Source organism: Lepisosteus oculatus, chromosome 14 (genome assembly GCF_040954835.1).
Source record: "Lepisosteus oculatus isolate fLepOcu1 chromosome 14, fLepOcu1.hap2, whole genome shotgun sequence".
Taxonomy (NCBI): domain Eukaryota; kingdom Metazoa; phylum Chordata; class Actinopteri; order Semionotiformes; family Lepisosteidae; genus Lepisosteus; species Lepisosteus oculatus.
Genome location: NC_090709.1, coordinates 41853234 through 41973773, shown reverse-complemented (window position 1 = coordinate 41973773; position 120540 = coordinate 41853234). Strand labels below are relative to the sequence as shown.

The following is a 120540-nucleotide window of genomic DNA, read 5'->3' as shown; positions in this document are numbered from 1 at the left end:
ACGACACATTGTTCAAACCTTTTTTAATTTTGTTTTCTGCAAAACAACCACAGCAGAGGGAGAGCGATCACAACAAAGGGGCGTGTTGTTTTCCTCCGCTGTAGCCATACTGTATTTGTGTTTTATGTTTGACATATCCATTAAAAAACAAAACGACTGCCGATCGACCTCGATTTTGTCTTTTTTTTCTCCGCTAAGCGTTTGAACCTGCGGCCCACTTCCTGTTATTTCACTCGTCCGTGTTCGAGAGAAGACGCTCAATGAGGTAAGACAGGCATTTCACCTTCCTATTACCGAGAAGTTACCGGCGTACAATGCCTACAAGTTTTTAAAAAGTGTGCATTTTGTACTATACTTTTCTTAAAGTCGCCTTTTGGACGCAGTTGGCGACCTTAATCCACCCCAGCTAAAGACACCGCTCTCTCCGCGCGGGTTAAAGGCGTCATCGCTGGGCGACCCAGCAACATCTGGAAAATAACAGTTTTATTATTATTATTATTATTATTATTATTATTATTATTATTATTATTATTATTATTATTATTATTATTATTATTGTTGTTGTTGTTGTTGTTGTTGTTGTTGTTGTTGACCCCTTCCTTCCGAAAATTGTGAAACTTCTGTCCCTTGAGGTGCTGATTCGGGATGTTCTGAGAAGGAAGCGGTCTCTGCTTCAAGTGAAACAGAGGAGGAGGAAACCGCTGTCGAACTGTTGAACTCGCATTACGCGGCTGATGAAAGAGACACAGACTCTATCGACCTTTGCAGCAACTTTGAAAAGGTGTGAGAGAGCGAGCTGCCTCCTCATCCAAAGATCATTTATAACGCAGAGACCCTGATCCCGGAGAGCCGTGGTCCAGTCAGTCCAGGGGTCTGTGACCCCGGTCCAGTTAGTCTAGGGGTCTGTGACTCTGGTCCAGTCAGTCCGGGGGTCTGTGACCCCGGTCCAGTTAGTCCAGGGGTCTGTGTACCCAGTCCAGTCAGTCCAGTGGTCTGTGTCCCTGGTCCAGTCAATCCGGGGGTCTGTGACTCTGGTCCAGTCAGTCCAGGGGTCTGTGACTCTGGTCCAGTTAGTCCGGGGGTCTGGGACTCTGGTCCAGTCAGTCCAGGGGTCTGTGACTCTGGTCCAGTTAGTCCAGGGGTCTGTGACCCCGGTCCAGTCAGTCCGGGGGTCTGTGACTCTGGTCCAGTCAGTCCAGAGGTCTGTGACCCCGGTCCAGTTAGTCCAGGGGTCTGTGTACCCAGTCCAGTCAGTCCAGTGGTCTGTGTCCCTGGTCCAGTCAGTCCAGTGGTCTGTGTCCCTGGTCCAGTCAGTCCGGGGGTCTGTGACTCTGGTCCAGTCAGTCCAGGGGTCTGTGACTCTGGTCCAGTTAGTCTGGGGGTCTGGGACTCTGGTCCAGTTAGTCTAGGGGTCTGTGACTCCGGATTAGTCAGTCCGGGGGTCTGTGACTCTGGTCCAGTCAGTCCAGAGATCTGTGACCCCGGTCCAGTTAGTTCAGGGGTCTGTGTCCCTGGTCCAGTTAGTACAGCGGTCAGTCACCTTGGTCCAGTTAGTCCAGGGGTCTGTGTCCCCGATCCAGTCAGTCCAGGGGTCTGTGTCCCCGGTCCAGTCAGTCCAGGGGTCTGTGACCCTGGTCCAGTTAGTCCAGGGGCCTGTGTCCCCGATCCAGTTAGTCCAGGGGTCTGTGTCCCCGGTCCAGTCAGTCCAGGGGTCTGTGTCCCCGGTCCAGTCAGTCCAGGGGGTCTGTGTCCCTGGTCCAGTCAGTCCAGGGGTCTGTGACTCTGGTCCAGTCAGTCCAGGGGTCTGTGTCCCCAGTCCAGTTAGTAATGTTGAACCCCAATTTGCTCGTATTTCTAAATGTAGCTGGGGCCGTGGGTAACGTAAGCCCTACAGACAGCGGTATGATCCACTCCTGTGTGCCTCCCGGCTTATATCGAGGGCAATGTTTTACAAAACCTTTTCTAGATGTCATTTTAGGGCATCGATTGCATTGGCCGCTGTTCTTCTGTCGCTCTTTTGGCCGCTAGGGGGCGCCCAAGCGATCGTTTCATTCCAGGTGTAAACCTACACTGATGCACTGTGGCGACTGTGTCGTTTCCGAACCTGAATTGTTATACAGAAATGGCTCGATACGAGCTGTCCAGCCAGGTTGCTGAAGCTGATACCCCGGCTTCTTTCAGGACACAGCTGGATGACAGCCTCCAGTCGTGGACAGGAGGTGGCTCTTTACGCAAAGAGTGGTGGGAGTGGGGAGCAGGCTGTCTAGCCATGTTCTGCCGTCTAGCGAGTCGTGTAGGAATTTATATATATATATTTTAATATCGATTCGGAAAGGGTAATCTACGTTTTGATACCTCGACGCCTGCAAGAAGCGCAGGATCAGACCGTCCGAGCTGAGACGTAAAAACCGAGGTCCTGACTCTCTGTGCTCATTAACAATCCCGGGGTGTTTCTGGAGAAGAGTAGGGGTGTTACCCCAGTGTCCTGGCCTGATTCCACCCCTGGTCTTGACCCATCATGGCCTCCTAATCACCCCCCTCTCTGAACTGGCTCCATCCCTCTGCTCTCCTCCCCACTGAGAGCTGCTGTTTGCTGAGCGGACTGGAGCATCATCCAGGTGGGGGCTGCACACTGGGGGGGCTGGAGGGGATCCCCCTGACCCGGGAAGAGCTCCGAGGGGAGGGTCCAGCAAGGACCCTATATAGAGGGCAAGGCGCTATATAGAGAGTGTAAAGATGGTGATAAAGATGATTATTATTGAGGGTATCGGGCAGGGTATTGGCTTCAACCACAGGGCTGGGCGTCTTGTTCCCCGCCCCCACCCCCCTCTGTGTACAGAAGAGCCTGCTGTCCCACTGAGAGCTGCTATGTGCTGAGCGGACCGGAGCATCACCCAGGTGGGGGCTGCACACTGGGGGGGGGGGGTGGAGGGGATCCCCCTGACCTGGGGAGAGCTCTGAGGGGAGCATTCGGGAAAGCGCTCTATATAAGTGTAAGCAATTAGTATGATCAGTTCTTAGAAAAGGAAGAAGCCTTTCCACATACAGGATCATCACGTTTTTGTCAGGCACTCTGTCGATTATTAATCACCACAAGGGGGCAGCAATAAAACACTGAAGAGAAGGATTCGAGAAGACTTCTCCAGCATCACACGGTGCATAAGATTGTAACTTTTGTTGTAATAATAATAATTGCTTACACTCCTATAGCGCTTTTCTGGAGACTCCACTCAAAGCGCTTGACAGGTCATGGGGAATCCCACTACCGCCACCAGTGTGCAGCCCCCACCTAGATGATGCGACGGCAGCCATAGTGCGCCAGAACGCTCCCCACACAGCAGCTCTCAGTGGGGAGGAGAGCAGAGGGATGAAGCCAGTTCAGAGAGGGGGGGTTATTAGGAGGCCATGATGGGTAAGGGCCAATGGGAAATTTGGCCAGGACACCAGGGTTACACCCCTACTCTTTTCGAGAAGCGCCCTGGGATTTTTAATGACCACAGAGAGTCAGGACCTCGGTTTGACGTCTCATCCGAAGGACGGCGCCTGTTTACAGTCCAGTGTCCCCCGTCACTATACTGGGGCATTAGGACCCACACAGACCGCAGGGTGAGAGTGCCCCCTGCTGGCCCCACTCACACCTCTCCCAGCAGCAACCTCAGTTTTTCCCAGGAGTCTCCCCTCCAGGTACTGACCAGGCTCACACCTGCTGAGCTCCAGTTGGGGGGGCTGCCAGTTGTGAGGTGCAGGGTGATTTGGCTACAGGCTATGTACAGTATGTAGCTCAGAAAGCTGTCACCCCGAAAACCTGGGACTGACCAGCGTTATCCAGTACTGCTGCCCACCTGATGGGAGTTCAGTTCTGTTTCTGAAGACATCCTGATTTTATTCTGTGGTTGTTGTTTTTAAAAAAAAAACAACCTCATAGTCCTTATCGGGCATGATTGCTTTAGAAAAAAAACCTGTATATTTTTACCATGACCTGTAAGCCAGTCTAAATGACATACAGAAAAAGAAAAACCAACCGAGGCTGGCAGATATAGAAACAGGTTTCTCGGAGCATATTTTACAGTATGACATGTCTCTACACAAAGTACCGTTTGAAAGGGAGAGAACCAGACACCTCCCACATTTTTCGCGTTGTGCCTTTTTTCTCGACTCTACAATTCCGTTATTGCGGGTTGACTAACAAACGCAGGTTAAAGCACTATTTTGTGTTTTACAACACATAACAATTCTCAGCTTTGTTCCACACCCCCACCACCCTCTGTGTACAGAAGAGCCTCCTGTCCTGACTGGAGGAGCTCACCCAGCTGTGTCTGGAGAAAAGCCGGGGTGTCAGCTTCAACCCCGTGGACTGGACAGCTTGTTCCCCGCCCCCACCACCCTTTGTGTAAAGAAGCACCCCCCCCTTTTCTGACTAGGAGGAGCTCACCCAGCTGTGTCTGGAGAGAAGCCAGGGTATCGGCTTCAACCGCACGGACTGGGCAGATTGGTCCAGATTCGAACTGTGACCTCTTGTTGCTTTGCGGAAACAAAAAAAAAATAACAAAGAAAAGACTTTCCACGAGAGAAGCCCCCTAAAACGCAGCTGAACCTGTTTTACATGACTGCTTGGTGTCGAATGAAACTGAAACGCACCTTATTTTTGAATTCACACAGGCTGGGCTGCTCGCTGGGCTCGTCAGGATGTGGTTTTGAAGTCTTTTTTTTTCCGCTGCCTGACATCTAAATAAAGCAGCTGCTGCTCAGAGTGAAAGAGACTCTCATGCGAACGTGGGCAGTGAGAGTCTCAAGGCATCGGCGTTCAGACAGGTGTGACCTGCGCGAATCGGTTTCTGGCGCTGTGCGCCTGTGTAGAACCGCTGGGGGATCGCGATACCGCCTGCAGATGCTGGCCTGTTCGTCAACAGTGTCTACGAGTTCGGGTCTCTTCCTTGCTTTCCTGGGCTCGAGGAGCCCTGTTCAGTTCACGATCCGTTTTCTGTGTCTGATGACCCGGTAGTTCTGTTGTTTTGTTTTTTTCTCCAGAATCCCATACAGAAGCCCGATTTGTGAATCTTCCAGGTAAGGAAGCTTCCGATCGTAGTATCGTCCCGGTGAGATGACTTAATTCCCACCCCCCCAAAACAAGCTGGACTGTTACAGTTAACACTGTGAAAAAGATAATGAGGAAAGGAGAGCCCTTCCTATCTCTCAACTGGAGTTCTGTCTAACCAATCAATCACCCTGAAAGCATTCCGGCTTTCCAAGTGTTGTCGTTCTGTAAAGCGCTTTAAAGGCGCTATATAGAATCAAGTTCATTATTATAACTTGGGAGGCGGGAGCACCCGGAGAGAGAGAAAAAAAAAACCCGCAGGGAGAACATGCAAACTCCACACAGAAGGTTATCCACCCGCTGGTCGGTCCTAGGGGCAGGGGGCGGCGCTAACCTGCCACGGACCCCCGCCGCCCCCCCCCCCCCCCGACGCACAGCTCCGTCAGGGTAGGCGGGCAGAACCCTGACGGCCTTAAAGCGTTAACGAGCAGGTCATGTCCTCCTGTCTCTCAGCTCTCCTCCCCCCCCCTCCCGTTCTCACTCGGTCTGTGGCTTTCTGCTGTGGTCGCGAACTGGCAAACCGCAGGTAACACCGCCTCCGAGAGAGCAGGAACTCCACCGCTGACGCCAACGAACAACGTCTCTCTGCGACCAGACGCGCAGACGCGTGAAGGGGCCCCTTCACTCAGACAGACGAACTGGAGCCCCTGTCTTTTCTCGCTGGGGTTTCAGCCCCAACAGAGAGGCGTGGACGAGGCGTCACCCCTGTGACGGCTCCCCTGCACTGGCTGCCCTGCGGCTTTCAGCACAAGACTGGAAACCCCGCGGCCCTCCTCTCCCGGTGCGACCCCAGGGCGGCGGTTTGAGTGACGGCTCTGCTTTTGCTTTCAGGGAGACTGCCACAGACACTGGGAGACGCCGAGAGACACCGGGAGACGCAGAGAGACCCTGAGAGACACTGAGCTACCCTGGGAGACGCTGAGAGACACCGGGAGATGCAGAGAGACCCTGAGAGACGCTGAGCTACCCTGGGAGACGCTGAGAGACACTGAAAGACCCTGAGAGACACTGAGATACCCTGGGAGACGCAGAGAGACACTGAGATACCCTGGGAGACCCTGAGAGTCACTGAGATACCCTGAGAGACACTGAGATACTCTGGGAGACACTGGGAGACCCCGAGAGACTCTGGGAGACTCTGGGAGACGCTGAGGGACACTGGGAGACTCTGGGAGAATCGGAGAGACAGTGGGAGACACGGAGAGGTGTGGGGAGACTCCGAGAGACAGTGGGAGACACGGAGAGACAGTGGGAGTTCACTGGGAGAATCTGAGAGACAGCGGGAGGCACGGAGAGGCACTGGGAGACATTCTGCCCTCTTGCCCCAAGCCTGTGGAATGATCCCCCCAGGTCTCGCCACTCAGTCAGCTCTCAAGCAGCTCCTCCCAGACTCCCTGTCCGGCTCTCCTGAGGTGCGGGAATCCGTGCCCTGGGGAGGGGAGGCGTCTGATAAAGCGCTTTGTAAGAGGACCCGGGGAAGGGTCATCTCTAACCGGTATTTCGGGAACGAAACACTGAAAATACTCAATATGGACCTTAGCAAGATGGCAGCCAAAAGGAATCAGCTGACCAGGAAATGGAAAGGGTCTACCCTGAGAAACAACGAGACACAGCTGAGCCGCATCAGGAGCCGAAATATAAGTGCCCCGGAGGCAGTGAACAGGGGGAGGGAATGTAAGAGGACCCGGGGAAGGGTAATCTCTAACCGGTATTTCAGGAACGAAACACTGAAAATACTAAATATGGACCTTAGCAAGATGGCGGCCAAAAGGAATCAGCTGACCAGGAAATGGAAAGGGTCTACCCCGAGAAACAACGAGACACAGCTGAGCCGCATCAGGAGCCGAAGTATAAGTGCCCCGGAGGCAGTGAACAGGGGGAGGGAATGTAAGAGGACCCGGGGAAGGGTCACCTCTAAACCAGTATTTTCAGTGTTTCGTTCCTGAAATACCGGTCAGAGATGACCCTTCCCCGGGTCCTCTTACAGGTTGTTAGTATCCGGAGAGCCGCAGGGCCAGACCGCAGGGGAGCAGGCGAGACGAGGAAGTGAATTCAGCTGTGCTGGTCCCCCATCGCTGCACATCCATGTGGGAAAAGAGTTGCTTCCGGGTCAGGGGTCAGGGGTCAGGCCCAGTGGCCACAGCCTGGGCGTAGAAACTGGACACAGACAGACCTGGCTGCCCAGAGAGGACAGGCTCAGTGCCCACAGCCTGGACACAGACACTGGACACAGGCAGACCTGGCTGCCCAGAGAGGACAGGCTCAGTGCCCACAGCCTGGACAGAGAAACTGGACACAGCTGGAGTTAGGTGTACGGTAAGTGACTGGAGACTTTGTTTCTTGACCAGTGGAATTGAAAGTAAACTGGAACGTCTATAATTCTTCTTTTATTCTCTTGTGAATCATTAGGCGTGATCAGAGGAGATGGTCTGGTGGGGCGCTGCGGGATCAGGGAGCAGGGAAAGACCCATCAAGGACACAGGCAGAAAGATGCAGGTGTGCTGCGTTTACACAAAGAGAGGTGGGAGGGGGGAACAAGCTGCCCAGCCGTGTGGCCGAAGCCGATGCCCCCCAGCCGCCCTACTTTACACCAAGGGTGGTGGGGGTGGGGAGCAGGCTGGCCAGCTGCGTGGCTGACAAGAGTTTGCGGGCTGGAGTTAGGTGTACGGTAAGGGACTGGAGACTTTGTTTCCTGACCAGTGGAATTGAAAGTAAACAGGTGCAGAGCGACAAAAGAACTAATGTAAACATAAATTAAATATAAAAAGTAGCAAAATACGAAATAACCACCTCATTCACTAGAACTGCCGCCCAGTTAATAATACAGGTGACACAGGCACCTACTGGAACGTCTATAATTCTTATTTTATTCTTTCTTGTGAATCATTAGGCCGCTGTTGGATCAGGGAGCAGGGAAAGACCCATCAAGGACACAGGCAGAAAGGATGCAGGTCGGCTGCCTTTACACAAAGAGAGGTGGGAGGGCGGAACAAGCTGCCCAGCCCTGTGGCCGAAGCCGATGCCCCCCGGCTGCCGGCGAAGACACAGCTGGAGGAGGGCATCCCACAGCCGGGTCGGGCGGCCCTACTTTACACCAAGGGTGGTGGGGGTGGGGAGCAGGCTGGCCAGCTGCGTGGCTGACAAGAGTTTGCGGGCTGGAGTTAGGTGTACGGTAAGGGACTGGAGACTTTGTTTCCTGACCAGTGGAATTGAAAGTAAACAGGTGCAGAGCGACAAAAGAACTAATGTAAACATAAATTAAATATAAAAAGTAGCAAAATACGAAATAACCACCTCATTCACTAGAACTGCTGCCCAGTTAATAATACAGGTGAAAACAGGTTAACAACCGGATACAGGTGAATTTCCTGTGCAGTGGTTGAAGAAGGCATCCTCCAGCCAGGTCGGGGGCGGCCCCACTTTACACCAAGGGTGGTGGGGGCGGGGAACAAGCTGGGATGGCGTGAGGGCTCTGCTGCCACATCAGGACGAACGCTCGCTTGTCCTCACCGCTATAAATAACACAGTGTGCAGCAGCCACAACAACAACAACAACAATAATAATAAAGGTGAAACTAACGGTTTCTGTTTTGCTAGGTGCCGCTCGTTAAAACCGGCGATGGCCTGGAATCTTGTCCCGGGATTAGCCGGAATTGTGCCTGGATGTGCAGAGAAACGTCACAGGTGCCCATTGCTTGCTGGGACAGACTCCACCTCCCCTGTAGCCCTGTACTGGGCAAACTGGGAATACAATGTACGGCATAATATTTTTAATTTTTTTTTAATTAAATGTATAAAGAATTTACCAATACAACTACAACCAGAGGATCAGAAACAGGTAAAAGAGGAAAAAACACACAAACAGGAAAAAAAAAAAACATTTAACCGCCAGAGGTAATGAAGTCAATGACGTGATCAAATTGTATTTTTTACATATATCATGTTTTTCTTGCTTTATTATTTCTCCAATTTTTTAAATAGAATTCATATAGTTTCAGCTCCACCTCAAAAGGATCTCTGCGCCTGGGGCTGGGAGGGGTTTGCCGGTTCGAATCCTGCGGCCGGCAGAGGAATCCTACTCCGTTGGGGCCCCCCCCTGAGCGAGGCCCTGAACCCCAGCTGCTCCAGGTGGCGCTGTACAATGTCTGCCCCTGTGCTCTGACCCCCAGCTTCTCTCTCTCCCTGTCTGTGTGTCTCCTGGAGAGCCAGCTGGGGTCTGCGACAAGACCGATTCCTCATGCAAGACATCGTATAGGGTTAGTAAAGTGATGTTGTTGTTATTATTATTATTATTATTATTATTATAAATGTACCAAAGATCAACGGATCATCCTGCGCATGCTTCAATGCAGAGAGCACTAATCTAACTGGATAAAACCTATGAACAATTGTAAACGATCTCTCTCATGTCATATTGATAATAATACTAACTTTATATTATTAGAAGCCTGGATGTCCGGGAAAGACGTCATGGGGAGTTTGAGGGCGGCGCTATCCATTTTCATCCGATCTGCAGTAAGGGGGTAGGATACTTTCATATTACCCGTGGGGTCTCCTTTTCACATTCCACCTGGTTTTGCGGGGGGCTGTACAAATTGTTTTAGCGCTATAAGTGTGTCCAGGATGGGTTTTTTTCCTCCGGGGCAGGTTTTGGTAGGTATTTTGACGGCGCCGCTTAATGCCGCCACTCAGGACAACAAGAGCTCCGGCCCCGCCGCGCTGCAGTCGGAATTGAAAGTTGAGCACACGCGTAGATAACAAAATAACCGCTTAAATGTGTAAAAAAAAAGAAAAAGGACACGAAATAGGAGTAGCTCAGATATCCGCCGCCCGGGGCGACGCATTTTTGCGGAGTGATGACTGTTTATCACGGAAGTAGACGGAGGTGCCCGATCTTATTTCATTGTACTTTATTTACTTTATGTGTCTGCTTAATTATATATATATACACACGCATAAATACTTCAGTTTCATAACTCATATCTCCCCACCTGTCGCTTTACACCTAGAACATGCCTTAGCCCTTCAGTCGTTTGATATAATTAAACGTACGATGTCGGATATTGTAGTTTTGGGCTTCGTTGTGTTATCAGATAGGAGGAGATGCCCGGGTTTGCAGTTGTGTTTTTGTATCGTCCCGATCTTCCACGCCTCCAGGTTGGCCGGACGGCAAAAGCCGCATAAAAGCGAATATTTATTCGCCGTTTCATAAGCGGAACCGAGGACGGAGACGTTAAAGGTTTCGTGTTCGCCTCGACGGTGTTGAAAAGTGTTGTTTTTTTTTTTTTAAAACAAGTAGGATCACATTAATGAACCCGGGAAATAAAGTGGGGGAAAAAATGCGTTTATTATTTTGTTCCACGCAACGGCCTCGCTTGAGTCCGGATCGTCACGATCCGAGAAAATATTCGTTCAATTGTCGATATAAACAACAAGAAAAAAAAGGGAAGTATTCTGTCTACGTAGCAGGAATCAACATCCAGGCAGAGCCCTGTCAGATGACCTCGAAATTTGCTTACTTCTCCATTTTTAAAAAACGGTTTCGAATCCGCCATCTCGCTCGTCGTGTCGGCTGAGGGCCAATGACAAAAGTCAGGGGGGCTCACAATCCAAACACAACGGTCCCGGTGCCGTTACAATCCCGTAAATAAACAAAAGCCGACAACACACAAGAAGACGTTCACAAACCAAAACGCGGGCCGTCATTGCCTTTCTCCACACCAAACAAAACAAAACAAAACAACACTTTTCTCTCCGGACACGCTCCAGACACTCTCAGTGACGAGAGAAAACACAAAGTCTAACGCAAGCTACCGTGCTGCTTTGCACTTTTCTACATAAAACAAACATAGATTCCATACAGACTGTGTCCAGGCTGTGAGCACTGAGCCTGTCCTCTCTGGACAGCCAGGTCTGCCTGTGTCCAGTGTCTGTGTCCAGGCTGTGGGCACTGAGCCTGTCCTCTCTGGACAGCCAGGTCTGCCTGTGTCCAGTGTCTGTGTCCAGGCTGTGGGCACTGAGCCTGTCCTCTCTGGGCAGCCAGGTCTGCCTGTGTCCAGTTTCTCTGTCCAGGCTGTGGGCACTGAGCCTCTCCTCTCTGGACAGCCAGGTCTGCCTGTGCCCAGTTTCTCTGTCCAGGCTGTGGTCACTGAGTCTGTCCTCTCTGGACAGCCAGGTCTGCCTGTGCCCAGTGTCTGTGTCCAGGCTGTGGGCACTGAGCCTGTCCTCTCTGGACAGCCAGGTCTGCCTGTGTCCAGTTTCTCTGCCCAGGCTGTGGGCACTGAGCCTGTCCTCTCTGGACAGCCAGGTCTGCCTGTGTCCAGTGTCTGTGTCCAGGCTGTGGGCACTGAGCCTGTCCTCTCTGGACAGCCAGGTCTGCCTGTGTCCAGTGTCTGTGTCCAGACTGTGGGCACTGAGCCTGTCCTCTCTGGACAGCCAGGTCTGCCTGTGTCCAGTGTCTGTGTCCAGGCTGTGGGCACTGAGCCTGTCCTCTCCGGGCAGCCAGGTCTGCCTGTGTCCAGTGTCTGTGTCCAGGCTGTGGGCACTGAGCCTGTCCTCTCCGGACAGCCAGGTCTGCCTGTGTCCAGTTTCTCTGCCCAGGCTGTGGGCGCTGAGCCTGTCCTCTCTGGACAGCCAGGTCTGCCTGTGTCCAGTGTCTGTGTCCAGGCTGTGGGCAATGAGCCTGTACTTATAAAGTAAAATGCATCTAAAAGGAAGAGGAGGGTTTAGAATACTAAAGCAGACTAGGGCCATGGCTGTAACATAGGAATCAGATTAGACATCCAGCTCTAGAATACAACATAGAGTAGGACCTTTGTTGTAGTCTGTAATCCAGACTAGACTAATGGCTCTAGAATAAAACCCCAGACTAGACCCATGGCTCTAGATTAAAACCCCAGGCTAAATTAATGGCTCTAGAACACAATCCAGATGAGACCCACGGCTCTAGAATAAAATCAGACTAGACCCGTTGCTCTAGAATAAAAATGCAGACTAGCCTAATGGCTCTAGATTAAAATCCCAGGCTAGATCCTTTGCTCTAGATTAAAATCCCAGACTAGATCAATGGCTCTAGAACACAATCCAGACGCGACCCGTGGCTCTAGAATAAATTCAGACTAGATCCATTGCTCTAGAATAAAATCCCAGACTAGATCAATGGTTCTAGAAATCCCAGACTAGACCCATGGCTCTAGATTAAAATCCCAGACTAGATCAATGGCTCTAGAACACAGTCCAGATGAGACCCATGGCTCTGGATTAAAATCCCAGTCTAGATCCATGTCTTGATAATACAATCCCAGACTAGATTGCATTCTCTAGAATAAAAATCCAGACTAAACCCAAGGCTCTGGAATAAAACCCCAGACAAGACTCATGGCTCTAGATTAAAATCCCAGGATAGATCCTCTGCTCTAGAATAAAACCCCAGACTTGATTAATGGCTCTAGACTACAATCCAGACTAGATCCATGGCTCTAGATTAAAATCCCCAGACTAGACCCATGGCTCGAGAATACAATCCCAGACTAGATTAATGTCTCTAGAATAAAAGTCCAGACCAGACCCAAGGCTCTGGAATGGACCATGAAGCCAGGTGGTGACTTCAGCTTGGCTGTGAGCAGCAGGACTCTAAAGGCAGCTGGTTTAATCTCCTCCACAGGTGCTCGCCGGTCCCCAGCCAGCTCGGCGTCGGAGGGAGATGCTCAGCGGTCATCCTCAATGCCAGTCCACACCCCAGGAAGAGGAAGAGCAAGAGGGAGGTGAGATGGGGGCTGTGTTGTGCAGGAGAAGGGTGGTTTTCAGGAAAGAGGCTAGTGTGAGGGTCCAAACCTGTTTCACACAGGTCGACCAGCGACTGCAGCCGGACAAAGCAGTTCAGATTGTGGGGATCCGCAATTTCATACTGCGCCGTCGCCGAAGTCAGGTGTCAGGCCCGATTCTCAGTGTCGAGCGACACAGCGCAGGGGCCCCGGGTTTCATTCCCAGAACATTAGCTGTGTTCTGTAACGATGCTAACAGCTGTCGGGGAAAGTGGGTGAAGGCTGACCCTTCGACTAGGTTGTCTGTCCACCCGTCCGACGGGCCGTTCCGGAGAATGATTGATCTCCCTCTCGGTTTCAGCTCCTTCGCGCTGTGGTCGGCCTGGATTCAGCTGCTGCCCCTGCTGACGGAGGGTGAGTCCCCAGATCTCCAGATCTCCAGATCTCCAGATCTCCAGATCTCCTGATCCCCTGTAGCTGGTGTCTCACCTCTGCCTCTCCTCTCCTGACTCTCTTGTTTTTTCTCTTGACTTCTTGACATCAAATCTGCAACCACACAAATCACCTCTTGTTGAGAACATCAACGTCCTGTCTCGGATGTTTTGATTGTCATTGTGGGGGAGACGGTCCTGAGGGAGAGAGAGCTGGTGTCCAACCCCCTCTGGTCCTGAGGGAGAGAGAGCTGGTGTCCAACCCCTTCTGATCCTGAGGGAGAGAGAGCTGGTGTCCAACCTCCTCTGGTCCTGGGGGAGAGAGAGCTGGTGTCCAACCCCCCCTGGTCCTGGGGGAGAGAGAGCTGGTGTCCAACCCCCCTGGTCCTAATGGAGAGAGAGCTGGTGTCCGACCCCCCCAGTCCTGGGGGAGAGAGAGCTGGTGTCCAACAATCCTCCCTGATCGTGGGGTCCCCCTGTGCCTGCTGGTGTTTTTATCAACCGGGTTGTCCTAATTGGCATCTTTGATTAGGCCGCCGGTGGTGGTCCTGACTTCTGTGCAGCTGTTTCCGTGATCTGTCCAGGGTATCCCAAGGTGCTCCCCTTCCAGCAGGCTTTGTGATTTTGCGTTCGGCTGCGTTTTTTCGGCTTCGGTCCTAGTTTGCCTGAGTCATTCTGGGCCTCTGTCACCCCCCCTGTTTCTTCAGGGCTCCTCCAGGTGTCGGTGAAATATGGCCAGGTGGTCACCCTGCCCTGTGACGGGACCGCCCACGTGCCCGGGATTCCCGAGGACCAGCTGCACGTGCTGTGGAAGACGCTGGATCAGCACGTCTACGAGTTCGTGGATGGAAAATTCTACCCCAGTGCCGGGTTCGAGCACAGAGCCCAGATGTCCCAAGAGCAGATCAGGCGGGGGGATTTCTCCCTGACCCTCGGCCGCACCACCTTCTCCGATGAGCACGTCTACGAGTGCCTCCTGGAGGCGGATAAGGAGTACCTGCTCGCCAGCATGGAGCTGTCCATTCTGGGTAATAATAATACTAATAATACTACTCCTAATAAATGCTTACACTTCTGTAGCTCTTTTCTGGACTCTCCACTCGGAGCTCTTCACAGGTCATGGGGATCCCACTACCGCCACCAGTGTGCAGCTCTTTACAGGTCATGGGGATCCCACTACTGCCACCAGTGTGCAGCTCTTTACAGGTCATTGGGATCCCACTACCGCCACCAGTGTGCAGCTCTTTACAGGTCATTGGGATCCCACTACCGCCACCATTGGGCCATTCTGGGTAATTCCCACCTGCTCGCCAGCATGGAGCTGTCCGTTCTGGGTAATAATAATACTACTCCTAATAATTGCTTACACTTCTGTAGCTCTTTTCTGGACTTTCCACTCAGAGCTCCCTACAGGTCATGGGGATCCCACTACCGCCACCAGTGTGCAGCTCTTTACAGGTCATGGGGATCCCACTACCGCCACCAGTGTGCAGCTCTTCACAGGTCATGGGGATCCCACTACCGCCACCAGTGTGCAGCTCTTTACAGGTCATGGGGATCCCACTACCAGGGTGGCCATTCTGGGTAATTCCCACCTGTCGCTCTGGGCTGCAGGGAATTGTACAGTTGAGCGCGGATACTGGCTCCTTCTTCTTGATGAAGCCAAATAAGCTCTTCCTCCCCGGAGACCCGGAATGCCACCAGAAATAAGAGTTTAAAAAGCTTCGTTTGAAAAGGAGTCCCCTTGCAATTGGAATTAGATACTCATTGGCCAACAGTGCCATCTAGTGGATAAATCGCCACAGTACAAGCTCCTCATTAATATTCTAATTGTTCCTAATATAGTGAAACCATATGATCTAAAACAGAAAAGACGTATTCGTGATATAATGGGAGTATTTGTGTCTTACACGGAGGTCCCTCTTGTTCAAATGTCGAACGGCGTGTGACGTTTTCGAAGTTCACGGGTTGACATGAGTCCCAAAACCCAGCTGACGTCCTGATGTTCAATCTCTCTGCTTTCAGCTCATAAAGAAAGTGTCACCCATCAGTCTGGAGTCTCTCTCTCTCTCCCTCTCCCCACTGCTGGTCCAGTGGAGGTGCTGTTTGATCCTGGAGGATCTGCCCAGTCTCCCAGAGTCTTACTGAGCAGCGCAGGGCTCCCTGGCCCCGGGTACGAGCAGAGAGTGTCGGTGCAGGACGGCTCTCTGACGCTGCGTTCCCTCACTCCAGCTGATCAGGGCAACTACACAGTGAGGGACCTTCAGGGAAACACTATCAGCAATGTGACAGTCACTGTGGATGGTGAGCAGGTCTACAGTAGGGTCACTAGAGGGGTCTACACTCCTGACAGAGGGGGTTCTTATATCATCCTCTGTCCTGATTGTCTTTCAGCTCACAGAGACACTGTCACCCTGCAGCCTGGAGCCTCTCTGTCTGTCCCCCTGTTCACTGGAGAGCCAGTGGAGGTGCTGTTTGACCCTGCAGGAGCTGGAGACTCGACCTCAGTGTGTTCTGTCCAGAACAGCACAGCCCGCTGTGTCCCCCAGTACAGAGACAGAGTGTCGGTGGAGAATCAGGAGCTGAGACTGCAGGACCTGAGGAAATCCGATCAGGGGAACTACACAGCACTGCTGTCACGTAGCAGGAGAGCCATCAGTATTGTGTCTCTCACTGTGGGAGGTGAGTAACTGCACAGAATGAATGGGGTCCTATTAGAAAGTCTACTGGCCCCGGAACAGAGCCTTCTCCCCAGTGTCTCCTTTAACTGACACTGACCCCTTTCATACAGCTCATACCTGTGTGATAATCTTACATTCCCATTAAACTAAATACATGAGTGCAGCTCTATGCATAAACGTATTGCTCACGGTGCCCTCTGGTGGCCGCCTCTTGTCACTGCTGTCCTCTCAGGACACCTCACCTGTGATCTGTTGAATTTTCCCAGACCCCCAACATATTCTGCATTATTCGAATGTCACTTGATGTACACCTCTAAATCCGCTAGATCCTTTTAAACAGCCCCTGGGATTTAATCTTCCCACCTCCGTCTGGAAAGCACTCTGTTCAATTAAGGCCGTGACCGACCCCCAAACCAGCACTGTGCTTGTGGGCCATCGTTGGGGGGGGAATGAGGTGAATTGATGCACTCAGGGGAACTGCTGTCCTTGCTGTCGCCTTGCACCATGGGAATTGTAGTTTACAACCATGCACCGTGGGAGTTGTAGTTTACAACCATGCACCGTGGGAGTTGTAGTTTACCACCGTGCACCATGGGAGTTGTAGTTTCTGTCAGGTGCATGCAGGACGGTCTCCCAGATGCATTTTTCCACCCTGGAGTGTTTTATAGTAAGCGCTTTCATTGATCAGAATTTTTCCTGTCCACAGGTGGAGACTCCCATTTCTTGAACCTCTGGATCCTGGTCCCCGTGGCGCTGCTGCTGCTGGTGCTGGGAGCCGGGCTGGTGGTGTACTGGAAGAGGCAGGGGCGCTGCTCAGGGTCCGCAGTGAGATACTCTCAGGGGAATATCGTGGCGGACGGGTAGATGGCAGAGAAGAGAGAGAGAGAGAGAGAGTCCAGGCTGTCGTCTGGTTTCCGTGTGTATTGGGGTGAGGGTGTACCCCAAAGCGCACACACACAGACTTCCCAGGCGGCTCGCAGATGAAGAGACCCGATCCCCGATCACGGAGCCGCACGGCCTGGCAGAACCGCCCTGGGACTGACACCCTGGTGACCCTTATAGCTCAGGGGTCCCCCAGTCCAGCCCCTGGGGTCCCCAGTCCAGCAGGTCTATGATGTACAGCCCTGGCTGTTCGAACAGATTGGAATCTTCTCTAATAGGCTGCTACCTTGTGTCTCTCATAGCAGAAAACGGCATTAATACTCACTACTCGAACCCCTAGCGTTTGCTCTCTCTGTGAATCAATATTTATCATTAAATTCTCTGCTAAAGAAAGTGTCTCTTTGTCGAATAAAAAAAGCAGTTATGCCACACCGATAAATATGCTCCCCCTCGTTTCTGTGCGAGAGAATTTGTTGACGGTGTGTTTGTTCACCCCAGGTGAACACGTGCAGTAACCGGCGGTGTCCACTGGAGGGCAGCGGTGAGCTGGAGCCTCTCACCACAGACACTGGGCAAACTCCACCCTGGCATCAGCTGATCCCCCCTCCCCCCCAGAGCCGTAAGGCAGCAGATCACGCCACCCTGCTGCCCTCACACTGGCCTGGCAAGAGGGGGAACCCCGTCCCACCCCCCCCAGGAAAACCTCATGCATGAGAACTGCAGGCAGGCTCCCCACAACCCCCCCTTCACGAGGACACACAGGAGCTGTGCACAGGACCACTTCCTTTTATTGGGCTTAAGCTTTGACACAAAGTCACTCCCAGTGCCAGACGTATATCGCCCTGCAGCTCCCAGCTGGCAGCCCTCTCCCCCAACACTGGAGCTCAGCAGGTGTGAGCCTGGCCAGTACCTGGAGGGGAGACTCCTGGGAGAAACTAAGGATGCTGCTGGGAGAGGTGTGAGTGGGGCCAGCAGGGGGCGCTCTCACCCTGCGGTCTGTGTGGGTCCTGATGCCCCAGTATAGTGACGGGGGACACTGGACTGTAAACAGGCGCCGTCCTTCGGATGAGACGTCAAACCGAGGTCCTGACTCTCTGTGCTCGTTAACAATCCCGGGGTGTCTCTGGAGAAGAGTAGGGGTGTTACCCCAGTGTCCTGGCCTGATTCCCTCCCTGGTCTTGACCCATCATGGCCTCCTAATCACCCCCCCTCTCTGAACTGGCTCCATCCCTCTGCTCTCCTCCCCACTGACAGCTGCTGTGTGCAAAGTGCTTTGGGTACAGTGTCTAAAACAGCACTATATATATATCTAAGGAGTTGTTATTATATACTTATATGCACAGTGATGTATTTTACAGGAATTGGGGCAGAATGCACAACAGGGGCAGCATCTCAGCCGGGATTCGAACCCTCAACCTCAACCGGAGCTCAAACCACTGCCTCTCGTTCATTAACCCGCCCTCCCCCCCCCCTTCCGAGCGAGAAACAGCGATCATGCACTGTCCACTGCCCCCCAAGGGAAGGGGGGCTTTAAGAAGACGTCTTCCCAGCGGCTGAGGGAGGAAGCGAAGGGGATTGGCGGCGCTGGATCGACAAAGGCTCGGTCACGCCCCGCCTAGCGTGGCGGTAAGGACACCCAGAGGCGTCTGCGCCCTTGCTCGGGGGGGCGCGATCTGTGAGGGTCGAGAAGGGCCCGCCTCTGGGCGTGACGTGGTTTGATCTGTCCGGATTTCCCTCTGGACTCGGGGGGGGGGGGGGTGGGGGTTGGCGCCCGGGGAATCGGACTCTGCTCCCCGTCAGAAGGTCTGGATCTCGGCGTAGGTCGTCCCCGGCGCGCTGCACCTCTCTCCCTTCCGTCTGGAGCTGCCTGTGGGGACTATAGTTGAGTAGTGCAGCCCTTCCTCTTCCTCCTGCTCACAGACACGGGGCAGGTCAGACATTAGTAATCGCTCTTCCCCCCCCCCAATTTCTCGTCACAGGCATTAGTAATCGCTCTTCCCCTCACTTTCTCATCAGAGGCATTAATAAACGATCCCCCCCCCCCAACTTGCTTATGAGAGGCATTATTAATCGCTCTACCCCCCCCACTTCCTCGTCACAGACATTATTTATCACCCTCCCCCCACACACACAAACACACACTTTCTTATCACAGGCATTATTAATCGCTTTTCCCCCACTTCCCCATCACAGGCATTATTAATCCCCCCCACCACACACACACTTTCTTATCACAGGCATTATTAATCGCTCCTCCCCCCCGCCCCCCCCAACTTCCTCATCACAGGCATTATTAATCGCTCAAATTTGTCTCCAGCTTCCTGAATGGGATTTCCCATTTCTGTACACTGCACTATTCTGCACAGTAGTGCATCACCTATTACCTGGCTCTCTTGACTGGCTCTCCTGACACTCCTCCTCTGGCGGCTCCCTTCATCGGAGCTCCTGTCTCTGCGGTCTAGAAATAAATCGGGAGCAGTAAATCAGGGAACCAGGCCCAGCAACAGGGCTGGACGGCTTGTTCCCCACCCCCACCCCCCTCTGTGTACAGTAGAGCCTCCTGTCCTGACTGGAGGAGCTCACCCAGCTGTGGCTGGAGAGAAGCCAGGGTATCAGCTTTGTTCCCCACCCCCGCCCCCCTCTGTGTACAGAAGAGCCTCCTGTCCTGACTGGAGGAGCTCACCCAGCTGTGTCTGGAGAGAAGCCAAGGTATCGGCTTCAACTGCAGGGCTGGGCAGCTTGTTCCCCACCCCTACCCCCCTCTGTGTACAGTAGAGCCTCCTGTCCTGACTGGAGGAGCTCACCCAGCTGTGTCCTGAGAGAACCCAGGGTATCGGCCTCAACAACATGGCAGGGCATCCTGTTCCCCACCCCCGCCCCCCTCTGTGTACAGTAGAGCCTCCTGTCCTGACTGGAGGAGCTCACCCAGCTGTGTCTGGAGAGAAGCCAGGGTATCGGCCTCAACAACGTGGCAGGGCATCCTGTTCCCCACCCCTGCCCCCCTCTGTGTACAGACGCGCCTCGCGCTTTCAGATATAAATCCAACGTCGTTTCAACTTCAGTGGCAGGGGGTTATTCTTTCAGCAGGGGGGGTGTATTTCTGACCTGGTGTGTATTTCTGTTGGTGACTCCACTCGGTTGGCGAAGTGCACTGTTTTGTGAAGGGGGTACCAACCTGACTCATTTGTAGATCAGAGCACCAGGCAGAATATGAGGTAGGAGGGGGAAATGAATGATGATAATAATGGTAACAAGACAGCACCAGACACGACAGAGTTCAGCTGAGGGTGTGGGCGTATTCAAAGGGAATGGAGAGACGATATGAATGTCACCTGTGTCCGATGCGTGCTCTCTGCCTCACAGCATCAAAAGAACACGATCGACACCTCGTGAGACAACCGAGGTCCTGCAACCTCGGCCCCCTGCGTGTGCGAAGACACAGGCTGCACCTCCGCGCATCTGCTGTCGCGTCTCTGGGTGCAACTCTCCACGGTTTGACACCTCTCTGTTTTCTGTTAGGCAGAAGCCAGCGACAGCCCAACAGACAACAGGAAGCCATCGACGTGAAACGTTTTTTTTTTTTTGAGGCTCCTCTCGAGACTGGATGTTAAGAGAGGGCGATTTTTTTTTTCCTCCCACAGCAACATCTTTACGCAAAGAGTGGGGGGTGACTGGAACGAGCTGCCTGGCCCCAAGCTGGGGTGACAACTGAGGCACAGCGGACTGAAATGTTACCGTCCGTTGCGTTCTAAGGAGGAGAAGATGAGAGGAGCAGGGGCAGGTTCGGGGGGGGGGGTTTTCTCTGACCTCTACAGTCAAACAGGGCCACCAGCGGACGAGAGGGTTACTGTCTGGTTTATATTTTTTTTTCAGCAGCTTCGATACAGAAATGGGGCCCATACACTGGCCCAGGCAGGGGTAAGCGCTGGAGCCCTGGGTTCAATTCTAGACCTGGGGTGCTGTCCGTGTGGAGTCTGCATGTTCTCCCCTGGTTTGCATAGGTTTCCTCCCGCAGCCCAAAGACTGAATTGGATTTCTGGGAAAACTGGCGTGTAGGAGTGTATGTTTGTGTCTGTGCGTCTGTCCCTGCGATGTCCAGGGTGCGCCCCATTGCACTCTGGGATAGGCTCCGGCTCCCAGCCCTTGACCACTCGTTCTTAACGAGCGACCTTAACGATGCCCTGCGCCTAGGAGAGCCCAGGATCGCCCTACGGTATTCTGAGCGCCTTTTCGGCTCTGCGTTGTTTGCAAAAGTTTACAACAGGATCGGTTTGCTAAAACTGGAGGAAGGAACTGTACCCCCCTAACACCTGAGAAGCGAACAGCGGTGATCTGTGGGCTGCCAAATAAACAACCTGTAGCCACTGAGAACCTCACACTTGCTTCTGTGCGCGTCAGAGCTGTTAGCGCGCACAGCTGGGGGGGCTGCCATCTACAACACCCGAGCTGTCGTAGTGACAATACGTGCAGATTCACACCTGTCTCCTCTCTCTCTCTGCGCCTCAGAACTGTGAGATCTCAGAGCTGAGGCTGCTATGGGATATATCTTTTGGACCCGAGCTCACAACCGGCACGTGCACACAGAATCGCATCTGGCTCGTCTCTGGGCTCACCAGAGCTTTTGGACACACTGGATGTGCACACAGAATCACGCTCACTCGTCTCTGGGCTCAAAAGAGCTTATAGACACACTGGATGTGCACACAGAATCACGCTGGGCTCGTGTCTGGGCTCACCAGAGCTTTTAGACACACCGGATGTGCACACAGAATCACGCTCGCTCGTCTCTGGGCTCAACAGAGCTTATAGACACACTGGATGTGCACACAGAATCACGCTGGGCTCATGTCTGGGCTCACCAGAGCTTTTAGACACACCGAATGTGCACACAGGATCACACTGGGCTCGTCTCTGGGCTCACCAGAGCTTTTAGACGCACCGGATGTGCACACAGAATCACGCTGGGCTCGTGTCTGGGCTCACCAGAGCTTTTAGACACACCGGATGTGCACACAGAATCACACTCGCTCGTCTCTGGGCTCAACAGAGCTTATAGACACACTGGATGTGCACACAGAATCACGCTGGGCTCGTGTCTGGGCTCACCAGAGCTTTTAGACACACCGGATGTGCACACAGAATCACGCTCGCTCCTCTCTGGACTCAACAGAGCTTATAGACACACTGGATGTGCACACAGAATCACGCTGGGCTCATGTCTGGGCTCACCAGAGCTTTTAGACACACTGAATGTGCACACAGAATCATGCTGGGCTCGTGTCTGGGCTCACCAGAGCTTTTAGACACACCGGATGTGCACACAGAATCACGCTGGGCTCGTCTCTGGGCTCACCAGAGCTTTTAGACAAACTGAATGTGCACACAGGATCACGTTTGGCTCGTCTCTGGGCTCACCAGAGCTTTTAGACACACTGAATGTGCACACAGGATCACGTTTGGCTCGTCTCTGGGCTCACCAGAGCATTTAGACACACTGAATGTCGACACAGAATCACGCTGGAGTTTATCCCATCAAGCAACAGGCACAAAGCAGTCCATCACAGGACACACACACACACTCACACACCCTGGATAGGACACCAGTCCATCACAGGACACACACACACTCACTCACACACCCTGGACAGGACACCAGTCCATCACAGGACACACACACACTCACACACCCTGGACAGGAGACCAGTCCATCACAAAACACACACACACACCCTGGACAGGACACGAGTCCATCACAGGACACACACACACTCTCACACACCCTGGATAGGACACCAGTCCATCACAGGACACACACACACACACACACACACACACACACACACACACACACACACACACACACACACACACACACCAGGGCCGATCTTCCTACCCCACCAGCCTGTCTTTGCACAGTGGGAGGAAACTGGAGTACCCGAAGGGGAAACCCCCTTGAACCCAGGCAGAACGTGCAGACTCCACACAGACCGCACCCCATGAGCCGCCGACCTCACCTGCTCGGTGGGAGAGGCAGTAGAAGGTGCAGCCGGAGGAGATCAGGGCGGAGAGGGGGACGGCGCCGGCCAGGAGCCCCCAGGACAGCGGGACGAGTCCGGAGCGGTCACACGCGATGGGGGTCACTCCTGTCCGGTTGGAGGATCCTCCTTCAGGTGCTGAGCCTTGGAAGAAGAGCCAGCATGATGGCGTTAATCTGCTGCCCCGATGCGGGAGATGTCTGGGATCTCTGAGCTCTGTGGTTACTCCGTCTCGACTCGTCAGGCTGCTGTCCGGACAGACCCCCCCCCCACCTCAGAGCCCCCCGGGGCCACTGGGGGGCATGAAAACAAGAGGACAGTCCAGCCCCGGAGGACGAGACCTGCTCACCTCTAACAGCATGTGAGGACAATGTAGCCCCTTCGGGTCCTCAGAGATCTGCTGCTGTGATGCACAGACTGGCGCACCGATTGGTTAGCTGGCAGACTGATTAACTGGCACACTGATTGATTAACTGACAGACTGGCACACTGACACACAGTTAATTAACTGGCGCACTGACACACTGATTGATTAACTGGCGCACTGACACACTGATATACTGATTGGCGCACTGACACATTGATTGATTAACTGGTACACTGACCTACAGACTGGCACACTGATTGACTAACTGACATATTGACATACCGATTGACAGATTGATTGATTAACTGGCACACTGACTGGCACACTGACACACTGGTTGATTAACTGGCACACTGACACACTGAGTGACTAACAGACACACTGACTGGCACACTGACACACTGATTGATTAGCTGGCATACTGATTGATTAACTGACACGCTGATTGATTAACTGGCACACTGACACACTGATTGACTAACTGGCAGACTGATTAACTGGCACACTGACACACTGATTGATTAACTGACACACTGACCAACAGACTGGCACACTGATTGATTAACTGACATATCGACATACTGATTGACAGATCGATTGATTAGCTGGCACCCTGATATACTGATTGGCGCACTGACACACTGATTGATTAACTGGCACACTGACACACTGATTGATTAACTGGCACACTGACTGGCACACTGATTAACTGGCACCCTGGCACAACGAGCGATTAACTGACAGACTGGCACACTGAGTGACTAACAGACACACTGACTGGCCAGACCCAGCCTCGCTGAGCCCCTAGAACCCCTAGATCTCTCACCTGGGAAGACGAGTCGGGTTCCGTTTCCGATGTTGATCTGGCCCTCGACTCTGTCGACACAGTAATACAGCGCCAGGTCCTCCTCGGTGACGTTCTCGATCCGCAGGCTGCTGTTGTTCGGAATGGCGGTGAAGCGAGACTCCAGACCCTCTCTCCTGTACACCTTATTATGTTTCTCCTGATTGGAGCTAGAGAGCACCAACTTCAGCACCAGGACCGGGGTGCACCAGGCGCGCTGCGCGAACCACATGGTCTCCATGCGAGTGACGTCACAGCCCAGGATGACCGTGTCGCCCGGACTGACCGCTCTCACCTCGGCGCGCCCGGACAGGGGCCCCGGTCCCAGGACGGCGCCTGCGGACACAAAGCCCTTCACAACCCCGAGCTTTTCAAATCCAGTCGGTCCAAACGGCTCCCTACAACCGCCCCGAGCGAGTGGCCACGGGACCTTTTTTTTTTAAACGCAAAATGTCGTTTACAGGTCGTGCCGGCCGGGAAAACACCTTGCTGGACGACACGAGGCTCGGGAGCCGACTTCCAAGGTGAAGTCCAAAAGAATAATAAAACGCCCATTTGATGCTCTCCGGCGCCATCGTCAATTGAAAAACGCTTTAAAAACGCGCTCGGAGGGATCAAACCGTTTTGGCTCAAGGGGACGTCGATAAGTGCTGTTTTTTGCTTTTCCAAAAAAGAAGCAAGTCGCAAGTGGTGCTCTAAGATCATAGTCTACGAACAGACGTGTCTTAATAAGCTTCAGTAATGAGCGTAGCTTTCATGTGCCAATTTTATTTGCTGATGAGTCAATATGACGCGACACGCGGCAGGGGTGTTTTGATCATTCGTGTTGAATGATCATTACAGGTCTGGGGGGTCCCAAGTTTGAATTCCGGACCGGGGGGGAGGACACTCTGTGAGGAGTCTGCATGCTCTCTCCCCCGTTTCCTGACGCTTCTCCGTTCATTCGGACCCACGGACTGCCCGATTCTATGGGAATTCAAACCTTACACGACGCACAACGCACAGGGCATTTACGACAATCAAAAAACAACAACAACAAAACACCAGCATTATAGGAAGCGAATTAGATTTCAAACTGTCTGGAAACGGAGAAGCGGCTCGTTAAAATATTGTACCTCGCACCTTAAACACGCCGGACGTCCCCAGAATGTGACATATTTAATTGATAGACTTTGAGCGTGTGATACCGAGTGATACCGATCAATACCGTCTGGTAGCGGGTGATACCGTGTGATACCGAGAGCGTGTGTGATACCGAGAGCGTTTGATACCGATTACACTCGTGTGATACCGAGTGATACCGACTAATACCGTGTGATACCGAGTGATACCGTGTGATAGCGTTTGATACCGATTAATACCATGTGATAGCATGTGATACCGAGAGCGAATAATACTGTGTGAAAGCCTGTGATACCGATTGATACCGTGTGATACCGTGCTATACTGGTATTATTATTATTATTATTATTATTATTATTATTATTATTATACCGATTAGTTTCGTGTGATAGCGTGTGATACCGATTGATACCGTGTGATACCGTGCTATACTGGTATTATTATTATTATTATTATTATTATTATTATTATTATTATTATTATTATTATACCGATTAGTTTAGTTGATAGCGTGTGATACCTATTGATACCGTGTGATACCGTGCTATACCAGTAGTATTAATTATTATTATTATTATTATTATTATAATACCGATTAGTACCGTGTGATACCGGGGTACAATGTGATACCGAGATCGTGTGTGATACCGAGAGCGTTTGATACCGATTAATACCGTGTGATAGCATGTGATACCGAGAGCGTGTTATACCGTTTGATACCGATTAATACCGTGTGATAGCATGTGATACCGAGAGCGTGTTATACCGTTTGTTACCGATTAATACCGTGTTATACCGTTTGATACCGATTGATGCCGTGTGAAACCGTGCTATACCGTTTGATACCGATCGGTACCGTGTGATAGCGTGTGATACCGAGAGCTGCACCGAACCTCGCCGATTTACTCACCGGCGCGCGGGGGGCAGTCTGGCACGCGTGCCCGGGTGTCCACTCCTGACGTATAAGCGCTGTAATTAGCGGCGCCTCTTAATTATCCCCTGCTCCCGGACCAGGCGCGCGGCCCGGGGGGGAGCAGACAGGGGGTTCTGGGAACGGGGAAACGGACCACCGGACAACGACTGGCCGCGACAAGGCGGCCGTATTGGGAAGAGAGCCCCGGTAAGTCCCGCGAGTCCCGTTTTTTTTTCCTCAGTCCCGGTTCGACGAAGAGGTTCTTGGCGATGAAGGTGTTTCTCTCCATTTTTTTTAACGCAGCGTCTTTTCCGGCTTCGGGGGCGATGATGACCTGAATGTCGATCCCGGGCGGAGGAGACGCGTTTTCGCTGGTTCTCACCGTCTCCATTGAGAGGTTTTCCGATGCTCTTTTCACCCCGAGCGCCCGGAGCCGTTTATACAGCAAGTGTCGAACCGCATAAGCAAAAACAAAAAAATGCAATTGTATGTGAAAGACCTACATATCAGTTCACAACTGATTGTATTCCTTAAACATCTGGAAATTGATTTTCTCTGTCCTTAAGCATCGTCATTGGTTCGTTTTTGATCAGTGTTTCTCTTAAAAACGAATTTGAGAACGCAATGCTTAGAAATCATGGTGTGATTTCACGTTATTGTCTTGACTACAAATGACTGTTTTTTTTTGTTAGTCACGGGCGTAGTCGTTTCGGATCGGAAAGGTCTGTGCCCTGAAATCATGATTGTGGTCGTGTTACAGATCGGTGTTTTCTGATGGATTCGAGTGGTCCATCGCCGTCAGCGCGGCAGTCGATTAAATGATCGACTTGTAGAGGACAGTGGTCGAGTCGTTTACGATTTAAAAATCGAACTTCGCTTTCAAAGTCGCAGAGTGAGTGAATGAGAGACCCGAGCCGTTTCTTTCTTTAAACGCGACGGCGGCTGAAGACCTCAAACATCAAAACATTGCTGTACTTAAAAGACACCCAAGGTCTAACATTAAATAACCTAACACTTCGTGCCATTTTTTTTTACAAAAGGTTTCAAACCTCAGTATCTTGGAGTCGTGGATATTCTCTATTCCAAATGTGCCCAAATGCGTTTTAGGATATTTCCTTGGACATATCGATAGTTTTACCTGTGGGGCTCGCAGAGTTGCCCTATCTCTCCGACTAGGGACAGGAGAAGGTTGAAAAACGACATTTTAATAGAACACAAATCGATTTAAAAAAAATCGACTACTCGGGGGGAATCGAACAAAAGTCGAGCCCGGCGATACAGTTTGGCGGCGCGACCCTGCACGTGTCCGGTTTTGAAACCCGTCGAGATCGATGTGACGGTCCTGAAAACCCACCCGGCGTCGAAAACGGTCTCGATGTCGGCAAAGCACACAAGGTGGCCGGGGAGACTGGCGCAAAATCGAAAAGTCCCTTTTTCGCGTCTGGCGGTGTCCAATCTGTGCGTGAAAAAAAAAAACTTTTCTACAACGGTTTTCAAAGTAACACTTAATCGCTCGATCAGGCTGAACGTTGTACGGGAAAATATCACGGTGGCTTTAAATTCGGACATAATACAAAATGTACTTAAATCTTGCGATTAATGCCACTACGTTAAAAAACAAAACAGCGCTTTTCCGACACTCTGTGAACAGTTCATTTATCATGCCGATATTTCCACGATGTATTTAATTCCAACCACTGGGGTCAAAACGTGTTCCCAAGCCAAAAAATGTACCGTCAACCATCGTCTCTTAAAGTTACGCTGGAGCACCCCGGTTATTTCAAGTAGCCGGAACTCCTGTGAATAATTTAGCAATATCTCTATTAGAGACCTAATAGGTTCTAAACCAAATGTATACAATTCTACTTTAATCGCTCTGAGTTGTTCAATAGTCGCCGACGAGACGTTTCGGACCGCTTTTCTGATTATTGTTACGAGCCGGCTTTCGGACATTAGGGAAGCCGTAAAAAGACGAGAGAAGTCAGTTTAGGTCCGTCTAAAAAAATAAAATAATAAAATACATAAATCAACTTTGTTTACCGTGTGCTGCGTGTTTGAAAGACACCGGACCGTGACATCTTGCGTAGCAGGCCGCCAGGTAGACATTTAGGCACACAAAAAAAACAATTCAAGCTCACGTTTGTACGATCTATTGCACTTGTATACTCACAGATCACAAAGAGCAGCTTCATTTTTTAATTTGATTTTTTTTTCTGCTGGGTTGATCCTCAAACCGAACTCAGGCGGGTGGCACCTTTCATAGGCAGCTCGACTCTTGGTGTCTCTGAGCTTTTTCGCCCTGTCTTTCCTCCTTAAACGATGTTAATCGAAGCCCCGCCTTGGGCTAAGCCTTTCTGTGACGAGAGGTGAAGGGCAGCCGATGTGTTCCTTAGAAATGTTCTTGGGAGTCGTTTTTTTTTTCATTTTTTGTGGGTTTTCTCTGTGCCACAGGTACAGTTGCAATCGACAAGTTACACTACTGGGCTTAAAATAATTAAGGCAGGACGGGAGGCTCTTCTTTACACAGAGGGTGGCGGGGGTGGGGAACAAGCTGCCCAGCCCCTGTGGTTGAAGCCGATACCCCGGCTTCTCTCCGGACACAGCTGGGTGAGCTCCTCCAGTCAGGACAGGAGGCTCTACTGTACACAGAGGGGGGCGGGGGTGGGGAACAAGCTGCCCAGCCCTGTGGTTGAAGCCGATACCCCGGCTTCTCTCCGGACACAGCTGGGTGAGCTCCTCCAGTCAGGACAGGAGGCTCTACTGTACACAGAGGGGGGTGGGGGTGGGGAACAAGCCGCCCAGTCCGTGTGGTTGAAGCCGATACCCTGGCTTCTCTCCAGACACAGCTGGGTGAGCTCCTCCAGTCAGGAAGGGGGGGCGCTTCTGTACACAAAGAGTGGCGGGGGTGGGGAACAACCCCCTCCCCAGCCATGATGTTGGGGCCGCTATCCTGCCGGGGTGATATCGATTAGAGGTGTAGATCGAGGTAGCGGCCTCCTCTCTATTACATACATTTTCTGCATTGAGAAAAGTCGCCAGAGATGTGACCGCGCAGTTTCTTCAAGGGAACAAAATCGCAGATCGCGGGGGCGCTTTGAAGCTTCAATAGCGCATAAATGTGGGAGGTATCTTTAACTCTCAGAAACCCCGCGCTTCTTCTGATCATTATCCAAGTGAAAATGTGTCGGGTTGTCGCGGACAGTTCTATAAGCACGTAACGTTTCCGGGTCCAACGGATGGCTTTTCGCTGCTCTGAACGTGATGCGGCTGTCGAGAAAAAGACGTCCGCCTTCTCTCCCGTGTGTGGCCGATCTCCCCTGCTCGCTGGTGTCTTGGAGTGCGGAATTTACGCCGGGGATCGGCACGGCGTCGTAGTCGCCAGCATGGGTGGCCTCGGATTGACGGGGGACCCGGGTTCGAATCTGGACCCGGAGTTTATCTGGTGTTCGTGGGGGGTTTCCTGCACACGGCTCAGAGACGTGCTGGTGGGTTGATCAGCTTCCGGGAAAACTGGCCCTGGTGTGAGTGTGTGTGTGTGTCCTGTGATGGACTGGTGTCCTGTCCAGGGTGTGTGTGTGTCCTGTGATGGACTCGTGTCCTGTCCAGGGTGTGTGTGTGTCCTGTGATGGACTGGTGTCCTGTCCAGGGTGTGTGAGTGTGTGTGTGTGTGTCCTGTGATGGACTGGTGTCCTGTCCAGGGTGTGTGTGTCTGTGATGGACTGGTGTCCTGTCCAGGGTCTGTGAGTGTGTCCTGTCATGGACTGGTGTCCTGTACAGGGTGTGTGAGTGTGTGTGTGTCCTATGATGGACTGTTGTCCTGTCCAGTATGTGTGTGATGTGAGTGTGGGTGTGTGTGTGTCCTGTGATGGACCGGTGTCCTGTCCAGGGTGTGTGAGTGTGTGTCCTGTGATGGACTGCTGTCCTGTCCAGGGTGTGTGAGTGTGTGTGTGTGTCCTGTGATGGACTGGTGTGAATTTGTATGTGTGTGTGGAGGGGGGTGTTCGTCTATATACGGACAAAACGGTGTGATCTGGGGAATTTCTGCGTTTACCTCCATCATTTTCAATTCAGTTTTCAATTCCAGGCTTTATTGTCCCCTGGGGGAAATGTTTTTTTGACGGCACGGTCAAACACAACATGTCGGACGCGGTACTGGTGATTAACTGCGACCGCAACTAGTCTCTTGGGTGATATTTCGTTGTTATTGTTGTTGTTGTTGTTTGGCGCTCTGTAGGAGGTTGGCGTGTCAAGACCTGCTCGGATCTGAGCGCAAAACTACTGCTGACATCCTGTGACTCCAGACCACAGGAGCCTTTACGTGTGCTCAGGCTGCACTCCCCCCAAAACCGCAACTAACGGTCAGCGAGCAGAAGCACTTGTAGGCGTTGTGAAGTGTTAGTAGACCATCGATCTGTTAGCAGTAGCTGCGGGTTTTCAACGTGATAAGACGCCATATCGAGCCCCCTGTTTACGGCTCTGGTGCTGTCGTGGGCTTCCGCCTACGCGACACGCCCACCAGCGCCCGCCCCGCCCACTCCCGTCGGGAGGCATTGATTGGCCGACGGAGCCGACGTAAACACGCCCCCCTCCCTCCTCCTGCCCTCTGGCCCCTCCCATCTCGGTTCAGGAGTTGTCACAAACTGCTCGGGCGTGCGAGACAGAAGCATACAGAAAGCCAAGAGCCTCTATCTGATTAAATACTGCTTATTTCCTTATTGTTCCCGACCCTAATGTGCTCAGACCATCCTGCATCTGCACTGGACTGGAACGGCACACAAGCGCGGTGCTCACGGACTACAAGACCGGGGCGTGAAAGAACTACATTTCCCGGGAGGCACCGAGCCCACAAAAAGTGGGGACCACGTTTTGTCTCCTTTAAACTTTTTCCAGCCAAAGCGTAGTGTAAATTAAGATTCATACGTCTTTAGTTTAATTCATGGACAGTCTGTTTTGAAATCCGCCTGGTATTTGGTCTTCTATAGAGCATAAATGTCTGTACTGTGATGAGGTGCCACCTTGTGGACAAAGACAGTAATTACTCCGTAGGTACATTCTTCAGACCGTGTGCTATTATAGATTAAGACCATTTCAGTGTTTTAACAATCATATATAATATCACACGTTTATATGTTGACAATTTAATGTTTTGCTCATTTACGTCTTCGGTACAAAAGGGCTGCGTTTCTTTCCAGGGAAAAAGCAAGTACTGGAAATAACCTCTCCCTGTGCTCAGATAGATCTCCGATTTATGCACAGGATTTATCTAGGACCAGGACTGGACAGCCCTGCTTTAAAGACCCCTGGAGATTCTGCAGACACACACACACACTGACCCCTCCAGGACTGGACTGGACAGCCCTGCTTTAAAGACCCCTGGAGACTCTGCAGACACACACACACACACTGACCCCTCCAGGACCAGGACTGGACAGCCCTGCTTTAAAGACCCCTGGAGACTCTGCAGACACACACACACACACACTGACCCCTCCAGGACCAGGACTGGACAGCCCTGCTTTAAAGACCCCTGGAGACTCTGCACACACACACACTGACCCCTCCAGGACCAGGACTGGACAGCCCTGCTTTAAAGACAGATTCCTGCTTCACCAGATATGGACACTGGCTTCATAAATTGTGATTGCATAGCCTAGTCTTTGTGTTATTTTCTGCTTTTTAGTGTGAAACTACATTTTTACCCAAACCTATGAAGCCTATTTCCAAGTTTTTCATAAAAGAATCACAGAAGGGTTAGACAAGACAGTTAAAGGCTTAATCTAATCTATCTACAATATGAGTGTGACACTAATCTGTCACATTCATAACGTATAGATTTAATGAGTTCAAAAGTAAAGGTTCATTAGTTTTGATTTAAACCTGACTGAAATAATCACTGATCACATTGTGTGTGTGTGTCCTGTGATGGACTGCTGTCCTGTCCAGGGTGTGTGTGTGTGTGTCCTGTGATGGACTGCCTTGTGCCTGTTGCTTGATGGGATAAACTCCAGCGTGATTCTGTGTCCACATTCAGTGCGTCCAAATGCTCCGGTGAGCACTGAGACGAGTCAGATGTGATTCTGTGTGCACATTCAGTGTGTATAAAAGCTCTGGTGAGCCCAGAGACGAGCCCAGCGTGATCCTGTGTGCACATCCGGTGTGTCTAAAAGCTCTGGTGAGCCCAGAGACGAACCAAAAGTGATCCTGCGTGCACATTCGGTGTGTCTAAAAGCTCTGGTGAGCCCAGAGACGAGCCAAACGGAGGTTAGCGTGTCAAGACCTGCTCGGATCTGAGCGCAAAACTACTGCTGACATCCTGTGACTCCAGACCACAGGAGCCTTTACGTGTGCTCAGGCTGCACTCCCCCCAAAACCGCAACTAACGGTCAGCGAGCAGAAGCACTTGTAGGCGTTGTGAAGTGTTAGTAGACCATCGATCTGTTAGCAGTAGCTGCGGGTTTTCAACGTGTTGCTACGCCATGTCGAGCCCCCTGTTTACTGCTCTGGTGCTGTCGTGGGCTTCCGCCTACGCGACACGCCCACCAGCGCCCGCCCCGCCCACTCCCGTCGGAGTCGCGGCATTGATTGGCCGACGGAGCAGACGTAAACACGCCCCCTCCCTCCTCCTCCTGCCCTCTGGCCCCTCCCATCTCGGCTCAGGAGTTGTCACAAACTGCTCGGGCGTGCGAGACGGAGGCATACAGAAAGCCAAGAGCCTCTATCTGATTAAATACTGCTTATTTCCTTATTGTTCCCGACCCTAATGTGCTCAGACCATCCTGCATCTGCACTGGACCGGACCGGACCGGACCAGAACGGAACGGCACACAAGCGCGGTGCTCACGGACTACAAGACCGGGGCGTGAAAGAACTACATTTCCCGGGAGGCACCGAGCCCACAAAAAGTGGGGACCACGTTTTATCTCCTTTAAACCTTTTCCAGCCAAAGCGTAGTGTAAATTAAGATTCATACGTCTTTAGTTTAATTCATGGACAGTCTGTTTTGAAATCCGCCTAGTATTTGGTCTTCTGTAGAGAGGGAAATGTCTGTACTGTGATGGGGTGCCACCTTGTGGACAAAGACAGGAAGTACTCCGTAAGTACACTCTTCAGACCGTGTGCTATTATAGATTATTAAGACCATTTCAGTGTTTTAACAATCATATATAATATCACACGTTTATATGTTGACAATTTAATGTTTTGCTCATTTACGTCTTCAGTACAAAAGGGCTGCGTTTCTTTCCAGGGAAAAAGCGAGTACTGGAAATAACTTCTCCTAAGTGCTCAGATAGATCTCCGATTTATGCACAGGATTTATCTAGGAGCAGGACTGGACAGCCCTGCTTTAAAGACCCCTGGAGACTCTGCAGACACACACACACACACACACACACACACACACACACACACTGACCCCTCCAGGACCAGGACTGGACAGCCCTGCTTTAAAGAACCCTGAAGACTCCTCAGACACACACACACTGACCCCTCCAGGACCAGGACTGGACAGCCCTGCTTTAAAGACCCCTGGAGACTCTGTAGACACACACACACTGACCCCTCCAGGACCAGGACTGGACAGCCCTGCTTTAAAGACCCCTGGAGACTCTGCAGACACACACACACACTGACCCCTCCAGGACCAGGACTGGGCAGCCCTGCTTTAAAGACAGATCCCTGCTTCATCAGATATGGACACTGACTTCATAAATTGTGATTGCATAGCCTAGTCTTTGTGTTATTTTCTGCTTGAAACTACATTTTTACCCAAATATATGTAGCCTATTTCCACGTTTTTCGTAAAAGAATCACAGTAGGGTTAGACAAGACAGTTAAAGGCTTAATCTAATCTAATCTACAATATGAGTGTGACACTAATCTGTCACATTCATATCGTATAGATTTAATGAGTTCAAAAGTAAAGGTTCATTAGTTTTAATTTAAACCTGACTGAAATAATCACTGATCACATTGTGTGTGTGTGTGTGTCCTGTGATGGACTGGTGTCCTGTCCAGTGTGTGAGTGTGTGTGTCCTGTGATGGACTGGTGTCCTGAGAGGAGAGGGGAGCCCCCGATTGCCTTTTCAATCAAAATTATTGATTGACTATTTTCAGGTGCATTCTTTGGAAACTGAACTTGCGTTTTCAATAAAGTTTCTGGACGCTTAATTGCTTAATTGATGAAGTCTCCTGATTGGCCGGGGTACGATCTCACCCAGGTGGTGTGAGAGAGGTCTGTGGTCCAGAGCGGAGGGAAACGTCATTTGTCGGATCAGATCACAGGGGAGAGAGAGAGCGGAGGTCCTGTCGTGAACACAGCAGAGCTGACTGGGCTCGGAAGCAGAGGTATGTGATGTACAGTACAGTGTTTAGCGCAAACTCTCGGAGAGCACGCTGCTGTCTGGAGAAGAGCTACAGCTCTGAGCTCAATGCTACGAAAAACCGTGCGGAGTCAAGTTGGAGACCAGCTGAACTTGTGCTTACTACACAAAGGGCTCAGCATTGCTGTCCTAATTAGCACGAACTACAAGACGCTCTGAGTCGGAGCATTTCAATTAATTTAACCCGTAAATGAATATGTTGGTCACGTTAATATTGAACTATTACTTTGTGTCGTGTTTGTGTATAACGGGATGTTTTAATTTAAGAAGGTCAATCATGCTAAATTATACCAGATGAGTGTACGAGATGACTAACGCCATACTCGACGCCAATTCGTCACGACGCAAACGAGAGCAGCAGTTGCGGGTTTGAATTTGAACGCGAATCCTATTGAAGCGGGTTTTATTTGCACTGGTAAATGACGAAGATTCATACGGAGATCCTTCAGATGTAAGCGAACGTTTTTTTTTTGTTCGGTTGTATGTACAATATATACATTTGTGTCTGCACATTTAGAGGCGACGTGTTGCAGTTTATCGAAGTGTGTTTTTAATTTGTGTGAAGTTAGAGACCAGCTGAACTTGTGCTCATTACACAAAGGGCTCAGCATTGCTGTCCTAATTAGCACGGACTACAAGACGCTCTGAATCGCGACATTTCAATTAATTTAAACCGTAAATGAACATGTTGGTCACGTTAATATAGAATTACTTTGTGTCGTGTTTATGTATAACGGGAAGTTCTTGTTTTTAAGTTTAAAAGGGGCATCTTTGTATACCAGATGAGCGTACAAGCGCGATACTCAAGGGTAATTAGTTGTTGAACAAACGAGAGCAGCGGTTGCGTGTTTGAGTGTGATCTGAACGCGAATCCAATTATAGCGGCTTTTATTTGCGCTGATGAACGATTTCGATGAAGACGGAGGTCTTTCGTATGGAAGCGACCGGTTTTGTTTTTCGCCTGTATGCGTCTGCAAGGACCTGAGGGCGTCTGATCAGGGGAGCTACAGAGTGAGGGACCTTCAGGGAAACACTATCGTCACTGTGGGAGGTGAGCGGGTCTACAGTAGGGTCACTAGAGGGGTCTACGCTCCTGACAGAGGGGGTTCTTGTATCGCTCTCAGTCCTGATGGTCTTCCAGCTCCACTCGCTCTCCCGGTCTGAGAATTAAAAGGCTCAGAGAGACCGACTGTACTACTGCACCACCAGAGACGGAGGAGAGATCCAACCAGACTGCTTACAGGTGGGGACAAATCACACTCTTTTCTTTGTGGGGTGTGGCAGGCTGTGATCTCAATATTTGGAGATGAAATCTGTCAGACCATGGAAAATATACATGTAAAAAAATGTGCAGATTTTCCTGCAGCTGTGTAGGGGTTTAGTTCAGGAAGTTGGCATTCAAACTGGGAAGAGAGCCAGACTGCTGCCTCAAGGGGGAGAGAACAGTGTTTCTGTGAGGCTGCTTGTGCTCTTTGTGGGAGGTCCTGACGGTAGGTCAAGGGCAGATTAAGGAGGTGTGTGAAATCGGTCTGTATCCTCTGGGAGGAAAAAATGCAGACGTTGGTTGTATTAAGTCCTTGTTCAAGTGTTTATTCCCAGCAGGTGGGGGAAGTTTGAGCTTGCTCTTGGGGGGGGGTCATATCTACGCTTCATTACACCAAGGGTGGTGGGGGTGGGGAACAAGCTGCCCAGCCATGTTGTCGAACCCTGGTTTCTCTCCAGATCCTCCAAACATGTAACTCCTAACTGCCAGAGGGGTAAGATGGGCCAGAGGACTCCTCCTTCTTTGTGATCCATCTTGTCTGTTGTAGGAAAAAAACAGCTCATTGTAGTTCTTCCTCAGTCTCATCCACCCTCACGTTCCTGTTGGCTGAACACAAGCTGGGGCAGGAGCATGAAATTAATGATGAGACTGAGGAGGAGAACTCACTTCTGTGCTGAAGGGTTTCTGATCTTCCTTCTTGTGATTGAGAGGAAAAGGAAAAAGAGCCCACCCACCCTGATGGGGAGTGAGTCTGATCTTCACCCTGTTCTCTGCTCTCCTTCTGCGTGTGTCCACTGGCTCAGTCACTGAGCATGAGAGAGAGGTGAGTGAGACACACCTGTCCTGTATTTATACAGTCTAGAGATGCACGGTCCAGAGACGCACCTGTTCTGTATCTATATGGTCCAGAGATGCGCAGTACAGTTGCACCTGACCTGTATCTATACAGTCTTGGGATGCGCAGTACAGGGACGCAACCTGTCCTGTATCTATACAGTCTAGAGACACACAGTAGAGTCACACCGGACCTGTATCTGTACAGTCCAGAGACGCACAGTAGAGACACACCGGACCTGTATCTATACAGTCCAGGGACGCGTGGTGCAGAGACACACCGGACCTGTATCTATACAGTCCAGGGACGCGTGGTGCAGGGACACACCGGACCTGTATCTATACAGTCCAGGGACGCGTGGTGCAGGGACACACCGGACCTGTATCTATACAGTCCAGAGACAGGTGGTGCAGAGACACACCTGTCCTGTATCTGTACAGTCCAGAGACGCGTGGTGCAGAGTCACACCGGACCTGTATCTGTACAGTCCAGAGACGCGTGGTGCAGAGTCACACCTGACCTGTATTTGTACAGGATAGAGACGCACGGTGCAGAGCAGAGACAGCTACTTCACTGTCGGGTTTAGTGTGGTTGTAGACCTGAGCATCACCAGCCATTTTGAGCCGATGATGTTAAACTTAATATCTGACCAAGTATGAATATGTCAATAGTTCATCATTGTTTGTCTCCAATTCTCCTCGCAAGGCCACATGATTCCCTGGAAAACACAGATGGACTTTTGGAACAGTTCAGCGGAAGACTACAGGTGTTGCTTAATGAAGTACAGTTTTGTACCAAAACAACTGAAAACCTGACGGAGAATTAACGAGGACACCCTTTCTTGGATACTCTCTGTACGTGTTAACCACTAAACCAGACCGTCTCTTCAGTCTGCTTCCTGAATAATTAGTTTATTGGCCTATTTACTATGCTGGGGGTTCACTGGTATGGTAGGTCACTAAACCAGCTTCTTTCCTGAATCTCTTTTTGCATCTTCACTATCCTGGATTATCTCTCTAATGGTTAGTCACTAATCCAGGCAGTCTTTTCCCTGAATATTTTGTGTTGGATATTCAGTTTACTGGATAGTAATTTGTAATGGTTAGTCACAACAGTCTTTGTCCTCAATATTCACTCTTATTCACTGTAGTGGCTGGTCACTGTGATAGTGAATCACTGTAACAGATATTCACTGAACTGGCCAGTCACTATTACTGGTATTTGTTGTGATTGATAATTACTTACAATTATTCACTGTGACTGGTATTGTGTATTCACTGTAACAGATAAGCAATGTAATGAATATTCTCTGTGACTGAGTCTCTGTACTGGAGATTCACTGTCATAGATAATTGTCTGTATTGGAAATTCACAGTAATGGTTTAAAAGATGTTCACTGAAATGGTAAGTCACTACACTCGTTGGTGTCTTTGCTTATTATTTTATTAAATATTCGCTTCACAGAATCTTCACTGTGATGGTTGGACACTAAACCAGTCACTCTACTATGAATAACTATTGGGTCTTCACTACGCTGGGTGTTCAGCAATGGCTGTACAAAAAACATCACTTTATTTCGTGAATAATTATTGTACTACATAGTTACTGTGCTGGATATTCACTGGAATGGTGAGTCACTAAACCAGTGGATCTCTCTGTGTTCACTGGAATGGTGAGAGGAGTGGGGTACCAGCCAGGTGGGAGCTGGAGGAGTGGGGTACCAGCCAGTTGAAGCCGAGGAACATTCCTGTGTGACCGTGAACACACTCAACCGAGATCTCTGTGGGATCCTGAAGGAGGAAAAGTCAAGAGGGAGGACAGACACTCCGACATCGGAGCTCTCTCCCAGTCGGACACCAGGAGCCCCGACGCCCACATCCTCCCCCATCGGCTCCATCTCTCCGGTCGTGTCGTCTGGACGTCGGACTTCAGGATCTCGGGGAAGGTTCCCTCCTCCCAGCCCGGCTCAGGCCTGAGGAGTCTGGAAGATCTGGGAGAAGCCAACAGGAAGAAACTCCTCCTGGACCTCGACTCTGGGAGGAGCCCCAGCGCCTGGACCCCCAGAAGACTCAGGATGACCAGGAGGAGCCCAGGGGTATCAGAATAAGGAGGAAGAGGAGCCCAGTGGTGCCATAACAATGAAGGGGAGCCCAGGGGTGTCAGAACCCCCAAACAAGGTGAGGAAGGGGGAGAGAGCCTGTGGACAACACGCCTGTGTCTTTCCAGGACGGGTTACCAGAACAGCAGCTCTGGACCAGAGCAGTCGGGACTCGGTGGAGCACAGGCTGCCTTCAGGCATGTTTATTCCCAACAGGAGCCAGGTCAGACCCTGTACCACGCAGGAGAGGGCACCCCCAGACCTGCAGTTAGAAGTCAAGAGGGTGTTCTCGACCGGTCAGCACAGGTAGGGGACAGGGTACCCCATCAGCACTGAAGGACACGAGGCGCCAGGCAGGTGAGTGCAGACCAGGTGAGTCTCTCCTTCACTGGCTGTCCCTCGCAGGCGACGCTGGTCTTACATGATCGGGGCTGATCGGACCAATCTGGGATCCACAGATGCCGAGGGGACAGAGTAGGAGTCATCTCGGGGACACATCCGGGGTGTCCCAATCTCCTGCCTGCTGGAGCCTGTGAGGATGACCATGATGATGATGAAGAGCTGCAGGTGACCCTGATTCAGGTTGCTCCTTAGAGACGAGCTCCAGGCGGAGAGCCAGTGGACTCCTCCTATCGGGGCTCCAGGGGGTGACCCTCAGGGCTGTGTCCTGACCTCCTACTGTCTCTCGCCCCCAAGAACCTGGTCAGTGTGCTGTTGACACTCTCGTACCTGAGTCCAACACCAGCCTGCAGCCTGAGCACAAGGTCAGGTTAGTCCTGTCACTCCTGTGTCACACCCAGGGCATCAACACACAGCCCTACTAGTGAGAGAGGAGAACTGTTATAAAGTTACTAGCATTGATATTAGAGCCTGGTGAAGTATTGTTATTGTTGAATTAACACAATCTTGAGTGACAGGCGAGCGCTGGGCTGAACACAGATGACGAGGCACAGAGAAACTGCAGAGCCAGACTGCTGCCCTCAGACACACGGACCAGCTGTCACAGCTGTGCAGCCTACAGCAGCGTGTCCTGGGATGGAGGTGGGATGCTCTCTCCTGTCTCTCGTTCCCCTTTTCCAATAAGTCCAGCAGCTGACACTGGGAAGACATGTACGTATGAAGATTGAACCCTCTCCTGTTTCCTTTCCCTAATTTTCCAGGATGTCCAGGGGCAGACAGTGGAGAGACAAGTATGGCTGGGATAGAGGTTGGATGTTCTCTCCTATAATCTTTTCCCTGATTTTCTGGGATGTCCATAAAATTGACAGTTGGAAGATGGGTATGGAGGAGGAGTTGGAATGGAGGTTGATGCTTTTTCCTGTCTTTTTCCCTATTTTTCCAGGATGTCCAGAGTCTGACACTGGGGAGACAGGTCTGGATAGGAAGATGGAATGGGGATTGATGGTCTCTCCTGTCTCCAGCAGTGTCTCCTACTCTGAGTTCAAACACCAAAATGTCAGGGGTCAGAGGTCAAGATGGACTCCAGGTCAGGGGCAGCCAGTGGGGAAGACCAGTGTGGATGGAGGTTGACGCTCTGTCCTGTGTTCATTTGTGGTTTTCCAGAGTCCAGAGGCTGCCAGTGGGAAGATGGGTATGAAAGAGGTGTTGGGATTGACATCGGACTGTATTTTCCTTAAATTTCCAGGCTGGCCAGAGGCCGATAGTGGGAAGACGGGTATGTATGAAGATTGAACCCTCTCCTGCACTCTTGTTTCCTAACTTTCCAGGATTTTCTGAGGAAGACAGTGGGAAGACCAGTATTGATGGGATGATGGATTGGGGGTTGGATGTTGTCTCCTGTTTCTTTTCCCTCATTTTCCAGGATGTCCAGAAAAGTCAGTGGGAACACCAGTGTGGGTGAAGTATTGGGATGGAGGTTGACGCTCTGTCCTGTGTTCATTTCTGTAGTTTTCCAGGATGTCCTGAGGCTGCCAGTGGGAAGACGGGTATGTATGAGGAGTTGGGATAGAGGTTAGCTGCTCTGTTTTTTTCCCTTCTTTACCAGGAAAAGTGCAGAGGCTGACATTGTGGAAGACATGTACGTATGAAGATTGAACCCTGTCCTGAGTTCTTCTCCCTAATTTTCCAGGATGTTCACAAGCAGACAGTCGAGAGGCAGGTGTGGTGTTGGGACTGATGCTGAGCTCTCTCGACTGTATAATTTTCCAGGCTGACCAGAGGCGGCCAGTGGGAAGACGGGTGTGGTTGGGATAGAGATTAGATGTTCACTCCTTTAATCTTTTCCTTCACTTTCTAGGATGTCCAGAAAATTAAAACCCTCTCCCGTCTCTATTTTCCAGGTTGGCCAGAGACTACCAGTTGGAAGATGGGATGGAGGTTTGGAGCTCTTTCCTGTCTTTCTTCCTCCTTGTGTCGGTCTCTGTGACGTCTCTTGAGCTGTGTGTCTTTCTCTCAGTCCAGCTGCTTGTGCTCTGTAAAACGCTACACTTCTGCAGTATTAAACAGGGCTTCTTGACTGTGGGATTGCAGGTTTGATTCCAGAGGGGGACACAGTCTTGTACCCCAGAGTGAGGTACTTTGCTCAGATAGACTGTTCTGATCATGGTTATCAGTGGCTGTACTGTAGGGAGTGGGGTGTTTACAATGGTGTACTCAATTCTCAAGAGGATTGTACCTTAATACACTGACGCATCTATGTGTTGAACTTTCACCTGTACTAAGCTTTGTTACTCAATGATATATATACAAGTGTGCTGAAGTGTTTCCTATATAATACTTTAACACCCAAACCTGTGTAGTATGCTCCCATCTCCACTGAGCCTTAATACTGGTAATCCTCACACTTGCATACGAACCTCTCTCCTGTCCTGAGCTTTAATTCTCAATGACAGACCTGTGTGCTGAGCCATCCTGTGGACTGTACTGTAATACTTAAACCAGCGTGCTGAACTTGTACTTAATTTAATTCTCACACTGACACACGAGTGCTGAACTCTCACCTTTACTGTGCTTTCACACTCAAGTGTGTACTGACCCCTCATGTGGACCGTACTATCATACTTCAACCAGTGTAACCACTGGTGCTGAACTTTAACTTGTAAGTGGGCTTTAATCCTCAAACCTGTGTGCTCAGCTCTCACCTGGACTGCACTAAAATACTTAAACCCCTGTGCTGATCCCTAACTTGTAAGTGAGCTTTAATATTCAGTGACACACCAGTTTGCTGGACTTTAACCTGCAGTGTTCTTTAAATCTCAAATCTGTGTGCTACACTCTTACCTTGACTGAGTTTTAATACTCGATGACACATCTGTGAGCTTTACTCACTTGTTTGAAATTTTAAAATCTTGGATCTGTGTGGTCAGCTCTGGAATAAAAAAACTTAAAGCAGTGCTTTTTCCTGTGATTCGATATTGAAACCCGTGTGCTCATCTCTTACCTGGAGTGTACTCAACATAGGAAAAAAAGTACCCGTTCAGTTTTTAATACTGAAACCTGTGCTCTGAACTCCTCAGCTCCACTGAGCTGTAATGTGTGGTAATACTTAAACCTGTAAACGTAACTCTTACATTGACTGTGCTTCAATACTTCAATCTGTGTCGTCAGGTCTCACCTGGGCTGTACTGAAATACTTAAACCAGGGAGGTGAGCTTGTACTGAGCTTTAATATTCAGAGATGTGTATGCTGACCCTTCTGTAGTGTACTTCAATACTCATCTGTGCTATACTCTTACCTCTACTGTGTTTTAATACTCAATGACACACCCGTGTGCTTTACTCACCTTTGCTGTACTATAAAAGTGAAACCAGTGTGCTGATCCCTAACTTGTAAGTGAGCTTTTATACTCTGTGATGTGCATGCGTGCTAAACCTTCACAAGCAGTGTATTTTAATACTTAAATCTGTATGCCGGACTGTCATCTGTACTATTGGAATACTCAGCCCTGTGATGAGCTGTAACCTGTATTGTTGTAATACTCAGATCTGTGAACTCGCGTATCTGACTGGTACTATTTTGCAATGCTCAGACATGTGTACTGAACTCTCACCAGTACTGAGCTTTAATACTTAAACCAGTGTGCTGAACTCACTTGTATGCATCTGTAATATTCAGTGACATGCATGCTAAACCTTCATCTATAGTGGACTTTAATACTTGAATCTGTGTGCTACACTCTTACCTTGACTGAGTTTCAATACTCAATGACACACCTGTGTCCTTTTACTCTCACCCTTTAAACTTGTACTTAATTTAATTCTCGCCTTGACACACGAGTGCTGAGCTCTCATCATTACTGTGCTTTCATGCTCAAAAGTGTGTTCTGACCCCTCATGTGGACTGTACTATCATACTTAAACCAGTGTAACCAGTGTGCTGAACTCTAGCTGTTAAGTGAGCTTAAATACTCAAACTCTGTGCTCAACTCTCATCCAGACTACACTAAAATACTTAAACCAGTGTTGTGCAGATCTCTAACTTGTAAGTGAGCTTTAATATTCAGTCACATGGATGTATGCTGAAATTTCATCTATAGTGTACTTGAATCTGTGTGCTACACTCTTCCCTTGATTGAGTTTTACTACTTGATGATGCACCTGTGTGCTTTACTCTAGCATTTTAAATTTATTTCTCAGATCTGTGGTGTTAGCTCTGGACTAAAACTTTACCCTGTGCTTCACTACTGAAACCTGTGTGCTCATCTCTCAGCTGGAGTGTACTCAACAGAATGGCTACTTTTTTTCTGTGTTTTTAATACAGAAGCCTGTGTTCTGAACTCTCATCTCCCCTGAGCTGTAATGCATGGTAATACTTAAACCTGTAAACTTAACTCTTACATTGACTGTGCTTTAATACTTCAATCTGTGTCATCAGGTCTCACCTGGACTGTACTGAAATACTTAAACAAGGGAGGTGAGCTTGTACTTCAATACTCAAATCTGTGTGCTCCTTTTTCTTACCTCTGAGTTTTAATCAATGACACACCTGTGTGCTTTACTCACCTCCTTAATAAAAAATCTCAGATCCGTGTTCAGCTCTCACTTGGACTGTATTAAACTACTTAAACTAGTGTGCTGAACTCTCACCTTTACTCTGCTTTCATACTCAAAGCTGTGTGCTCAACTCTCACCTGGCCTGTACCAACCTACATCAACCAGTGTTTGGTCTCTTTTTCAGACTGAACTTTAATACACAGTGACACAACTGTTTCTTAAATCTTCACTTGTAGTGTATTTTAATACTCAAAGCTCTGTGCTGATATTTCAACTGTCCTATTATAATACTCCGCCCTGTGTACTGTGCTGTTGTAATACAGGCCCTGGTGTACTGAACTGTCACTTGTACAATGTTGTAACAGTCACTCTTCATATGGAGTGTTACACTGAAATAGACTTCTGCCCAGAACTTTAAGCTGTACTTGATTGTAATACTCAGACCACTGTCATGTACAGTAATGTGAACTGTCACTTGTATTGTTGTAATACCCAGCCCTGTCTGTTGTACAACAGTGTAATAAACTGTCACCTGTAATCTATTGTAATACCTTGACCTGTGTACTGTACTGTGATGTCAATTATTACCTCTATTGTGCTGTACTGTACTACAATGTAATAACGTGACCAGTGTACCAAATGGTCACCTGTATTCTATTATACTGAACCGTCACTCCACAGCTGAAATATTTCCTTTCTTCTCTTTTCAGCAGTAAAGAAACCTTTGTGGCTTACACATCCTGATGTAGCTCCCTACTTGAGCTGTTGTAACACATGGACTGCTGTACTGAACTGTCACTTGTACAATGTTGTAACAGTCACCTTCTGTCCTGTATTTCAGTGTCGCACTCAGACTACTGAAACTGTCCCCTGTACTCTAGGGTGTAATACTCAGACCTGTGTACTGTACCGTTATGTGAACTGTCACCTGGAGTGTTGTAATACTCAGCCCTCTGTACTGTACTGTGTTGTAGTACATGTAGTGTTGTACTAAACTGTCACTTGTATAATGTTGTAATACTCAGCCCTCTGTACTGTATTTCAGTGTAAGACTCAGCCTTGTCCTACTTTGACACCTGTACTCTATTGTAATATTCACTTAGCTACTGTGTTTTGAACTGTTACCTGGGTTGTTGTATTACTAAGAGCTGTGGACTGTTCTGAACTGTTACCAGTATCGTGTTGTAATACTGAGAGCTGTGTACCATACTGTGTTATAATTACTGGATTGCTGTTCTGAACTGTCCCTTGTACACTGTTGTAACCATCATCCTCTGTACTGTATTTCAGTGTAACACATGCATTTCTGTCCCAAAACGTCACCTGTACTTGATTGTAATATTCAGCCCTGTGTACTGTCTTCTAGCTTCTCTAGTGTGTTGTAACATTGAGAGTTGTGTATTGTACTGTGTTGTAATAGTCTGCTGTACTGACCTGGCACTTTGTTGCAGTTGTGTTGTATTCCTGTAGAACAGATGGTTTGCGGACAATTAGAAAATACCACCTGTACTTGCTTGTAATACTCAAGCCTGTGTACTGCACTTTACTGTGCTCTGTTACTAATAGTTGTAAAACAAGCCTGGGTCGGAGTAGTATACTCAGTTTTTGTCTAAAAAGATTACCTTTACTGTAATATTCAGATTCATGTAGTGTCATGTAAAATTCTATTGTTATGTGGGTGTAATACAGTCTAGGGTCCTGGGCTGCAGTGTAAATAGAGTTCTGTCCCATAGTGTTAATTGTACATGAGTGTAATAGTCAAACAGGTGTAATGTACTGTGCTCAGTAGTAGTGCTGTAATACTCTCAGCTGTGTACAGGAGTGTGAAATGTCACCTGGATTCTGTTGGGATACGTAGACGTGTCCTCAACTGTCACTATGATATTGTAACACTCAGTTCTGTACTTGTAGGTCTGACCTGTTCTGTTGTTTAATGGGGCAGTCTGCGGTGTTAAACTGCCCCCTATTGTAATTGTCAACCCTGCCCTTTGGACAAACTGGCCTACTACACTTTCCTCTCTTTTACTCAATCTCCCCCCTCCTCTTAATTAATAAAGCAAGTGTGCTAGAGGTGTTCAAGGGGGGAGAGAATGAGACTGCACAGGGCCGCCCCTGAGAGGTGGGATATGGAGAATGAAGTCAGGTGAGTGGTGTGTTTTAGAGAGAGGAGGGGAAAAACATGTTCATGTGACTGTGGGGTTTGGTTCTTGTAGATAGGCGGGGGGGGGACTTTTTTTCTGGAAGGGTTGTCTTTAGGCATAACTGCCTTTCTTTTCCAGTTCTAGCCCCTCTGGTTTTGGTTGTTTTTTTTTCTGGGATTTCCCTTCCCACTGGGAATGTGAACATCTCCAGGGTCCTAGTTCTGTCCTGTGGTCATCATGAGATTAACTTGGTCCAATGGTGAAGTCCAATCTCTTGGGGGTTCTTCGGTGTCGAGACAGGGGAGGGGGGGGTCCCTAGATGTGTTTTTAAGGTTGTAACGCTCCCTGATTTAACTGCTCTGAGCTGTGACAAGGTGATTGTAGATGCGTGTGCCTCTCGGCTAGAGTTGTGCCCCAGGACAGAGCACTGTGGGGTGTCTGTTTGCCGGTAGAAGGAATGTGTCTCCTGGTGGAAATGTAGCCCGTGTGCAAGCACACCACCCCTCCGACGGAAAAGTGAGAGCTGATGGAGCTGTGAGTGAATATTAATCCCCCTGCTGCCTCTGGGCACGAGTGATTGAGGTTGAGCAGGAGCTCTTACCTGTACAAGAGGGAGAGCAGGTTACTATTCCACAGAGACCACCAGTCTGCTTTCTTTGCAATATAATACCCCACCTTGCTCTTCGTTCCCTGGTGCAGTCATCTGCTCCAGACTAGACTTGTCTTGAGCAATACAGGTGGGACAGTGTTAGTGTAAGATGGGCCAAGGGAGAGGTACAGTCTCCCCTCTCTGTTACTCTCCCGCTGGGACTATCCTGCTGCGGGACTTTACAAACTACATTTCCCAGCAGCCCATGAGGACAATGGTGGCCAAGAGGCTGCCTCCCCTGGGTTGATAAGGGGTGGGTGCTGTCAATCCACACCTGCAGCCAGTCTGAGTTCCTGCAGAGGACGGGAGCCTGGAGGTACAAGTTAATACATTGTGTGGGTTTGTCGGGGGGAAGGAAATGTTTTAAGTGCAGCAAAGCTGCAAGAGGGTCTGAGAAAGGAATATTTATATTTATCAACAAGCTGGGTTATTTTTAATAAAACTGGAAGGTGTTCCAAGAACCTAACTTTCATTCTTAAGTCACTCTCCCCAGCTGCTGTCAATATTTTGCTTCTTTCTTACACTCCAGCTCATAGCTGGGCTGGAGGATAGTCCTTGTCACAGCTGCCTTACCCAGAGTGCAGTGTAGTTTTTGGTCAGCTGACCAGCTGGAGAAACATGATTGGTCAGGTGACATTTAAAAAGCAGGAAGTGGAGTCTCCCAGCATTGCTGCAGTGAGTGGAGAAAGGAGCTGCTGGAGACGAAAGACCAGTTCACAGCACAACCCCCTGCTCTCCTACTTTCAGGGCAAGAGTTTAATCTCTCACTTTCACAGAGCTCAGCAGGACTGGTTTGCTTAGCTTGGGACATCTTTCAAATAAGACCTTGGATATTTTGTATCTACTCCACTACATATTTCTCCTGTTCTTCATTGATCTGGAGTGGAAGTTTGCTGGTGACCCTGTGGCACCTCACAGAGTCTCCCCTCATGAGGATCAACTTTTCCTTACCAGGCCAGCAGCGGCCCAGGCTGACCTGAAGCTAAACCCAGTTGCTTTTCAGCTCAGAGGAGAGAAGAGACTGGTCCTGTCCCAGTGTCCAGTTGACAGCCTCAATCCTCCACCTCCTCCAGATGAGACACAGGTGGACAGTTCTCAGAACAAACACTCTCACAGCCACGAGGTAAGGAAACGGTGCTCTTTATTCACAGTTTGGGATAAAGCAGTCCGGAAACCAGAAGACAAACCGCAGTTCTTCTCTGAACTCTAGGTAGACTTGCAGTTGTCTTCAAAGCAGGTCTTTGTGAAGACAACCAGACTCGCAGCTCCCAGGCTCAGCAGTCAGACCCCCTGACGCAGCTCAGCTCTGCTCAGCACAACTGACCTCTGTCCCCAGGAAGCACCAGCCTGAAGGCCTCCCCTCCTACCTTTTAACTGTCTCCCCACCAATCGTCTTCCACCAATTAGGCAGCTAATTATAGGCAGCAGGTTGTTCCGATTGGCCTCGTTGGGGATGAAGGTCAGACAGGCGCCACGGTCTTGCCTGAACCTGCTGCGCTCTTACTCTGTGTTGGGGCTCAGTTGTTTCTGAAATCAATAAAAATAAATCTAATTCAACTAGAAAAACTGTGATAAGTTTTCCAGGATGAGTAAAAGCATAAATGTTAAAATATGCAGAAAAATAAATGAAAATAAACAGCTTTGATCCCACAGCCCCAGCATTAAAAGCCCAGAGCTCTTCCACTGAGCCACAGTGTCTCTGTAAGTCCAGTGCTCCTGTGTGCTCTTGGTCTTCCCAGCTCAGGGTTCGAAACTGAGGGATAAAAGACAGACTGAATGAGCTCTCCTTCAGGCCAGGAGCCAGTGGAGGAGTGGAGATGGTGCTGAGCTCATGACCAGGAGGTTGTGGGTTCAAGTCCTGGCTAAGAGCTGAGGTGGGTTTGCAGTGTGATCCTCCCCAACAGCGACAGGGTGAGAAGTAAAAGCCCACAGCCCTCGTGTCTTTATTTATCAGTGTGTTACGGCCCACAAGAATTAAATTAACAAAAGTTCCTGATCCGTCCAGGATTTGAACCCACAATCTCCAGGCAGAAGTCCAGAGATCTTCCCCTGAGCCACAGTGTGCCTTTGTAGGGCTGGGGCTCCTGTGGGCTCTTGGTCTTCTTCCCAGGTCAGGGCTGAAACGGAGGGATAAGAGCCGGACCGAATCCCTCTCCCCTTGGGCCTGGAGCAGGTGGAGGAGTGGAGATGGTGCTGCACTCATGACCAGGAGGTTGTGGGTTCAAGTCCTGGCTGATCCCTGGTAAGTAAACCAAGGTGAGTATGTGGGCAGGATGATGGGGAGGGGCTATTACTGGGGGCTATTACTGGGGGGTAGTGGGGGGGTGGAGGAGGCAGAGCAGGGCTAGGGGGAGGGGCAGGTAGTGGGGGTGGGCTAGGAAGGGTAGAGCAGAGCAGGGCAGGGGCTGGGTTAGCCAGGGGTAGAGGGGGAGGAGTGGGTTACACAGAGGTGCAGTGCTAGGCTAGAGAGGAGTAGAGTAGAGCAGGGCCAAGGCTAGACAGGGGAAGTGGCAGGTTGGGTAGAGGGGTAGAGGTGGGTTAGGCAGGGTGAAGGCTAGACAAGAGGAGGTGTAGGGCAGGGCTAGACAGGGGCAGTGTAGGGGCAGGGCCAGGGGTGGGTGGAGAGAGGAGAGTAGGAGAGGTGATGGAGGAGGAGTGGCAGGTGACCTGGGCCTGGGGGGGGAGATGGGAGGAGAGGTGAGTGGAAGAGGAGTGGCAGGTGGCCTGGGCCTGGGGGGCAGGAGGAGGAGTTGGGAGGGGGGCCCAGGCCAAGGTGGGGTTGAGGCAGGTGAGGTGGTGTAGGGGCAGGGCTGGGTGTGGGGGGAGAGAGGAGAGTAGGAGAGGTGGTGGTGGTGGTGGAGGAGGAGTGGCAGGGGACCTGGGGGGGAGATGGGAGGAGAGGTGATGGAAGAGGAGTGGCGGGTAGGGTAGACAGGGTGAGGTGGGCGAGGGGCGAGGGTTTGGTGGAAGGAAACATGTTTTTTGCTGAATCTCTCACCTCTATCTCCTGGGGACAAGCAGAAGAGACAAGAGAAAGGAAAAAAAACATCTACCCCTCCCCAGGCCCTCCCCCCTTGCCTGCCTCACCCTGTCTACCCTACCCACCACTCCTCTTCCATCACCTCTCCTCCCATCTCCCCCCCAGGTCCCCTGCCACTCCTCCTCCACCACCACCTCTCCTACTCTCCTCTCTCCCCCCCACACCCAGCCCTGCCCCTACACCACCTCACCTGCCTCACCCCCACCTTGGCCTGGGCCTCTCCTCCCAACTCCTCCTCCTGCCCCCCAGGCCCAGGCCACCTGCCACTCCTCTTCCACTCACCTCTCCTCCCATCTCCCCCCCCCAGGCCCAGGTCACCTGCCACTCCTCCTCCATCACCTCTCTCCACCCACCCCTAGCCCTGCCCCTACACCACCTCACCTGCCTCAACCCCACCTTGGCCTGGGCCCCCCTCCCAACTCCTCCTCCTGCCCCCCAGGCCCAGGCCACCTGCCACTCCTCTTCCACTCACCTCTCCTCCCATCTCCCCCCCCCAGGCCCAGGTCACCTGCCACTCCTCCTCCATCACCTCTCCTACTCTCCTCTCTCCACCCACCCCTGGCCCTGCCCCTACACTGCCCCTGTCTAGCCCTGCCCTACACCTCCTCTTGTCTAGCCTTCACCCTGCCTAACCCACCTCTACCCCTCTACCCAACCTGCCACTTCCCCTGTCTAGCCTTGGCCCTGCTCTACTCTACTCCTCTCTAGCCTAGCACTGCACCTCTGTGTAACCCACTCCTCCCCCTCTACCCCTGGCTAACCCAGCCCCTGCCCTGCTCTGCTCTACCCTTCCTAGCCCACCCCCACTACCTGCCCCTCCCCCTAGCCCTGCTCTGCCTCCTCCACCCCCCCACTACCCCCCAGTAATAGCCCCTCCCCATCATCCTGCCCACATACTCACCTTGGTTTACTTACCAGGGATCAGCCAGGACTTGAACCCACAACCTCCTGGTCATGAGTGCAGCACCGTCTCCACTCCTCCACCTGCTCCAGGCCCAAGGGGAGAGGGATTCGGTCCGGCTCTTATCCCTCCGTTTCAGCCCTGAACTGGGAAGAAGACCAAGAGCCCACAGGAGCCCCAGACCAACAGAGACATGGTGGCTCTGTGGAAGAGCTCTGCCTCTATACCAGAGAGGTTGTGGGTTCAAATCCAGGGAGAAACTGCTTGTTTTATTCAATTTAATTCTTGAAAACAGAGACACGTTGATAAATAGAGACACCGAGCTCACATACTTTTCTTACCAACCTCAGGTCTCACCTGGGATTCGAACTCACAACCTCCCAGTCACGAGCGCAGCACCATCTCCACTCCTCCACCTGCTCCTGCCCTGAGAGGAGACACCATCGCTCTGCCTTTTACTGCTCAGTCTGGAACCCTGAGCCGGGAAGAGCAAGAGCCCACAGGAGCCCCAGCCTGCTGAGAGACACGGTGGCTCTGTGGAAGAGCTCTCGCCTGCTCCCCTCCAGCCTGCAGGTTCAAATCCTCCACAGGACAAGTGTTTTACATTTCTCACAAACGTTAACAATTATTCTTTTATTCAGCCGAGAAGACTACTTGCTCTTTTTTATTTGAATTGGATTTATTTCCCTCGCCGACGGGCTCAGCTACTTCAGGAACAGCTCCTGTGCCACTCGCTCTGGACGCTGTGAGGGGCAGCAGGATGTCGACTCCATTTCCCAGAAGGCCGTGCCAAAGCACAATTACCTGGCTCATTGGTGGAAGCCCATTGGTCGGGAGACATTTAAAAAGCAGGCAGCGGAGCCCTTCAGTCCGGCCTTGGCTGGGGAAGAGAGTGGTTGTGCTGAGCGGAGCAGGAGAGAGGAGCTTCAGAGCTGTGCTGCTGCTGCTGTGTTGGACTGCCGAGCCTGGGAACTGGGAGTGCTGGCTTTCTTGCCACAGGCCTGGTTTGAAGCTGGTGGTGGCTCCAGGTAAGAGCGAGGGTCTGTCTTGTGGTTTCTGGCCTGCTGTGTCCCTCTCTGTGAATAAAGAGCACTGCGATCCCTTCCCTTGTGGCTGTGAGTGTTTGTGCCCAGAGCTGCCCTGCTGGAACTCCTGATCCCTGTTGCTGAGGGTCTGACCACAGTTGGGTGGGTGTCAAATGACTGGGGGGTCACCAGCACATGTCCACACCAGGTCCCTGAGAAACAAGCCCAGGAAGAAATAAGGGCCCCTGCCCCGTCTGCTTCTAGATGTTCATAGGGGCTCCTGCTGAGCCTCCTCTGAGAGAAAAGAGAAACACAGGCCCTGCCTGCACCCAAGAGCCCCCCCCCCCCTGCGGCCTTCAAGCACCAGGAACACAGATCCTGCTCCCAGGGTGAGAACTGATGAAGGAAGAGATGAATAAAATCTGAACCCAGGCCCCAGGACAGCTCCTCGTTCACTGAGAACCACCCCCACTTCTCCCTCCCTCTCTTCCCTTCTTAAAACCGCTGCCAGTTTCTCTGCAGCTCCAAATGTTTTCTTCCCACCCCCAAGTCCAACTCACTGAACAGACCACTGCCTCCACCTTCCACCCTGCTGCTGGAGCTGAGCTCCCCTACCCTCCTTATATACACCAGCTGAGCCTCATTAACCCAGGGGAGGCAACCTATTGGCCACCATTCTCCCCATGGCATGCTGGGAAACGTAGTTCATGAAGTCCTGCAGCAGGACAGTCCCAGTGAGAAAGTAACACCCCCCCCCCATCTTACACACACACACACTCCAACACTGCCCCACCTGTATCTCTCGGTGTAAGATGAGTCCAGCCTGGAGAGGATGACTGTACCAGGGAGCCAAGAGCAAGGAGGTGCATTATATTGAAGAGAAAGCAGATTGGTTGAGGCTGTGGAGTAGCAATCCGCTCTCTCCCTCTTGAACAATTAAGAGCTCCTGCTCAACCTCGATCCCTCCTGCTTAGAGGCAGCAGGTAGATTAATATTCACTCTTACTGGTCCTTACCGGCTTCACTCACAGCCCAGTCAGCTCTCTCCCCTTTCAGACAGAGGGGTGGTGTGTTTGTACACAGCTCCTGCTGCACACAGGCTCCACTGCCCCGAGGGGACATTCCTTCTACCGGCACACAGACCCTACCCAGAGCTCTGTCCTGAAGCACAACTCCAGTCCCGAGTCACACGCATCTCCAATAACCTTAGCGCAGTGTAGAGCAGTTGAATCAGGGAGCGTTACAACCTTAAAAACACATCTAGGGTCCCCCCCCACCCCAGTCTCACCCCCAAAGAACAGTGGAGAGATCAGCCTTCCCCCCTTGAAACAAGTTAACCTCATGATGACCACAGAACAGAACTAAGGCACTGGAGGTGCATGTTCATATTCCCCGGGGGAAGGGAAAGACCAGGTAAAAAAAAAAACCCAAAACCAGATGGGCTAGAACTGTTGAAAAAAAAAATTGTGCCTAAGTACTTAAGGGTAGAAGGGAGAACACTTTTTTTAAGTAGGGCCTATCTCCACCACCCACATCAGAAAACCATGAAAGCATCTTTCCCACCTCTCTCACACACCCCTCCACTGACTTCATTCCCCCCTCTCAGGGGGTGGCCTTGTGCCGTCTCATGTTCCCCTCTTTGAACACCTCGATCACAGTTGCTTTATTAACAAGCAGCAACTGGGGGAGCAAAAAAAAAACAGACTGCAGGTGAAGCCTCACACCGTGAGATAATGTAAAACACAAGACACAGCTCAGCCCCGGACCAAGTCAACACAAAAGCTTAGAAAAACACTAGGAGGCCCAGTTGTTGATTACAGGACCATACTAGCAAGTATCCACCTGAGCACTGAAATAGTAGCAAGCATTTAGTACAGACAGCTGGCCGATTCACAATAGAACAGGTTGGATTTACCCCACCCCAGCTCTATATTACAATAGAGTAGAGGTGACAGTTCACAATACAGTAGGCAGGTGTTGGGTATTACAACCCACATCAGCAAACCACAGTACCATATAACATTAAACACCTTTAACTACTACAATCAAGTACAGGTGACAGTGTGGGACACAAGTTTGAGTAACACTACAATACAGTAAACAGCATACAGGGGCCGGTTCATACATTGGCATAGAACACTTGAATACAGGTGACAGAGATAGGTATAAGTCAGTATTACACTGCAACACTGTACAGAGGCTAGGGTATTACAACACAATACAGGCAACAGAGCACAGTGCACTACACTACAACAGGCTATACATTACAATCAAGTACAGGTGATAGGTTCAGCTAGAAATCCAGGTTACATTCACTTACAATAACAAGGGGGACTGTTCCAACACTGTGAAAGTGACAGTTCAGTACTCAACCATAAGTATGACAAAAGCACAGGTGATAGTTTTAAAGATAAGTGAGTATTACAACACACCAGCATTAACAGTTCACATCACAATACACAGTTCAGAGTCTTACAATCAAGTACCGGTGACATTTTCCAATAATCCACACTCCGTGTGTTACACAGAAATACAGTACAGAGGCCTGAGTGTTACAACATTGCACAAGGAACAAACACTTCAGTACAGCAGTCCTTGTATTACAACACGGTACACAGCTCTGAGCATTACAAGTGACAATTCAACACACCACTCCTCAAAAAGGACAGTGTTACAACAGTTCAAGGAAGGAGATACATCTGCTTGTGGAGGCAGCAAAGGAACAAGGCCAGGTTTCTCACCTGCTGAAGAGAAGAAAGGAAACAGTTCAGCTGTGGAGCTTTCTACACAACTGTTACGACAAGTGACAGTTCAGTATTATAATAGAAGTACAGGTGACAGTTTGGTACATGGGTCATATTACATTTTAGTACAGTACACATGACTGGATATTACAACGATACAGGTGACAGTTCACAGCACAGAATAGCAGACAGGTCTGGGTACTACACCACAATACAAGTGACAGTTCACATCACCATACACTACACAGGTCTGGGTATTATATGTATTATAATAGCACAGGACACAGGGCTGAGTCTGACAATAGGACAGTTAATTTCAACAGTGAGACCAGAGTATTAAAATACACTGCGAGTGAAGGTTTAAGAAATGGTTGTAGCACTGAGAATTAAAGTTCAGTTTGAACAAGAGATCAGCACACTAGATTAAGTATTTTTGTACAGTCCAAGTGAGAGCTGAACACAGATCTGAGAATTAATTTTTTTTTTAAAAAGGTGAGAGTAAAGCACACAGGTGTGTCATTGAGTATTGAAGCTCAATCAAGGTAAGAGTGTAGCCCTCACCGATTCCAGTATTAAAGTACACTATAGATGAAGGTTGAGCATAGACGTCACTGAATAGTACAGATCGCTCCACGTGAGTTCAGCATGCTAGTTTAAGTATTAAAGCTCAGCACAGGCGAGAGTTCAGAACAAGTCTGAGCCCTGCAAAATAATACCAATTCACATGAGTATTACAACACAATACAGGTTACAGTTCATCACACAGGGCTGAGTATTCTACTAGTACAGCTGACAGTCCAGCACACAGATTTGAGTATTAAAATACACTGCTTGTGAAGGTTTAGCATGCATGCCACTGAGTATTAAAACTCACTTACAAGTTAGGGATCAGCACACTGGGTTTACTATTACAGTACAGCAAAGGTGAGAGTAAAGCACACAGGTGTGTCATTGAGTACTGAAACTCAGTAGAGGTAAGAGTGTAGCGCACAGATTTGAGTATTTAAGTACACTACAGATGAAGGCTCAGCATACACGTCACTGAATAGTAAAGCTCAGTACAAGCTCACCCCCCGGTTTAAGTATTTCAGTACAGTCCAGGTGAGACCTGACGACACAGATTGAAGTATTGAAGCACAGTAAGAGTTACATTTACAGGTTTAAGTATTACCATGCATTACAGTTCAGTGGAGACGCGAGTTCAGAGCACAGGTTTCAGCATTAAAAACACTGGAAAAAGTACCCGTTATGTTGAGTACACTCGAGGTGAGAGATGAGCACACAGGTTTCTGTATTAAAGCACAGGAAAAAAACTGGTTTAAGTTTAGTCCAGAGCTGACCACACTGATCTGAGATTTAAAGCAAGTGAGAGTAAAGCACACAGGTATCGGAGTATTAAAATTCAATCAAGGTAAGAGTGTAACACACAGATTCAAGTATTAAAGTACACTACAGATGAAATTTCAGCATACAACCATGTGACTGGATTTTAAAGCTCACTTACAAGTTAGAGATCAGCACAACACTGGTTTAAGTATTTCAGTGCAGTCCAGGTGAGAGCTGAGCACACAGGTTTGAGGATTAAAGCACAGTAAAGGTGAGAGTTTGGCACTGGTTTAAGTATAATACTACAGTCCACATGAGCGGTCAGTACACACTTTTGAGTATGAAAGCACAGTATAGTTCAGCACTTGTGTCAATGTGAGAATTAAATTAAGTACAAGTTCAGCACGCTGGTTTAAGTATTACAGTACAGTCCACAGGATAGCTCAGCACACAGGTCTGTCATTGGGAATTAAAGCTCAGTACAGGAGAGAGTTTTGTACACAAGTTTGAGGATTACCAGTATTAACGCTCAGTGGAGATGGGAATACAGTACAGTACACAGGTGTGGGTATTAAAGTATGATAAGAGACTTCAGCACACTCATATACATCATCGAGTAACAAAGCTTAGTACAGGTGAACGTTCAACACACAGATGTGTCAGTGTATTAAGGTACAATCCTCTTGAGAATTGAGTACACCATTGTCAACACTCCACTCCCTACAGTACAGCCACTGATAACCATGATCAGAACAGTATCTGAGCAAAGTATCTCACTCTGGGGTACAAGACTGTCCCCCTCTGGAATCAAACCTGCAATCCACAGTCAAGAAGCCCTGTTTAATACTGCAGAAGTGTAGTGTTTTACAGAGCACAAGCAGCTGGACTGATAGAAAGACACAGCTCAAGAGACAGGCAGAGAGACGTCACAGAGACCGACAAGGAGGAAGAAAGAGACAGGAAAGAGCTCCTCACCTCCATCCCAACTCCCAGCCATACCCGTCTTCCCACTATCTGCCCCTGGCCAGCCTGGAAAACACAGTCGAGAGAGTTCAGCATCAATCCCAACACTACACCTGCCTCTCGACTGTCTGCTTGTGAACATCCTGGAAAATTAGGGAAAAGAATTTAGGACACCGTTCAATCTTCATACGTACATGTCTTCCACAATGTCAGCCTCTGCCCCTTTCCTGGAAAAGGAAGAAAAAAAAAACAGGGAGGGAGCAACTAGCCACTATCCCAACTCGTCATCCATACCATCTTCCCACTAGCAGCCTCAGGACATCCTGGAAAACTACAGAAATGAACACAGGACAGAGCGTCAACCTCCATCCCAACGCTTCATCCACACTGGTGTTCCCACTGACTTTTCTGGACATCCTGGAAAATTAGGGAAAAGAAACAGTAGATAGCATCCAACCCCCAATCTATACCAGTCTTCCCACAGTATTCCTCAGAACATCCTGGAAAGTTAGGGAACAAGAGTAAAGGAAAGGGTTCAATCTTCATACATACCCGTCCTCCCACTATCGGCCTCTGGCCAGCCTGGAAAATTAAGGAAAATACAGTCCAATGTCAATCCCGACACCTTTCATACTCATCTTCCCACTGGCAGCCTCTGGACTGAGGCAGGAGACAGGAGTGAGCATCCAAGCTCCATTCCAACTCCTCATCCATACCATCTTCCCACTGGCAGCCTCAGGACATCCTGGAAAACAACAGAAATGAACATGGGACAGAGTGTCAACCTCCATCCCAACACCTCATCCACGCTGGTCTTCCCACTGGCTGTTTTCCAGACATCCTAGACAGCATCCAAACTCCAATCCATCTTCCCACTGTCAATTCTTTTGGACATCCTGGAAAATTAAGGGAAAAGTTACAGGAGAGGGTAGCCAACATCTATCCCAACTCCCAGCCATACCAGTCTTCCCACTGGCAGCCTCTGGCCAGCCTGGAAAATGGAAAAGGGAAATGCGAGACAGGAGAGAGCATCCCACCTCTATCCCAGCTCCTCATCCATACTGGTCTTCCCACCATCAGCCACTGGATAACCCATCTTCTGTCTGCCTCTGGACATTCTGGAAAACTACAGAAATGAACACAGGACAGAGCGTCAACCTCCATCCACACTGGTCTTCCCACTGGCTGCCCCTGCACTGGAGTCCATCTTAACCTCTGACCCCTGACATTTTGGTGTTTGAGCTCAGAGAGCAGGAGACGCTGCTGGAGACAGGAGAGACCATCAATCCCCATTCCATCTTCCTATCCACACCTGTCTCCCCCGTGTCAGCCTCTGGACATTCTGGAAAATTAGGGAAAAAAGACAGGAGAGAGCATCAACCTCCATTCCAACTCCGCCTCCATACCCGTCTTCCCACTGTCAATTTTATGGACATCCTAGAAAAATGAGGGAAAGGATTATAGGAGAGAACATCCAACCTCTATCCCAGCCATACTTGTCTCTCCACTGTCTGCCCCTGGACATCCTGGAAAATTAGGGAAAAGGAAACAGGAGAGGGTTCAATCTTCATACGTACATGTCTTCCCAGTGTCAGCTGCTGGACTTATTGGAAAAGGGGAAAGAGACAGGAGAGAGCATCCCACCTCCATCCCAGGACACACTGCTGTAGGCTGCACAGCTGTGACAGCTGGTCCGTGTGTCTGAGGGCAGCAGTCTGGCTCTGCAGTCTCTCTGTGCCTCGTCATCTGTGTTCAGCCCAGTGGTAACTGGTCACTCAAGATTGTGTTAATTCAACACAATAACAATACTTCACCAGGCTCTAATATCAATGCTAGTAACTTTATAACGGTTCTCCTCTCTCACTAGTAGGGTTGTGTGTTCATGCCCTGAGTGCGACACAGGAGTGACAGGACTAACCTGACCTTGTGCTCAGGCTGGAGGTTGGTGTTGGACTCGGGTACGAGAGTGTCAACAGCACACTGACCAGGTCCTTGGGGGCGAGAGACAGCAGGAGGTCAGGACACAGCCCTGAGGGTCACCCCATTGAGCCCCGATAGGAGGAGTCCACTGGCTCACCGCCTGGAGCTCGTCTCCAGGGAGCAGCCTGAATCGGGGTCACCTGCAGCTCTTCATCATCATGGTCATCCTCACAGGCTCAAGCAGGCAGGAGATCGGGACACCCTGGATGTCTCCCCGAGACGACTCCTGCTCTGTCCCCTGGGAGTCTGTGGATCCCAGATTGGTCCGATCAGCCCCGATCATGTAAGACCAGCGTCACCTGCGAGGGACAGCCAGTGAAGGAGAGACTCACCTGGTCTGCACTCACCTGCCTGGTGCCTCGTGTCCTTCAGTGCTGATCGGGTACCCTGTCCCCTCCTGTGCTGACCAGTCGACAACAGCCTCTTGACTTCTAACTGCAGGTCTGGGGGTGCCCTCTCCTGTGTGGTACAGGGTCTGACCTGGCTCCTGTTGGGAATAAACATGCCTGAAGGCAGCCTGTGCTCCACTGAGTCCCAACTGTTCCGGTCCAGAGCTGCTGTTCTGGTGACCCGTCCTGGAAAGACACAGGCGTGTTGTCTACAGGCTCTCTTATCCCTTCCTCACCTTGTCTGGGGGTTCTGACACTCTTGGACTCCTCTTCATTGTTGTGGCACCCCTGGGCTCCTCCTCCTCCTTATTCTGATACCTCTGTGCTCCTCCTGGCCAGCCAGAGTCTTCCGGGGGTCCAGGCGCTGGGGCTCCTCCCAGAGTCGAGGTCCAGGAGGATTTTCTCCCTGTTGGCTTCTCCCAGATCTTCCAGACTCCTCAGGTCTGAGCCGGGCTGGGAGGAGGGAACCTTCCCCGAGATCCTGGAGTCCGATGTCCAGACGACACGACCGGAGAGATGGAGCCGATGGGAGAGGATGTGGGCGTCGGGGCTCCTGGTGTCCGACCGGGGGAGAGCTCCAATGTCGGGGTGTCTGTCCTTTCTCTTGACTTGAAATTTTCCACAAATAATTCGGTAGCCTGATACCCCCACTCTCTGTCTCGCCCAGCAGATACCCCAACACCCGCTGCTCTCATCAAGACAATGATCAGCTCACCTCACCCTCCTCTCCAATTACATTCCCTCTTCTGGGTTCGGCAGTCTTCTCAGGAGCCCACCTATTACCAAAACACAGGGATTTATCTGTACAGTGAATAACAGACAACACACTGAATACACCGTGCAGTGATGATTACAGCGAACACCCAGTACAGTGATGATTACAGCAAACACCCAGTACAGTGATGATTACAGCAAACACCCAGTACAGTGATGATTACAGCAAACACCCAGTACAGTGATGATTACTACCCAGTGCAGTGATTACAGTGAACACTCAGTACAGTGATTATTATAGTGAATATCCAGTTGAGCAACTTTTAGTGAACACCCAGTATAGCGACTGTCATAGTGAATATGGAGTTCAGTTATTATACTGATACACAGCGCAGAGATTATTACAGTGAATACCCAGTACAGTGATTATACAGCATACCCAGTAAATTGACTATACCGAAAACCCAGTACAGCGATTGTCCCTCACTGAAAACAGTTCAGTGATTAGTATATTGAATACCCAGTACAGTGATGATACTGAACACCCAGTATGGTGATTATTCCAGTGAACACAGTACAGTCATTGTCCCTCATAATGAAAACAGAGTTAAGTGATTATTATACTGAATACCCAGTACAGTGTCTGTCCATCACACAGAATAAGCAGCACATTGAACAGCCAGTAATCTCCTATTACAGGGAACACTGGGTCGGTCTGAGCTCTGCTGCCCCCTGCAGAAGACTTGTCCTGAGGTCAGAGTAGACGGTGGTCTCGCCCTCCCTGGGGACACCCTGTCCTCTTTGGGGTCCTGCTGCCACCTCTGGGAAACTCAAAATAACTGACATTCATGCAAAACATAACCTGGTGTCCAAGAAACAATGGTTCTGACTGAGGCAATCTTATTAGCAAATACCCTCTAATGGATTTTAAATGATCAAATTCCTCCCTGAAGTAAGAAGAAACAGCACACATCTACAGTCTAGGTGTTGATTGATAAGATCAGCCTGTAAAACAAACCTGGCAGGACTCAGCTTTCAGGGAAAAGCTGTGGAGTGAAAATGACTCAAGACAGAGAAACAGAACTGAGAACAGTCCCTCTGTCTCAGCTACACTCTCTCATGTTCAGGTGTATCAGCAAAATCTGTTGTTTTGAGAGGGCGTCATGTAGCTGCCTCTGTAGAAATGTTTTTCTTTTTTGTTTAACAATGAAAGATTCTACAAATACCACACAAAATAAAGTCTATTGCTTTCATCTCTCGGTTGTTTTTATATAATGAACTATTTACATTATGCCAGCACAGATACCACAAACACCATCTTTCAAAGAAATAATGTCAGAGACCTGTTTTATTGATTACTTTTAGAGCCGCTGTGTGCATCTTTTGCTATTTAATGCTGTAAACAAATATAATTCTCTATTATAAAGCCATTGGGTATTTCTTCTGGGTCAGTATTATTATATCCAGAGTTGAAAATGTCATTTGACAACACAAAATACTTTCTTTCGAGCATTTAGTGAGGTTTGAAAACTCATGTTAAAGCACCGGTTTATCACGTTAAAAAAATAAACTGAACCAAAAAATTGATTTTGTGTATAAAACTGACCTGAAATATCCAAATCTGCACATCCCTATTAAGACTTTAACACTATCAAGAAGTACACACACTGGTGGGTCTTGAATATTAAACAGCTCTTAACAGACATAGCAGACTACATGTGTGTATTTGCTTAAAACGCTACAGTTTTCAGTTCCCCAAACATTTTGTAATCATTTCTCAAAATAACACAAATGGCTCTAAACGCGAGTATTAATTGCTTTGAAAACAAACCAATTTTGTAATAAACAAATGAACAGTTCCCTGTCCCCTCCTGTGCTGACCGGTCGAGAACACCCTCTGGACTTCTAACTGCAGGTCTGGGGGTGCCCTCTCCTGCGTGGTACAGGGTCTGACCTGGCTCCCGTTGGGAATAAACATGCCTGAAGGCAGCCTGTGCTCCACCGAGTCCCGACTGCTCCGGCCCAGAGCTGCTGTTCTGGTGACCCGTCCTGGAAAGACACAGGCGTGTTGTCCACAGGCTCTCTTATCCCTTCCTCACCTTGTTTGGGGGTTCTGACACCCCTGGGCTCCTCTTCATTGATGTGGCACCACTGGGCTCCTCTTCCTCCTTATTCTGAAACCCCTGGGCTCCTCCTGGTCATCCTGAGTCTTCTGGGGGTCCAGGCACTGGGCTCCTCCCAGAGTCGAGGTCCAGGAGGAGTTTCTCCCTGTTGGCTTCTCCCAGATCTTCCAGACTCCTCAGGCCTGAGCCGGGCTGGGAGGAGGAAACCTTCCCTGAGATCCTGGAGTCCGACGTCCAGACGACACGACCGGAGAGATGGAGCCGATGGGGGAGGATGTGGGCGTCAGGGCTCCTGGTGTCCGACCGGGAGAGAGCTCCGATGTCGGGGTGTCTGTCCTCCCTCTTGACTTTTCCTCCTTCAAGATCCCACAGAGATCTCGGTTGAGCGTGTTCACTGTCACACAGGAATGTTCCTTGGCTTCAACTGGCTGGTACCCCACTCCTCCAGCTCCCACCTGGCTGGTACCCCACTCCTCTCACCATTCCAGTGAACACAGAGACCCACTGGTTTAGTGACTCACCATTCCAGTGAATACCCAGCACAGTAACTATGTAGTACAATAATTATTCACAAAATAAACTGATGTTTTTTGTACAGCCATTGCTGAACACCCAGCGTAGTGAAGACCCAATAGTTATTCATAGTAGAGTGACTGGTTTAGTGTCCAACCATCACAGTGAACATTCTGTACAGTGAATATTTAATAAAATAAGCAAAGACACCAACGAGTGTAGTGACTTACCATTTCAGTGAATATCTTGTAAACCATTACTGTGAATTTCCAATACAGACAATTATCTATGACAGTGAATCTCCAGTACAGAGACTATCAGTCACAGAGAATATTCATTACATTGCTTATCTGTTACAGTGAATACACAATACCAGTCACAGTGAATATCAGTTAAAGTGAATAATTGTAAGTAATTACCTATTACAACAAATACCAGTATTAGTAACTGGCCACTACAGTGAATAAAAGTGAATATTGAGGACAAAGACTGTTGTGACTAACCATTACAAATTACTATCCAGTAAACTGAATATCCAACACAAAATATTCAGGGAAAAGACTGCCTGGATTAGTGACTAACCATTAGAGAGATAATCCAGGACAGTGATGATGCAAAAAGAGATTCAGGAAAGAAGCTGATTTAGTGACCTACCATACCAGTGAACCCCCAGCATGGTAAACAGGCCAATAAACGAATTATTCAGGAAGCAGACTGAATTTAGTGGTCTGGTTTAGTGGTTCACACGTCCAGAGAATATCCAAGAAAGGGTGTCCTCGTTAATTCTCCGTCAGGTTTTCAGTTGTCTTGGTACAAAACTGTCCTTCATTAAGAAACACCTGCAGACTTCCGCTGAACTGTTCCAAACGTCCGTCTGTGTTTTCCAGGGAATCATGTGGGCTTGCGAGGAGAATTGGAGACAAACAATGATAAACTATTGACGTATTCATACTTGGTCAGATTTTAAGTTTAACATCATCGGCTCAAAATAGCTGGTGATACTCAGGTCTACAGCCACACTAAACCTGACAGTGAAGTAGCTGTCTCTGCTCTGCACCGCGCGTCTCTATCCTGTACAAATACAGGTCCGGTGTGACTCTGCACCACGCGTCTCTAGAGCGCTAGTGGAGCTGGAAGACCATCAGGACTGAGAGCGATACAAGAACCCCCTCTGTCAGGAGTGTAGACCCCTCTAGTGACCCTACTGTAGACCTGCTCACCTCCCACAGTGAAGATCACGGTGCTGATAGTGTTTCCCTGAAGGTCCCTCACTGTGTAGCTCCCCTGATCAGCTGGAGTGAGGGAGTACAGTGTCAGAGAGCCATCCCACACCGACACTCTGTCTCTGTACTGGGGGACACAGCTGTGCTGTTCTGGACAGAACACACTGAGGTCCAGTTTCCACCTCCTGCAGGTGGAAACAGAACCTCCACCGGCTCTCCATTGAACAGAGGGACAGACAGAGAGGCTTCAGGCTGCAGGGTGACAGTGTCTCTGTGAGCTGAAAGACAATCAGGACAGAGGATGATATAAGAACACACTCCGTCAAGAATATAGAGCCCTCTAGTGACCCTACTGTAGACCTGCTCACCTCCCACACTGACGATAGTGTTTCCCTGAAGGTCCCTCACTCTGTAGCTCCCCTGATCAGACGCCCTCAGGTCCTTGCAGACACATACAAGCGAAAAATAAAACCGGTCACTTCCATACGAAAGACCTCCGTCTTCATCGAAATCGTTCATCAGCGCAAATAAAAGACGCTATTATTGGATTCGCGTTCAGATCACATTCAAACAGGCAACCGCTGCTCTCGTTTGTTCAACGACTAATTACCCTTGAGTATCGCGCTTGTACGCTCATCTGGTATACAAAAATGCCCTTTTTAAACTTAAAAACAAGAACTTCCCGTTATACATAAACACGACAAAGTAATTCTATATTAACGTGCCCTACATGTTCATTTACGGTTTAAATTAATTGAAATGCTCCGACTCAGAGCGTCTAATTAGGACAACAATGCTGAGCCCTTTGTGTATTAAGCACAAGTTCAGCTGGTCTCTAACTTCACATAAATTAAAAACAAACTTCGATAAACTGCAACACGTCACCCCTAAATGTGCAGACACAAATGTATATATTGTACATACAACCGAACAAAAAAAAACGTTCGCTTACTTATGAAGAACCTCCGTATGAATCTTCGTCATTTATCAGTGCAAATAAAACCCGCTTCAATAGGATTCGCGCTCAAATTCAAACCCGCAACTGCTGCTCTCGTTTGTGTCGTGACGAATTGCACTTGAGTATCGCGTTAGTAATCTCGTACACTCATCTGGTATAATTTAGCAGGAATGACCCTCTTAAATTTAAATTTAAAACAGGAACATCCCGTTATACATAAACACGACACAAAGTAATAGTTCTATATTAACGTGACCAACATATTCATTTACGGTTTAAATTAATTGAGATGTTGCGATTCAGAGCGTCTTGTAGTCCGTGCTGATTAGGACAACAATGCTGAGCCCTTTGCGTATTAAGCACAAATTCAGCTGGTCTCCAACTTGACTCCGCACGGTTTTTCGTAGCATTGAGCTCAGAGCTGTAGCTCTTCTCCAGACAGCAGCGTGCTCTCCGAGAGCTCGTTATAACTGACCCACAGCGGTCAGTATGAAGTTTGCGCTGAACACCGTACATCACCCACACGCGGTACCTCTGCTTCCGAGCCCACACAGCTCTGCTGTGTTCACGACAGGACCTCCGCTCTCTCACTCCCCTGTGATCTGATCCGACAAATGACGTTTCCCTCCGCTCTGGACCACAGACCTCTCTCACACCACCTGGGTGAGATCGCACCCCGGCCAATCAGGAGACTTCATCAATTAAGCAATTAAGAGTCCAGAAACTTTATTGCAAAGAATGCACCTGAAAATAGTCATAATTTTGATTGAAAAGGCAATCGGGGGTCCCCTCTCCTCTCAGGACACCAGTCCATCACAGGACACACACACTCACACACTGGACAGGACACCAGTCCATCACAGGACACACACACACACAATGTGATCAGTGATTATTTCAGTCAGGTTTAAATCAAACCTAATGAACCTTTACTTTTGAACTCATTAAATCTATACGATATGAATGTGACAGATTAGTGTCACACTCATATTGTAGATAGATTAGATTAAGCCTTTAACTGTCTTGTCTAACCCTTCTGTGATTCTTTTATGAAAAACTTGGAAATAGGCTTCATAGGTTTGGGTAAAAATGTAGTTTCACACTAAAAAGCAGAAAATAACACAAAGACTAGGCTATGCAATCACAATTTATGAAGCCAGTGTCCATATCTGGTGAAGCAGGGATCTGTCTTTAAAGCAGGGCTGTCCAGTCCTGGTCCTGGCGGGGTCAGTGTGTGTGTGTGTCTGCAGAGTCTCCAGGGGTCTTTAAAGCAGGGCTGTCCAGTCCTGGTCCTGGAGGGGTCAGTGTGTGTGTGTCTGCAGAGTCTCCAGGGGTCTTTAAAGCAGGGCTGTCCAGTCCTGGTCCTGGAGGGGTCAGTGTGTGTGTGTGTCTGCAGAGTCTCCAGGGGTCTTTAAAGCAGGGCTGTCCAGTCCTGGTCCTGGAGGGGTCAGTGTGTGTGTGTCTGCAGAGTCTCCAGGGGTCTTTAAAGCAGGGCTGTCCAGTCCTGGTCATAGATAAATCCTGTGCATAAATCGGAGATCTATCTGAGCACGGAGGAGAGGTACTCGCTTTTTCCCTGGAAAGAAACGCAGCCCTTTTGTACTGAAGACGTAAATGAGCAAAACATTAAATTGTCAACATATAAACGTGTGATATTATATATGATTGTTAAAACACTGAAATGGTCTCAATAATCTATAATAGCACACGGTCTGAAGAGTGTACCTACGGAGTACTTCCTGTCTTTGTCCACAAGGTGGCACCCCATCACAGTACAGACATTTCCCTCTCTACAGAAGACCAAATACTAGGCGGATTTCAAAACAGACTGTCCATGAATTAAACTAAAGACGTATGAATCTTAATTTACACTACGCTTTGGCTGGAAAAAGTTTAAAGGAGACAAAACGTGGTCCCCACTTTTTGTGGGCTCGGTGCCTCCCGGGAAATGTAGTTCTTTCACGCCCCGGTCTTGTAGTCCGTGAGCACCGCGCTTGTGTGCCGTTCCGTTCTGGTCCGGTCCGGTCCGGTCCAGTGCAGATGCAGGATGGTCTGAGCACATTGGGGTCGGGAACAATAAGGATATAAGCAGTATTTAATCAGATAGAGGCTCCTGGCTTTCTGTATGCTTCCGTCTCGCACGCCCGAGCAGTTTGTGACAACTCCTGAGCGGACATGGGAGGGGCCAGAGGGCAGGGGGGGGCGTGTTTACGTCGTCTCCGTCGGCCAATCAATGCCGCGACTCCGACGGGAGTGGGCGGGGCGGGCGCTGGTGGGCGTGTCGCGTAGGAGGAAGCCCACGACAGCACCAGAGCCGTAAACAGGGGGCTCGACATGGCGTCTTATCACGTTGAAAACCCGCAGCTACTGCTAACAGATCGATGGTCTACTAACACTTCAAAACGCCTACAAGTGCTTCTGCTCGCTGACCGTTAGTTGCGGTTTTGGGGGGAGTGCAGCCTGAGCACACGTAAAGGCTCCTGTGGTCTGGAGTCACAGGATGTCAGCAGTAGTTTTGCGCTCAGATCCGAGCAGGTCTTGACACGCCAACCTCCGTTTGGCTCGTCTCTGGGCTCACCAGAGCTTTTAGACACTGAATGTGCTCGCAGAATCACGCTGGGCTCGTCTCTGGGCTCACCAGAGCTTTAAGACACACCGGATGTGCACACAGGATCACGCTGGGCTCGTGTCTGGGCTCACCAGAGCTTTTAGACACACCGGATGTGCACACAGGATCACGCTGGGCTCGTGTCTGAGCTCACCAGAGCTTTTAGAGACACAGAATCACGCTGGAGTTTATCCCATCAAGCAACAGGTACAAGGCAGTCCATCACAGGACACACACTCACACACCCTGGACAGGACACCAGTCCATCACAGGACACACACTCACACACATACTGGACAGGACACTAGTCCATCACAGGACAAACACACACACCCTGGACAGGACACCAGTCCATCACAGGACACACACACTAACACACCCTGGACAGGACATCAGTCCTTCACAGGACACACACACACACTCACACACCCTGGACAGGACACCAGTCCATCACAGGACACACACACACACTCACACCAGGGCCAGTTTTCCCGGAAGCTGATCAACCCACCAGCACGTCTCTGAGCCGTGTGCAGGAAACCCCCCACGAACACCAGATAAACTCCAGGTCCAGATTCGAACCCGGGTCCCCCGTCAATCCGAGGCCACCCATGCTGGCGACTACGACGCCGTGCCGATCCCCGGCGTAAATTCCGCACTCCAAGACACCAGCGAGCAGGGGAGATCGGCCACACACAGGAGAGAAGGCGGACGGCGTGTTTTCTCGAAAGCCGCATCACGTTCAGGGCAGCGAAAAGCAATCCGTTGGACCCGGAAACGTTACGTGCTTATAGAACTGTCCGCGACAACTCGACACATTTTCACTTGGATAATGATCAGAAGAAGCGCGGGGCTTCTGAGAGTTAAAGATACCTCCCACATTTATGCGCTATTGAAGCTTCAAAGCGCCCCCGCGATCTGCGATTCTGTTCCCTTGAAGTAACTGCGCGGTCACATCTCTGGCGACTTTTCTCAATGCAGAAAATGTATGTAATAGAGAGGAGGCCGCTACCTCGATCTACACCTCTAATCGATATCACCCCGTCAGGATAGCGGCCTCAACATCATGGCTGGGGAGGTGGTTGTTCCCCACCCCCGCCACTCTTTGTGTACAGAAGCGACCCCCCGTCCTGACTGGAGGAGCTCACCCAGCTGTGTCTGGAGAGAAGCCGGGGTATCGGCTTCAACCACAGGGACTGGGCAGCTTGTTCCCCACCCCCACCCCCCTCTGTGTACAGTAGAGCCTCCTGTCCTGACTGGAGGAGCTCACCCAGCTGTGTCTGGGGAGAAGCCAGGGTATCGGCTTCAACCACAGGGACTGGGCAGCTTGTTCCCCACCCCCGCCACCCTCTGTGTAAAGAAACACCCCCCGTCCCGTCCCGTCCTGGCTGCGGCATCTCAACCAGCTGCCCCCCCGCAAAAAAAAGGTTCTCCGACTTTTCCTCGCACCCTTAAAATTATTTTAATCCCAGTAGTGTAACTCGATTGCAACTCTACCTGTGGCACAGAGAAAACCCACAAAAACTGGAAAAAAAAACGCGACTCCCAACAACATTTCTAAGGAACACCTCGGCTGCCCTTCACCTCTCGTCACAGAAAGGCTTAGCCCAAGGCGGGGCTTCGATTAATATCGTTTAAGGAGGAAAGACAGGGCGAAAAAGCTCAGAGACACCGAGAGTCGAGCTGCCTATGAAAGGTGCCACCCGCCTGAGTTCGGTTTGAGGATCAACCCAGCAGAAAAAAAATCAAATTAAAAAATGAAGCTGCTCTTTGTGATCTGTGAGTATACAAGTGCAATAGATCGTACAAACGTGAGCTTGAATTGTTTTTTGTGTGCCTAAATGTCTACCTGGCGGCCTGCTACGGAAGATGTCACGGTCCGGTGTCTTTCAAACATGCAGCACACGGTAAACAAAGTTGATTTATGTATTTTATTATTATTTTTTTTAGACGGACCTAAACTGACTTCTCTCGTCTTTTTACGGCTTCCCTAATGTCCGAAAGCCGGCTCGTAACAATAATCAGAAAAGCGGTCCGAAACTTCTCGTCGGCGACTACTGAACAACTCAGAGCGATTAAAGTAGAATTGTATACATTTGGTTTAGAACCTATTAGGTCTCTAATAGAGATATTGCTAAATTATTCACAGGAGTGCCGGCTGCTTGAAATAACCAGCGAGGTGCTCCAGCGTAACTTTAAGAGACGACGGTTGACGGTACATTTTTTGGCTTGGGAACACGTTTTGACCCCAGTGGTTGGAATTAAATACATCGTGGAAATATCGGCATGATAAATGAACTGTTCACAGAGTGTCGGAAAAGCCCTGTTTTGTTTTTTTAACGTAGTGGCATTAATCGCAAGATTTAAGTACATTTTATATTATGTCCGAATTTAAAGCCACCGTGATATTTTCCCGTACAACGTTCAGCCTGGTCGAGCGATTAAGTGTTACTTTGAAAACCGTTGGAGAAAAGTTTTTTTTTTCACGCACAGATTGGACACCGCCAGACGTGAAAAAGGGACTTTTCGATTTTGCGCCAGTCTCCCCGACCACCTTGTGTGCTTTGCCGACATCGAGACCGTTTTCGACGCCGGGTGGGTTTTCAGGACCGTCACATCGACCTCGACGCGTTTCAAAACCGGACACGTGCAGGGTCGCGCCGCCAAACTGTATCGCCGGGCTCGACTTTTGTTCGATTCCCCCCGAGTAGTCGATTTTTTTAAAATCGATTTGTGTTCTATTAAAATGTCGTTTTTCAACCTACTCCTGTCCCTAGTCGGAGAGATAGGGCAACTCTGCGAGCCCCACAGGTAAAACTATCGATATGTCCAAGGAAATATCCTAAAACGCATTTGGGCACATTTGGAATAGAAAATATCCACGACTCCAAGATACTGAGGTTTGAAACCTTTAATAAAAAAAAGGCACGAAGTGTTAGGTTATTTAACGTTAGACCTTGGGTGTCCTTTAAGTACAGCAATGCTTTGATGTTTGAGGTCTTCAGCCGCCGTCGCGTTTAAAGAAAGAAACGGCTCGGGTCTCTCATTCACTCACTCTGCGACTTTGAAAGCGAAGTTCGATTTTTAAATCCTAAACGACTCGACCACTGTCCTCTACAAGTCGATCATTTAATCGACTGCCGCGCTGACGGCGATGGACCACTCGAATCCATCAGAAAACACCGATCTGTAACACGACCACAATCATGATTTCAGGGCACAGACCTTTCCGATCCGAAACGACTACGCCCGTGACTAACAAAAAAAACAGTCATTTGTAGTCAAGACAATAACGTGAAATCACACCATGACAGATTATTAACGTAAAGGATGATCAATATGGGCATACGTCTAAGCATTGCGTTCTCAAATTCGTTTTTAAGAGAAACACTGATCAAAAACGAACCAATGACGATGCTTAAGGACAGAGAAAATCAATTTCCAGATGTTTAAGGAATCCAATCAGTTGTGAACTGATATGCAGGTCTTTCACATACAATTGCATTTTTTTGTCCTTGCTTACGCGGTTCGACACTTGCTGTATAAACGGCCCCGGGCGCTCGGGGTGAAAAGACCATCGAAAAACCTCTCAATGGAGACGGTGGGAACCAGCGAAAACGCGTCTCCAGACAGTAACCCTCTCGTCCGCTGGTGGCCCTGTTTGACTGTAGAGGTCAGAGAAAACCCCCGCCCCCCCCGAACCTTCCCCTGCTCCCCCAGTCTCTCATCTTCTCCTCCTTAGAACGCAACGGATGGTAACATTTCAGTCCGCTGTGCCTCAGTTGTCCCCCCAGCTTGGGGCCAGGCAGCTCGTTCCAGTCACCCCCCACTCTTTGTGTAAAGATTTGTGTAAAGGGTTAATGAACGAAAGGCAGTGGTTTGAGCTCCGGTTGAGGGTTCGAATCCCGGCTGAGATGCTGCCCCTGTTGTGCACTTGAGCGAAGCATTCTGCCCCAATTCCTGTAAAATACATCACTGTGCATATAAGTATATAATAACAACTCCTTAGATATATATAGTGCTGTTTTAGACACTGTACCCAAAGCACTTTGCACACAGCAGCTCTCAGTGGGGAGGAGAGCAGAGGGATGGAGCCAGTTCAGAGAGGGGGGTGATTAGGAGGCCATGATGGGTCAAGACCAGGGGGGGAATCAGGCCAGGACACTGGGGTAACACCCCTACTCTTCTCCAGAGACACCCCGGGATTGTTAATGAGCACAGAGAGTCAGGACCTCGGCTTGACGTCTCATCCGAAGGACGGCGCCTGTTTACAGTCCAGTGTCCCCCGTCACTATACTGGGGCATCAGGACCCACACAGACCACAGGGTGAGAGCGCCCCCTGCTGGCCCCACTCACACCTCTCCCAGCAGCAGCCTTAGTTTTTCCCAGGAGTCTCCCCTCCAGGTACTGGCCAGGCTCACACCTGCTGGGCTCCAGTGTTGGGGGAGAGGGCTGCCAGCTGGGAGCTGCAGAGCGATATACGTCTGGCAACTGGGAGTGACTTTGTGTCAAAGCTTAAGCCCAATAAAAGGAAGTGGTCCTGTGCACAGCTCCTGTGTGTCCTCGTGAAGGGGGGGTTGTGGGGAGCCTGCCTGCAGTTCTCCTGGGGGAGGTTTTCCTGGGGGGGGTGGGACGGGGTTCCCCCTCTTGCCAGGCCAGTGTGAGGGCAGCAGGGTGGCGTGATCTGCTGCCTTACGGCTCTGGGGGGGAGGGGGGATCAGCTGATGCCAGGGTGGAGTTTGCCCAGTGTCTGTGGTGAGAGGCTCCAGCTCACCGCTGCCCTCCAGTGGACACCGCCGGTTACTGCACGTGTTCACCTGAGGTGAACAAACACACCGTCAACAAATTCTCTCGCACAGAAACGAGGGGGAGCATATTTATCGGTGTGGCATAACTGCTTTTTTTAATTAGACAAAGAGACTTTCTTTAGCAGAGAATTTAATGATAAATATCGATTCACAGAGAGAGTGAACGCTAGGGGTTCGAGTAGTGAGTATTAATGCCGTTTTCTGCTATGAGAGACACAGGGTAGCAGCCTATTAGAGAAGATCCCAATCTGTTCGGGCAGCCAGGGCTGTACATCATAGACCTGCTGGACTGGGGACCCCAGGGGCTGGACTCACTGGACTGGGGACCCCTGAGCTATAAGACTCACTGGACTGGGGGACCCCTGAGCTATAAGACTCACTGGACTGGGGGACCCCTGAGCTATAAGACTCACTGGACTGGGGACCCCTGAGCTATAAGACTCACTGGATTGGGGACCTCTGAGCTATGAGACTTACAGGACTGGGGACCCCTGAGCTATAAGAGTCACTGGACTGGGGACCCCTGAGCTGTAAGACTCACAGGACTGGGGACCCCTGAGCTATGAGACTCACTGGACTGGGGACCCCTGAGCTATAAGACTCACTGGACTGGGGTCCCCTGAGCTATAAGACTCACTGGACAGGGGACCCCTGGGATATAAGACTCACTGGACTGGGGACCCCTGAGCTATAAGACTCACAGGACTGGGGGTCCAGTGCCACAGTCCGGCCCCTGGTGTGGACAGACAAACCCTCCTGGGACAGGTCACCAGCGTCAGAGCGACCTCTACAAACACGCCCGGCGGACCAGGGTGTCAGTCCCCGGGCGGTTCTGCCGGGCCGTGCGGCTCCGTGATCCGGGATCGGGTCTCCTCATCTGCGAGCAGCCTGGGAAGTCTGTGTGTGTGCGCTTTGGGGTACACCCTCACCCCAATACACACGGAAACCAGACGCTGGCGGGTCGCTCACGACAGCCCGGACTCTCTCACTCTCTCGGCTCCGGGCTTCTCCACCATATTATCCCCCGGAGAGTATCTCACTGCGGATCCTGACCAGCGCCCTTGTCTCTTCCTGTACAGCACCAGCCCGACTCCCAGCACCACCAGCAGCAGGGCCACGGGAACCAGGATCCAGAGGTACACGAAATGGGAGTCTCCACCTGTGGACAGGAAAAATTCTGATCAATGAAAGCGCTTACTATAAAACACTCCTGGGTGGAAAAATGCATCTGGGAGACCGTCCTGCATGCACTTGACAGAAACTACAACTCCCACAGTGCACGGTGGTAAACTACAACCCCCACGGTGCACGGCGGTAAACTACAACCCCCACGGTGCACGGCGGTAAACTACAACCCCCACAGTGCATGGTTGTAAACTACAACTCCCATGGTGCATAGTTGTAAACTACAACTCCCATGGTGCAAGGCGACAGCAAGGACAGCAGTTCCCCTGAGTACATCAATTCACCTCATTCCCCCCCAACGATGGCCCACAAGCACAGTGCTGGTTTGGGGGTCGGTCACGGCCTTAATAGAACAGAGTGCTTTCCAGACGGAGGTGGGAAGATTAAATCCCAGGGGCTTTTTAAAAGGATCTAGCGGATTTAGGTGGTGTACATCAAGTGACATTCGAATAATGCAGAAAATGTTGGGGGTCTGGGAAAATTCAACAGATCACAGGTGAGGTGTCCTGAGAGGACAGCAGTGACAAGAGGCGGCCACTAGAGGGCACCGTGAGCAATACGTTTATGCATAGAGCCGCACTCATGTATTTAGTTTAATGGGAATGTAAGATTATCACACAGGTATGAGCTGTATGAAAGGGTCAGTGTCCGTTAAAGGAGACACTGGGGAGAAGGCTCTGTTCCGGGGCCAGTAGACTTTCTAATACGATCCCATTCATTCTGTGTAGTTACTCACCTCCCACAGTGAGAGACACAATACTGATGGCTCTCCTGCTGTGTGACAGCAGTGCTGTGTAGTTCCCCTGATCGGATTTCCTCAGGTCCTGCAATCTCAGCTCCTGATTCTCCACCGACACTCTGTCTCTGTACTGGGGGACACAGCGGGGTGTGCCGTTCTGGACAGAACACACTGAGGTCGAGTCTCCAGCTCCTGCAGGCTCAAACAGCACCTCCACTGGCTCTCCAGTGAACAGGGGGACAGACAGAGAGGCTCCAGGCTGCAGGGTGACAGTGTCTCTGTGAGCTGAAAGACAATCAGGACAGAAGATGATACAAGAACCCCCTCTGTCAGGAGTGTAGACCCCTCTAGTGACCCTACTGTAGACCTGCTCACCATCCACAGTGACTGTCACATTGCTGATAGTGTTTCCCTGAAGGTCCCTCACTGTGTAGTTGCCCTGATCAGCTGGAGTGAGGGGACGCAATGTCAGAGAGCCGTCCTGCACCAACACTCTCTGCTCGTACCCGGGGCCAGGGAGCCCTGCGCTGCTCAGTAAGACTCTGGGAGACTGGGCAGATCCTCCAGGATCAAACAGCACCTCCACTGGACCAGCAGTGCGGAGAGGGAGAGAGAGAGAGACTCCAGACTGATGGGTGACACTTTCTTTATGAGCTGAAAGCAGAGAGATTGAACATCAGGACGTCAGCTGGGTTTTGGGACTCATGTCAACCCGTGAACTTCGAAAACGTCACACGCCGTTCGACATTTGAACGAGGGACCTCCGTGTAAGACAAAAATACTCCCATTATATCACGAATACGTCTTTTCTGTTTTAGATCATATGGTTTCATTATATTAGGAACAATTAGAATATTAATGAGGAGCTTGTACTGTGGCGATTTATCCACTAGATGGCACTGTTGGCCAATGAGTATCTAATTCCAATTGCAAAGGGACTCCTTTTCAAACTAAGCTTTTTAAACTCTTATTTCTGGTGGCATTCCGGGTCCCGGGGGAGGAAGAGCTTATTTGGCCTCATCAAGAAGAAGGAGCCAGTATCCGCGCTCAACTGTACAATTCCCTGCAGCCCAGAGCGACAGGTGGGAATTACCCAGAATGGCCACCCTGGTAGTGGAATCCCCATGACCTGTAAAGAGCTGCACACTGGTGGCGGTAGTGGGATCCACATGACCTGTAAAGAGCTGCACACTGGTGGCGGTAGTGGGATCCCCATGACCTGTAAAGAGCTGCACACTGGTGGCGGTAGTGGGATCCCCATGACCTATGAAGAGCTCTGAGTGGAAAGTCCAGAAAAGAGCTACAGAAGTGTAAGCAATTATTAGGAGTAGTATTATTATTACCCAGAACGGACAGCTCCATGCTGGCGAGCAGGTGGGAATTACCCAGAATGGCCCAATGGTGGCGGTAGTGGGATCCCCATGACCTGTGAAGAGCTGCACACTGGTGGCAGTAGTGGGATCCCCATGACCTGTAAAGAGCTGCACACTGGTGGCGGTAGTGGGATCCCCATGACCTGTGAAGAGCTCCGAGTGGAGAGTCCAGAAAAGAGCTACAGAAGTGTAAGCAATTATTAGGAGTAGTATTATTAGTATTATTATTACCCAGAATGGACAGCTCCATGCTGGCGAGCAGGTACTCCTTATCCGCCTCCAGGAGGCACTCGTAGACGTGCTCATCGGAGAAGGTGGTGCGGCCGAGGGTCAGGGAGAAATCCCCCCGCCTGATCTCCTCTTGGGACATCTGGGCTCTGTGCTCGAACCCGGCACTGGGGTAGAATTTTCCATCCATGAACTCGTAGACGTGCTGATCCAGCGTCTTCCACAGCACGTGCAGCTGGTCCTCGGGAATCCTGGGCACGTGGGCGGTCCCGTCACAGGGCAGGGTGACCGCCTGGCCATATTTCACCGACACCTGGAGGAGCCCTGAAGAAACAGGGGGGTGACAGAGGCCCAGAATGACTCAGGCAAACTAGTCAAAACGGACCGAAGCCAGCAAGAAAAAAAACGCAGCCGAACGCAAAATCACAAAGCCTGCTGGAAGGGGAGCACCTTGGGATACCCTGGAAAGATCACGGAAACAGCTGCACAGAATTCAGGACCACCACCGGCGGCCTAATCAAAGATGCCAATTAGGACAACCCTACAGATCGGTTGGTAAAAACACCAGCAGGCACAGGGGGACCCCACGATCAGGGAGGATTGTTGGACACCAGCTCTCTCTCCCCCAGGACTGGGGGGGTTGGACACCAGCTCTCTCTCCCCCAGGACTGGGGGGGTCGGACACCAGCTCTCTCTCCATTAGGACCAGGGGGGTTGGACACCAGCTCTCTCTCCCCCAGGACCAGAGGAGGTTGGACACCAGCTCTCTCTCCCTCAGGACCAGAGGAGGTTGGACACCAGCTCTCTCTCCCTCAGGACCAGAGGGGGTTGGACACCAGCTCTCTCTCCCTCAGGACCAGGGGGGGTTGGACACCAGCTCTCTCTCCCTCAGGACCGTCTCCCCCACAATGACAATCAAAACATCTGAGACAGGACGTTGATGTTCTCAACAAGAGGTGATTTGTGAGGTTGCAGATTTGATGTCAAGAAGTCAAGAGAAAAAACAAGAGAGTCAGGAGAGGAGAGGCAGAGGTGAGACACCAGCTACAGGGGATCAGGGGATCAGGGGATCAGGAGATCAGGAGATCTGGAGATCTGGGGACTCACCCTCCGTCAGCAGGGGCAGCAGCTGAATCCAGGCCGACCACAGCGCGAAGGAGCTGAAACCGAGAGGGAGATCAATCATTTTCCGGAACGGCCCGTCGGACGGGTGGACGGACAACCTAGTCGAAGGGTCAGCCTTCACTCACTTTCCCCGACAGCTGTTAGCATCGTTACAGAACACAGCTAATGTTCTGGGAATGAAACCCGGGGCCCCTGCGCTGTGTCGCTCGACACTGAGAATCGGGCCTGACACCTGACTTCGCCGACGGCGCAGTATGAAATTGCGGATCCCCACAATCTGAACTGCTTTGTCCGACTGCAGTCGCTGGTCGACCTTGGACACTCGCACTAGCCTCTTTCCTGAAACCACCCTTCTCCTGCACAACACAGCCCCCATCTCACCTCCCTCTTGCTCTTCCTCTTCCTGGGCCGTGGACTGGCATTGAGGATGACCGCTGAGCATCTCCCTCCGACGCCGAGCTGGCTGGGGACCGGCGAGCACCTGTGGAGGAGATTAAACCAGCTGCCTTTAGAGTCCTGCTGCTCACAGCCAAGCTGGTCACCACCTGGCTTCATGGTCCATTCCAGAGCCTTGGGTCTGGTCTAGACTTTTATTCTAGAGACATTAATCTAGTCTGGGTATGTATTCTCGAGCCATGGGTCTAGTCTGGGATTTTAATCTAGAGCCATGGATCTAATCTGGATTGTGTTCTAGAGCCATTAATCAAGTCTTGGATTTTATTCTAGAGCAGAGGATCTATCCTGGGATTTTAATCTAGAGCCACGAGTCTTGTCTTGGGTTTTATTCCAGAGCCTTGGGTCTAGTCTGGATTTTAATTCTAGAGAATTTAATCTAGTCTGGGATTGTATTCTCAAGACCTGGATCTAGACTGGGATTTTAATCTAGAGCCATGGGTCTCATCTGGACTGCTTTCTAGAGCCACTGATCTAGTCTGGGATTTTAATCTAGAGCCATGGGTCTAGTCTGAATTTATTCCAGAGCCATGGGTCGCGTCTGGATTGTGTTCTAGAGCCATCGATCTAGTCTGGCATTTTAATCTAGAGCAAAGGATCTAGCCTGAGATTTTAATCTAGAGCCATTAGGCTAGTCTGTATTTCTATTCTAGAGCAACAGATCTAGTCTGATTTTATTCTAGAACCGTGGGTCTCATCTGGATTGTGTTCTAGAGCCATTAATCTAGCCTGGGGTTTTAATCTAGAGCCATGGATCTAGTCTGGGGTTTTATTCTAGAGCCATTAGTCTAGTCTGGATTACAGACTACAACAAAGGTCCTACTCTATGTTGTATTCTAGAACTGGATGTCTAATCTGATTCCTATGTTACAGCTAAGGCCCTAGTCTGCTTTAGTATTCTAAACCCTCCTCTTCCTTTTAGATGCCTTTTACTTTATAAAGACTGGATTTAACGCTCTTCCAACATGGCTGCCTACAACCTTATGAAGTACAGGCTCAGCGCCCACAGCCTGGGCAGAGAAACTGGACACAGGCAGACCCGGCTGCCCAGAGAGGACAGGCTCAGTGCCCACAGCCTGGACAGAGAAACTGGACACAGGCAGACCTGGCTGTCCAGAAAGGACAGGCTCAGTGCCCACAGCCTGGACACAGACACTGGACACAGGCAGACCTGGCTGCCCAGAGAGGACAGGCTCAGTGCCCACAGCCTGGACAGAGAAACTGGACACAGGCAGACCTGGCTGTCCGGAGAGGACAGGCTCAGTGCCCACAGCCTGGACAGAGAAACTGGACACAGGCAGACCTGGCTGTCCGGAGAGGACAGGCTCAGTGCCCACAGCCTGGACAGAGAAACTGGACACAGGCAGATCTGGCTGTCCAGAGAGGACAGGCTCAGTGCCCACAGCCTGGACAGAGAAACTGGACACAGGCAGACCTGGCTGTCCAGAGAGGACAGGCTCAGTGCCCACAGCCTGGACACAGACACTGGACACAGGCAGACCTGGCTGCCCAGAGAGGACAGGCTCAGTGCCCACAGCCTGGACACAGTCTGTATGGAATCTATGTTTGTTTTATGTAGAAAAGTCCGAGAGCAGCACAGTAGCTTACGTTAGACTTTGTGTTTTCTCTCGTCACTGAGAGCGTCTGGAGCGTGTCCGGAGAGAAAAGTGTTGTTCTGTTTTGTTTTGTTTGGTGTGGAGAAAGGCAATGACGCCCCATGTTTTGGTTTGTGAACGTCTTCTTGTGTGTTGTCGGCTTTTGTTTATTTACGGGATTGTAACGGAACCGGGACCGTTGTGTTTGGATTGTGTTGTGTTGTGAGCCCCCCTGACTTTTGTCATTGGCCCCTCAGCCGACACGGCGAGCGAGATGGCGGATTTTTAAAAAAACGGAGAAGTAAGCAAATTTCGAGGTCATCTGACAGGGCCCTGCCTGGATGTTGAATCCTGCTACAGATGCAGCCATTCAAAATGAGCGGTAAAAACCCGCGGTACAGTAACCAACCCGCAGGGCACCGTAGGGCACCGCAGGGCAAGTGATTGGCTGGCCAAAATGACCGACAGGGGCACTCGTGGTGCATTGGTTGGTAGTGAAAAGATTTAATCATTTAATGTCTTTACTGTGCACATTTCAATCCGCTTAGTTTTGAATATTTATATGGAATTTTACCACTAAAGGGAAATTTTAGTAGCTGAGCATAAAAAGAAGAGGAGCATAACGCATCTGAAGGTCATAAACGATATTAATTTTGGAACATAAACATACAGTATATAGCTGGTCTTGGTACTTTAAAGAAAAAAATACACACCAGTATTCCATTTCTCCCTAAACATTTTAAGCTTCGAAGTCTTTAACTAACGTGATACCGAAGTCAACAAGCATACTTTTAGAATTTGATTAAAAGGGAATATAATATGGAATCGCGTATCTAAAGAATTTAATAACGGTATGATTATATTCGTGCACTGCGACAGGGCTGTGTGGGGCTGTTTCGCCTGCCTGTTCATGCGAGCTGTCTTGTAGCCTACTGGTCAAGGTGCGTGACTACCAGCTGGTAGGTTGTGTGTTCGAATCCAGCTGGTGCTGGACTTTTCTTTTAACAAACATTTCTTCGAAAAAATAGAATAGCGATGTTATGGACAATCAATTGACTTTTATATTTCAAAATATCGCAACATGATCGATTCTAAGTCATTTTTGATAACAATGAATAGTCACCTTCTTCCCTTCTGACAACGGTTCCTGCTTCTATTGTGTGTGTGTGTGCAACAGAGTAACTTTTTATAGAGAAATGGAGGCTGGACAGTATGCATTACAATATAAACATTTATATTGATTTAAATCGTGTTCTGATTTAAATCGCAAACGCGTGTTTAATTATATGTGTTTTTTAATCATAATCAGGCTAATGCATTTCTACATTTTCTGTATGAACCAGCTTAGAGGTTCATACAGAAAGACAGCTTGTGTTTAAATTGAGTGTAAGGTAATTTATGCTTCTAAAGTCATGGTCAGCATTTATTATTGTACTGTGCTGTAAACTTTTTCTGTGCCTAGTCACATTATTTTATAGCGTTTTTATTGCGTTATTAAATCCGGTGGCGCTGTGTTAGTTTCCTGACTCCCATTATTTAAACTGCGACACTGATCATTCATCTCTAAATAAACTTTATTTTATATAGCGTTTTAAGCGAATAGGTAATTAGATTGCTCATAAACCTAATCGCTTTTTCTACATAAACACAGCGTGATTGCTCTCTGAAAACGCTTTTCCTTTATTTTTAAAGTAGGCTCAGATTTCAACTATAGATCGTATTATTATAAACTTTCTTGGAAAAATGTATTTTATGTAAACCATGTTTGCTATTAATTCATTTAGGGCTAAAATACGTTCATTGTCTTCCAATCGAGTCGAGTTGACATTGGAAGCCTGCCACACCCGGACCGTTAAACCAACGCATTAGCACGTCAAAGCCCATTGAGCCAGTATTGGCTTTAGTATTCCCCCCTTCTCCCCTCAATTCAATTAAATTCAAGGTGTTTTATTTGCATGACAGATGGGTACAAGCAGTGTTGGGTATGTATATTGTAACGCTTACGGCAGACAGGCACTGTGTAAGAGCCGGCGCACCAGAGCAGCGCACCGAGGGAGCGTCTGCATTTGTAACTTAGTTTTTAAAATTAGTCAAGCAATATGAAGCATCTCCTTTTACTTAGTGCCTGAGCATAAAAAGAATAGGAGCATACTGCAACGCGTGTGAAGTCCATAAACGATATTAATTTTGGAACTTAAACATACAGTATATGGCTGGTCTCGGTACTTTAAAGAAAACATACACACCAGTATTCCATTTCTCCCTAAACATTTTAAGCATCGAAGTCTTTAACTAACGCGATACCGGAGTCAAGAAGCATACTTTTAGAATTTGATTAAAAGGGAATATAATATGGAATCGCGTATCTCAAGAAATTAATAACGATATAATTATATTCATGTTGCAAAAGAACTGCAACGGACATAAAAACTCCCTTGCTTTTAACAGAGCGTTCCATAATTTCTAACTACGAAAATGCCAGGTGAAAGGATTTGTAAACATATTTTGTTAAAGCAAGTCAATTTTTTCCGCAACACATAAAATACATTTTTCCAAGAAAGCTTAGCCTTTGTCACTAATGAAATCACTAAATAAAGACATAAATATAGAAATCTTAAGATTTGTTTTATTTAATGTTGGTAGCAGGATGAACTGTCAGAGTGTATATTTTGTCGCAGAGTTGCTGCAAGATGTTAACAGTGAAAAAGGTATTTAGAAATGAGTTATTTCAAGATGAAAATTTTCAGAATAATTGCAAATCTAGCAGGATAGAGAAAGCACAGAAAACTGGCAGTTAGATTGATCAGATTAGTATGAAAAGTCATTTAGCAAAGGGAATGAGAAGAGTGACAAACTAGTATACTTTAGATCTTTTTTTCTGAACCAGGGAAAATCTGATCATGTTTCCCTATAACAATAATAAAAAACTTTATTTGATATATCACCATTAAAGGTGGCATCTCAAAGCAATACAGTAGATGTAAAAACAGATAAAAGGACCACAGATTACAAAGTAAATGCATATAAGAAAGACAAGCAGTTAGAGGTGCTACCAAAATTAGAAAATGAAGCAGATACAGACACTAAGTCTTCTGAAAAGAAAGGTTCTGAGGTTAGATTTAAACTGGCCCTGGTGTGTGTGTGTTTGTGTCTGTCTGTCCTGTGATGGACTGGCGCTATGTCCAGGGTGTATTCTGCCTTGTGTCCGTCGCTTACTGGGATAGGCTCCAAATCCTCTGTACTGGATAAAGAGATTAGAAATGGATGGAAGTAAAGGCACTGAAGAAACCCAGAAACCCACTATGAAATGGCAGCATCTCACTGAGAATAAAACATTTTATAGTGCTGGCTTAAGGAAACAGCCTTTCCACCTCTCTTGCACATCAGTATCCATACCTAGTTATTTAAACCTAGTTATCCATACCTAGTTATTTAAACAAATTGCCTCTAATTATAAACATCTTATATGCTGGCTCTGTGCTGGCTCTGTGGATCCGCATCAGCGATGTTTGCCCATTCCTTCAATTCATGTGCATCCAACACACAGTTCAACGCTAGCAGCTAGCAGAATGGACAACACCATGCAACTCCTGGGGACGGGTGCGGTGCTCAGTTACCAGTACGTTCTGCTGGGGCTGGCACCTACTATATGATAACACAACGAAGCCCAAAACTACAATATCCGACATCGTACGTTTAATTATATCAAACGACTGAAGGGCTAAGGCATGTTCTAGGTGTAAAGCGACAGGTGGGGAGATATGAGTTATGAAACTGAAGTATTTATGCGTGTGTATATATATATAATTAAGCAGACACATAAAGTAAAGTAAGTACAATGAAATAAGACCGGGCACTTCCGCGATAAACAGTCATCACTCCGCAAAAATGCGTCGCCCCGGGCAGCGGATATCTGAGCTACTCCTATTTCGTGTCCTTTTTATTTTTTTTTACACATTTAACCGGTTATTTTGTTATCTACGCGTGTGCTCAACTTTCAATTCCGACTGCAGCGCGGCGGGACCGGAGCTCTTGTTGTCGTGAGTGGCGGCATTAAGCGGCGCCGTCAAAATACCTACCAAAACCTGCCCCGGAGGAAAAAAACACATCCTGGACACACTTATAGCGCTAAAACAATTTGTACAGCCCCCCGCAAAACCAGGTGGAATGTGAAAAGGAGACCCCACGGGTAATATGAAAGTATCCTACCCCCTTACTGCAGATCGGATGAGAATGGATAGCGCCGCCCTCAAACTCCCCATGACGTCTTTCCCGGACATCCAGGCTTCTAATAATATAATGTTAGTATTATTATCAATATGACATGAGAGAGATCGTTTACAATTGTTCATAGGTTTTATCCAGTTAGATTAGTGCTCTCTGCATTGAAGCATGCGCAGGACGATCCGTTGATCTTTGGTGCATTTATAATAATAATAATAATAATAATAATAACATCACTTTACTAACCCTATACAATGTCTTGCATGAGGAATCGGTCTTGTCGCAGACCCCAGCTGGCTCTCCAGGAGACACACAGACAGGGAGAGAGAGAGAACCTGGGGGTCAGAGCGCAGGGGCAGACATTGTACAGCGCCACCTGGAGCAGCTGGGGTTCAGGGCCTCGCTCAGGGGGGGCCCCAACGGAGTAGGATTCCTCTGCCGGCCGCGGGATTCGAACCGGCAAACCCCTCCCAGCCCCAGGCGCAGAGATCCTTTTGAGGTGGAGCTGAAACTATATGAATTCTATTTTAAAAAGTGTAGAAATAATAAAGCAAGAAAAACATGATATATGTAAAAAATACAATTTGATCACGTCATTGACTTCATTACCTCTGGCGGTTAAATGTTTTTTTTTTTCCTGTTTGTGTGTTTTTTCCTCTTGTACCTGTTTCTGATCCTCTGGTTGTAGTTGTATTGGTAAATTCTTTATACATTTAATTAAAAAAAAATTAAAAATATTATGCTATACATTGTATTCCCAGTTTGCCCAGTACAGGGCTACAGGGGAGGTGGAGTCTGTCCCAGCAAGCAATGGGCACCTGTGACGTTTCTCTGCACATCCAGGCACAATTCCGGCTAATCGCCGGTTTTAACGAGCGGCACCTAGCAAAACAGAAACCGTTAGTTTCACCTTTATTATTATTGTTGTTGTTGTTGTCGTCGCTGCTGCACACTGTGTTATTTATAGCGGAGAGGACAAGCGAGCGTTCGTCCTGATGTGGCAGCAGAGTCCTCACGCCATCCCAGCTTGTTCCCCGCCCCCACCACCCTTGCTGTAAAGTAGGGCCGCCCCGACCTGGCTGGAGGATGCCTTCTTCAACCACTGCACAGGAAATTCACCCGTATCCGGCTGTTAACCTGTTTTCACCCGTATTATTAACTGGGCGGCAGTTCTAGTGAATGACTGGAGGAACAGGGAGGTTATTTCTGGTTTTTTTTTTCTTCGTATTTCATATAGCTCCCTGTGTCTCTCAGCATTTCCCAGCATCTCTCCGCGACCCTCAGCGTCTCCCAGAGTCTCCCACAGTCTCTCGGGGTCTCCCCGTGTCTCCCAGAGTATCTCAGTGTCACTCAGAGTCTCCCAGGGTATCTCAGTGTCTCTCAGGGTCTCCCAGTGTCTCTCAGTGTCTCTCGGCGTCTCCCAATGTCTCTCGGGGTCTCCCAGGTTATCTCAGTGTCTCTCTGCGTCTCGCAGTGTCTCCCAGGTATTTCAGTGTCTCACAGTGTCTCTCAGGGTCTCCCAGTGTCTCAGTGTCTCTCAGGGTCTCCCAGGTATTTCATTGTCTCTCAGGGTCTCCCAGGTATTTCATTGTCTCTCAGGGTCTCCCAGGGTCTCCCAGTGTCTCTCAGGGTCTCAGAGTGTCTCTCAGGGTCTCTCAGGGTAGCTCAGTGTCTCCCGGTGTCTCTCTGCGTCTCCCAGTGTCTCTCTGTGTCTCCCAGTGTCTCTCAGGGTCTCTCAGGGTAGCTCAGTGTCTCCCGGTGTCTCTCTGCGTCTCCCAGTGTCTCTCTGTGTCTCCCAGTGTATCTCAGTGTCTCTCAGGGTATCTCAGGGTATCTCAGTGTCTCTCGGCGTCTCCCAATCTCTCTCGGGGTCTCCCAGGTTATCTCAGTGTCTCTCTGCGTCTCGCAGTGTCTCTCAGGTCTCCCAGGTATTTCAGTGTCTCACAGTGTCTCTCAGGGTGCTGTGAGACAGGAGGACACGACCCGCTCGTTAAAGCTTTAAGGCCGTCCCGGTTCTGCCCGCCTACCCTGACGGAGCTGTGCGTCGCGGGGGGCAGCGGGGGTCCGTGGCAGGTTAGCGCCGCCCCCTGCCCCTAGGACCGACCAGCGGGTGGAGAACCTTCTGTGTGGAGTTTGCATGTTCCCCCTGCGGGTTTTTTTTTCTCTCTCTCCAGGTGCTCCTGCCTCCCAAGTTATAATAATGAACTTGATTTTATATAGCGCCTTTAAAGCGCTTTACAGAACGACAACACTTGGAAAGCCGGAATGCTTTCAGGGTGATTGATTGGTTAGACAGAACTCCAGTTGAGAGATAGGAAGGGCTCTCCTTTCCTCATTATCTTTTTCACAGTGTTAACTGTAACAGTCCAGCTTGTTTTGGGTGGGTGGGTGGAATTAAGTCATCTCACCGGGACGATACTACGATCGGAAGCTTCCTTACCTGGAAGATTCACAAATCGGGCTTCTGTATGGGATTCTGGAGAAAAAAACAAAACAACAGAACTACCGGGTCATCAGACACAGAAAACGGATCGTGAACTGAACAGGGCTCCTCAAGCCCAGGAAAGCAAGGAAGAGACCCGAACTCGTAGACACTGTTGACGAACAGGCCAGCATCTGCAGGCGGTATCGCGATCTCCCAGCGGTTCTACACAGGCGCACAGCGCCAGAAACCGATTCGCGCAGGTCACACCTGTCTGAACGCCGATGCCTTGAGACTCTCCCTGCCCACGTTCGCATGAGAGTCTCTTTCACTCTGAGCAGCAGCTGCTTTATTTAGATGTCAGGCAGCGGAAAAAAAAAAAAAAAAAGACTTCAAAACCACATCCTGACGAGCCCAGCGAGCAGCCCAGCCTGTGTGAATTCAAAAATAAGGTGCGTTTCAGTTTCATTCGACACCAAGCAGTCATGTAAAACAGGTTCAGCTGCGTTTTAGGGGGCTTCTCTCGTGGAAAGTCTTTTCTTTGTTATTTTTTTTTGTTTCTGCAAAGCAACAAGAGGTCACAGTTCGAATCTGGACCAATCTGCCCAGTCCGTGCGGTTGAAGCCGATACCCTGGCTTCTCTCCAGACACAGCTGGGTGAGCTCCTCCAGTCAGAAAAGGGGGGGTGCTTCTTTACACAAAGGGTGGTGGGGGTGGGGAACAAGCTGCCCAGTCCATGGGGTTGAAGCCGATACCTTGGCTTTTCTCCAGACACAGCTGGGTGAGCTCCTCCAGTCAGGACAGGAGGGTCTTCTGTACACAGAGTGGGGTGGGGGTGGGGAGCAAGCCGCCCAGCCCTGTGGTTGAAGCCGATACCCTGGCTCCTCTCCAGACACAGCTGGGTGAGCTCCTCCAGTCAGGACGGGGGGGGCTCTTCTGTACACAGAGGGTGGTGGGGGTGTGGAACAAAGCTGATAATTGTTATGTGTTGTAAAACACAATAGTGCTTTAACCTGCGTTTGTTAGTCAACCCGCAATAATCCGGCGTAACGGAATTGTAGAGTCGAGAAAAAAGGCACAACGTGAAAAATGTGGGAGGTGTCTGGTTCTCTCCCTTTCAAACGGTACTTTGTGTAGAGACATGTCATTCTGTAAAATATGCTCCGAGAAACCTGTTTCTATATCTGCCAGCCTCGGTTGGTTTTTCTTTTTCTGTATGTCATTTAGACTGGCTTACAGGTCATGGTAAAAATATACAGGTTTTTTTTCTAAAGCAATCATGCCCGATAAGGACTATGAGGTTGGTTTTTTTTAAAAAACAACAACCACAGAATAAAATCAGGATGTCTTCAGAAACAGAACTGAACTCCCATCAGGTGGGCAGCAGTACTGGATAACGCTGGTCAGTCCCAGGTTTTCGGGGTGACAGCTTTCTAAGCTTTCTAAGCTACATACATACATAGTAGCCAGATCACCCTGCACCTCACAACTGGCAGCCCCCCCAACTGGAGCTCAGCAGGTGTGAGCCTGGTCAGTCCCTGGAGGGGAGACCTCCTGGGAAAAAACTAAGGTTGCTGCTGGAAGAGGTGTTAGTGGGGCCAGCAGGGGGCGCTCACCCTGCGGTCCGTGTGGGTCCTAATGCCCCAGTATAGTGATGGGGGACACTGGACTGTAAACAGGCGCCGTCCTTCGGATGAGACGTCAAACCGAGGTCCTGACTCTCTGTGGTCATTAAAAATCCCAGGGCGTTTCTCGAAAAGAGTAGGGGTGTAACCCCAGTGTCCTGGCCAAATTTCCTATTGGCCCTTACCAATCATGGCCTCCTAATAACCCCCCTCTCTGAACTGGCTTCATCACTCTGCTCTCCTCCCCACTGAGAGCCGCTGTGTGCTGAGCGGACTGGAGCATCATCCAGGTGGAGCTGCACACTGGTGGCGGTAGTGGGATTCCCCATGACCTGTCAAGCGCTTTGAGTGGAGTCTCCAGAAAAGCGCTATAGGAGTGTAAGCAATTATTATTACAACACAAGTTACAATCTTATGCACCGTGTGATGCTGGAGAAGTCTTCTCGAATCCTTGTCTTCAGTGTTTTCTGCTGCCCCCTTGTGGTGATTAATAATCGACAGAGTGCCTGACAAAAACGTGATGATCCTGTATGTGGAAAGGCTTCTTCCTTTTTTAAGAATTGATCATACTAATTGCTTACACCTTTGTATAGCGCTTTCCCGAATGCTCCCCTCAGATCTCTTCCCAGTTAAGGGGGATCCCCTCCAGCCCCCCCCCCCCCCCAGTGTGCAGCCCCCACCTGGATGATGCTCCAGTCCGCTCAGCACACAGCAGCTCTCAGTGGGGAGGAGAGCAGAGTGATGGAGCCAGTTCAGAGAGGGGGGTGATTAGGAGGCCATGATGGGTAAAGACCAGGGGGGGAATTAGGCCAGGACACTGGGGTAACACCATATATAATATGTGTAAAAACACAGTACAGCGCAGTAGAGCCCAGTGAGATCAGGGTAAAAAGACAGTACAGTGCAGTAAAGCCCAGTGAGAGAGGGGTAAAAACAGTACAGCGCAGTAAAGCCCAGTGAGAGAGGGGTAAAAACACAGTACAGCGCAGTAAAGCCCAGTGAGAGAGGGGTAAAAACACAGTACAGCGCAGTACAGCCCAGTGAGATCAGGGTAAAAACACAGTAGAGCCCAGTGAGATCAGAGTAAAAACACAGTACAGTGCAGTAGAGCCCAGTGAGATCAGGGTAAAAACACAGTACAGTGTAGTACAGCCCAGTGAGATCAGCGTAAAAACACAGTACAGCCCAGTAAGATCAGGGTAAAAACACAGTACAGTGCAGTAGAGCCCACTGAGAGAGGGGTAAAAACACAATACAGTGCAGTACAGCCCAGTGAGATCAGGGTAAAAACACAGTACAGCGCAGTAGAGCCCAGTGAGATCAGGGTAAAAACACAGTACAGTGCAGTACAGCCCAGTGAGATCAGCGTAAAAACGCAGTACAGTGCAGTAGAGCCCAGTGAGATCAGGGTAAAAACACAGTACAGCGCAGTAAAGCCCAGTGAGAGAGGGGTAAAAACACAGTACAGCGCAGTACAGCCCAGTGAGATCAGGGTAAAAACACAGTAGAGCCCAGTGAGATCAGAGTAAAAACACAGTACAGTGCAGTAGAGCCCAGTGAGATCAGGGTAAAAACACAGTACAGTGTAGTACAGCCCAGTGAGATCAGCGTAAAAACACAGTACAGCCCAGTAAGATCAGGGTAAAAACACAGTACAGTGCAGTAGAGCCCACTGAGAGAGGGGTAAAAACACAATACAGTGCAGTACAGCCCAGTGAGATCAGGGTAAAAACACAGTACAGTGCAGTAGAGCCCAGTAAGATCAGGGTAAAAATACAGCACCGCAATTCTCCCCCAGACCGCGGCTCTCGGCGCAGGCTGTCCTGACTCACAGTGTCCACAGGAGGGCGCTCCAGCACCGCCTGGCCGCAGAGAGGCTGCAGTTCCAGCGGATGGACAGCAGAGGGCTGCCTGAGTCCCCATAGTTATAGAAACCACCTGATTTCCCGGAGTCGGTCCAGAGGAGGGAGCGCGTCTGTCGAGAGAGCCGGTCACAGGAGGACAGGACGGCAGAGAGATGTCCCCTTGATCCGAATGTTTTATAAATATATATGTGTATATAAATATTATAAAATGAATATAATACTGTGTATTATAAAATATTATAATACTGTACTGTACTGTGTTTTTACCCTACTCTCATTGGGCTGTACTGCACTTTTCTCATTATTTTTAACTGTAACAGTCCAGCTTGGTTTGGGTGGGGGGGTGGGAATTAAGTCATCTCACCGGGACGATACTACGATCGGAAGCTTCCTTACCTGGAAAATTCACAAATTTTGAATGTGTGCACATTCGGTGTGTCTAAAAGCTCTGGTGAGCCCAGAGACGAGCCAAGCGTGATCCTGTGTGCACATTCAGTGTGTCTAAAAGCTCTGGTGAGCCCAGAGACGAGCGAGCGTGATTCTGTGTGCACATCCAGTGTGTCTAAAAGCTCTGGTGAGCCCAGAGACGAGCCAAACGTGATCCTGTGTGCACAGTGTGTCTAAAAGCTCTGGTGAGCCCAGAGACGAGCCCAGCGTGATTCTGTGTGCACATTCGGTGCGTCTAAAAGCTCTGGTGAGCCCAGAGATGAGTCAGATGCGATTCTGTGTTGCACATGCCGGTTGTGAGTTCGGGTCCAAAAGATATATCCCATAGCAGCCTCAGCTCTGAGATCTCACAGTTCTGAGGCGCAGAGAGAGAGAGAGGAGACAGGTGTGAATCTGCACGTATTGTCACTACGACAGCTCGGGTGCTGTAGATGGCAGCCCCCCCAGCTGTGCGCGCTAACAGCTCTGACGCGCACAGAAGCAAGTGTGAGGTTCTCAGTGGCTACTGTCTGTTTATTTGGCAGCCCACAGATCACCGCTGTTCGCTTCTCAGGTGTTAGGGGGGTACAGTTCCTTCCTCCAGTTTTAGCAAACCGATCCTGTTGTAAACTTTTGCAAACAACGCAGAGCCGAAAAAGCGCTCAGAATACCGTAGGGCGATCCGCGGGCTCTCCCAGGCGCAGGGCGTCGTTAAGGTCGCTCGTTAAGAATGAGTGGTCAAGGGCTGGGAGCCGGAGCCTATCCCAGAGTGCAATGGGGCGCACCCTGGACATCGCAGGGACAGACGCACAGACACAAACATACACTCCTACCGGGGTCAGTTTTCCCAGAAATCCAATTCAGTCTTTGGGCTGCGGGAGGAAACCTATGCAAACCATGGGAGAACATGCAGACTCCACACGGACAGCACCCCAGGTCCAGAATTGAACCCAGGGCTCCAGCGCTTACCCCTGCCTGGGCCAGTGTATGGGCCCCATTTCTGTATCGAAGCTGCTGAAAAAAAAATATAAACCAGACAGTAACCCTCTCGTCCGCTGGTGGCCCTGTTTGACTGTAGAGGTCAGAGAAAACCCCCCCCCCCCGAACCTGCCCCTGCTCCTCTCATCTTCTCCTCCTTAGAACGCAACGGACGGTAACATTTCAGTCCGCTGTGCCTCAGTTGTCCCCCCAGCTTGGGGCCAGGCAGCTCGTTCCAGTCACCCCCCACTCTTTGCGTAAAGATGTTGCTGTGGGAGGAAAAAAAAAATCGCCCTCTCTTAACATCCAGTCTCGAGAGGAGCCTCAAAAAAAACAAACGTTTCACGTCGATGGCTTCCTGTTGTCTGTTGGGCTGTCGCTGGCTTCTGCCTAACAGAAAACAGAGAGGTGTCAAACCGTGGAGAGTCTCACCCAGAGACGCGACAGCAGACGCGCGGAGGTGCAGCCTGTGTCTTCGCACACGCAGGGGGCCGAGGTTGCAGGACCTCGGTTGTCTCACGAGGTGTCGATCGTGTTCTTTTGATGCTGTGAGGCAGAGAGCACGCATCGCACACAGGTGACATTCATATCGTCTCTCCATTCCCTTTGAATACGCCCTCACCCTCAGCTGAACTCTGTCGTGTCTGGGGGTGTCTTGTTACCATTATTATCATCATTCATTTCCCCCTCCTACCTCATACTCTGCCTGGTGCTCTGATCTACAAATGAGTCACCTTGGTACCCCCTTCGCCAACCGAGTGGAGTCACCAACAGAAATACACACCTGGTCAGAAATACGCCCCCCCGGCTGAAAGAAGAACCCGCCGCCACTCAAGTTGAAACGAAGTTGGATTTATATCTGAAAGCGCGGGACACGTCTGTACACAGAGGGGGGGGGGGGGTGGGGAACAGGCCACCCAGCCCTGTGGTTGAGGCCGATACCCTGGCTTCTCTCAGGACACAGCTGGGTGAGCTCCTCCAGTCAGGACAGGAGGCTCTACTGTACACAGAGGGTGGCGGGGGTGGGGAACAAGCCGCCCAGCCCTGTGGTTGAAGCCGATACCCTGGCTTCTCTCCAGACACAGCTGGGTGAGCTCCTCCAGTCAGGACAGGAGGCTCTACTGTACACAGAGGGTGGTGGGGGTGGGGAACAAGCCGTCCAGCCCTGTTGCTGGGCCTGGTACCCTGATTTACTGCTCCTGATTTATTTCTAGACCGCAGAGACAGGAGCTCTGATGAAGGGAGCCGCCAGATGAGGAGCGTCAAGAGAGCCACTCAAGAGAGCCAGGTAATAGGTCTTTGCTCTGTCTGCATGCTGACAAAGAAAATGAGCTCGGTGTAGAATAACAGTGTGTGTGTGTGTGTGTGTGTGTGTGTGTGTGTGTGTGTGTGTGTGTGTGTGGAACCTCAGCTCTCTTTGCTCTGTGTGCGTCCTGTGAGTTTCCTGGAGGTGTGATCAAGAAACGACCAGATCAAGAGCTCTTGAGCTGGGCTCAGCACACCTCTGTGTGTGTGTGTGTCTGTCTGCGAGCAGGAAGAATACACCACAGTGCACTACTCCTCCGTTCACCAGCCCCAGTAGAGACCGCCCAGCAGCAGAGCAGAGCCCACCACCTACGCCCTGATAGCGCACCGGTGCTGACCCAGGGCTCTGCGCCTTGGCCTTGGGGGTCAGAGGTGAGCCCCTCAAAATAAAAATAATACAGCAGCAGCCGCCAGAAAACCGCCGCGTGCGCAAACAGCTTGTGGGGCCGGAGATATTACAGTCCAGTGTCCCCCCGGCACTATGCTGGGGCATGAGGTTACAGTCCAGTGTCCCCCCGGCACTATGCTGGGGCATGAGGACCCACACAGACCACAGGGTGAGAGCGCCCCCTGCTGGCCCCACTAACACCAGTCCATCACAAACACAGACACCCACCAGAGCCCAGTTTTCCCAGAAGTCAAGTCACCCACCAGCCCGGCTCTGGACTGTCACCCACCAGCCGGACCACCTGGAGAAAACTCAGGCCAACGCAGGGAGAACATGCAGACTCCCCACAGACAGCCCCCCGAGTCAGGACCTCGGTTTGACGTCTCATCCGAAGGACGGCGCCTTCTTACAGCCCAGTGTCCCCCGTCACTATACTGGGGCATCAGGACCCACACAGACCGCGGGGTGAGAGCGCCCCCTGCTGGCCCCACTCACACCTCTCCCAGCAGCAGCAACCTCAGTTTTTCCCAGGAGTCTCCCCTCCAGGTACTGACCAGGCTCACACCTGCTGAGCTCCAGTGGAGGGGGCTGCCAGCTGGGAGCTGCAGGGTGAGATGGCTGCTGGCATTGGAACAGGTATCCAGGAGACCCTGTGTAACCCCTGTAATCAGCTGCCCCCCCCTTGTGTACGCCGTAGGAGCGGGAGTCTATCCCAGCAAGCAATGGGCACAGGGGAGGGTACACCCTGGATGTGACGTCAGTTCATCACAGGACACACACACACAGACACTCACACACCCTGGACTGGACACCAGTCCATCACAGGACACACACACACACTCACACACCCTGGACAGGACACCAGTCCATCACAGGACACACACACACACACACACACACACACACACACACACACCCTGGACAGGACACCAGTCCATCACAGGACACACACACACACACACACACACACACACACACACACACACACACACACACACACACACACACACACACACACACACACCTGGACAGGACACCAGTCCATCACAGGACACACACACACACTCACACACCCTGGACAGGACACCAGTCCATCACAAGACACACACACACACTCACACACCCTGGACAGGACACCATCACAGGACACACACACACACACACACTCACACACCCTGGACAGGACACCAGTCCATCACAGGACACACACACACACTCACACACCCTGGACAGGACACCATCACAGGACAGACAAACGCACTTAGATCTGCAAATTTTGAAGCCCTCAGCCATGATCTGAACTGCTTTCGAATGAAGGACTGTAGTCGAGACTGCAGTCGCTGGTGAACCTGTGTGAGACGGGCTTGGATATGTACAGAGACAGCAGCCGGGGTCCGATTTGTGAGTCAATTAACGTTTCAATTAAAAGACAGAGACAATTTTCAGGATAGATTTGGGCACAAGAGCACAGCTGTCGACGCAGCAGCACATCTGGATATCTCAGGCTGATTAAATACCCAAAATGCATTAAGAATGTTAACCACAATGTTAATTTTTATTATAAAAAAAAACAAAATCAGTCATAACATCACAGTGCTTTAACGGTCATGTGCACCTCATAGAACACAGCAAGAAGTAAAACTCTTCAAAGTAGATCTCGTTCACAGACCTCAGCACCTCTTCAGAAGTTGAGCGTTCTTGAAGTCGCATTAAAGAGCAGAAAAGTTCAATATACAAATTAGCAGCATCAACAGGATCAGGATATATATTTGTATAAACAGGATATATCAGGATTGTGGCTCTATGGCCAAGGATCTGCGCCTGGGGCTGGAAGGGGTTTGCCGGTTCAAATCCCGCGGCCGGCAGAGGAATCCTACTCCGTTGGGGCTCCTGAGCGAGGCCCTGAACCCCAGCTGCTCCAGGTGGCGCTGTACAATGTCTGCCCCTGCGCTCTGACCCCCAGCTTCTCTCTCTCCCTGTCTGTGTGTCTCCTGGAGAGCCAGCTGGGGTCTGCGACAAGACCAATTCCTCGTGCAAGACATTGTAAAAGGTTAATAAAGTGATATTATTATTATTATTATTAATAGTTACGAGCAATAGGTTTATTCCCGAGCTGCAACATTAGTTAAGGCGGAAACACGCTGCCGGGTTGTGTCCTGGCGATATGCAGTCCCTGGCGCCGTGTTTTGAGTTTGCTGGTCAAAATATTTATAATAATATACATGACACCAGTCCATCACAGTACACACACACTCACACACACACTCACACACCCTGGACAGGACACGAGTCCATCACAGGACACACACACACACTCACACACCCTGGACAGGACACCAGTCCATCACAGGACACACACACTCACACACCCTGGACAGGACAGCAGTCCATCACAGGACACACACACTCACACACCCTGGACAGGACACCAGTCCATCACAGGACACACACACACACCCTGGACAGGACAGCAGTCCATCACAGGACACACACACACACTCACACACCCTGGACAGGACACCAGTCCATCACAGGACACACACACACACTCATACACCCTGGACAGGACACCAGTCCATCACAGGACACACACAGACACTCACACACCCTGGACAGGACACCAGTCCATCACAGGACACACACACACACACACTCATACACCCTGGACAGGACACCAGTCCATCACACAGCGATCAGCAAACTCACCTGGGAGACGCACAGTGATCAGTCTCCACCAGTAACCCCACCTGGGAGACGCACAGTGATCATTCTGCACCTGGGAGACACACAGTGATCATTCTGCACCAGTAACCCCCCCTGGGAGACGCACAGTGATCAGTCTCCACCAGTAACCCCACCTGGGAGACGCACAGTGATCATTCTGCACCTGGGAGACGCACAGTGATCATTCTGCACCAGCAACCCCACCTGGGAGACACACAGTGATCATTCTGCACCAGTAACCCCACCTGGGAGACGCACAGCAATCATTCTCCACCAGTAACCCCACCTGGGAGACGCACAGTGATCATTCTGCACCAGTAACCCCCCCTGGGAAACGCACAGTGATCATTCTGCACCAGTAACCCCCCCTGGGAAACGCACAGTGATCATTCTGCACCAGTAACCCCCCCTGGGAGACACACAGACAACGGGTCTTCTAATGTCAGGTCTTACAACAGTCCTGTCAAACAGGAGATGAGGACGGATCTTATGTCACTGCAGCACAGGGGAGGGTCTGTGCTGCTTCATCTCCTGCGTCTCCGACGGCACCAGCAGTGTGCGTCTCTCCTCTCCCTGACTCTCTCCTCTCTCGCTGTGCCTCCTCCTCTCCCGTCTCTCTATCATCACCAGCAGTGTGCGTCTCTACTCTCCCTGACTCTCTCCTCTCTCGCTGTGCCTCCTCCTCTCCCGTCTCTCCATCATCACCAGCAGTGTGCACCTCTACTCTCCCAGACTCTCTCCTCTCTGACTGCTCTCCCGTCTCTCCATCATCACCAGCAGTGTGCACCTCTACTCCCCCAGACTCTCTCCTCTCTGGCTGTGCCTCCTGCTCTGCTGTCTCTCCATCATCACCAGCAGTGTGCGTCTCTCCTCTCCCTGACTCTCTCCTCTCTGACTGTGCCTCCTCCTCTCCCATCTCCCCATCGTCGTCAGCAGTGTGCACCTCTCCTCTCCCAGACTCTCTCCTCTCTGGCTGTGCCTCCTGCTCTGCTGTCTCTCCATCATCACCAGCAGTGTGTGTCTCTCCTCTCCCTGACTCTCTCCTCTCCCATCTCTCCATCATCACCAGCAGTGTGCACCTCTACTCCCCCAGACTCTCTCCTCTCTGACTGTGCCTCCTCCTCTCCCGTCTCTCCATCATCGCCAACAATGTGCACCTCTACTCCCCCAGACTCTCTCCTCTCTTACTGTGCCTCCTGGTCTCCCGTCTCTCCATCGTCGCCATCTCTGAGGGCAGAGAACATCGCAGGCCTGTCTCCTGCCTGGTTCTCTCTCCTGGTCTTTCCATAGTACAGACCAGCCAGGACTCCCAGGGCGGACAGGACAGTCAGGACAGGGATGAGGATGGAGAGGAGACGAGTTCGTCCTGGAGGAGCTGGTCCTGTGAGACCAGAGGACAAGAGAAAGACAACAATAATAATTCATCATAATCCTCGTGAACTTCAAGTTCAAGTTCTTTCCCCATAAGAAGAAATGGATTAGAGGCAGGTTAGAGACCGCCAGTTAAACAGAGTTTGTGGTTCACTTGCAGCTACCAAATACAGTACAGAGAGGTCAACTGTAAGGTCAGGTTATGTTCCTGAAAAATAACGCAACGTCTAGCAAAAGGGGAATTAATATCCATAAAGAATAATGTAATGAGCTTGAGATCTGATCCCAACATACAGTTCAGATAGGGATACCGGGGCGGAGCTGTGGCTCTGTGGCTGGGAGGGGTTTGCCGGTTCGAATCCCGCGGCCGGCAGAGGAATCCTACTCCGTTGGGGCCCCCCCTGCGCGAGGCCCTGAACCCCAGCTGCTCCAGGGGCGCCGTAGAAATGGCCGACCCTGCGCTCTGACCCCCAGCTTCTCTCTCCCTGTCTGTGTGTCTCCTGGAGAGCCAGCTGGGGTCTGCGACAAGACCGATTCCTCATGCCAGACATTGTATAGGGTTAGTAAAGTGATCTGATCTACATGGGTAAGTAACTCGCAAAAAACTACTAGTAACTGGTAAATAGCATCACCAGCTCCCTTCGAACCGCCGTCTCATCGAAAACCAATAATAGTGGTAAAAACTCAACTTTCCCTTTATTTCAGGGCGAAAGGATTTATAAACTAAGTTCACGTGCAACAGCACAACAGTCGACAGGAAGGGGAGTTTTGCATGTCCCCCCCACACACACACACACACACACACACACACACACACACACACACACACACACACACACACACACACACACACACACACACACTGTCCTGATTGAGGGTGTAGTTCCACTGCAAGTGCTGAGCTGCCATTGCAAGAGCCGCAGAGGCACGTCGCTCAGCCATTGGAGAGGGTTCAGGCCAGGCACGAGCTACACTCCATGTTTTGCAGGTGCAAAAAAACTCTCAGATACCGGAATTTATTCCGGTATTCGGTATTATGGCATTCGGATCAACATATTTGTATTCTCTCGAATTGAGTACTGCAATGCTCTACTCACTGGGGTATTTAAATCTACTCTGAACAAACCGCAGTAGGTCCAAAATTCAGCAGCCAGAATCCTGACCAGGTCTAGTGCAAGTGTTCACATTACTCCTATCCTGGAGTCCCTGCACTGGCTTCCGGTCAAATTCCGCGTGGACTTCAAAATCCTCCTGCTCACCTATAAGGCTCTACATGGCTGGGCACCTCAATACCTGTCTGAACTATTATCGCCCTACTCCCCACCTCGCAAACTCCGCTCTTCAAATTCTGCCCTCCTTACTGTCCCCCAAGCCCGTCTACATTGTATGGGCGACAGGGCCTTCTCCTGCTATGCCCCCAAGCTCTGGAACTCTTTGCCCAAGGATATCAGAGAATCACCTTCTCTAACTCCTTCTTCTTCAGAAAAGCCTTTACTTAACTGGCTCCATTCTTCACCCCTCTGCTCTTCTCAGTACCACCTTCCACGGTCTCCTCTATTGTTATTGTTGTATTGTTGTCATTGTAATTGTCTCTTAACTTGTGTATTCTTCTTATTTATTGTTGTAGCCTTCTTATTTATTGTTATTGTCATCCTGTAAAGCGCTTTGAGAAGCCACCTTTAAAGGCGCTATATAAAATAAAGTTCATAATTATATTGTTATTCACCTCCCACAGTGAAGATCACGGTGCTGATAGTGTTTCCTTGAAGGTCCCTCACTGTGTAGTTGCCCTGATCAGCTGGAGTGAGGGAATGCAGTGTCAGAGAGCCGTCCTGCACCGACACTCTGTCTCTGTACTGGGGGACACAGCGGGCTGTGCTGTTCTGGACAGAACACACTGAGGTCCAGTTCCCACCTCCTGCAGGGTCAAACAGCACCTCCACTGGCTCTCCAGTGAACAGGGGGACAGACAGAGAGGCTCCAGGCTGCAGGGTGACAGTGTCTCTGTGAGCTGAAAGACAATCAGGACAGAAACTGATATAAGAACACCCTCTGTCAGGAGTGTAGACCCCTCTAGTGACCCTACTGTAGACCTGCTTACCATCCACAGTGACTGTCACAGTGCTGATAGTGTTTCCCTGAAGGTCCCTCACTGTGTAGTTGCCCTGATCAGCTGGAGTGAGGGAACGCAGTGTCAGAGAGCTGTTCTGCACTGACACTCTCTGCTTGTACCTGGGTCCAGGGAGCCCTGCCCTGCTCAGTAAGACCCTGCGAGACTGGGCAGATCCTCCAGGATCAAACAGCACCTCCACTGGACCAGCAGTGTGCAGGGGGAGAGACAGAGAGGCACCAGACTGCAGGCTGTGGACTTCTGAGCGAGCTGAAAAGGGACAGGTAGAAACCTGTTGAATATGTAGTTTGACAACAACACCTCGAGTTTGGACTGCGATCAGCTTCATTTTGCATTTCAAACGCAATTTCACAAACACACGCCCCAGGCACGTTAGGTTCAAGTTATGGTTGCATCACAACTCAATATATTCGCAATTCACTTCAAAATGTTGTTTTGGTTTGATCCAGTCTGTCCTCATCAAAGGGAGAAACTAACTTTTTACACCTTTTAATTCTTCTTTGAACAAACAAACATATCCCCAATGAAATCAGTAAGCAAGCCACCTTACCGTTCTTGGTGAAATGGACAACTGGAAAAAAAGATGAATTCTTTCGGGGGGGGAAAAAGCTAATTTCCTGCCATCAGAACTTCCGATCAGTTTTAGGATGTTGGAAAAACGTTCCCTCTCACCTCCCTGATCCTCTCACAGTGCCTCACGCCACCACTAGGTATCGGTGTCGGTGTATGAGAAAATATCTCAGCTACGATTCCTCTACACGAGTAACATGAACACATTAATATGCTCTTCTGTACAGAGTCGATATTTGAAACACACAGAAAGTACAGAGCGACTCGTGATGGATTCATGCAAACCTGGAACACGCTGGGACACAAAGAATTTCAGGTCGGGAGCTTTTCTGTGTCTCCTCGGACAGGACAGCGGCTCACTTCTCTGAGGACTGAGCCCGTCACCAGAGGTCTCACAGACGGGAGCCGTACCGACATTCCCGAACCCCGTGCACGCAGAGTTATGAGACCCCTACGTTAGTTCCGCCTTAGCTCAGCCTTACGGACCAGTTTCCTGCTCGGCACTTGACCCGATGCCCAAGGGAACTTGTTATTTTAGGAAACTCCTGATTTCCTCTATCGGGAATCCGCAGGTCAAAAACGTTCTCCCTTGGCTATTGGGAGCTGGAGGAGTTAAACACGGAGCCAGATTCTCATGCGTTTTATTACAGGAAGGGAGAATCGGGCAGCAACACTGGGCAGTAGTGTGGGTTTCACCGGCTGGTCAGGACACTGACCTCCGAGATGCCCTGTCTTTGAATAAGGGTAAAGTACATGTCGTCTGTCGTGTTGTTTAGTTGTCGGTGTCATCGTCATTCTTCAGAAATGTGTGATCAACCCAGTTGGCCTCTGATGTATTGCTCCCTCGCCGAAACTGTGCCAAAGAATAAAGATCTCGGTGCCTCTAACTATACTGACCATTCGGCTATATTCCTGGCAACACAATTTGGTCAATTTAATTATTAAATGGTCAAATGGTCTGATGGTCAATTTAATTATTGATTATCCCCTCTCAGTGCTTTCTATATTCGTAACCACCATCTTTGTAATAATAATATTAATAATAATGATTGCTTACACTTATATAGCGCTTTTCTGGAGACTCCACTCAAAGCCCTTTACAGGTAATGGGGAATCCCACTCTGCCACCAATGTGCAGCCCCACCTGGATGATGCGACGGCAGCCATAGTGCGCCAGAACGCTCCCCACACAGCAGCTCTCAGTGGGGAGGAGAGCAGAGTGATGAAGCCAATTCAGAGAGGGGCGTTATTAGGAGGCCATGATGGGTAAAGGTCAATGGGAAATTTGGCCAGGACGCCAGGGTTACACCCCTACTCTTTTCGAGAAACACCCTGGGATTGTTAATGACCACAGAGAGTCAGGACCTCGGTTTTACGTCTCATCCGAAGGACGGCGCCTGTTTACAGTCCAGTGTCCCCCGTCACTATACTGGGGCATTAGGACCCACATGGACCGCAGGGTGAGCGCCCCCTGCTGGTCCCACTAACACCTCTCCCAGCAGCCAGCTGTGAGTTGCAGGGTGATCTGGCTGCTGGCCATATAAAAACATACCTAGAATGACAAGTTCCACCACCTGAAGCAAGCGTCTGCTCTCTGTTAGGAGGTAACACACGTAGATCTGGCCATCGGAGAAGGTGGTGTTGTGGACGGTCAGAGAGAAGTCCCCCTGGCTGATCTTCTCTCGGGACATCTCGGCTCTGTCCTGAAACCCGTTGTCAGGATAGCCCTTCCTGCCCACGACCTCGTAGACGAGGTAATCCAGGGTTTCCCAGAAAACGTGGAGCACATCTTCAGGGATCCCAAGGCTGTAGGGTTTTCCGTCGCAGGGCAGAGTGACCGAATCCCCAAATTTCGCCGCCACCGGGACGTGTTCCGAGGAGACTGGGCGATGGGGGGGAAAGAAAGCAAGAACATGGGAAAGAATTTCGGAATAAATTCAATCCCATCCCTCCGTCTTCTGATCACTATTTCCAGGTCGGAGTTGCCGGGGATGGCAGAGCCTATCCCAGCATGCAACAGGTGCAAGGCAGGGTACAGACGCCAGGCACACGCTGGGGCAGACACACACTACTGGGGCAGACACACACTCACACCCAGAAGCCAGTTACACCAACCAGCGTGCGTCTGGACTGGTCAGAGGAAACCCGGGACACCACTAACCACAGCACCCAGTATATCCAACAGTACATCCATTCTGGAGCTGGTGGGCTCAGGGACACTTGCACTGTCCCATCAGCCAACAGGAAAGAGGATGAGGCTCATCTAAATAAGGGGTCTCCAACCCTGGTCCTGAAGAACCTCAATCCAGTGAGAGAAGTAGTCTGTGACCCCGGTCCAGTCAGTCCAGGGGGTCTGTGACCTCTGGTCCAGTCAGTCCAGGGGGTCTGTGACCTCTGGTCCAGTCAGTCCAGGGGGTCTGTGTCCCCGGTCCAGTCAGTCCAGGGGGTCTGTGTCCCCGGTCCAGTCAGTCCAGGGGGTCTGTGTCCCCGGTCCAGTCAGTCCAGGGGGTCTGTGTCCCCAGTCCAGTCAGTCCAGGGGTCTATGTCCCTGGTCCAGTTAGTCCAGGGGTCCCAAAACCTGACTCACCTGATGAGAGAATCAGCAACAGAATCCATGTGGGTGACCTGTAATAACAATAACAATAATTCCTTAATTTTAAGTGGATGCTCCACTCAAAGCGCTTTACAGGTCATGTGGATCCCCTCCTGCCTCACCAGAGTGCAGAGAAGAGTAATGGAGCCAGTTCCAGTTCAGAGAGGGGGGTTATTAGGAGGACATGATGGGTAAAGACCAGAGGGGGAATCAGGCCAGGACACTGGGGTAACACCCCTACTCTTCTCCAGAGACACCCCAGGATTGTTAATGAGCACAGAGAGTCAGGACCTCGGTTTGACGTCTCATCCGAAGGACGGCGCCTGTTTACAGTCCAGTGTCCCCCGTCACTATACTGGGGCATCAGAACCCACACAGACCGCAGAGTGAGAGCGCCCCCTGCTGGCCCCACTCACACCTCTCCCAGCAGTAGCCTTAGTTTTTCCCAGGAGTCTCCCCTCCAGGTACTGACCAGGCTCACTCCTGCTGAGCTCCAGTGGGGGCTGCCAGCTGGGAGCTGCAGGGTGATGTGGCTGCTGTTTCTGCTGGAATGAAGAAAAGGAAAGGTTTGATCCTAAGTTTGGAGTTACTGTCGGCTGTGGATGGAATATTCACGTGGTCCCATTGTCTCATAACACTTCTCTGCCTCTGAGCTGAACTAAACGTACGCTCCAGAAATAAAATATCTGTTAATACAAAATCATATTATTTGATAACATAAATGACAAAATACCTGGATTAAAAACCACTTTGACATCAGCTTTCTGCTCTCTTTTCTCCTGCCAAGCTATTCAATCACTTCCACTGAAACCCCTGGACACTGTCATCACAAAATATCACCCAGAAACTGAAACACATGCCAATTAATTATATCCAAGCTGCAGACTAGACAGCAGTTAGTTCTTTTCATGTTCTGGGCGTGCTTTCCAAATACATGCCCCTTATCTTACTGACCGAGGTCAGGCAGCATCTTTATATACGTATTTGAGCACAAATTCTACTTCAAGCCTCCGAAGTGCATAGTTTGCAAAAGTACAAAAAAAAAATGATATGTAGAAACCAAGAGATTCGAGCCTGAAGTGTCTTTTGCCCGGGACAGAGCCGGGTCTTACAGCACCAGACAGAAAACACCTGCCCGGGACAGAACCAGGTCTTACAGCACATGACAGAAAACACCTGCCCGGGACAGAACCGGGTCTTACAGCACATGACAGAAAAACTCGCTGGACAAGGGAGCCTACTGCACTGGGACAGATACTCTGGGATTAGAGAAACATTCTTCCCGAAATTCAGAAATCTAATCCCAGAGTTCCCACACCTGCCAGAGTCACAACGGGTCCCAATCCTACTGGGAGAAAGAGGAGGGAACTCAGTTGATCTGGCAGCCCAGTATGTGATCTCCTGTCACAGCCTGAGGAACAGTGAGTCCGTCTCCCAATAATGCTCCAGCCGCCTACAGAATATGTCAATATTTTATAATACGTCTTTGTTGTAAATGTCTGGAATATGTCTGTGGATTTTATATTGTTGTTATTTTTTGTTTTGTTTCATGTGAATTTCATTATTTCATTTGCTTTGGCAACACTGATTGTACCCATCGGTCATGATAACAAAGCACCTTGAATTGAATTGAATATTACTCTCTCTTCAACAGTGACTGCAGATGGATAAATATCAATTATAAATATCAATTATCAATTATCAAGCATCACTCTCAAACCCTTGGACTGTACAATATCAGTAGATACAGTAGGAAAACAATTATAAAGCAGTGAAAAAGACTGGGAATTCATAGTGACACACCCCGCACAGTAACCCCCAACTTTAAGGCGTTAGTTATCTGCTGGCATAGGAAGCTGGTGTCAGGGCTAGATTTCTCTCACACAACTCTTAACTCTCCACAGTACACAACTGGACACAGCCAAAACAGACGTGAAAGGCGAATCTGGTATCTCTTACCTTTTCGCCCAGACACCGCTGTAGCTGGGCTGTTTCAGCATGGTCTGGCCTGGCTCCAAAGGGCGTGTGCGTCTACTGTTCATTACAGCGGTCGACACGGAGTCGTGCTGGAATTCAAAGAAAAATGAGACATCATCGTGTCCAGTGTGCACCTTGAGCACAAACACAAGACTAGAAATTCTCCGATCATGATGTCCTCACTCCGCTCGTGAATTCGATTAAAGAGTCGTGTAGCGTCAAACGAGGAATCCGCCCCTTGTCCTTCAGCGCTGCAGAAACACTGCGATCGGGGATCTGTGCAACATTTCGCTTTTTCCCCACGCAGATACCAGGCGAAAGCTGAGAATGCACCGCGTCCCTACCGCAGACTGGCGTGATTTATTTTAATAACATTGTAACACACCGAGCCCAGTTAAACATGCAAAGCTCGTAACATGTCCACGTTCCCTGTCGCATTCTCCCAGAAATGATCGCGAACACACCCTCTGTTTTCCTAAAAAGAAAAAGGATTAAAACGTGTTTGAATACGTTGGAAACCGATATAAGCAAGTCGAAGGGGTGGGTGGGGAGTTGGTCTCCGCCCGAAAAACAGTTCAAGAACAAACAGCGGAAGACATGATCCGTTTGCAAGGATAATTGATCCTACCTGTGATCCTTTCAGAAATACTGAGTTCTATATGTTTATTTTTAGTTTGTATGTTTTTTTTTCATTCCTTTCCCATTTAAAAGGTTAAGAGTCCCTAATTTTGTGGTCTTATTTATGGATGACATATTTAGACTTTCAACGATAGGAAGAACAAGTAAAGGTTTATTCCATGCTGAAAAGAAACACAACGTTTCGGATGTGGGGCCTCTCTACCTGTACAACTTCCAGCTGTGTTCTGTGGATACAAAATAAAGACAACACTGGTTCTGTTTCACCTCTGCAGTCCAAAGACATACGAAGGTTGGTTCTGGGAAAATTGACCATGGTGTTTGACCTGTGATGGACTGGTGTCCTGTCCAGGGTGTGTGTGAGTCTGTGTGTGTCCTGTGATGAACAGGTGTCCTGTCCAGGGTGTGTGAGTGTGTGTGTGTGTGTCCTGTGATGTACTGGTGTCTCGTCCAGGGGGTGTGTGTGTCCTGTGATGGACTGGTGTCCTGTCCAGGGTGTGTGTGTCTGTGTGTGTCCTGTGATGGACTGGTGTCCTGTCCAGGGTGTGTGTGTCTGTGTGTGTCCTGTGATGGACTGCTGTCCTGTCCAGGGTGTGTGTGTGTTTGACCTGTAGTGGACTGTTGTCCTGTCCAGGGTGTGTGAGTGTGTGTGTCCTGTGATGGACTGCTGTCCTGTCCCAGGTGTATCCTGCCTTGCTCTTGTTGCTTGCTTGGAAAGACCCCAGTTTCCCCTGTACTGAATAAAGGGGTTAGAAAACAAATGGGTGGATATTTGCCCTTGCGGTTCTTGGCATTTGTAACAGGCTGTTGTTTGCAAGCCTATTGACCAGTTTCTTCTGCGTATTTGTGTGTTGAAATTACTCCTGCGTGGCACGATAAAAGTAGATCTTCTGGGCTTTTTGGCAGGATAGAGGCACTTTGGATTGATATTTTTTAACCAGCTTCTCTATGGATGAGAGCAAACACCCACCTTTGCTACCATCTTCAGCAGCATAAAGGAAGTCGCAATTAAAAAAAACATGAATAATCAAATCATTTAAAGACAATTGTGGACACAAACTATTGTATAACCCTGTCTCACGGATCAGTTTTGAAAGTATCGATTCATAACATAAAGTTTAGAGAAACCTAGATGCATATGCAGCTGATATAGTAGGCTGATATGGGAAAAACAATACTGTAATGTTAGTATAATTTTCATTTATTTATCATCAGTATACATATCGGTATAAAGTCAATGTAGTCTTCAGGTGATATTGCATACTCCTTAATACTCCAGTGTTTGACATTAGCTTGCCAGGCTGAGGAACTGAGAGCACTGAGCGAAGATCAGCACTGTCACAACCCACCTCCTTCATGAGGAATGAACCAGGGAGCCAGCTCCAAGGGTGTAGTTGAGGTGCTAGGTTTTCAGCCAGGGAGCTATTATGTTAAACACTGTGAAGCGTTCAGACAGTCACACAACCCTTACTGCAGTTTCCCTCACGGGATCAATAAAGTATCGATTTAGATTCCCATCTTAAGCATCACGCCTTCTGTGTCAGCATCTTTATTACACTTTAGACACAAGTTATCCTGATTATCCCAGCTGAGTCAGGCGCAGCTCAGTGTGACAGCGCACAGTGACAAGGCAGAAGGCTAGTCCTTCTGAACACGTTAAAGATGATGAAAACACAAGCCCAAATATTTCCGATTTATACTGAAAATAATGAAACAATAAATCTATAAATAACGACATTTGTTTTAGAAAATAAAACCTGCACGGAAAATGAATATTTTATTTCGTAGCGCTAAACTCAGATTAAAAAAACAGCTGAAATTGCTAGGACTCATGAGCAAGTATGAAACTAAAATGGGAAATTTCCAGAGTCTCAGTCAGATGTCCGGATCGAGTTTGTAGTGGTGTTTGTCGTTCCCGACAATATTGTGATCTCTGGTTTTGGGCCCAATGACTCGCACGTTGCTCTGAGAACACGTGACCTGTTTCGATCACTAGGGCCCTGTGGCCCAAGCTGTGTGTGACATTTTTGGGTTCTCTGAAGGCTCACCCTTGGGCAGTGTACGGAAACAAATTCTAGATCAGCTCGAGGGCGACTAGCATTTTTCAGTGTAGCACAGAATACTGATTTATAATAGACACTGATTTCTAATTGAAGTGACGACATTCCCTGACAGTCCAGTTCCTAACCTTGTGTCACACCTGGAGCGGATCAGACTGCTGTGCACTGGGAGTCTGACAGCACTGTCACACCAGGAGTGGATCAGACTGCTGCGCACTGGGAGTCTGATTGACAGCACTGTCACACCTGGAGCGGATCAAACTGCTGCGCACTGGGAGTCTGACAGCACTGTCACACCTGGAGCAGATCAGACTGCTGGGCACTGGGAGTCTGACTGACAGCACTGTCACACCAGGAGTGGATCAGACTGCTGCGCACTGGGAGTCTGACTGACACCACTGTCACACCTGGAGTGGATCAGACTGCTGCCCACTGGGAGTCTGACTGACAGCACTGTCACACCTGGAGTGGATCAGACTGCTGCGCACTGGGAGTCTGACAGCACTGTCACACCTGGAGCAGATCAGACTGCTGCCCACTGGGAGTCTGACTGACAGCACTGTCACACCAGGAGCGGATCAGACTGCTGCGCACTGGGAGTCTGACTGACAGCACTGTCACACCTGGAGTGGATCAGACTGCTGCGCACTGGGAGTCTGACAGCACTGTCACACCTGGAGAGTGTGACTCCACATCTAATTGATGTATTATTTTGATGTTGTATCTCACTACTGCTGGTCCTACAGAGACTTATTTAATTTTTTACTATTTAAAAGAAGCGATTTTAACTTTTTTTTTACTTGCACTTTTCTGTGTTTTCTCCCAAGTGACTCAAGTTCTGAACTCTAGATCAGACTGATGCTCTCTTTTTTAAAGATGTGTGTTATTAAACTCGTTGTTGCTGCTGCTGTTGTGTGTTAATGTTTTTGGTGTTGCCTCAATATCTCTGTCCTGCAGCCTACACGCATTGCGCTTGTGCAGATGACCGTGGACTGAGCTGAGTTCTTAATGAGAAACAGGTTGGAAAAACAAAGCGGGCGGGCGCGCTGTGGAGACCAGTCTCTGATTGGTCCGAAGTCTGTGAGTGACAGAGGTTTCCACCTATTAGAGGAGCTGATGCCACAGCCGGGCTATTTGAACTGCTGGGAGGGGGGTTTGGCGTCGTTTTGTCTGTAATGTGTGTTGGAGCAAACAGGTGTTTTACCTTTATCGCAAGAAAAAACGTGTTTTTCCAAGGCAAGGGAAAGAGTTTTTATGCGATTTAGCGAACCTTCGCTTTTGCGGTTGCGTTTTACTGGAAAGCTGATGAATTAGCGATATGCTTTGGCGTATTTTAAACTGAAACGCGAGGTGAATATTTATATGAAAAAGAGGTTCGTTTGCTTCATGTTGATGTATCTGGTTACAAAACACAGTTCTGGAAAGCTTAGGCTGTCTTGCGTTTTGGGATATATAGTCCGTGGTGCTGTGTTTTGCTTTTGCGGGTTAAAATGTATCTTATTTGCCCGTTTCTGGCTGAAGTGGTTTTGTTGTAACTCGTTTATTCGGAAATAGTTTGATTGCTTTGAAAACAAACTTAATGTTCGTGTTTAGAGGCATGCGTGTTATTCTGAGAAACGATTACAAAATGTTTGGGGAACTGAGACGTGTCGCGTCGTAAGCAAATGACACACGTGTAGTCCGATATGTCTGTTATGGGCTCTATCAAGTTAAAGACCCAACAGTGTGCGTCTGTACTTCTTGATATTGTTTAAGTCTTAATAGGGATGTGCCGATTTTGATATTTCAGCTCGAGTGAGTTTTATACACAAAATCCATTTTTTGGTTCCGTTTTTTAGTTTTTATGTGATAAACCAATGCTTTAACACTACTGTTCAGCGCTCATTAAATGCTACAAAGAAAGTATTTTTTTTGTTGTCGAATGCCATTTACAACCCTGGATATAATAGTGACCCACACAAATATCCCATGAGTTTATAATAGAAAATTATATTTGTTTACGGCATTAAATAGCAAAAGATACACACAGCTGCTCTTGAAGTAATCAATAAAACAGGTCTCTGACATTATTTCTTTGAAAGACCGTGTTTGTGTTATCTGTGCTGGCATAATGTAAATAGTTCATTATATAAAAACAACCGAAAGATGAAAGCAATAGATTTTGTGTGGTATTTGTAAATCCTTTCATTGTTAAACAAAATAAATACACTTATGCAGAGGCAGCTACATGACACCCTCAAAACAACAAATTTTGCTGATACACATGAACATGAGAGTGTAGCTGAGACAGAGGGACTGTTCTCGGTTCTGTTTCTCGGTCTTGAGTCATTTTCACTCCACAGCTTTTCCCTGGAAACTGAGTCCTGTCAGGTTTGTTTTACAGGCTGATCTTCTAAATCAACACCCAGACTGTAGATGTGTGCTGTTTCTTCTTACTTCAGGGGGGAATTTGATCATTTAAAATCCATTAGGGTGTATTTGCTAATAAGGTTGCTTCAGTCAGAACCAGCGTTTTCTGTACATCAGGTGGAGTTTTGCATGAATGTTGGTTATTTGGCGAGACATCGGTGTGAGATGGCGAATGTGAAGTGACCGGGGCAGGTTGGGGTTCTAGTGATGGATGGGGGTGCACATGCAGGCGGGGGGTTGGTGAGGACTGTGGGGGGGGGCTGGGTGGGGGCTGTGTCTGTGGGCTCTTGTGTTCACGTTTGTGGACGGGTGTCTCAGAAGGGCCTTCCAGCAGGTTCTCGGGAAGCTCTTCAGGAAGAGAGCCGGCAGAGGTCTGAAGTGGATCTCACCCCTGACCGATCTGCTCCCAGTCCTGGTCTGGACTCGCTGTGGGAGGTGAGTCTTGGATCAGGACCCTGTCGCTGGGTGATGGTGTTACTCAGCTTCCTGGTGTGAGTTGAGCCAGAGTCTGCATTGAGAACCTCAAGGCCATCGTCTTCACAGCAGGAGGAAGAGCCAGGTTTGAGGAGCTGTTTTGTACTGGATCCTGCACTGCGGGGCTGCAGGGAGCTGCAGGACCCCAGAGTGGACAGGGCGTCCCCAGGGAGGGCGAGACCACCGTCTACTCTGACCTCAGGACAAGTCTTCTGCAGGGGGCAGCAGAGCTCAGACCGACCCAGTGTTCCCTGTAATAGGAGATTACTGGCTGTTCAATGTGCTGCTTATTCTGTGTGATGGACAGACACTGTACTGGGTATTCAGTATAATAATCACTTAACTCTGTTTTCATTATGAGGGACAATGACTGTACTGTGTGTTCACTGGAATAATCACCATACTGGGTGTTCAGTATAATAATCACTGTACTGGGTATTCAATATACTAATTACTGAACTGTTTTCATTGAGGGACAATCACTGTACTGGGTATTCAGTATAATCACTGAACTCCATATTCACTATGACAGTCACTATACTGGGTGTTCACTGTAATAATTGCTGCAGTGTGTATTCAATATAATAACTGAACTCCATATTCACTGATGGTCACTATACTGAGCAATTCACTGTAATAATAGCTGCACTGGGTATTCACTTTGATGGGCCAGTCACTGTACTGGGTATTCACTGTAATATTCACTGTACTGGGTATTGATAATGACTGTACTGGGTGTTCACTGTAATCACCTCTGCTTGGTGTATTCAGCGTGCTGTCCGTTATTCACTGTACAGATAAATCCCTGTTTTTTAAGTTAATAGGTGTGCTCCTGAAAAGACTGCCGGATCCAGAAGAGGGAATGTAATTAGAGAGGAGGGTCAGGTGAGGTGAGCTTCCTTCTTCTTTTCAGCATGGAATAAACCTATTACTTGTTCATTTACTATTATGGTTTGTCACTTCTGCAGTCTCTTTCCTGAAAAGTTACTGGAAATTTACAGTAGTGTTTAACGTAGATTCACTGTAATGGATAACCTCTGTACTGCTTATTCACTGTGATGTTTAATCGCTCAACTAGACAGTTTCTTTCCTGAATCATTACTGATTTGACTCTACTGGGTGTTCACCATAATTGTTCAACACTAAGCCAGTGTTTGTCTTGAATGGTTATTGTATACGTTTGCTGTAATTGCTAGTCAATCTCTGTCCTGACAGTCTTTTTTTACTGGATATTCAGTGTACTAGATGTTTATTGTAATTGTTCATTACTAAGCTAATGATTGTCTTGATGAGAGCAGGAGGTGTTGGGGTGTCTGCCGGGGGCGAGCAGTAGGAATTGGGGGTACCAGCTGGCTCAGAGGAAGAGTGGGGGTATCAGGCTACCGAATTATTTGTGGAAAATTTCAAGTCAAGAGGAAGGACAACTGTGGGAAGCAGAGGTACCGCGTGTGGGTGATGGACAGTGTACAGTGCAAACTTCATACTGACCGCTGTGGGTCAGTTCTAATGAGCTCTCGGAGAGCACGCTGCTGTCTGGAGAAGAGCTACAGCTCTGAGCTCAATGCTACGAAAAACCGTGCGGAGTCAAGTTGGAGACCAGCTGAACTTGTGCTTAATACACAAAGGGCTCAGCATTGTTGTCCTAATTAGACGCTCTGAGTCGGAGCATTTCAATTAATTTAAACCGTAAATGAACATGTAGGGCACGTTAATATAGAATTACTTTGTCGTGTTTATGTATAACGGGAAGTTCTTGTTTTTAAGTTTAAAAAGGGCATTTTTGTATACCAGATGAGCGTACAAGCGCGATACTCAAGGGTAATTAGTCGTTGAACAAACGAGAGCAGCGGTTGCCTGTTTGAATGTGATCTGAACGCGAATCCAATAATAGCGTCTTTTATTTGCGCTGATGAACGATTTCGATGAAGACGGAGGTCTTTCGTATGGAAGTGACCGGTTTTATTTTTCGCTTGTATGTGTCTGCAAGGACCTGAGGGCGTCTGATCAGGGGAGCTACAGAGTGAGGGACCTTCAGGGAAACACTATCGTCAGTGTGGGAGGTGAGCAGGTCACTAGAGGGGTCACTAGAGGGGTCTACACTCCTGACAGTGGGGGTTCTTGTATCGCTCTCAGTCCTGATGGTCTTCCAGCTCCACTCGCTCTCCCAGTCTGAGAATTGAGAGGCTCAGAGAGACTGTACTACTGCACCACCAGAGATGGAGGAGAGATCCAACCAGACTGCTTACAGGTGGGGACAAATCACACTCTTTTCTTTATGTGGGGTGTGGCAGGCTGTGATCTCAATATTTAGAGACGAAATCTGTCAGACCGTGGAAAATATACATGTAAAAACAATCTGCAGATTTTCCTGCAGCTGTGTAGGGGTTTAGTTCAGGAAGTTTGGCATTCAAACTGGGAAGAGAGCCAGACTGCTGCCTCAAGGGGGAGAGAACAGTGTTTCTGTGAGGCTGCTTGTGCTCTGTGTGGGACGTCCTGACGGTAGGTCAAGGGCAGATTAAGGAGGTGTGTGAAGTCGGTCTGCATCTTCTGGGAGGGAAAAAATGCAGACGTTGGTTGCCTTAAGTCCTTGTTCAAGTGTTTATTCCCGGCAGGTGGGGGAAGTTTGAGCTTGCTCTTGGTGGGTCATATCTACGCTTCATTACACCAAGGGTGGTGGGGGTGGGGAACAAGCTGCCCAGCCATGTTGTCGAACCCTGGCTTCCCCCAAGCTCTGGAACTCCTTGCCCAAGGATATTAGAGAGTCACCTTCTCTAAACTCCTTCAAATCCAGACTCAAAACCCTCCTTTTCAGAAAAGCCTTTACTTAACTGGTTCCATTCTTCACCCCTCTGCTCTTCTTAATACCATCTTCCACGGTCTCCTCTATTGTTATTGTTGTAATTATAATTGTGTCCTGTCTTGTGAAATTTTCTTATTTATTGTTATTGTCATCCTGTAAAGCGCTTTGAGAAGCCACCTTTAAAGGCGCTATATAAAATAAAGTTTATTATTATTATTATTATTCTCTCCAGATCCTCCAAACATGTAACTCCTAACTGCCAGAGGGGTAAGATGGGCCAGAGGACTCCTCCTCCTTCTTTGTGATCCATCTTGTCTGTTGTAGGAAAAAAACAGCTCATTGTAGTTCTTCCTCAGTCTCATCCACCCTCACGTTCCTGTTTACTGAATACAAGCTGGGGCAGGAGCGTGAAATTAATAATGAGACTGAGGAGGAGAACTCACTGCCTGTGCTGAAGGGTTTCTGATCTTCCTTCTTGTGATTGAGAGGAAAAGGAAAAAGAGCCCACCCACCCTGATGGGGAGTGAGTCTGATCTTCACCCTGTTCTCTGCTCTCCTTCTGCGTGTGTCCACTGGCTCAGTGACTGAGCATGAGAGAGGTGAGTGAGACGCCCCTGTCCTGTATCTATACGGTCTAGAGACGCCCCTGTCCTGTATCTATACGGTCTAGAGACGCCCCTGTCCTGTACCTATACAGTCTAGGGACATGCAGTACAGATTTGCACCTGTCCTGTATCTATTCAGTCTAGGGATGCGCAGTACAGGGACGCAACCTGTCCTGTATCTATACAGTCTAGAGACACAGAGTTGCACCGGTCTTGTATTTCCACAGTCTAGAGACGCGTGGTGCAGAGACACACCTGTCCTGTATCTATACAGTCCAGAAACGCGTGGTGCAGAGACACACCTGTCCTGTATCTGTACAGTCCAGAAACGCATGGTGCAGAGACACCTGTCCTATATCTGTACAGTCCAGAGACACGTGGTGCAGAGACACACCTGTCCTGTATCTATACAGTCCAGAAACGCGTGGTGCAGAGACACACCTGACCTGTATCTGTACAGTCCAGAGACGCGTTGTGCAGAGACACACCTGTCCTGTATCTGTACAGTCCAGAGACGCGTTGTGCAGAGACACACCTGTCCTGTATCTGTACAGTCCAGAGACGCGTTGTGCAGAGACACACCTGTCCTGTATCTGTACAGTCCAGAGACGCGTTGTGCAGAGACACACCTGTCCTGTATCTGTACAGTCCAGAGACGCGTTGTGCAGAGACACACCTGTCCTGTATCTGTACAGTCCAGAGACGCGTGGTGCAGAGACACACCTGTCCTGTATCTATACAGTCCAGAAACGCGTGGTGCAGAGACACACCTGACCTGTATCTGTACAGTCCAGAGACGCGTTGTGCAGAGTCACACCTGTCCTGTATCTGTACAGTCCAGAGACGCGTTGTGCAGAGACACACCTGTCCTGTATCTGTACAGTCCAGAGACGCGTGGTGCAGAGACACACCTGTCCTGTATCTGTACAGTCCAGAGACGCGTGGTGCAGAGACACACCTGTCCTGTATCTATACAGTCCAGAGACGCGTGGTGCAGAGACACACCTGTCCTGTATCTATACAGTCCAGAGACGTGTGGTGCAGAGACACACCTGTCCTGTATCTGTACAGTCCAGAGACACGTGGTGCAGAGACACACCTGTCCTGTATCTGTACAGTCCAGAGACACGTGGTGCAGAGACACACCTGTCCTGTATCTGTACAGTCCAGAGACACGTGGTGCAGAGACACACCTGTCCTGTATCTGTACAGTCCAGAGACGTGTTGTGCAGAGACACACCTGACCTGTATCTGTACAGTCCAGAGACGTGTTGTGCAGAGACACACCTGACCTGTATCTGTACAGTCCAGAGACGCACAGTAGAGACACACCTGTCCTGTATCTGTACAGTCCAGAGACGCGTGGTGCAGAGACACACCTGTCCTGTATCTATACAGTCCAGAGACGCGTGGTGCAGAGACACACCTGTCCTGTATCTATACAGTCCAGAAACGCGTGGTGCAGAGTCACACCTGACCTGTATCTGTACAGTCCAGAGACGTGTTGTGCAGAGTCACACCTGACCTGTATCTGTACAGTCCAGAGACGTGTTGTGCAGAGTCACACCTGACCTGTATCTGTACAGTCCAGAGACGTGTTGTGCAGAGACACACCTGACTTGTATCTATACAGTCCAGAGACGTGTGGTGCAGAGTCACACCTGACCTGTATTTGTACAGGATAGAGACGCGCGGTGCAGAGCAGAGACAGCTACTTCACTGTCAGGTTTAGTGTGGCTGTAGACCTGAGTATCACCAGCCATTTTGAGCCGATGATGTTAAACTTAATATCTGACCAAGTATGAATATGTCAATAGTTTATCATTGTTTGTCTCCAATTCTCCTCGCAAGCCCACATGATTCCTTGGAAAACACAGACGGACATTTGGAACAGTTCAGCGGAAGTCTGCAGGTGTTGCTTAATGAAGGACAGTCTTGTACCAAAACAACTGAAAACCTGACGGAGAATTAACGAGGACACCCTTTCTTGGATATTCTCTGTACGTGTTGTTGTAACAGAAGAAATAAGGTTCTTGATTCCGAGATGAAGTAAAACAGATGAGTTTATTGCATGCAAGGAACAATAAAGCCGAAGTCTTGTTTCCCGCAAGAAACAACAAAACCGAAGTATTGTTCAATGTACTGTTACAAACTTTTGGGTTATATAGTGTTTTCTTCTCCGTTTCTGACGTCACTCGGTCTGATGGTAAAGAGGGGGGTTCATGGTATTTGGCCAGTTTACGATGTTCTGGGCAAATGGTCAGTTTAACATTACACCCAGGGGGGTTCCTAGTTTAACATTACACCCAGGGGGGTTCCTAGCTTGCATCTGCAATCCTTATCAGTTAACCCCCTTTCCTGCCATAAACCCCAGCTTGTGACTTAGAAGTCTAAACCCCCTACAGAAAGGATTAAATTCAAACCCCCGTCTTCACATCTTTCTTCAGTGTGAACCACTAAACCAGACCGTCTCTTCAGTCTGCTTCCTGAATAATAAGTTTATTGGCCTGTTTACCATGCTGGGGGTTCACTGGTATGGTAGGTCACTAAACCAGCTTCTTTCCTGAATCTCTTTTTGCATCTTCACTGTCCTGGATTATCTCTCTAATGGTTAGTCACTAATCCAGGCTGTCTTTTCCCTGAATATTTTCTGTTGGATATTCAGTTTACTGGATAGTAATTTGTAATGGTTAGTCACAACAGTCTTAGTAATTACTTACAATTATTCACTTTAACTGATATTCACTGTGACTGGTAATGTGTATTCACTGTAACAGATAAGCAATGTAATGAATATTCTCTGTGACTGAGTCTCTGTACTGGAGATTCACTGTCATAGATAATTGTCTGTATTGGAAATTCATAGTAATGGTTTAAAAGATATTAACTGAAATGGTAAGTCACTACACTCGTTGGTGTCTTTGCTTATTTTATTAAATATTCGCTGTACAGAATGTTCACTGTGATGGTTGGACACTAAACCAGTCACTCTACTATGAATAACTATTGGGTCTTCACTACGCTGGGTGTTCAGCAATGGCTGTACAAAAAAACATCAGTGTATTTTGTGAATAATTATTGTACTACATAGTTACCGTGCTGGGTATTCACTGGAATGGTGAGTCACTAAACCGGTGTCTCTCTGTGTTCGCTGGAATGGTGAGAGGAGTGGGGTACCAGCCAGGTGGGAGCTGGAGGAGTGGGGTACCAGCCAGTTGAAGCCAAGGAACATTCCTGTGTGACAGTGAACACACTCAACCGAGATCTCTGTGGGATCCTGAAGGAGGAATAGTCAAGAGGGAGGACAGACACCCCGACATCGGAGCTCTCTCCCAGTCGGACACCAGGAGCCCCGACACCCACATCCTCCCCCATCGGCTCCATCTCTCCGGTCGTGTCGTCTGGATGTCGGACTCCAGGATCTCAGGGAAGGTTCCCTCCTCCCAGCCCGGCTCAGGCCTGAGGAGTCTGGAAGATCTGGGAGAAGATCTCCTGGAAGAAACTCCTCCTGGACCTCGACTCTAGGAGGAGCCCAGCACCTGGACCCCGAGAAGACTCAGGATGACCAGGAGGAGCCCAGGGGTATCGGAATAAGGAGGAGGAGGAGCCCAGGGGTGCCACAACAATGAAGGGGAGCCCAGGGGTGCCAGAACCCCCAGACAAGGTGAGGAAGGGATAAGAGAGCCTGTGGACAACACGCCTGTGTCTTTCCAGGACGGGTCACCAGAACAGCAGCTCTGGACCAGAGCAGTCAGGACTCGGTGGAGCACAGGCTGCCTTCAGGCATGTTTATTCCCAACAGGAGCCAGGTCAGACCCTGTACCACGCAGGAGAGGGCACCCCCAGACCTGCAGTTAGAAGTCAAGAGCGTGTTCTTGACCGGTCAGCACAGGTTGGGGACAGGGTACCCCATCAGCACGAGGCGTCAGGCAGGTGAGTGCAGAACAGTGAGTCTCTCCTTCACTGGCTGTCCCTCGCAGGCGACGCTGGTCTTACACGATCGGGGCTGATCGGACCAATCTGGGATCCACAGACTCCGAGGGGACAGAGTAGGAGTCGTCTCGGGGAGACATCCGGGGTGTCCCAATGTGAGGATGACCATGATGATGAAGAGCTGCAGGTGACCCTGATTCAGGCTGCTCCTTGGAGATGAGCTCCAGGCGGAGAGCCAGTGGACTCCTCCTATTGGGGCGTCAGGGGGTGACCCTCAGGGCTGTGTCCTGACCTCCTGCTGTCTCTCGCCCACAAGATCCTGTTCAGTGTGCTGTTGACACTACACTCTCGTACCCGAGTCCAACACCAACCTCCAGCCTGAGCACAAGGTCAGGTTAGTCCTGTCACTCCTGTGTCACAGTCAGGGCATCAACACACAGCCCTACTAGTGAGAGAGGAGAACTGTTATAAAGTTACTAGCATTGATATTAGAGCCTGGTGAAGTATTATTGTTTAATTAGCATTAATACTATTACTAGACTTATTCTATTAATTTAATAGCAATCCTATTAGATCACAATCTTGAGTGAGTTGGCTGAACACAGATGACGAGGCACAGAGAGACTGCAGAGCCAGACTGCTACCCTCAGACACACGGACCAGCTCTCACAGCTGTGCAGCCTACAGCAGCGTGTCCTGGGATGGAGGTGGGATGCTCTCTCCTGTCTCTCGTTCCCCTTTTCCAATAAGTCCAGCAGCTGACCCTGGGAAGACATGTACGTATGAAGATTGAACCCTCTCCTGTTTCCTTTTCCCTGATTTTCCAGGATGTCCAGGGGCAGACAGTGGAGAGACAAGTATGGCTGGGATAGAGGTTGGATGTTCTCTCCTTTAATCTTTTCCCTCATTTTCTGGGATGTCCATAAAATTGACAGTTGGAAGACGGGTATGGAGGAGGAGTTGGAATGGAGGTTGATGCTCTCTCCTGTAATTTTTCCCTAAGTTTCCAGGATGTCCAAAAGAATTGACAGTGGGGAAGATGGATATAGTTGGGAATTGATGGTCTCTCCTGTCCCCAGCAGCGTCTCCTGCTCTCTGAGCTCAAACACTAAAATGTCAGGGGTCAGAGGTCAAGATGGACTCCAGTGCAGGGGCAGCCAGTGGGAAGACCAGTGTGGATGGAGGTTGACGCTCTGTCCTGTGTTCATTTATGTGGTTTTCCAGAATGTCCAGAGGCTGACAGTGGGGAAGACCAGTATGGATGAGGAGTTGGAATGGAGGTTGGATGCTCACTCCTGTCTCTCTTTTCCCTAGTTTTCCAGAGTCCAGAGGCTGCCAGTGGGAGGTGTTGGGATTGACATCGGACTGTATTTTCCTTAAATTTCCAGGCTGGCCAGAGGCCGATAGTGGGAAGACAGGTATGTATGAAGATTGAATCCTTTCCTGTACTCTTGTTTCCTAACTTTCCAGTCTTTTCTGAGGAAGACAGTGGGAAGACCAGTATTGATGGGATGATGGATTGGGGGTTGGATGCTGTCTCCTGTGTTTCTTTTCCCTTATTTTCCAGGATGTCCAGAAAAGTCAGTGGGAACACCAGTGTGGATGAAGCGTTGGGATGGAGGTTGACGCTCTGTCCTGTGTTCATTTCTGTAGTTTTCCAGGATGTCCTGAGGCTGCCAGTGGGAAGACGGGTATGTATGAGGAGTTGGGATAGAGGTTAGCTGCTCTGTTTTTTTTTTCCTTCTTTACCAGGAAAAGTGCAGAGGCTGACACTGTGGAAGACATGTACGTATGAAGATTGAACCCTGTCCTGAGTTCTTTTCCCTAATTTTCCAGGATGTTCACAAGCAGACAGTCGAGAGGCAGGTGTGGTGTTGGGACTGATGCTGAGCTCTCTCTGCTGTATAATTTTCCAGGCTGACCAGAGGCGGCCAGTGGGAAGACGGGTGTTGTTGGGATAGAGATTAGATGTTCACTCCTTTAATCTTTTCCCTCATTTTCTAGGATGTCCAGAAAATTAAAACCCTCTCCCGTCTCTATTTTCCGGGTTGGCCAGAGACTACCAGTTGGAAGATGGGATGGAGGTGAGGAGCTCTTTCCTGTCTTTCTTCCTCCTTGTGTCGGTCTCTGTGACGTCTCTTGAGCTGTGTGTCTTTCTCTCAGTCCACCTGCTTGTGCTCTGTAAAACGCTACACTCCTGCAGTATTAAACAGGGCTTCTTGACTGTGGATTGCAGGTTCGATTCCAGAGGGGGGCACAGTCTTGTACCCCAGAGTGATATACTTTGCTCAGACTGTTCTGATCATGGTTATCAGTGGCTGTGCTGTAGGGAGTGGAGTGTTGACAATGGTGTACTCAATTCTCGAGAGTATTGTACCTTAATACACTGACACATCTATGTGTTGAACTTTTACCTGTACTAAGCTTTGTTACTCTATATATATATACACAAGTGTGCTGAAGTCTTTCCTATATAATACTTTAATACCCAAACCTGTGTAGTGTGCTCCCATCTCCACTGAGCCTTAATACTGGTAATCCTTACACTTGTGTACAAAACTCTCTCCTGTCCTGAGCTTTAATTCTCAATGACAGACCTGTGTACTGAGCTATCCTGTGGACTGTACTGTAATACTATAACCAGCGTGCTGAACTTGTACTTAATTTAGCTCTCACACTGACACACGAGTGCTGAGCTCTCACCTTTACTGTGCTTTCACACTCAAAAGTGTGTACTGACCCCTCATGTGGACTGTAGCATCATACTTCAACCAGTGTAACCAGTGTGCTGAACTCTAACTTGTAAATGGGCTTAAATCCTCAAACCTGTGTGCTCAGCTCTCACCTGGACTGCACTAAAATACATAAACCACTGTGCTGATCCCTAACTTGTAAGTGAGCTTTAATATTCAGTGACACACCAGTTTGCTGAACTTGAACCTGCAGTGTTCTTTAAATCTCTCATCTGTGTGCTACACTCTTACCTTAACTGAGTTTTAATACTCGATGATACACTTGTGAGCTTTACTCTCACTTGTTTTAAATTTTTAAATTCTTGGATCTGTGTGGCCAGCTCTGGAATAAAATAAACTTAAAGCAGTGCTTTTTCCTGTGATTCAATACTGAAACCCGTGTGCTCATCTCTTACCTGGAGTGTACTCAACATAGAAAAAAGTACCCGTTCAGTTTTTAATACTGAAACCTGTGCTCTGAACTCTCAGCTCCACTGAGCTGTAATGTGTGGTAATACTTAAACCTGTAAACGTAACTCTTACATTGACTGTGCTTTAATACTTCAGTCTGTGTCGTCAGGTCTCACCTGGACTGTACTGAAATACTTAAACCAGGGAAGTGAGCTTGTACTGAGCTTTAATATTCAGAGATGTGTATGCTGACCCTTCTGTAGTGTACTTCAATACTCATGTGTGCTATACTCTTACCTCTACTGTGTTTTAATACTCAATGACACACCTGTGTGCTTTACTCACCTTTGCTGTACTATAAAAGTTAACCCAGTGTGCTGATCCCTAACTTGTTAGTGAGCTTTTATACTCTGTGGCGCGCATGCGTGCTAAACCTTCACAAGCGGTGTATTTTAATACTTCAATCTGTATGCCGGACTGTCATCTGTACTATTGGAATACTCAGCCCTGTGATGAGCTGTAACCTGTATTGTTGTAATACTCAGATCTATGAACGCGCATGTCTGATTGGTACTATTTTGCAATGCTCAGACTTGTTCTGAACTCACCAGTACTGAGCTTTAATACTTAAACCAGTGTGCTGAACTCACTTGTATGCATCTGTAATATTCAGTGACACGCATGCTAAACCTTCATCTATAGTGGACTTTAATACTTGAATCTGTGTGCTACACTCTTACCTTGACTGAGTTTCAATACTCAATTACACACCTGTGTCCTTTACTCTCACCTTTTAAACTTGTACTTAATTTAATTCTCGCCTTGACACACGAGTGCTGAGCTCTCATCATTACTGTGCTTTCATGCTCAAAAGTGTGGACTGTACTATCATACTTAAACCAGTGTAACCAGTGTGCTGAACTCCTAGCTGGTAAGTGGGCTTTAATACTCAAACTCTGTGCTCAACTCTCATCCAGACTACACTAAAATACTTAAACCAGTGTTGTGCAGATCTCTAACTTGTAAGTGAGCTTTAATATTCAGTCACATGGATGTATGCTGAAATTTCATCTATAGTGTACTTGAATCTGTGTGCTACACTCTTACCTTGATTGAGTTTTACTACTTGATGATGCGCCTGTGTGCTTTACTCTCATTTTAAATTTATTTCTCAGATCTGTGGTGTTACCTCTGGACTAAAACTTTACCCTGTGCTTCATTACTACCTGTGTGCTCATTTCTCAGCTGGAGTGTACTCAACAGAATGGCTACTTTTTTTTCCAGTGTTTTTAATACTGAAGCCTGTGTGCTGAACTCTCATCTCCACTGAACTGTAGTGCGTGGTAATACTTAAACCTGTAAATGTAACTCCTACATTAACTGTGCTTTAATACTTCAATCTGTGTCATCAGGT

The 120540-nt window shown here is 49.4% G+C and overlaps 5 protein-coding genes and 5 long non-coding RNA genes across 18 annotated transcripts; 4 read left to right on the top strand and 6 right to left on the bottom strand.

Annotated features, from left to right (window-relative positions):
• Positions 1-239: 239 nt before the first annotated feature.
• Positions 240-17291, top strand: LOC107076119 (uncharacterized). The gene is made up of 9 exons (XM_069198875.1): positions 240-265; positions 9299-9351; positions 9540-9610; positions 12759-12858; positions 13220-13272; positions 13997-14317; positions 15315-15593; positions 15684-15971; positions 16677-17291. Exons 4-9 carry the CDS (start codon positions 12818-12820, stop codon positions 16832-16834), a joined length of 1140 nt encoding a protein of 379 aa, XP_069054976.1. The 5' UTR covers positions 240-265; positions 9299-9351; positions 9540-9610; positions 12759-12817; the 3' UTR covers positions 16835-17291.
• A 1318-nt stretch (positions 17292-18609) lies between these two features.
• On the bottom strand, positions 18610-28392 carry LOC138243284 (uncharacterized). The gene is made up of 5 exons (XM_069198877.1): positions 28304-28392; positions 24081-24434; positions 22867-23031; positions 19237-19310; positions 18610-18762 (listed from the first exon to the last, which is right to left on the bottom strand). Exons 1-5 carry the CDS (start codon positions 28323-28325, stop codon positions 18649-18651), a joined length of 729 nt encoding a protein of 242 aa, XP_069054978.1. The 5' UTR covers positions 28326-28392; the 3' UTR covers positions 18610-18648.
• Positions 28393-32308: 3916 nt separating this feature from the next.
• Positions 32309-40964, top strand: LOC107076266 (uncharacterized). The gene is made up of 7 exons (XR_011191953.1): positions 32309-33226; positions 34353-34479; positions 35493-35757; positions 36489-36601; positions 37319-39752; positions 39872-39918; positions 40054-40964. It is a non-coding gene; the product is annotated as an uncharacterized lncRNA (long non-coding RNA).
• A 13034-nt stretch (positions 40965-53998) lies between these two features.
• LOC107076121 (uncharacterized) lies at positions 53999-56673 on the bottom strand. The gene is made up of 2 exons (XR_011191860.1): positions 56465-56673; positions 53999-54160 (listed from the first exon to the last, which is right to left on the bottom strand). It is a non-coding gene; the product is annotated as an uncharacterized lncRNA (long non-coding RNA).
• Positions 56674-62905: 6232 nt separating this feature from the next.
• Positions 62906-65029, bottom strand: LOC138243183 (uncharacterized). Of its 2 annotated transcripts, none has more exons than XR_011192022.1 (3): positions 64885-65029; positions 63763-63835; positions 62906-63071 (listed from the first exon to the last, which is right to left on the bottom strand). It is a non-coding gene; the product is annotated as an uncharacterized lncRNA (long non-coding RNA). The 2 variants fall into 2 exon arrangements; XR_011192021.1 differs by lacking the exon at positions 62906-63071 and adding an exon at positions 63155-63672.
• A 6853-nt stretch (positions 65030-71882) lies between these two features.
• LOC102686511 (uncharacterized) lies at positions 71883-84409 on the bottom strand. Of its 7 annotated transcripts, XM_069198489.1 has the most exons (10): positions 83301-84401; positions 82938-83202; positions 82677-82755; positions 76801-76900; positions 76402-76454; positions 75298-75618; positions 74069-74347; positions 73691-73978; positions 72733-72928; positions 71883-72315 (listed from the first exon to the last, which is right to left on the bottom strand). In XM_069198489.1, the coding sequence occupies exons 4-9, from the start codon at positions 76839-76841 to the stop codon at positions 72735-72737; spliced, it is 1176 nt and encodes a 391-aa protein (XP_069054590.1). In that variant the 5' UTR covers positions 76842-76900; positions 82677-82755; positions 82938-83202; positions 83301-84401; the 3' UTR covers positions 71883-72315; positions 72733-72734. The 7 variants fall into 7 exon arrangements, with proteins under 7 accessions (XP_069054590.1, XP_069054586.1, XP_069054589.1 ...); XM_069198485.1 differs by having other exon boundaries at positions 71883-72928; positions 83301-84398; XM_069198488.1 differs by having other exon boundaries at positions 71883-72928; positions 82685-82755; positions 83301-84398.
• Positions 84410-90154: 5745 nt separating this feature from the next.
• On the bottom strand, positions 90155-99520 carry LOC107076037 (basement membrane-specific heparan sulfate proteoglycan core protein-like). Of its 2 annotated transcripts, none has more exons than XM_069198589.1 (4): positions 97897-99520; positions 97522-97806; positions 95613-95805; positions 90155-90397 (listed from the first exon to the last, which is right to left on the bottom strand). In XM_069198589.1, the coding sequence occupies exons 1-4, from the start codon at positions 98252-98254 to the stop codon at positions 90307-90309; spliced, it is 927 nt and encodes a 308-aa protein (XP_069054690.1). In that variant the 5' UTR covers positions 98255-99520; the 3' UTR covers positions 90155-90306. The 2 variants fall into 2 exon arrangements, with proteins under 2 accessions (XP_069054690.1, XP_069054689.1); XM_069198588.1 differs by lacking the exon at positions 90155-90397 and adding an exon at positions 93359-93728 and having other exon boundaries at positions 97897-99516.
• On the bottom strand, positions 99401-103598 carry LOC107076268 (ICOS ligand-like). Its single transcript, XM_069198174.1, has 4 exons — positions 103049-103598; positions 101084-101121; positions 100049-100378; positions 99401-99408 (listed from the first exon to the last, which is right to left on the bottom strand). The coding sequence occupies exons 1-4, from the start codon at positions 103129-103131 to the stop codon at positions 99401-99403; spliced, it is 459 nt and encodes a 152-aa protein (XP_069054275.1). The 5' UTR covers positions 103132-103598.
• Positions 103599-108509: 4911 nt separating this feature from the next.
• Positions 108510-109520, top strand: LOC107076267 (uncharacterized). Its single transcript, XR_001477609.2, has 3 exons — positions 108510-108606; positions 108715-108964; positions 109463-109520. It is a non-coding gene; the product is annotated as an uncharacterized lncRNA (long non-coding RNA).
• Positions 109521-110442: 922 nt separating this feature from the next.
• On the top strand, positions 110443-110894 carry LOC138243248 (uncharacterized). Its single transcript, XR_011192069.1, has 2 exons — positions 110443-110705; positions 110796-110894. It is a non-coding gene; the product is annotated as an uncharacterized lncRNA (long non-coding RNA).
• The last annotated feature ends 9646 nt before the right edge of the window (positions 110895-120540 follow it).

Coding starts and splice junctions, on each gene's coding strand:
- LOC107076119 (XM_069198875.1), top strand. CDS start 12,818: ATGCCAGTCCACACCCCAGGAAGAGGAAGAGCAAGAGGGAG. Junction 12,859..13,219: donor AGAGGAAGAGCAAGAGGGAG/GTGAGATGGGGG, acceptor TCTCGGTTTCAG/CTCCTTCGCGCTGTGGTCGG. Junction 14,318..15,314: donor CATGGAGCTGTCCATTCTGG/GTAATAATAATA, acceptor CTCTGCTTTCAG/CTCATAAAGAAAGTGTCACC.
- LOC138243284 (XM_069198877.1), bottom strand. CDS start 28,325: ATGAAGCTGCTCTTTGTGATCT. Junction 24,435..28,303: donor GAAGCTGCTCTTTGTGATCT/GTGAGTATACAA, acceptor TTGTGTCCGCAG/GCGCCGTCCTGGGACCGGGG. Junction 18,763..19,236: donor GAGCCAGTCAAGAGAGCCAG/GTAATAGGTGAT, acceptor GTCTGTGAGCAG/GAGGAAGAGGAAGGGCTGCA.
- LOC102686511 (XM_069198489.1), bottom strand. CDS start 76,841: ATGCCAGTCCACGGCCCAGGAAGAGGAAGAGCAAGAGGGAG. Junction 76,455..76,800: donor AGAGGAAGAGCAAGAGGGAG/GTGAGATGGGGG, acceptor TCTCGGTTTCAG/CTCCTTCGCGCTGTGGTCGG. Junction 74,348..75,297: donor CATGGAGCTGTCCATTCTGG/GTAATAATAATA, acceptor CTCTGCTTTCAG/CTCATAAAGAAAGTGTCACC.
- LOC107076037 (XM_069198588.1), bottom strand. CDS start 98,254: ATGAAGCTGATCGCAGTCCAAACTCGAGGTGTTGTTGTCAAACTACAT. Junction 97,807..97,896: donor TGTGACAGTCACTGTGGATG/GTAAGCAGGTCT, acceptor ATTGTCTTTCAG/CTCACAGAGACACTGTCACC. Junction 95,806..97,521: donor CGTGATCTTCACTGTGGGAG/GTGAATAACAAT, acceptor CTGGTCTCACAG/GACCAGCTCCTCCAGGACGA.
- LOC107076268 (XM_069198174.1), bottom strand. CDS start 103,131: ATGAACAGTAGACGCACACGCCCTTTGGAGCCAGGCCAGACCATGCTG. Junction 101,122..103,048: donor AGCGGTGTCTGGGCGAAAAG/GTAAGAGATACC, acceptor TTGTTATTACAG/GTCACCCACATGGATTCTGT. Junction 100,379..101,083: donor GTTGCTGATTCTCTCATCAG/GTGAGTCAGGTT, acceptor CCCATCGCCCAG/TCTCCTCGGAACACGTCCCG.